General features: G+C 37.9%; 5 protein-coding genes, 3 long non-coding RNA genes and 3 pseudogenes across 13 annotated transcripts in view; 4 read left to right on the forward strand and 7 right to left on the reverse strand.

Moving 5' to 3' along the window:
• The window catches only part of LOC125279038, a 1,617-nt gene extending 916 nt beyond the window's left edge, over positions 1–701 (reverse strand). The window contains exons 1-2 of the long non-coding RNA XR_007187300.1: positions 424–701; positions 72–154 (exon numbers count right to left, since the gene is read on the reverse strand). This is a non-coding gene — a long non-coding RNA (uncharacterized LOC125279038). The remainder of the gene's footprint in view (positions 1–71; positions 155–423) is intronic.
• A 23,439-nt stretch (positions 702–24,140) lies between these two features.
• Positions 24,141–83,023, reverse strand: LOC125277845 (annotated as a pseudogene).
• On the reverse strand, positions 35,478–38,104 carry LOC125277857 (annotated as a pseudogene).
• On the forward strand, positions 40,412–45,183 carry LOC125277859. 2 transcript variants are annotated; one of them, XR_007187005.1, is made up of 3 exons: positions 40,412–40,772; positions 40,965–42,144; positions 42,304–45,183. It is a non-coding gene; the product is annotated as an uncharacterized LOC125277859 (long non-coding RNA). The 2 variants fall into 2 exon arrangements; XR_007187006.1 differs by having other exon boundaries at positions 40,994–42,144.
• Positions 51,831–57,617, reverse strand: LOC125277847 (cytochrome P450 2J4-like). Its single transcript, XM_048206380.1, has 9 exons — positions 57,343–57,617; positions 56,815–56,977; positions 54,994–55,146; positions 54,699–54,859; positions 53,827–54,003; positions 53,579–53,720; positions 53,317–53,504; positions 53,014–53,155; positions 51,831–52,481 (listed from the first exon to the last, which is right to left on the reverse strand). Exons 1-9 carry the CDS (start codon positions 57,532–57,534, stop codon positions 52,306–52,308), a joined length of 1,494 nt encoding a protein of 497 aa, XP_048062337.1. The 5' UTR covers positions 57,535–57,617; the 3' UTR covers positions 51,831–52,305.
• Positions 58,182–62,572, reverse strand: LOC125277853 (cytochrome P450 2J2). The gene is made up of 9 exons (XM_048206388.1): positions 61,984–62,572; positions 61,614–61,776; positions 61,208–61,357; positions 60,561–60,721; positions 59,787–59,963; positions 59,540–59,681; positions 59,247–59,431; positions 59,023–59,164; positions 58,182–58,885 (listed from the first exon to the last, which is right to left on the reverse strand). The coding sequence occupies exons 1-9, from the start codon at positions 62,176–62,178 to the stop codon at positions 58,710–58,712; spliced, it is 1,491 nt and encodes a 496-aa protein (XP_048062345.1). The 5' UTR covers positions 62,179–62,572; the 3' UTR covers positions 58,182–58,709.
• Positions 82,953–89,013, forward strand: LOC125277846 (cytochrome P450 2J2). Of its 2 annotated transcripts, XM_048206378.1 has the most exons (10): positions 82,953–83,089; positions 83,641–83,753; positions 85,499–85,661; positions 85,749–85,898; positions 86,743–86,903; positions 87,052–87,228; positions 87,399–87,540; positions 87,722–87,909; positions 88,165–88,306; positions 88,476–89,013. In XM_048206378.1, exons 3-10 carry the CDS (start codon positions 85,574–85,576, stop codon positions 88,649–88,651), a joined length of 1,224 nt encoding a protein of 407 aa, XP_048062335.1. In that variant the 5' UTR covers positions 82,953–83,089; positions 83,641–83,753; positions 85,499–85,573; the 3' UTR covers positions 88,652–89,013. The 2 variants fall into 2 exon arrangements, with proteins under 2 accessions (XP_048062335.1, XP_048062334.1); XM_048206377.1 differs by lacking the exon at positions 82,953–83,089 and having other exon boundaries at positions 83,204–83,753.
• Positions 89,014–89,017: 4 nt separating this feature from the next.
• LOC125277860 lies at positions 89,018–91,331 on the reverse strand. The gene is made up of 2 exons (XR_007187007.1): positions 89,719–91,331; positions 89,018–89,170 (listed from the first exon to the last, which is right to left on the reverse strand). It is a non-coding gene; the product is annotated as an uncharacterized LOC125277860 (long non-coding RNA).
• Positions 91,332–93,477: 2,146 nt separating this feature from the next.
• Positions 93,478–109,105, reverse strand: LOC125277848 (cytochrome P450 2J2-like). Of its 3 annotated transcripts, none has more exons than XM_048206381.1 (9): positions 108,877–109,105; positions 96,000–96,162; positions 95,761–95,910; positions 95,511–95,671; positions 95,259–95,435; positions 95,009–95,150; positions 94,735–94,922; positions 94,472–94,613; positions 93,478–94,355 (listed from the first exon to the last, which is right to left on the reverse strand). In XM_048206381.1, exons 1-9 carry the CDS (start codon positions 109,066–109,068, stop codon positions 94,180–94,182), a joined length of 1,491 nt encoding a protein of 496 aa, XP_048062338.1. In that variant the 5' UTR covers positions 109,069–109,105; the 3' UTR covers positions 93,478–94,179. The 3 variants fall into 3 exon arrangements, with proteins under 3 accessions (XP_048062338.1, XP_048062340.1, XP_048062339.1); XM_048206383.1 differs by having other exon boundaries at positions 108,903–109,052; XM_048206382.1 differs by lacking the exon at positions 108,877–109,105 and adding an exon at positions 107,911–107,955.
• Positions 109,106–125,198: 16,093 nt separating this feature from the next.
• Positions 125,199–136,897, forward strand: LOC125277849 (cytochrome P450 2J2-like). 2 transcript variants are annotated; one of them, XM_048206384.1, is made up of 9 exons: positions 125,199–125,503; positions 125,657–125,819; positions 132,270–132,419; positions 132,533–132,693; positions 132,783–132,959; positions 133,068–133,209; positions 133,307–133,494; positions 133,590–133,731; positions 135,198–136,897. In XM_048206384.1, exons 1-9 carry the CDS (start codon positions 125,312–125,314, stop codon positions 135,371–135,373), a joined length of 1,491 nt encoding a protein of 496 aa, XP_048062341.1. In that variant the 5' UTR covers positions 125,199–125,311; the 3' UTR covers positions 135,374–136,897. The 2 variants fall into 2 exon arrangements, with proteins under 2 accessions (XP_048062341.1, XP_048062342.1); XM_048206385.1 differs by lacking the exon at positions 125,657–125,819 and having other exon boundaries at positions 125,270–125,503.
• A 116-nt stretch (positions 136,898–137,013) lies between these two features.
• Positions 137,014–144,179, forward strand: part of LOC125277858 — an 11,298-nt pseudogene continuing 4,132 nt past the window's right edge.

Below are 144,179 nucleotides of genomic sequence, written 5' to 3' on the forward strand. Positions count from 1 at the left end.
TAATGGCAAAAAGAACTGCTATGTTACGGTGAAAAAATAAAAATAAAGAGAGCATATATCAAGATACTTACTTGCTTCTTCATTTGTAGTACATAACGTCTCATCTGTAGTCATCAGTGTTGCCAGATCTCGCGAGACAAATAAGCAACCAGGCCTGTGAAAACAAGCCCAAAACAAGCGACTTTTTCTTTCCGCGTTTGAAACAACATTCAATTCTCATGTTCATTCATGTTTATTTGACTCTATAAATGGACTAGTAGGAAGAGATGATCGGTTTAGGAGCCTCTTGAGCTGAGGCGCTAGCAATCCGTCACGACCATGGTCACGACACATTAAAGAGCCACAAAACGGATTTTATTGTTTGAATTTCTTTAATAACTACACAGTTTGAAAGCTGGGACGTTGTTTAATATCGTAAGTAACCTGCTCTGTCTTGTCTGTCGACGTGTTGCCAGTATCCTCTTTGCTCCACGATGTATTTTTCACTGCGTGTGACGTGACAGCGCCACGCTTGTCGGACAAAGCAACAGTAACTAAGGGGGGCGGGTCTTTGCGAAGGGCCAATTAGAAGCAGGATGTGGGTGGGGAAAAACTCTCCTGTGTGTATGGGGAAAGGGGAGGACAGAGAGAACTAGTGATGGGAAGTTCGGATCATTTTACTGACTCGGACTTTTGAGTCTCGTTCAACAAAATGAACGAATCTTTTTTCGAGTCATTTCGTTCATTTCGTTCATTTTAGCAAAATGTAATTAAAATGTTACGTGTACTTCCCCAACACATCTACTACTTATGCAAACGTTGATCCCACTACAAACAATACAAAACTACAATGCTATAAGATTCAGAAATGATTAATTCATTACCTGGGTCTTCAGTTTATGACAAGCTGATTAAGCTCACCTCACCTCTTCTCTGACAAGTCTTCGGGTTTAAGTCCTTCCTTAATGACGTGACAGGCAGTCCCATGCTAAACCAATGCAGTCTGAGCCGGTAAGAGAATTGATTAGTTCATTTCATGAGTCTTTCGGGTTTTTGAGTCGTTCCTTAAACACGTGACAGACCCATACACTAAGCCAATGCATTCTGAGCCGGAAAGAGAATTGATTAGTTCTCTTCATGAGTCTTTCGGGTTTTTGAGTAGTTCCTTAAACACGTGACAGACCCATACACTATTTCTGACATTTCTGTCACTGTTTTTGTTACTGAGGATCTGTGGTGTGTTGTTATAAATAAATAAAGCCCTGTTATAAATAAAATATTGATTAATTTATCTTTTTGACTGTCTATCTGTAAATAAACACTAGGCTATATAATAATATAATAATCCAAGCCTACAATACAAAGTATTTATAGCCTAGTTTGTTCATTTTTACTCCAATTTTGAGTTTGCTGTTATAATAATTGCTTTTCCTAGGCAGACTTGACATATTGGTCTAATATAAGAAGATTGCTCAAAAAGGACATAATGACATAAATTAAAAGCAAATAACATTTTGAATTTGAATTATTAATGTTAGTTTAAAACATCAAGGTTATGATAACTTCAGCTTTAACAGTTGTAACACAAACTCAAACAAAACTGGAGAGTTAACGTTATTTACTAATAAATATAATGTGCTTGGGTCACACAGCATAGTGTATGGGTATGTCACGTGATTAAGGAACGACTCAAAACCCGAAAGACTCATGAAGAGAACTAATCAATTCTCTTTCCGGCTCAGAATGCATTGGCTTAGTGTATGGGTCTGTCACGTGATTAAGGAACGACTCAAAAACCCGAAAGACTCATAAAAAGAACTAATCAATTCTCTTTCCGGCTCAGAATGCATTGGTAGCGTATGGGTCTGTCACGTGATTAAGGAACGACTCAAAACCCGAAAGACTCATAAAATGAACTAATCAATTGAATCATCAGGTGAACTACTTCTAGCAGTACAGAACCTGTAGAATATTGCACATGCGCGACTGAACGAATCACCCCCCGAGACGACTCGTTCTTCCCGAGTCACATAAAAGATTCGTTCAAAATGAACGAATCGTTCAAGAACGACACATCACTAGAGAGAACAGGCTAGACCAGGGGTCGGCAACCCAAAATGTTCAAAGAGCCTTATTGGACCAAAAAAAAATAAAATAAAAAAATCTGTCTGGAGCCGCAAAAAATTAAAAGCCTTATATAAGCCTTATATGAAGGCAACACAGGCTGTAAGTGTATATTAGCTATATTAGCCTACTATCAAAATGACTAAGTAGGCTACAAATACATACTGAGGTATTCTCGAGGTATATATTTAAAAACTGCTGAAAGCTACAGAAAAAAGAAGCAAATGGATCGGTGCAATTTACAGAAACAGCTGGACTCCAGCAGAGAAACATGGATTTGCAGTTATCATTTTGTGTCAAATTGTTGGATTTTGAGGTCAAATCATTCCATATATATTGTATTGTTATATATTATGTTGACAAATCATCTATTAAATATTTTCCATCTTATATTCTGCATAATTGTGTGTTTTAAAATAAACACTGACAAAAACTATACTATATGTTTTAAGGATGGGCAATATGACGATATATATATATAACATTGATATAACGTTAAGTGATTACGCGGATTTAAACCTAAGTTACCTATATTGTAGTTGTATAAAATATTCACAGGCAGATTTGCTTTATGTATTTCCTCGGCGTCAAATCAGGCACAAATATATGTCAGGAAACACGACTCCTGGCTACATGTCAATATCCATGGATTAGGTTTATTTGACAAGTTGTAAGAAACACTTTCGAGTCCAACCTTTAGTGTAATTCGTTTGTTTTTACTCGCGTTTTCGCAGTTTCCTCTATTAAATCCAGTCACGCAGCAGGTTCTTTTGCCACTCAGTCCAGCTGAGGGAGCGCGCTTTCGGCGGGAAAGTGACGTCGATGGCTATGACGCAAATCTTCGTTGACAGAAATGTTGAAATTTAATATTTATTATACACATTTTTACAGCGTTGGAAAACGTTAAGAATGTTTGTGTCATGTTTGTCCTCCTACAGAAACCATATGAAAACAAAAAAAATATATTTTTTCCATTTTCATACATTTTTGAAAAAGCTCCAGGGAGCCACTAGGGGAGCGCTAAAGAGCCGCGGGTTGCCGACCTCCGGGCTAGACAAACTCCTACATTTAAATAACATAAAGAAAATATCTGCTTGACAACTTATTATGGAGCTGGGATCAAGCCCAGAATAAGCAACTACACTTTAGAAACAAGCCCAAAAAAACGCGACCCGCGACTACCAATATTTGTAAGCGACTTTACAGAAAAACAAGCCCAAAGTCGCTTATAATAAGCGGACTTGGCAACACTGGTAGTCATCCAAACGTGCGCTCCTTTGTTTTCTTCTTCTTTGATCAGCAAAGTTGCCTCGCGCATCGCGATTACAGAAAGATGGCTGAAAGTGCATTTTTCAAACTCTGGTGAAGTATTGCGCCGTCATGACGTAGTATTTTGGCGCATGCGCATTAAACAAAAAGTTTATAGGCTATAAAACGTGCATGATTAAATTTCTGTTCAAGTTGAAGTTTTTCTAGTTCATTGTTGTAGTTCGACTGTACGTTTAGAGAACTTAACTCATTCACCTAACTAAAAGTCAATCATTTTTACAGTTTAGTCTGATTAAAATTATTAATGTATTTTAACTGAATATGAATTCTAATTAATTTTGTTTAGATTTGTTAAACTTTTGCTTGCAATTAAATATGTTTAATCGACCTAGAACAACATAATGATATTAAAATTATTAGACAAATATGTAAAGTACAGCACTATTGCATTAAGTATCACAAATTCAGCACTCCACAAATGACATTTTATGTCAAATATTATGTAGAAAACTGACACTAATTGAGTTTTGAGCAGGAGCTGGTGATAAAAATTTCAACAATAAGTTGTACTGGATTATACTGTATAAGCAAGTGTATTGAAATTCAAAAGAAAAATACATTTCAGGTGTATTAATGCACACAGTATATATTAAAGACTAAGCACATTTAAAATACATTAACAAATGTCATTTTGGACAACACACTTAAATTGAAATTAAAATAAATTATTTTTTCATGTGCTTTAGTATATACATCAAAATAAGTGTACTTATTTAAAACACTATATTTTTTAAAAAGTGCACTTAAGTGTGTTTAGAAATATCGGTCTTTGTCAGACACGTGATTTTGTTGTGTGTGACGTCACCGCGGCGCCATATTTGTGGTATCCCTGCTGACTGTGAGAATGAAAGAGATTACGCGAGTTGAGATAACAAGCAAATAACTCGCAAAAATGAAGAAGCACAAGAAAAAAGTTAAAATGTCATATCGCGATAAACTCACCAAAGATGCCAGAGACCGTTATTTGGAGAAATTTTCATCCATTCATAACATAGATCAGTACGAACTGACTGCAGTAAGTTGGAGTGCTGCTGACCCCGCATTGCTACCTAAATCATCATACTTAAATATTGTAAACTATCTTGTTTATGGTATAAACGCATATACTAGTGAACAATTTAAAAACTATAAATATCTCGAAACCCACAACATTTCACTAATGGCTGGGTGCAGGATTTATTTATATTCTGAAGGAAGGACTGCGATAACACAGTAGTAAACGATAATGATGATGATGTCGTGTTAACTGTATATCATAAGTGCCTGATTAAGGATGGTTTAGTGTTGTGATCAGGAAGAATTTTGAACTAATACTACCCCTTTTTTCATGCATTTTTTTTCTTTATTGCATTAAGTACATAAACCAATGTATAACACAATAAACATTGTTCCAATAAACAAGGCATCATCAGAGATGTATGTAGAATTTAATAGTGTATTTTATTATAGTACATTCTGATATAGTATACCTTTTAGAGCCAAAATAATTTGTAAATTATTGTCCTCCATCTACCTCTGTGCTGTCTGGGTCAATGACATTATGGGTCTTTTTTCAAAAGGCCTTAATAATAAAAACAAAGATATGTCGTGCAAGTTAAATATCTGGTTTACAGATTGTGTATATTAGTAATTATCCTGTTAATACTATAAGTGCATATACCTGTGAACTCATAAAATAAATCTACAAATCACCATGAAAAATTTAATTATACATGCTTTATTGTTCATGCAAGACTGGATAAAGCATCAGCACATTTTTACACTACAATTCTACAAAAGATTCAAACATGCGTTGTCGGATTGGATGGTTTCTCTGTGGAAATCTCAAAACAGTCAATAATCTCTGCTACTCTGTATTTAAACAAAGGAGACATATTTCTGTGCAAATAATCTCTGTCTGCCCATACAGCTGAAAGCTTCAGGTTTGCATATACAGGGAGTGCAGAATTATTAGGCAAGTTGATTTTCTGATCATATTTTTTTTCCAAGCACATTTTACCATTTCCAATCCACATCAATCTTAATAACTCCTATTAATATTGTTTTTAATCATTTATAAGTGATATTTAATTGTTCATGAAGGCTGGAAATGAAAAATGCCTTATATTCAGGTGTGCAGAATTATTAGGCAAGTTTTCTTTTACAGGCAAAATGAGCCAAAAAAGAGATTTAACTCAGACTGAAAAGTCAAAAATTATTAAATACTCATGAGAAGGACACAATACTAATGCAATACTAGAAATTGCAAAGTTAAAGCATGACCAAGGGACAGCAAAATGCTCATTGGGTCAGCGGGGTCATACAAAAACAAGTGGAAAAGAAAAGACACGTTAACAGAAAAATAATTAAGAATTAAGGTGAAGAATTAAGTGTGAAACCATCAGGAACCCTTTAGTCTCCAGTGACACCATTTTCCAGAACTGCAACCTACCTGGAGTCTCCAGAAGTGCAAGGTGTCAGGATCTCAGAGACTTAGGTTAGCTAAAGAATCCTAAAAAATGACCCGCTCTTAATAAGAATCACAAGCTGAAGTGTTATAAAATACATGAAGACGGGGTTTTTATAGGCCTTATAGACACACAGATTGAGAGTGACTCCTGAAGGACCAGCACCACATCCTCTTGTACCACTGTTTGAAGAATTTATCTTCCAGAATCTGGCAGTAAGGTGTGGGAGTTCACCTTTAGTCCATCTCTTATCCTGAAATGTCCATCTTGCAGAGATGGACTAAAAATGATCTTCCAAAACTTACTGCCAGATTCTGGAAGATAAATTCTTCAAACAGTGGTACAAGAGGATGTGGTGCTGGTCCTTCAGAAGTCACTCTCAATCTGTGTGTCTATAAGGCCTATAAAAACCCCGTCTTCATGTATTTTATAACACTTCAGCTTGTGATTCTTATTAAGAGCGGGTCATTTTTTAGGATTCTTTAGCTAACCTAAGTCTCTGAGATCCTGACACCTTGCACTTCTGGAGACTCCAGGTAGGTTGCAGTTCTGGAAAATGGTGTCACTGGAGACTAAAGGGTTCCTGATGGTTTCACACTTAATTCTTCACCTTAATTCTTAATTATTTTGCTGTTAACGTGTCTTTTCTTTTCCACCTGTTTTTGTATGACCCCGCTGACCCAATGAGCATTTTGCTGTCCTTTGGTCATGCTTTAACTTTGCAATTTCTAGTATTGCATTAGTATTGTGTCCTTCTCATGAGTATTTAATAATTTTTGACTTTTCAGTCTGAGTTAAATCTCTTTTGGCTCATTTTGCCTGTAAAAGAAAACTTGCCTAATAATTCTGCACACCTGAATATAAGGCATTTTTCATTTCCAGCCTTCATGAACAATTAAATATCACTTATAAATGATTAAAAACAATATTAATAGGAGTTATTAAGATTGATGTGGATTGGAAATGGTAAAATGTGCTTGGAAAAAAAATATGATCAGAAAATCAACTTGCCTAATAATTCTGCACTCCCTGTAGATATGACACATATGAAACAACAGTTTCATTGAATGTTCTGTATACTGTCTCAGGGGAAACATGAGAAGTGTTGTGTAGGCAGATCAAATCTGAGGTACATTAAGGTTCACAGAAGCATTTGAAATTTGTATTTGTTGCGTCTGGAATCAGGCACCAAAAAAAAAAAAAAAAAATTGTAATAACGCCATAAAGGTTCCCAGGTTTGGCAGACACGTATAGTACATTAACATCATCATCTCCAAAACAAACATCAGACATCCTGTACATATCAAGTCGGTTTACTTCTGCACATGCAGATCACCATCTTCTCCAGCCTCCTGCATCTTCTCAGTGTGAAGATGATCACTTTCTCCAGCCTGATGGACCATAGTGTCAGCTGACTGACTTTGGTAAAGTTGGTTTTATATTCGCACATTCGGACATCCGTATTCAATAGCCTTGTTAATCACACTACATTGGACATTCAGTGGACATTCACAAGTAAATATGCCATTAAACAATACTTGCCTATTTTGATCGACTGTGAAAAATGTTTTAAGTTGACAATCGTCGGTTGTAATATCTGTAATATCACGTCGCTGCTTAAAATTCGCAAACGTTAATTTATTGCATATTTATTGTAAAGTCTGAATTTATCAGAAGTCTGAATGTGCGAATATAAAACCAACTTTACCCAAGTAGCTGACTGCATTGTTTTTCCTTACTTAGTGTCTGTGTGTGCATCTCAATCAGCTCTGAGCTCTCCTGATCAGTTCCCTAACTACTGAACTAGGGAGCTGATTGAGACACAGCCTGTGTTTAATGCTGATGTGGCCTTAATGTAGGGAGGGATGGTGTCCAGTTGGGGTCAGTCTCCATAATCTTTAAGCAGGCTGATCTGCAATGAAATCAGAAGGTTTTTAGCTACATAACATAAGACCACAGCTGTAAAAAGTAGTCAGAAAATTAGAATCAGCATATGGATACAGAGCAAAAATGTCGTACCTTAAGTATATAAAATAAAAATGCCTTAGCAAAATTAAGAATAAAAAAAAAATTAGGCCTAGACATATTCAAGTAAAGGGATTCAGTTTAAATTGACTATTGTTTCATAGCACATACAATCCAAAACAATGCGTTGCTATAACGTTTGCTACTTTAGAAAACAGAAATCTCTTACTCACCTTTGTGAAAATGTAGAGAGCAAGCATACGTGAATGGAGATATCTTGACGAAAGTGATGTTTTGCGTCTCACCGCGGCAACCCATGCGATCCGGCGCCTCTGTTACTGCCTCTACATACTCTCCGTACAGCCTTTTTTCAAGTAGGAAACCGACTAAATCTAATCTCGTAGTAAAGTTTTTGACATTTTCTATCGTGGGACATATTATTGCAGCTTTTCACACAACAAAAGTGTGCCATTTTTACAATGAAAAGAAGCCAAAGAAGAAACAACGCTGCACCGATACAGAGATTGTTTGGATACCTCACAAATGGCGGCGACACCCATAATGCACTTCGGTTTTCACGAGTGTGACGTCACCTGACAAAGACCGATTGTCATGAAATTGTACTTTCTTTAAAGTCCCTGTAAAGTCATTTTAAAGTATGTGTTTTGAGTTTGTCACACCACAGAAAAATGTGTTATTAACCACCCAGCCAAATTTGAATGATTAAAAAAATCTGCAAGTAAATAAAATAAGTTATCAAAATCTCGAAAAAAATAGGCAGCGCTCTCTGCTCTCAAACGCTGGGGGCGTGTCCGCTGTCGGCGCTGAAACCACACCCACTCGCGAGAGCTGCTGTCTCAACTTACTTGTCTAATGAGTCAAACATACTGATGCATATAAACAAAAGAATCACGTTAGAGGGTTGCACATTTTAGTAGAGTTACTGTGGACTACACTCATTGGTGGGCACGAACTGCCGAACTGTTGTCGAGTCGACAAATGACGGTGCCGCGAGACGGGAGGATGAAGGCCGGGACGGGAGAGACTGTCCGGCCCCGTATTTCATCGGTTATCGTCGGGACGGTAAGAAGGCCGAGGCGGGAGGGGGGCCGAGGTCTGTTCAGTCACATTCACCAAAAACAGCGGATTATCTGTGAATCCCAGCTGTCTGATGAAAGTTTTTAAATAAGGAGACCGAGCATATTGTATATTTTAACAACCATGTAATATGCATTTGCGTGACGAAGGCATTACTAGCTAAATGTGCAAAGGGCTGTATGACTGTAATGACACTCGAGAATGAGCGAGTGAACCGCTGTAGAGTTAGAGGCGGCGCCACACTCGGTGCGTCATCGACAATTATATAGTGTTAGGGGAGGGGCTATGCTCGGGGGACGATGTGCGTCATTAGACCCCCGTTTTAGCTCCGCCCAAAAAATCCTGAGCAGAGACTTGGTGAAAAACTGTTTAACGCTCTAACTTCACAATTAAGCATTACACAATTCACAGACTTTGTAATGTGTTTCAGCAATACATTTGTAACATTTATAAAGTGTTTAGAAAGAATTCTCAGAATTGACTTTACAGGGACTTTAAGTACAACTTAATTAGACATTAATACAAAGTGCATTTTTAAAAAGTGCACTTAAGCAAGTTAATAAATATTGTCATTAAAGTGTACTTTCTTCAAGTAAAACTTAGAGATTATTAAAAAGTGCATTTTTAAAAAGTGCACTTTAGCATATTTAGAAATATTATCATTAAAGTGTACTTTCTGTAAGTAAAATTTAATTAGACATTATTACAAAGTGCATTTTTAAAAAAGTGCACGTAAGCGTGTTAATAAATATTGTTATTAAAGTGTACTTTCTTTAAGTACAAATTAATTAGACATTATTACAAAGTGCATTTTCAAAAAGTGCACTTAAGCATGTTAATAAATATTGTCATTAAAGTGTACTTTCTGTAAGTAAAAATTAGACATTACTACAAAGTGCATTTTTAAAAAGTGCACTTAAGCATGTTAATAAATATTGTCATTAAAGTGTAATTTCTTTAAGTAGAACTTAATTAGACATTATTACAAAATGCATTTTTAAAAAGTGCACTCAAGTGTGTTAATAAATATTGTTATTAAAGTATATTCTTTTTAAGTACAATTAAGTGGCCTTTAATTTTAATTATATTATCTGCAAGTGCACTTTTTAAAAAGTATACTTTTAAGATGTCAAGTACACAAAAAGTACACTTTCAATACAATTAAGTGCACTTCTTTTTCACAAGGGCACGCTTGATCGCTTGATGTGGTGGTAAACACCATTATGCTTCAATGGAACTTTTTGCACGATGATAACAAAGGAAAATAAAGCTAAACTTATATGCAAGAAGAAGAATGGTCTCAGCTTTATTTATCAAGAAGGTAACACGTCGTCAACCAAAAGTGAGTCAAACCAACTTCTCCGGGGTCAAACCTCTCAGTTGCCAAAGAATAATTCTTGGCTCCTTCAATTTTAAGTCAAAAACCTCTGCTATCGTGTGGGACTTTGTGGAAAACCCTGCTATCGTGTGGGACTTTGTGTGAAACTTAGGCACGTTTGGAAATATTAAAGAGGAAGGAGGACGCGGTGCTAACGGGAGTTGCTGGATAGTGTTTCTGCCTGCTGTTTGTCATCATTCTAAAGAACATCGCTATGCTGGATTATGCTTTTAAAGTTGTCTACAGAAACATCGCAACAACGGATCATCTAACGGCGCCCAACGAACTGAGGTATGTGTAGCGCTACACTTTTTTATGGCCATTCAGTTGTGTGCACACGTAACAATAATTTGGTCTGATCGCCGACGCGATCAGATGATAAACTTGGGTATTGGTTGTTTTGTTGCAACGAACTTTTGAAACATACTAATTCTTATGGAGACATGCAAAGAAATGTCAAATACAGCTGTGGGTTCTGATGTGTCAACTGTTAGTAAAACAAACAGTGTGGTTAGCAATGTGGAAGTGCAAACTGAAAAACGTGTAGTTAAGCTTTCATATAAAGCATAAGCTGATAAATTGGATAAGTTGAAAGCTGGTAGAAAAGCCACATTGAATAAGGCTGATAATATAAGAAAATCTTTGCAGGAGTGTGTTAAAAAGGGTGATGTAGTACAGGTACAAAGTGTGCTTAAAGAGCTCATTGATGTATGTGATCATGCAAAAAACATTCACAAATCTGTGTTGGGTTTATTGTCACCTGATGAAAGGGAAGAACATGAGACATGTTCATCCCACAAGTCAGTGAAGGATTTGTTTCAAGATGGCGCCGGTGTGCATGGCAAGCCGTCTGTCTCGCAGCATTTCGTTTGTCTTTCGTTGGCCCTGTTGGGCTTTCTGCGTTCTCTTGTTTTCATTTTATGTGGAGTCTCTCGTTTATGACCGTCAGACTCTTTTAGACATTCGAAAAAGGAGTCTATACATCCGCGACACTAACCTGGGACATACCATCGACAACATACATGGGAGCCCTGTGAACGACATCCCGGATTTCCTTCGGCGGTGGCCATTGGAGACTGTACCGAGAAGGCGTCGGAAAAGACGGGGCAAACGCAGCGGATCGGTCGTCAGATTGAGGACCTGGCTGCGCGATGGCGTCGCTGCAAATGGACCCTTGAGGCATTATCCAGGCCGCTATGTGTTCGTGGTAAGGCCGTCTCACTCGTCTCGCTGGCTAAAACACGTCATATTAGCCCCCTCGGCCTCTCTATACTACGCCGTCGGCCCTTCCAAGGAACTTTACCGACGGCCTATAATTCGGCGTCACTCTGGAGGAGTAAATAGTTCGAACCTTCAATTCCTGAGGAAATCTAATGACTTAGAAGCGCGGTGCTCCCCGACGATGGGGTTATTAAACGCTCAATCCCTGGTAAATAAAACTTTTATTTTAAATGAGTTTATATCAACGCGGAAATTGGACTTCTTGTTTGTTACTGAAACATGGATAAAAGTAAGAGATCAAAGCCCTTTTTCGGACCTTTTACCAAAAGACTATTGTTTTTATAGCTCTCCCCGCCTCTCTGGTAGAGGTGGTGGTTTAGCTATTATTATGAGGGAACGCTATAAACAGAAATGCCGGACACTCTCATCCATCTCTTACTCAAGCTTTGAAGCACAGATTTTGCTATTTGACTGGTCCGCTCCTACTGTTCTAGCACTATTATATCGACCACCTCATTTATCCAAAGGTTTTAATGAGGAATTCTCTGAGTTTATTGGAGGTCTTCTTACTAAATATGACCGTATCCTTCTACTAGGAGACTTTAACATTCATCTGTGTTGCCCTTCTAAACCTCTCACATCTGAATTCCAGAATATTATTGACTCTTTTAATTTGACACAATGGGTTAAGCATCCTACACATATCCGAGGACATACATTGGATTTAATTTTATCCTCTGGACTGATGATCACCGATACTGAAATTATTGAAACTCTAATCTCTGATCATTTCCCCATTGTTTTTAAACTGGACTCTCCTTCAGTCCCTCTCAAAATCGGAAATGACTTAAGAAGAGCTCGGGTTTATACCCCCTCTTTCACTGAGGACTTCACTAGATGTTATAAGGAATCCTGTTCGACACCTGTGATTGAATCCCACTTGTCTGTCCTTGATGCTGAAAAACATCTTTCTACTTTAAGCAATGCCTGGACTGAGATATTAGACTCTATCGCACCCTATAAACTTTTTAAACCGAAATTCAAATCTGAGCCCTGGATCAATCAAGATATCCGCTCATTGAGGAAAGAATGTAGAAAAGCTGAAAGATTTTGGAAAAAGAATAAACTTCAAGTGTCTTATGACATTTTTAAGGACTGTTTAACAAGATATCAGAACACAGTAAAGAGGGCTAAAAATGCCTATTTTTCAAATCTCATAGAGAAACATCATCACACTCCAAAAATACTTTTTTCTGTTATAAACTCTGCATTGAATCCTCCTGTTAACAACTTTCATAATCCTTCTATTGCTCTGTGTGATGATTTCAGGTCTTATTTCGAGGTCAAAGTTGCAACTTTGAGAGCCCAAATTCAGATTCCAAATAGTAAACCCCTGATAACTGCTGCTCTACCTTACAGCTGGTCAATATTTGCTCCTGTTTCCCTGGAAACAGTCAAAGAGATTGTAGCAAATTTAAAACCATCTCCTTCTCCTTATGATATTATTCACCCACGATATTTTAAGTTAATACTTGATACAATAGGTCCAGAGCTGGTCACATTTTTAAATAAATGCTTGAAATCTGGAGAAATCCCAAATATTTTAAAAACAGCTACGGTAACTCCTGTTTTAAAAAAAACTAATCTTGAGTCTTCTATTCTCTCAAATTACCGTCCTATTTCGGTGTTGCCTTTTCTGTCTAAATTATTGGAAAAGATTGTGCTTAACCAACTTCAGTCTTATATAGATGATAATCATATACATGAGATTTTTCAATCGGGCTTCAAAGCACTACATAGTACCGAGACAGCTCTGGTAAAAGTTCTTAATGATATTTTAATGGCTACAGACTTGGGTGATTCTGTGATTTTGGTTATGTTAGATTTATCTTCAGCTTTTGATACCATAGATCATGAAACTCTCCTTTCTCGGCTAGAATATTATGTGGGTTTAGGTGGTGAAGTCCTACATTGGTTTAAATCCTTTTTCACAAATCGCAGTTTCTCTGTTAAAATTGGTAGTTTCACTTCTTCTCTGGGGCAATTAACCTGTGGAGTTCCTCAGGGCTCGATTTTATCTCCTATGCTCTTCTCTCTATACCTTCTTCCTTTGTGCTCTATTTTTAGGAAGTATGATGTATCATTCCATTGTTATGCAGATGATCTGCAAATTTATCTGCCTGTGTCTAAGAAAAACTCTCCTAACACTTTAAACACCCTGCACGTTTGTTTAAATGAGATAAAATCGTGGCTTTCTTCTAACTTCCTTTTTTTAAATTCTGATAAAACAGAAATCATTGTTTTTGGCCCTCCCAATGCCAAAGCACACCACCACCTTGATCTTCAGTCACTTTGCTCTACTACAGCTCCCCATGTTAGAAATCTTGGGGTTATATTCGATACTAATCTGTCATTTGACAAACAAATAAACTCAGTTGTTGGTTCTAGTTTCTTTCATCTTCGTCTTCTTTCAAAAATTAAACCATTTCTTTCTGAGCGTTCCCTTGAAACTGTCATCCATGCCTTTATTACATCGCGGCTGGATTACTGTAACTCCTTATATTATGGTATCACAAAGTCTCAAATCTCCCGACTTCAGTTAGTACAAAACGCCACAGCTAAATTCTTAAAGGGTTTCAAAAAATTTGATCATGTTACACCTCTTTTAAGATCATTACATTGGTTGCCTATAGAGTTCCGTATTGAGTTTAAAATTTTGTTATTAGTGTACAAATCGTTAAATAATCTTGCTCCCCCATATTTATCTACTCAATTCCACTTGTATAGCTCAAATAGGAGCCTTCGATCAAATGATCGATTTCTTCTTCATATTCCAAAAGCCCGTTTAAAGACAAGAGGAAATCGTGCTTTGGCTGTAGCCGGCCCTACTCTCTGGAATAAACTACCCCTCGAAATTAAATTGGCCCCTACTGTATCAGAATTTAAAATCAGGTTAAAAACCTTTCTTTTTAATTTGGCTTTTAATTGAATTACTTTTTTTTTTTTTTTTTTTTTTTTTTTTTTTGTATTTTGTTATTTGTATTGCTTGCATGGTCTTTCGGTTTTTACTTGAATTATGATGTGATTTGATCTTGAATTATGATATGTTTTATTATTTTGTTTTTTGATCTTGTTCAGCACTTTGGTAGGTTCTACCTTGTTTAAAGCGCTTTATAAATAAAGTAACTTGAACTTGAACTTGAACATGGTTTAATGCAAAAATGATGTTTAATGATGAGTGCATTGCTGATATAAATCAATGGGTCATGTGTAATGAAGGAAATGCGTTTGAAAGAGAATATGATGTTATTGATGATGGTGTTGGTCCTAATGACAGTGTGTCTAATATAGAAAGTAAACGTTCAAATAAAAGCAGTATGAGCAATAGTAGAATCAGTACTACATCCTTTACAAGGATAAAAGCAGAAGCAGACAAAGCTGCACTTGTTGCTCATGTGGCAGCTTTGAAGGTTAGGCATGCTCTTGAGGAGCAGGAGCAGCAGATAAGGAGGAAAAGGGAGCAGCTTGATTTGGAGGCTGAATTGGCTGCATCCACTGCTAAACTGGCTGTTTTGGAAGCTTTTGAACAAAAGAGCGTTTCTCAAGGATCTGCCAGTGTCATGAATTCTGACTTGGAAAAGGAAGGAACTAAAAGGAAGTCTGGTAACGGATTAAATCCTATGGCAACTGAATACAATCCAGGAACAGTGAAAATGGTTCAACAAAGTGTCTGTTCATTTCCATCTGGCAAAGTACTTGATGTACGACCTAAAACAAGTGAGAGTCGAATTGATACTGTTACAAGCCAACAGCATGCTTTTCAACAACAACAACAAACAACAGTTGCAAATGGAACTTCACTGTATAGAACCTCTCAATCAAGGAACAAAAATGATGACGTCGCTGGTCAGAATATACCTGATGGTATACTTGACATCATGCATAAGCAAAATGAGATTTCAAATGCTTTACTTCAACAACAACGTTCAATGTCATTGCCACCAAGAGATATTCCCACATTTGATGGAGATTCACTTCAATACAGAACTTTTATAAAGGCTTTCGAACAAGGTGTGGGAGAAAAGGCCAATAAAGCAGATTGTTTGTACTATTTAGTGCAATTTACTCGTGGACAACCACAAGATTTGGTGCGTAGCTGTCAACATATGGCTCCAGAACGTGGTTACACAGTAGCAAAGAATCTTTTACAAGAACACTTTGGCAATGAGTATAAAATTGCTACTGCTTATATTGAAAAGGCTCTGGCTTGGAAACCTGTGAAGTCTGAAGATGTAAAGTCACTGCAAGCTTATGCTTTGTTTTTATGTGGCTGTTGTAATGCAATGGAGGAGCTTCCGTATATGCAAGAAATGGATATGCCTGCAAACATGCGAAGTATTATTTCCAAATTGCCTTTTAAGCTGAGAGATCAATGGAGAGTAACTGCTTATGACATAACGGAAACATGTAACCGTAGAGCTTGTTTTATTGACTTGGTTACATTCATAGAACGTCATGTTCGAATTCTTTCTGACCCTTTGTTCGGTGATATTCAGGAATCATCATTTGGTGTCACTGGTATGAAAATATTGACCAGATTTAAACAACAGTCTAAAGAAAGAATGAAGGGAAATAACTTTGCTATTACAGTAGCAAACATGGATTCAGTATTGGGATCTGAGAGTTTAAAAACAGACTCTGGGAATGCTGATAAGGATGATTGTCTATACTGTTCTAACAATCACTCATTGGAGGAGTGTGATCAGTTCAGTTCAAAGAAGCATAAGGACAAGATAGACTTTCTGAGGGTAAAAGGAGTTTGCTTTGCATGCTTATGTACTGGACATATGAGCAAGGATTGCAAAGGGCGCCTGAATTGCAAAGTTTGTCATCAAGCTCACCCTACAGTGCTTCATATTAAAAGGCAATTAGCATCTATGAAACAGTTCTCATCTGACAAGTTCGGTTCTTCCAAAGTATGTGGTCATACAGGAATCGGTAAGGACCAATGTGCATTGTCTATTCTCCCAGTTCAAGTTAAATCCACCAAAGGAAACAAGGTTATATAAACATATGCATTCTTGGATCCGGGTAGTTCAGCTACATTCTGCTCAGAAGAGCTCATGCAGAAACTGAATATTTCGGGTAAACAGGTCACATTTCTGCTAAGTACAATGGGGCAACAAGCTATAGTTCCGGCTTACTCATTGTCTGGGTTGGAAGTATCCAGTTTGGATGACAATGATTTCTATCAACTTCCTGAGGTTCTTACTCAGCAGAAAATGCCAGTAAGTACTGACAACTTGATAACATCTGAGGATTTGGCAAAATTCCCATACTTATCAAAGGTGCGCATTCCAAACATAAAAGCAAATGTTGACTTGCTAATTGGTATCAATGCTCCCAAGATATTGGAACCTTGGGAGATAGTCAACAGCTGTGGGACTGGTCCATATGCTGTTAGAACAGTCTTGGGATGGGTTGTTAATGGTCCACTGAATGGAAACAGTGGTGCATCAGGTATGGAGATTCCTACTGCTATAGTGAATAAGATTGCTGTGTGCAAATTGGAGGAAATGTTAATCAGTCAGTACAATCATGATTTCAATGAAAGCAATGTGAAGAAAGAAATGTCTAGGGAGGACATCAAGTTTATGGACATTATGGAGCAATCAGCAATTCTTCAAGATGGGAAATATTGTTTAAAATTGCCCTTTAAGACCCAAGAAGTCTATTTGCCTAACAACTTTGCTATTGCAAAGCAACGGGTACTTGGTTTGAAGAAAAGGTTTCTTAATAACCACGAGTTTCATCAAGAGTATACAGGATACATGAATGATATCAGTAAGGGTTACGCAGAACAGATAGCTCAAGAACAGCTGCACTGTGAAAATGGGAAAGTATGGTACATCCCTCATCATGGTGTCCATCATGCAAGAAAGGGATCTATTCGTGTGGTGTTTGATGTTTCAGACAAGAACCTGTAGCCTTTATGGGTGACATTCAGGCTATGTTCCATCAAGTAAAGGTGGCTGAAGAAGATAGGAATTTTCTTCGCTTTCTTTGGTGGCCTGATGGAAACATTTCTGAGAGACTTGATGAATATAAGATGACTGTACACTTATTTGGAGCTGTTTCTTCTCCAAGTTGTGCAAGTTATGCACTGAGAAAAACGGCGGATGATAATCAGTCTGAGTTTCCAGCTCATGTGATTCAATCTGTCAAGCAAAACTTCTATGTGGATGACTGCTTGAAAAGCTCTGCTACAGAAAGTGAAGCTATAAAGACGATGGAGGCTCTCATTGCTTTGTGTCAGAAAGGGGGATTCATTCTGGAAAAATGGATCAGTAATAGTCGTGCAGTTTTGCAGACTGTTCCAGTGAATCAAAGAGCTAAAGATTTGAAAGAATTGGATTAAGACAGAGATCAACTTCCGCTCGAAAGAGCATTGGGCTTACAATGGTGTGTGGAAACTGACTCTTTCAGATTCAAGTTGGAGGTAAAACGGCAGTCTTTTACCAGACGTGGTATGCTTTCAATCACCAGCTCTGTGTATGATCCTGAATATTAAGTTGGAAGATTCAGTCTTCTGGACTGACAGTACAGCAGTACTGAAGTATCTTAACAACACGGACAAGCGTTTCCATACATTTGTAGCTAACAGAATTGCAACCATTAGAGAAACAGTTAAACCCTCACAATGGAGACATGTCTGTTCTAAGGATAATCCTGCAGATGATGCTTCAAGAGGCATGAAAGTTGGAACTTTTCTAAAGAACATCAGGTGGCTTGGTGGTCCAGCCTTCTTGTGGTTAAAAGAGGAGTATTGGCCTATGGACATATTGAATGTCTCAATTGATTCTGATGATCTAGAGGTCAAACGAGAAACCACAGTAAATGTTATTAGTGTGGATGAAATGTCTAATCCTACTGACCAGCTAATTACTTACTTTTCTGAGTGGAGGAGGCTTAGAGTAGCAGTGGCATGGTTCCTCAAGTTGAAAAGAATCTTGTTGGAAAGGATTCGCTCGAGAAAGGAGCAAAAGACTATAAATGATGGACTTCCAATGAACACACAGTATTGCAGTGTACTGTCTAAGTGCTCAAGACTTGTAGCAACAACTAAAGGTTCTGTGTTGACACTGGATGATCTATTGGAAGCTGAGGAAGCCATCGTTAAGTATTTCCAGCAACAGAAATTCAGTGAGGAAATTGCGGCTCTTTTATCTGGGAAAGTGTCTGTGAAACGACAAAGTTCTATCTATCGGTTGGATCCATTTCTGGAGAATGGATTGTTAAGAGTTGGAGGAAGACTGAGTAAAGCAGCATTGCCTGAAGAAGTCAAGCATCCACTTTTACTTGGTAATGATCAACATATTTCCAAGCTTATTTTGAAGCATGTACATGAAAGTCTAGGTCATGGTGGACGAAGTCATACGGTATCAACAGTTCGGAGGAAATTCTGGATTACCAATTCCCATGCATTGGTAAGGAAAATCATTTCTGGATGTGGATTTTGTAGATGCCATAATAGAAGAGCAATTGAACAAAAAATGGCAGACCTTCCAAAGGAGAGAATTCTTCCTGACTTACCGCCATTTACCAACACTGGAGTGGATTACTTCGGACCAGTGGAAGTAAAGAACAGAAGAGTAATCTGTAAAAGGTATGGAGTAATATTCACGTGTATGGCAAGTAGAGCAATTCACCTCAAAGTTGCAAGTTCACTGGAAACAGATGCATGTATTAATGCATTACGACGTTTCATTAGTAGAAGAGGACAAGTGAAACATTTAAGATCTGATAATGGAACTAATTTTGTTGGAGCACAAAGAGAACTGAAGGAAGCATTGGCTAATGTAAATCATGACAAGATTCAAGGAGTATTGTCACAAGTTGGAATTCGTTGGAGCTTTAATCCCCCAGCAGGTTCACACCATGGAGGTGTATGGGAAAGGATGATACGCTCTGTAAAGAAGGTTCTCTGCTCTGTTCTACATCAACAAAGGCTAGATGACGATGGACTTCATACAGTGCTTTGTGAAGTAGAATCCATTTTGAATGATCGACCAATTACCAAACTATCAGACGATCCTAATGATTTGGAACCTCTCACACCAAATCATCTAATTCTTTTGAAAGGGAAACCAGCTTTACCCCCTGGTTTTTTTGAAGTTCATGATCAATATTCAAGAAGACGTTGGCGACAGGTACAATATCTGTCAGATTTATTCTGGAAAAGATGGATTCAGGAATACCTACCTTTACTCCAGGAAAGACAAAAATGGAATCAGAAGAAAAGGAGTTTGAGTGCTGGTGACATTGTTGTAGTTATGGACTCCTCAGCTCCTCGTGGTTCCTGGGCTCTTGGCAGGGTTATAGAGGTTTTTCCTGACAAAAATGGTCTGGTGCGTTCTGTAAGGTTGCAAACAAAAAGCAGTATTATTGACAGACCAATAACAAAGCTTTGTCTATTATGCGAAGTTTAACTAAGGGTTTACAATTGAATAATATGGTAATATTTTTGGCTCCTTTATTTTTTGAATTGTTATGATAGCATTAACAATTAGGAGTCTGTGTGTAGGAGCCAAATGTGTTATTCTCATTATGACCACTGAGTGGCGCTGTGATTATTAGGAATTGTATATGTGTGTACGTGTATATAAGCAGCCTGCATTGTGTGAGTAAGCAGGTGTGTTTGACCCGGAAGGGCAAACAGGTTTTTGACCGCTTGACCACGCTTGAACGCTTGATGTGGTGGTAGGCACGTTTGATGTGGTGGTAAACACGCTTTGATGTGGTGTTAGGCACCATTATGCTTCAATGGAACTTTTTGCATGATGATAACAAAGGAAAAATATAGCTGCAAGCAGCAATTACGGGGCCAAGCACAAAAACGGCACAAGAAGCAAGCCAACACGACTGGGAGCATCAGGCTAACTTCAGCAGTGATCAATTAAAGACCTATTAAGATCATTTTAGGTAAAAGAGCTGTAAAATGATCAAAAATGAGGATTTACTGGTTCATCACTTTCGACCAATAGGTGGCGCTGTGTCCAAATTGTTGTGGTATGGTCAGAGTGAGGTGACAATGACACTTGTAAAGTTTGGTGTAAATATGTCAAAGCATTGCAGAGATACAGCTTCAAGAGTCGTTTTTGCATCATGCCTCAAATTCTTTGCTCTGGTATACGAAAACGGTTTGACATATCGACTTGAAATCCATAAGTTTTTGTCGGCATGGTCTGAAGATGACACGGTTCAATTTTGTTGAAAATCGGAGCAACGGTCTAGGAAGAGTTCGAAAAAGTAGGTTTTTAAATAAAAACAATATGGCGGAGAGGACGTTTAGCTGACTATGGCAAATTTGATATCTATTTTCTCAGCATAACCCAAGGAATCTACAGAAACTAGTTTTATTGCAATTGGTTAATATAGACAAAAGTTATTAGTATTTTTGTAAATTTTGTTATAACTTTTGACCACAAGGAGGCGCTGGTCCGAAACTTCTCAGGCTCCTTCAGAGCATTGTGCTGATGACCCATACCGAGTTTCATAATGATACGCTAATGCGTTCGTAAAATACAGCATTTTATCACAAAATTCAAAATGGCCGACGGCCAAAATGGCCAATATGGGAAAATTGGATATCATTCGACTCGGCATGATTCCCCGAATCCAACGAGACCAAATTTATGATTTTTGGACAAACCCATCAGAAGTTATAAGTAAAAATAACCATTTTTCATATCTCCGCACCAGTAGGTGGCGCTGCGCCGAAACACTGCATGTTGCCTCAGGTCATGCTTGTGATGACAAGTACCAAGTTTGGTCTGAATACGATAAAGCGTTGCGGAGATACAGCCTTATGTCTATTTTCGCAAGCACTACGTACAATTCGTTCGCGTGTTTTTCGAAAACGCTTTGAGGAATCGACTTGAATTCCATAACTTTTTGTCGTCATGGTCTGAAGATGACCTGATTCAATTTTCGTGAAAATCAGAGTAACGGCCTAGAAGGAGTTCGAAAAAGTAGGTTTTTCATAAAATTCAAAATGGCGGAAAAATTTTCATGACGGAAAATGACGTCATATGGTTCAGTAGATTCGACTTGACCCAAGGAATCAGAGGAAAAAAGAATTTTGTTTCTAGCCCTTATGGTTCAAAAGTTATTAGCATAAACATAAGTGCAACTTTGGACAGCTGGTGGCGCTAGAGGGATTGAGTTAGAGACTCGAAATTTGCTATGGACAAAGGTCAGACTGTCCTCTAACTGTGTGCCAAATTTCACAACTTTCCCGCAAGCGGTTCTATGGGCTGCCATAGACTTCAAGAGCGGAAGAAGAAGCGGAAGAATAATAATAAGCGTACGGAACGCCAACAATAACAATAGGTGCCTAAGCACCTTCGGTGCTTGGCCCCTAATAAAGCTAAACTTATATGCAAGAAGAAGAATGGTCTCAGCATTATTTATCAAGAAGGTAACACGTCGTTAACCAAAAGTGAGTCAAACCAACTTCTCCGGGGTCAAACCTCTCAGTAGCCAAAGTATAAGACTTGGCTCCTTCACATAGTAAATAATTTACATTATATTTTTTATTAATACATTAGATATGTTGATCTATTGCATACATTTACACATCAGAACAAATAGCTATAAGCATTAAAAAATTGTGACCAATACTATATCTTCACAAAGTTCCAAAAGTTCATAAAGATTCATATATAAGCACCTCAGAATTATCAGCAGCTATCTCCATCCCCAGCTCCTCCTCTCTTCAGTCAGGATTTGGCCTTATGATTCCCCTGAATCAGAATAATTCTTGAAATGTGTGTATGTTAAATTATTGACATTAATGCTATCTGCATATGTTGGTTCTGTTTACCCTAGGGGGGTTATTGCCATTAATGCTGCTAGGCTGCATGGATGTGCAAGGAGTTCTTGGCCAGAACACACCCATACCGCCAATACAAACTCTATGCTATTATCAATCATATTTGACGACAGTGGTCCTGACAGAACTTTCTGCAGTGGTGGCGTACACACAGTTTCCAGTTTCCTGCCCTGAGCAAACTGGCAATATATGTTTGCATCCCGGCGGCCACAAGTGCACCTTCAGAAAGAACATTCAGCCTTTGTGGTCGGATTCTGAAGGGAAGACGTTCAGTACTGAAACCATCATCAGTCAGAAACAGATAATATTATATCAGTCAGATATTTGTGACAAACGATTTGCCAAATGAGAAATGACCCATTCCCTTAAAAACTTTATGAAACAGTGGGACATTTGGATTTTGTATGAAACAGATATTTCTATGTGACAAATGTTCAACTCAGGTGTAATTTATTTTTCGTGACAAATATGAATAGCCACACTTCTGTAAATCATTTAAACAGTGCATTAATACATGTATTGATACATGAACATCTACAGTGGGGATCGAAAGTTTGGGAATCCCTTTCAGAATCTGTGAAAATGTGAAAATTTTTAACAAAACAAGAGAGATCATACAAAATGCATGTTATTTTTTGTTTAGTACTGTCCTGAGTAAGATATTTTACATAAAAGATGTTTATATATAGTCCACAAGACAAAAAAAATAGCTGAATTTATTAAAATAACCCCATTCAAAAGTTTGGGAACACTTGGATCTCAATACTGTGTGTGGTTACCTGGATGATCTACGACTGTTTTTATGTTTTGTGATGGTTGTTCATGAGTCTCTTGTTTGTTCTGAGCAGTTAAACTGAGCTCTGGTCCTGGTCCTCCAGGTCCTGCAAATTCTTCAGTTTTCCAGCATCTTTTGCATATTTGAACCCTTTACAGCAGTTACTGTATGATTTTGAGATTCAATCTCAGGACAATTGAGGAACTCAACTTTTGAACAGGATGAAGATGTCCACATTTTTCTTATTTTGTTGAAATATAATTTTTTTTTCATTTAGTAATGCCCATCGGAAGCAACAGAAGATACTTGCATGTTTCCAAGAAGAAAAATTAAGTACAATCTACCTTGATCTTCAAATTCAAGAAGTTTTCATCCCCCGGCTCTTAATGTATCGTGTTTCCTTCTGGAACATCAATAAACAGTCATGGATCATCAGGTAACCACACACAGTCTTAAGATCCAAGGGTTCCCAAACTTTTGAACGGGGTTATTTGAATAAATTCAGCTATTTCTTTGTCTTGTGGACTAAACATCTTTTATGTAAAATATCTTACTCAGGACAGTACTAAACAAAAAGTAACATGCATTTCGTATGATCTCTCTTATTTTGTTAAAAATTTTCAGATTATGAAAGGGGTTCCCAAACTTTCAATCCCCACTGTATAGATCAAATACAAATCTACTATACAACTTTTGACATTTATGTATTTGGCAGATCTAAAGCGACTAAGGTATATATTTTGTCAGTTCATGCATTGTTCATTCATGCAATGGAACCCATCACCTTGACATTGTTTGCACTACATGAATTTTAGCTTATGTAATGAAGATTACAATGATATTGCATTTTGAAAAAATTGGAGATTATGGTAACAAAGTAAAACTTGTGGTATAGTTACAGTTGCTGTTCAGTCAGAAACACATACTTTATGTCTGATTTCAATGACATTGTTTTATTCTAACGTGAGGACACACACATACGGAAGGAAGCAGGAGCATATGTGAACCATATCTCGCCCTCCAAACTGGGTTCCTCTCCTGGACATTTGGAGATGGTGAATTGCTGCAGCATGGAGGTGAAGAACAGGAAGATCACATTACGAGCCAGTGGCTCTCCCACACACGCTCTCTTGCCTGTAAACAAATGCCATAAGGCAAGGTTACACTTCATAATGTAGCATTGACAAAAGTATGGTGATGCTACTAACCTAGTGAAAAAAAACATATTTCACTAGGGTCACTAGTGTGACAGTTCAGCTGTTTTCAAAGTACTGTAGCTTTTCCACTAACAAGCTTTGATGAGTATACAAGTATAACAATAAGCCCAAATGTCTGGTAATAATGCTCACCAAAACACTCTCACTTTATGTAGCATTGTAAGCCTTCAGCATTCATCCTAGTGAATCAGTTCATCCTAAACATCCTCTCTCACATGTAGTGTTGTAATGTCAAAGAAAAACAACTGAACAGTTTGATTCCTTAGACTACTGTTTTTGACTCAGCTCTGTAAATGTAGTTGTTTTGTTGCATAACAGCCTGAGAGTTCATTCATTCATTGCGCCAGAAAAAAAATACTTAGTAAATTATACATTGTATCATGGGTTCATTTATTTATTCGTTTATAAAAGCATATTGCCCTCTTAATTCACTTCAATGTTGTTAGGTACATCAAGTTTAATTAGTGTGTGCTTGTCATGCTCTTATGTAGGCCTATTTAATACCAGAAGTCCAAAAGATAAATACAAGCATATCATTTTTTGAGAAGATATAACAGGTGGTGTGTTTACAAAACATTACCTGCTGAAAATGGCATGAAGGCATCTCTCTTCCGAAACTGGCCATTTTCATCCAGGAAGTGTCCTGGGTTAAAGGTGTCTGGGGTTTCCCATTCGTTTGGATCATGCAGGACTGAAGACAGGTTTGTTGTCACAGATGTGCCCTAATAAAGACCGAATGAAAACTAATTGCATTTGTGCAGCATCCATTACAGAAACAATTGACTGACTGTCTTAAGAATTTTATTCCAACATCAGATTATTTTATAGAATAGAATAGAATTCATACCTTAGGAATGAAGTACCCTGCTAGTGTTGTGTCTTTAACAGCATGTTTAGGGAATCCCAGTGGAACAACATCCCCAAATCTTTGAATCTCATGGATAACAGCATCAGTGTAGGGCATATTAACTCTGTCAGCCATGCAGGGTTGACGCGACTGTCCAATCACCTTGTCTATCTCTGCCTGGACCTTTTCTGAATGGGAAATACAAGTTAGTCCTAAAGTGGGGACACTTGTATGTGCAATATTCTTTAGCCAGTAAATAAAAACTAAAACCACACTAACCCTGTATTTCTGGAAATTTGATCATAAAAAGCAGACCCCAGCGTAATGTAGTAGCACCAGTCTCTGTCCCGGCCTCAATCACGTCTAGGCAAAATATCACTAACCCTTCTATGTTAAAACCAGCCTCAGGGTCACTCTTTTTCTGTGGGGAAAAAGTATTGAATTATTCAAAATTTTAATAAAAAATAAAAATAAAAAAAATCCCACTTTAGTTACCTTTTCCATCTCAGTCAGGTAGCTGTCTATAAGGTCACGAGGGTTTGAAGGGTCCCAGTCCTCTCTGTGTTTAATGATTTCTCCTTTCAGGAAGTCTTTTATCTTAATATAGTTGGAAAAAATGGTCTGGTGGGGGCCAGGTAAATAATCCAAGAGCCGAGGGCACACATTATACAGCTGTAAAAGATGATATAGTAGGTGATGAATACAGATTAATTATAATTAATTTGCTGTGAGTAAGAATATTAATAGTAGTTAGACCCTACTTTAATATTCTAACTCACAGTGAATTAAAGGTGCCCTAGAATTAAAAATTGAATTTATATTGGCATAGTTAAATAACAAGAGTTCAGTACATGGAAATGACATACAGTGAGTCTCAAACTCCATTGTTTCCTCCTTCTTATATAAATCTCATTTGTTAAAAAGACCTCAGACGAACAGGCGAATCTCAACACCAACTGTTACATAACAGTCGGGATCATTAATATGTACGCCCCCAATATTTGCATATGCCAGCTCATGTTCAAGGAATTACACAAGGGCAGGACATCTGGATCTGTGCACAGCTGAATCAGACTACGTAAGCAAGCTGTTACGTGCTGGTGTTGCAAAGACGAGGCGTTTACGGACTTCCACAATTGATGGGTTTTATTGATACAACGGAGAGAGACACAACATCCAAACACAATGAATAACAAATAAGAACAGACAAGGAGTGAAGGGAGTGAGTCCATATAAATAGGGAGTGCTAACGAGGAAGTCCAGGTGATGATGATCAGTGATGATGGGGAGATGACGAGGGAAGTGAGTGCAGGTGTGGAGAACAGGAGGATCAGGGGAAATGGAGTTCAGGAAGACAAGGGATCTGTGATACAAGCAAGAACAACAGCGAAAAATGGCAGATGGAGCGATAATAACTGACATGATCCATGATAACATGATATTTTTAGTGATATTTGTAAACTGTCTTTCTAAATGTTTCGTTAGCATGTTGTTAATGTACTGTTAAATATGGTTAAAGTTACCATTGTTTCTTATTGTATTCATGGAGACAAGAGCCGTCGTTATTTTCATTATTAAACACTTGCAGTCTGTATAATTCATAAACGCAAATTCATTCTTTATAAATCTCTCCAACAGTGTAGCATTAGCCGTTAGCCACGGATCACAGCCTCAAATTCATTCTGAATCAAATGTAAACATCCAAATAAATACAATACTCACATAATCCGACGTATGCATGCAGTATGCATGACGAACACTTTGTAAAGATCCATTTTGAGGGTTATATTAGCTGTGTAAACTTTGTTTATGCACTGTTTAAGGCAAGTGCGAGCTCCATGGGGGGGGGGGCGTGAGCATTTAAAGGGGCCGCAACCTGAATCGGCGCATTTCTAATTATGCCCCAAAATAGGCAGTTAAAAAAATGAATTAAAAAAAATCTATGGGGTATTTTGAGCTGAAACTTCACAGACACATTCAGGGGACACCTTAGACTTATATTACATCTTGTAAAAAAACGTTCGATGGCACCTTTAACTACATGCTATCATGAACCAATACCTGTGCTCTTGTAGAACCTGCTAACTGAACACATTCATTGTCAAGACGCAGAATTCTTTGGTAACATTCATCGTGATAGTCAAAGCGTTGTCCAAATGTCAAACAGGCAACGGTATTTGAGACAGCACCATGTAAGATGGCCATAGGGTTGAAAGGTCCTGTTTGAGGGAAAGCATGGATATTAATCAAACTGGCAAATTGATTTCATCCCTCTTTGCCCCAATGAACTAAAATTTTCCATTTGATGAGACATTTAGAGACCATACCCTTTTCTTCCTTAAAAGCTTCACAAAGGTAGACACACTCTTGCTGGATGCTGTGCTCAAGGACTTTCTTCCCCTCTCCAAAGGTCCGCAAATGGAAGGCAGCAAACCTCCTATGCATCCGCCACACATATCCATTACTCATTGTTAAACCTACATAATGACACATAAAGATGAAAGTTTGACTATCATTAAGAAATCATCTCCATTTGAGAATAAAAAATGCTTTTATTTTAAGCATTATAGTCAGTTTACTTACCATTTCCCTAATAAATTTTATGAAACAGTGGGACATTTGGACGGTCAAGGAAACTGTCGTTCTGAGTAATGAGGGCCTCCTTTACAGTTTTATATCCAGATATGATTACCAGTTTCTCACTCCCCACTCTTAGGCTGAACACATTCCCGTAGACTTCAGCCAACTGAAATTCAAAATATTTATTTTATTTTATTTATATCGATCAGGAACATAAATATAGTTAAACCTTTTATGATAACACTTTACAATACGGGTGCACTAATATGCATGAATTCATGCTTAACTAATGCACAGAAAATCATGTGTAAATGTATGACTCATGAAGAACTAAACCATTAATTAATGATTCCTGCATCAGCAACTAATAAAGAGTCTATATGATTAATAGATTGAGTAATATATGAATTGTTATTAATTAAATGTGTCATAATGTATTAATTCCTTAATAACATATTTTATTAACTACCACATTTTATTAATGTGTTAATTACCACAATGTGTTGAAGCCATGTACTTCAACTTCCAGCTGTCTGCTCATTATCTAATCATTAATTAATCATTATCTAATGATCTGAAAATGTATCATTATGTTATGACTTTACTTGTTGAGGCACATGGCTATTAACTAATTGTTAAGTAATATGGCATTAATGGGTTTTGAAAGTTGCACATGCAGTGAATGTAATGTCAGAGAATGTGTTTGAAGGATGGGTAAGTTGGGCTGCACACAAATATCAGCACGCCAGAATCTAAACTACTGACCACTGTTACACTGTGTTTAAAATGGATGCGACCATCATCGAGTCATGTGACAGACCATTGCAAGTCCATTTGTCCTTCATAACAGAAGCAGCATTTTGTTGTGTCGTGAAGCGTCAATGATTATAATGGGTTCTATTCTCTTTGTCCGGTCTTGACACAGTGTTACGAAATAGCAGTGCCCTATTTTCAGTGTTCCGCCTTTGAATCATAGACCTCATGCTTAACCTGACATATTCCTGTGTCATGAACAACAAGGTGTCATGATCACTAGTGAGAGTGCCCTAATCAGCCACTAGAGGGCACTCCATCCCAGACTCTTGTTTTCACCCATTGGACTACATTACCCATACTCACTTCCCAGACTCATTACACCTTGTCATTGCAACCAGCTGTTTTGTGTTTGTTCATTAGTGTCTGTCTATTTATACCTGGTTTGTCTCTGCCCTTGTTATGGTGTTTTGGTGATCCACTCCAGAGCCTGCTCCAGCCAGTGAGTCCGCTCCAGCCAGTGAGTCCGCTCCAGCCAGTGAATCCGCTCCAGCCAGTGAGTCCACTACAGAGCCCGCTCCAGCCAGTGAGTCCACTCCAGAGCCCGCTCCAGTCAGTGAATCCACTCCAGAGCCCGCTCCAGTCAGTGAGTCCGCTCCAGCCAGTGAGTCCACTCCAGAGCCTGCTCCAGCCAGTGAGTACGCTCTAGCCAGTGAGTCTGCTCCAGCCAGTGAGTCCACTACAGAGCCCGCTCCAGCCAGTGAGTCCACTACAGAGCCCGCTCCAGCCAGTGAGTCCACTCCAGCCAGTAAGTCCACTCCAGCCAGTGAGTCCACTCCAGAGCCCGCTCCAGCCAGTGAGTCCACTCCAGAGCCCGCTCCAGCCAGTGAGTCCACTACAGAGTCCGCTCCAGTCAGTGAGTCCGCTCCAGCCAGTGAGTCCACTCCAGAGTCCGCTCCAGTCAGTGAGTCCGCTCCAGCCAGTGAGTCCACCCCAGGGCCCGCTCCAGCCAGTGAGCCCGCTCCAGCCAGTGAGTCCACTCCAGACAAGCTGGAACCCGCCTGGTCTGTTCCTCCGGCTCCCCCTTGGCCCTCAGTTGGGGACTCAGTTGGTCCGCCATCCCTCCCCCTGATCCTCCTCCTGTCCACCTCCCTCCTGAGTTTTTGTGTTTTTTTTTGTTTTTTGTTTTTTTTGTCTGGTGGAGCGTCTGGTTGCCGCTCCTTTGAGGGGGGGTAATGTCATGATCACTAGTGAGAGTGCCCTAATCAGCCACTAGAGGGCACTCCATCCCGGACTCTTGTTTTCACCCATTGGACTACATTACCCATACTCACTTCCCGGACTCATTACACCTTGTCATTGCAACCAGCTGTTTTGTGTTTGTTCATTAGTGTCTGTCTATTTATACCTGGTTTGTCTCTGCTCTTGTTATGGTGTTTTCATGTATGGTTTCCCTGTTCTCTGTTTTGGTTTTTGGTTTTCATGTTTCTTGTTTTTGTATGGACTGTCTTTATGGATTTTGACCCTTGCCTGTCTGTGGATTACGTTTCTGGATTTCCCCAATAAATTGCTGCACATGGATCTTGCTTTCTGGACTTTGTGATTCCGTGACACAAGGTTCTGGATGCAGCAGTTCATCTGGTACAGTGGAATCACAGTTGTAGATAGTTGGAAATTGAAATCCATGGCTTAGTGTGGATGTCAACCCCGTAATTACATATTACTTAACAATTAGTTAATAGTCATGTGCCTCAGCAAGTAAAGTCATAACATAATGATACATTTGCAAATCATAAGTTAATGATTAATTAAAGCAGACAATTTGAAGCTAAAGTACATGGCTTCAAACCATTATGGTAATTAACACATTAAAGGTGCTAAAGAGGATGTTTTGTTTTATACATTTTTGCAATATTACTTGAAACTGTCTTTACTAACTGATAAAAGACTATTTATTGGGTGCACTGAAAGTAATAATATTAATATACATCATCTGTGCACGAGGTAGGGCCTTAAAAACATCAGCCAATCGTTTACACGATCATCGCGTAAACGATTGGCCTTCTGGCTTGTCAATCACTGCCGTGACGGTCCTTGTGAGAGACGTGTGCGGATTGGCCCTCTGGCTTGTCAATCACTGCCATGACGTTCCTTGTGAGAGACGAGCGTGGCTGCGCTCTCCAGTAACTTTCCACACTCCACAGGCGCCGCATGCAATGTTTTTGTCAGGAGACAGGAGTAACAACTGCATATTATGAGTTACCTGCGGTAAGTCCGACATAATGAATCCAAAAAACACGACACAGCGAATGCCGGTGGTAAACACTCGTGTTTAAATACTCATGCACGAGTTTTGGGAGGCATTCCTTTGAAATGAGCTTTGAAGGAGGGGGGCTGTTCTTACGCATGCGCTCATTTCAAAAACTCAGTAACAGTCTTTGGTTTCTCAGTCGACGAAAAAATCTTCTCTATCACCTTTAACTCTATTAGTTAATAAAATATGTTATTAAGGAATTATTACATTATGACACATTTAATTAATAACAATTCATATATTACTCAATCTATTAATCATATAGACTCTTTATTAGTAACGGATGCAGTAATCATTAATTAATGGTTTAGTTCTGCACGAGTCGTACATTAACACATGATTATCTGTGCATTATTTAAGCATGAATTTATGCATATTAGTGCACCTGTATTGTAAAGTGTTACCCATTTTATAAGTCCAGTAACAAGACAATATGAATGCATTTGATGCTAACATGAAAGTAAACTGTCAGACATTCAAGTTAAAAACTAAAAAAGTTAAGCTCCTACCTTATGCATGGTCCTAAAATTCATCTCAGTGAAGATAGTTCCCAGGAATGGCAGAGGCCAGGGTCCTGGGGGGAAATTGGGAGGATTCTTATTTTTGATCATATCAGCAATGAGAAGAAATACAAAAAATAAAATGATCCAGCTTTTAAAATCAAAGCTGTCAAATATGAAGTGGAGGTTCATGGTGGTAGGGGAAATGTCTTGTCTGATCGCTGTGGTTTGTAAATGCTTATGGTACAAGTACTTTTGTACAGGACTGGTGAATGTCAACACTGGAGGGGAGGAGTAGAGGGATATTACATAAGGCACTCCAGATTCCAGGAAAAACAGGGGGGGGGGTCTCATTATAAGAGAAATGTTTTTCTCTAATACACACTGCTCACAATTAATCATACCCTTTTATTCAACACTTTTTGGTCAGATGAAGCAAAAAGAAAAAAGCTTTTTTAAGCAGCAAACACTTAAAATGGGCTTGGTGCACACAGAGGTAAAAAGTACCCCATGTGTACAATGAAATATACTGCTGTATCTTTAATGTTGTGGGCTTATTTTTCTGCTGGAGGTCCTGGACATCTTGTTAAGATAGATGGCATAATGGATTCTACCAAATACCACCAGATAAAAAAATCAAAACCTGACTGTCCCTGTTAGAAGTCATATAATGGGCTGTGGTTGGATCTTCCATCAGGACAATGATCCAAAACGAACATCAAAATCAACACAAAAATGGGTCACTGAGTACAAAATGAAGCTTCTGCCATGGCCATTCCAGTCCCCTGACCTGAACCCTAAAGAAAATGAGTGGAGTGAACTGAAGAGAAGAAGCACCAGCATGGAGCTGGGAATCTAAAGGATCTGGAGAGATTCTGTATGGAGGAATGGTCTCTGATCTTTTGTCAGGTGTTCTCCAAACTCATTATAGGCATTATAGGTGAAGACTCAGAGATGTTATCTTGGCAAAAGGAGGTTGCAAAAAGTATTGAATAAAAGGCAGTCCCTCCAGAAAAACGCGATTATGCGATCGCCTGATTTAATGCATAATCAGCCAAAGTCCGCATATTTATGCGGGGATCGCATTTTTTCAAATACGCCGCATTTTCGCCGCATAAATTGCCGATTTCAGCAAGCAAAACATGCTGGGCTAGCATGACTTCATAATCCCTGTATTTTCGTTGCAAAAAAAGTCACATATCTTAGCAGAAAGTTGAAAAATGTTGCGTTTACTTCACACAAGTAAAGCGCCATTATTTCCCCCCTATTGCCATGGGAACCTTATGAAGTATGGAGTGACGTAATCACGCAACGTGAACATCATCTGCAAACCCCGCGGTGAAACCATGATGAAGCACGCAAATCATTCTCATTTGCCAACAAAAATAAGCGCAAAAGACTGTTGATGCAACTTTACAGTTGTAAGATTGCACTTTTTTGTTACAGAACAGTACCAAAACCTTACAGTTGTAAGTATATTAGTAGTATGTAAAATAATTTACGTTGCAGTAAGAGATTGCACTTTGTGCATTGGAAGCACTTAATTTAACAGAAGATGTCTGTTTTGTATAACTACCTCTGTAAAACAGGAAGCACACATTTTATTTTTTTATATTTTATTTATTCATATTTACAGAAGTTGTTGAATATTCCTTTAGTAAAGCTACAGAACTTGTTTGACTCAATGTTTAAGTTTGAGCCATAATTAAGGTCTGAAATAAAACAGAATGAGAACTTAAATATTCTGTAGTATGCTTGCTTATCATAGGAAGTAATAAGAAATTACTCTTTGCATTAAGGTAGTAGCCTAGTGAGAACAGGGTGTTGGGGGAAATCACCTTTTTTTCTCTTTTTCATCAAACCGCAGTTTTTGCAAATTCCCGCAATTTCATCGCATAAAATTGCGAAAATATCCCGCATATTCCATCACATTTTTTAAGAAAATGTGCCGCAAAATCAAGGATTTTTGCCCGCAACAATCACAAAAAAAATATTTTCTGGAGGGACTGAAAAGGGTATGATTAATTGTGAGCAATGTGTATTAGAGAAAAACATTTCTCTTATAGCCTAATGAGATTTTCCCACCATGTAAAATTATTATTCTCCAATGAAAGGTTGGATTTTTGTAGATTTTTTAAATAAAAGATTTTCACAGCCTTCTTTGGTCATATTTACCAAGGGTATGAATAATTTTGAGCACAACTGTATATATATAACTTTTCATATAATGTTTTTGTGCACCTTTAATTGCACATTCACATATATACACATATATACACATGTATACTCCATATATGGTACATTTGAATCATCACAAGTTCACTACAGAGTTCAAACAGGAATCAGAAAAAGTTCTATTAGAAGAAAAGATGTTAACTATCCAGTCGCTGCCCATTTTTTATCTTTTAATCATGATGTTTCCTCCTTACGCTTCTGTGGGATTGAGAAAGTGAGTGTGCCACCTAGAGGGGGCGATATTGAATTGCTCTTACAGAGACGTGAATTGTTCTGGATTTTTACTCTTCAGACTTTATCACCTATGGGTATGAATGATAAAGCATTATTTCATGTGATGTTATGAAATATGATCATTATATGATATCATTAATAATATTCCTTTATATATATACTATTTTATTATGTAATTGTCGAGTTAACAATGTGATGTGGTGTTAATGATTATTTAATCACTTATCTTGATTGGATATTGATGATTCTTTGTGATTTGTCATGTTGTTTTAAATACAATGGAGTTTGAATACAATGTTTATGCCTGATGAAGATCTTATGATCGAAACGTTGCTAATAAAGTACCTTTTTATTGCTTTGCAAGTTGATAGTGTGCGGGATTTTCCTATTTTTTCATACAGATATAATGGTTAAAAAAAAAAAAAAAAAATGATGAGACATATAAGAAACATATATACACTCTAACGTGAGGACACACACATGCAGAAGGGAGCAGGAGCATATGTGAACCATATCTCACCCTCCAAACTGGGTTCCTCTCCTGGACATTTGGAGATGGTGAATTGCTGCAGCATGGAGGTGAAGAATAAGAAGAGCTCCTGACGAGCCAGCTGCTCTCCCAAACATGCTCTCTTACCTGTAAACAAAATATTTAATACTGACCCAAAGTCAATGAAAATAATTAAATACAATCAAATCTCTTTTTAAAAAGATATATCAGGTGGTGTGTTAACAAAACATTACCTGCTGAAAATGGTATGAAGGCATCTCTCTTCCGAAACTGGCCATTTTCATCCAGGAAGTGTCCTGGGTTAAAGGTGTCTGGGGTTTCCCATTCGTTTGGATCATGCAGGACTGAAGACAGGTTTGTTGTCACAGAGGTGCCCTAATAAAGAGATAATAAAAACTTTACTACTTTAGACAGGACTAGATCCCTAAAGAGAAAAGAAAAGAATTCATACCTTAGGAATGAAGTATCCCCCTAATACTGTGTCTTTAACAGCTTGTTTAGGGAATCCCAGTGGAACAACATTCCCAAATCTTTAAATCTCATGGATAACAGCATCAGTGTAGGGCATATTAACTCAGACATCCCAAGTCTCCCGGACGTTCCGGGAGTCTCCCGCATATTGATAGCGGCTCCCTGATGCCCGCAAATTAGTTAAAATCTCCCGGAATCTAGAGCGAGCGAGCAAGAGCGCGCATAGAGACTGTGTTTCAAACCAGAGGAGAGGGAGCGAGAGAGAGACCTTGCGTGTGTGTGTGCGTGTGTGTGTGTGTGCGTGTGTGCGAAGCGCATGTATGACAGAGAGCATCCCGAATGGCCTTTTTCGGCAAATCAACCAATCAATTATCAGTGAGGTGAGTTGACAAGTTTCATTTCATGTGCATATTATTCAGGCTAGTTGCCAAGGCTACATGAAAACAACAAACTCCTTAGACCTGTTTAAAGTTGCAATGGAAAATAAATAAAAGCAGTCTACATAAATAGTATAAGCAGCTTATATAAATAGTAAAAGTAATCTACATATTTAAACATAATTAACGAATAATTGCATATGCCTATAGCTTATAGCTCCTTCCTCTTTCTCTTTTTTTTTTTTTTTTTTTTTTGGGGTGGGGGGGGGTAATGATACCTCCCTGAAATGACTTTTTGCAGGTTGGAATATCTGTTAACTCTGTCAGCCAAGCAGGGTTGACGTGACTGTTCAGTCACCTTGTCTATCTCTGCCTGGACCTTTCTAAAAGGGAAATATAAGCAGGGTGTGATTTGCCAGGGGGGAATAAATATCCCTGCTTCTGCTGAATTATTTGTATCCCCAGTGGGGATAAAATGTATACCCCCTCAAAGGTAATCATTGCTACTTTAACAACAGACCATATAAAATACATAAAATAAATAAATACATTATCTTATCTAAGATATACATGTTCAAAAACAATAAAATCAGAACTGTCAGACTGCGTTTAAGTTACGAATATGATCCTGAAACCTTTAAATGAAGAACCATGATTACTCCTGCTCTGAAAAACAGAAAAGTACACTCACTCCGTATTTCTGGGAACTTGATCATAAAAAGCAGACCCCAGTGCAATGTTGTAGTTGCGGTCTCTGTCCCGGCCTCAATCAGATCTAGACAAGTCACAAGAAACCCTTCTATGTTAAAACCAGCCTCAGGGTCACTCTCTTTCTGGAAAAATTGGGAAAAATATGCATTAACATTAGCTCTTCACAGGCATGACACTCTCTTTTCAAAATAGTGTCTTAGGTTGGCAATATCAAAACAAAGATTACCCTTTTTACTCAAAGTATTTCAAAAGCATGATAAAAGAAAATCCCACTTTAGTTACTGTACCTTTTCCATCTCAGTCAGGTAGCTGTCTATAAAGTCACGTGGGTTTAAAGGGTCCCAAGTCCTCTCTGTGTTTAATGATTTCTCCTCTCAGGAAGTCTTTGATCTTCTTATAGTTGGAAAAAATGGTCTGGTGGGGGCCAGGTAAATATTCCAAGAGCCAAGGGCACACATTATATAGCTGTAAAAGATTATATGGTGGGTGATGGAAATAGACTTTTAAATATAATTAACTAGGTAGTTAGAAAATTATAGTTGTGTCTTATCATGAATTAGTACCTGTGCTCTTGGAGAACCTGCTAACTGAATGCATTCAGTGTCAAGACGCAGAATTCTTTGGTAACATTCATCATGATAGTCAAAGTGTTGTCCAAATATCAAGCAGGAGATGATATTGGAAACAGCACTGTTTAAGGTAACCAAGGGGTTGAAAGGTTCTATTTGAGAGAAAACAGTAATGTATATAAGTATATGTAATTATTTGGCAAGTTCTTCCAAATTAATTTAGAATTCAGATAATACCCTTTTCTGCCCTAAATGCATCACAAAGGTAGACACACTCTTGTTGGATCCTAAGCTCAAAACTTTTCTTCCCCTCTCCAAAGGCCCGCAAATGGGAGACAGCAAATTTCCTATGCATCCGCCACAAGTATCCATTACTCAGTATCGTACCTTCATAATATGAAAGAACGAAAGGATTTCAATAACTAAAAAAGTACTGTTTATTAGCAAATAATGTTATGAATATTGACTAGTGAAAAGTTTTTAAGACCTTTTTAAGAAAAAAGGTCATAATGGTCAGTGTACTGTACTTACCTATTCCCTTAAACACTTTATGAAACAGTGGGACATTTGGACGGTCAATGAAACTGTCAATCTGTGTAATGAGGGCCTCTTTTACCATTTTATATCCAGACACGATTATCAATTTATCACTGCCCACTCTTAGGCTGAACACCTTCCCGTAGACTTCAACCAACTGAAATAAAAAAAAAAACAATAAAATAAAATAGAATTTGACAGAAATGCAAATTCATTCCATTACATTAAACATTTATTTACATGCAATTAATTTAACATAATTTGCTCCTACCTTATCCATGTTCTTAAAATCTATCTCAGTGAAGACATTTCCCAGAAATGGTAGAGGCCGTGGTCCTGGAGGGAACCTGGATGGATTCCTATATTTGATAATATCTACAAGAAGCAGTAAAACAAAACTTAAAATGATCCAGCATTTAAAATCAAAGCATTGATATATGAAGTGCAGGATCATGATGGTAAAGAAATAGGCACGTTCCTTTTGTCAAAGAATATCAACGTTTTGGAGACTGTATAAATGCTTGTGGTCTTGAAACAGGATCGTCGTTTGGGCGATGAAACTGGTGGTGGACCACACAAGGCCCCTCCCTTTAGAGGGTGATTACACCCTCTCCATGGTTGGGACGGCCCTGCTGAGAAAAGTAAACATTAGAGGAAAAGAGTGGAGACTGGAGAGAGATTACAAATTCTGCAAAACGATTGTATGTTGGTTGTTATCCTCTGAACACATGCTAGGCATGGCATCTATCAAGCTATTAATTAATTTCATGTCTTATTCAGTACCTGTTGCAGACTCCAAACACCTACTCGTTTAGTGAAGGGGGCATGTTAGTTCAGTAGATCGAGCCAATAAAAATGTTCATTTACAGCTCGCGCTATAATGCTATTTGCTCGCGCTAGTGTCAGTCATTAAAGGCAGAAAATAAGTCACGCGCTTCAAAAGAGAGATTTGACTTCGGTAAAAGAAGTGCATGGATGTGGCGATTCGTACGGAGCCCCTAAAGGGACATGGTGGTAGAAAAAAAAAATGGGAAGGAAGGAAATTTTACTTGGTGGTGGAAAAAAAATTTGGGATGGGAGGATTTTTTTTTTTTTTTTTTTTTCAAATTTTTTGCGTTCCCTCGCAAAGATGTTTTGCGTTCCCTCGCAAAGATGTTTTGCGTTCCCTCGCAAAGTTATAATCGTTCCCTTGCTGTGAGCTCAGACAAACACTTCCTTTTTAATGTCCCGCTGGCTGGCAGTTGTGTTTTAGTTAGTAACATACGTTAATAATGCACACAAATAATGCGCGGCTCATAGAGTTTGAACTTGTTGGACTCAAAAATGAATGCAGTCAGTGTTTATGTCAAGCAGTTCGGTTGGTAATATATTCACAGATTCGAGCTTCCCGGATTAATAACTCGTGAGCTAAACGTTGTTAAAGCAGAACTAAGTAACTTTTTTTACCTTCATAAATAGTTTTCTAAGTCCTTACGATGGTTAATTGACTTGTAGTGGTGTGTTTGAGGCGAGCACTAACCCCTTCTGGCACGTCTACGCCAGAATACAGCACTTGCAACTTGAGCTGCACCGACCCGAAACAATCTCGCCTCATGTTCACGTTCACGCGAGAGTGACAAAATGCTTTACGGTAATTCAAAAACAATGTATATATTATGTCTTTATAAGACAATTTCGAAAATTACCCACCTCCATCGAGTGTACTGTATTTGCAAATTACCCACCTCCTCTTTCTTGTACTGTATTTGCAAAACTACTGCGCTGGCGAGTGTTGTAGTCGTTGTAGTCCAGAGCTGTGCTTGGAGTATTTATGACAGTGTCATTCACTGAAGGAAACTATAGGGGGAGCTTCGCGAATCTTGCTTAGTTCTGCTTTAAAACACAAATGCAGCTACTTCCAATCATAGTAGCCTAGACAACAAGCTACAACAACCCAATTTTCCTCAAATGTGTTTTATAATAAATTGGTCTCTATGAGCAGGCGGCGGAGATACACGCCTGAAGGGACCGTCTGAAAAGTGCAAAACCCGAAACCCTTTTGCTCATTTTATATTACGAAAAATACTCAATAACTTCACTGTAACATACTGTACTGGCACCAAATTCAGTTCATACATCACTGCTCTCCTGCTGGTTATAGGTACTACAACACTTAGTTTGGCAAGTAGCACTTAAAGGCCTTTTTTACACAAATGATGTTGGTACACAGCTTACATACAACAGCTTTTGCATGATAATGGCTTACTGGATTTGATGTCATTACAATTTATTTAATATTTTTACTAATAAAAGTTACGTTATTATTATATTATTTTATTTAATAATTAATAATCATAAACGTTATGCATTTTTTTTTTTTTATCAAACTAAGTGTTGGGTTTTGCACTTTTCAGACGGTCCCTTCAGGCGTGTCTCTCCGCCGCCTGCTCATAGAGACCAATTTATTATAAAACACATTTGAGGAAAATTGGGTTGTTGTAGCTTGTTGTCTAGGTTACTATGATTGGAAGTAGCTTCATTTGTGTTTTTAACAACGTTTAGCTCACGAGTTACTAATCTAAGCTCGAATCTGTGAATATATTGCCAACTGAACTGCTTGACATAAGCTCTGACTGCATTTCTTCATTTTTGAGTCCAACAAGTTCAAACTCTATGAGCCGCGCATTATTTGTGTGCATTATTAACGTATGTTACTAACTGAAACACTACTGCCAGCCAGCGGGACATTAAAGAGGAAGTGTTTGTCCGAGTTCACAGCAAGGGAACGATTATAACTTTGCGAGGGAACGCAGACATCTTTGCGTGGGAACGCAAAAGTTTTGCGTGGGAACGCAAAACATTTTTGCGAGGGAACGCAAAATATCTTTGCGAGGGAACGCAAAACATCTTTGCGAGGGAACGCAAAAGATTTGAAAAAAAAAAAATTCCTCCCATCCCAATTTTTTTTCCACCACCACGTAAAATTTCCTTCCTTCCCTTTAGGGGCTCCGTACATTTGAACCCATAGTGTATATTTTAAATAACATTTTGCTACTTGTGATGTTTGCCCTCTAAAATGGCTGCCATAGAAATAAATGGGAAATGCAACAAATATTAAAATAAAGTTTTACAGCAATTTTTTTAGGGTACAATATACAAATCACCCACAATTAAGAGGCCTTTGATTAATATGTCTCCAAATGCAAAACCTACTTTCCATGCAATTGATTTTAAATACCTTTGCTCTGTTTTTACCTAAAGCACTATATTAATTGGAAATTATATTAAATATTTTTCTAATAAAATTCAAAATATTAAATATTATTTTTTTTAAAATATAATACATTATTTTCTTTTTTTTTTTTAAAGAAAGAAAGAAAGAAAGAAAGAAAGAGGGGGAGAGAGGAAAAATAGAAAAAAAAAAAAGTTAAGCTTATTATCTTTGGTCTGTTTTGACCAAAGAGGATCACAAGTGTGACCCCAAAGTGAGGAATCAGAGGATCAAACATTAAATATTCACATTCTTAAAAAAAGTTTACTCAAACATGGATATTTAGTCTTTATAAACATATTTTGATTCTGTAGGGCACAGTTGTCTTTGGCAGTTTGACATCAGTGCTGTTTGATGAGTCCGAGTGGGAGACTCCTCACTCTTTTAACCCGGGTCACTTCCTGGATGCTGAGGGCAAATTCAGGAGGAGAGATGCCTTCTTAACTTTCTCTATAGGTACAGGGAAAAAAAGAGATGTTTTAGTAATCTACATTTATATGACGGTTTTGTATTGTTGTGCTGCAAAAAGAGAAGCTTAATATTTCTTTCTTATATAAAAAGGAATCCATTATGAGTAACTGTAAAATGAACAAACTTTCTAAATGTGATTCAGACATAATATAGGTGGGTTTTTTTTTCCTTTCACAGGAGAAAGATTGTTTTTGTTTGATTTTCAGGAAAGAGAGTGTGTCTTGGAGAGCAGCTGGCACAGATGGAGCTGTTCTTGTTTTTCTCCTCTCTGCTGCAGCGCTTCACTTTCTCTTCACCAGCAGGTGTGGAGCCCAACTTCGATAATTAATGGGAACCACTCGATGTCCCAAACCATACAAATTATGTGCAGTGCCACATTAAGACTAGCAACACACACAAATATGTGATTATGGATTGTGTGTGTTTCTGAGAAATGTAGAGAGATAATGTATCCTTTTCTTTTTTGGAAAATTGTGGGAATGGTCATTGAGAGTAATTCATTGTGGTAAATGGGTGGATTGGAATGGGTGCAGTGTATAATATTTTTGTATTTGCAATAAAATGTATAATTTGATATGATATCTGAGTATGAAATAATGAGCAGGATTCCTCTGAAATTTTCAGGATTTCCACACTTATTTGACCAGTGACATTTCCTGACCTTCTCAGTCATTTGTAATTACTGGATAAGGACTTTTAAAAATCATTTCATTTCAGACATAACCCTTAAAAAATGCACAAGCTCTGTCATTTTGTTTCTTTTTGTCTTTATAGTTGATCAAGACAAAAACTCAAACTAACGTTTTTGATTAAAAAAAGTTGTATCCTTCATACCTTGTCTTGTGATGCTGTAAAAATATGAATACTTATAACAGTAAATAAAATGGTAGATTATAATTTCATTGCTGATATATTGTTTAAACAACCAACAGGTGGAAGAAAACTAAATAAGGAGAGGAAAGGTGAAAGCTCCAGATAAACATTCTGCATATTACGTAGCCTTTTAAAGCATCAAGTGAATTTGTGCCAAGAAAGGCAGTCCAAGGACATCAAATTAATGCAATGAGTAGATCATGTAAACATCGTAAAAAAATCGCGGGTTATTTATTCGCTGTACCTAAATCCAAACACCGAACCTGCCTAACAGTCCAAAAAAAGGAGCACCATGGACCCGTTGCGTCTTTACGAGTGGATCGATATCAAGGCTGTTTTGATATTTTCTTGTGTGTTTTTACTGTTGAGTGATTATATCAGGCATAAAGTGCCAAAAAACTTTCCTCCTGGACCATGGGCTTTACCGATCATTGGACACCTTCACCACATCGCTTATACGAAGATTCATCTACAGATGGCAAAGGTAAGCTAAATGCAACCTTATTGTATTTTTGTTTGGTTATCTGTGACGGTAATATAGCCTAATTCAAAATTCGAAATCAAAAGTGTGCTGAATTTCAGCAGTAGCCTATTTAAACTATATCTATATAGTAGGCCTATATTTTCAAATCATATTTTGAAGTTTGCAGAAAAATATGGAGACATTTTACACATTCGAATTCTCGGACCAAGAATTGTTATTTTGAGCGGATACAAAAGAGTGAAGGAGGTCTATACACAACAGGGTGATAACCTCGCTGATCGTCCGGTGTTACCAATGATTAATGACATTTCCGAAGACAAAGGTCAGTCTTGTAAAATTTAAAAAAATACTGAAGTTATGATTTGCTGTAACTTCACACTGTCTACACCAGACGCGAGCGGCGCGACGCGACAGAAGAGAGTAAAGGGGACGAACGCGAAAAAGAGGCATAATGAGGAGTTTTGCGGGAGCATCAGACCAACTGCAACATAAGCAATTAAAGACATTTGAGATGATTTTAGTCAAAATGGTACTTGAAAAACAAAAGAAATTCAAAATTAATCAATTTCAACCAAATATGGCATAATTTGCGCCTGTTCTCGGTATGACTCAAAGAATCGAGACCAGTGTCATTAAAGGGTTAGTTCACCCAAAAATGAAAATTCTGTCATTTATTACTTACCCTCATGCCATTCCACACCCGTAAGACCTTCGTTAATCTTCGGAACACAAATTAAGATATTTAGTTGAAATCCGATGAGTGGGGGTTCAATCTTCAACTGGCTGGCGGTAGCAGCCACTGACAGGTCACATGACCTGGTGGCAGCTGCCAGTCTTGATTCTGGCAGGTCTGTCAGCTGTGGCTAGCAGAGTGTAACGCGTTCCCTATTTCTATCGCTGCATGGAAATACATAATTTTATTATTATTAATATAACATTATGACTCTATTCTTTTGTGTGGTTGACGTTTTAGATGGGTTTATCTCAATTAAAGCAGTTAAATGACCGTGATCTCAACTGGCGGAAAATGACGCTTAGCCCAGCCTGCCACTGCTGAGATGTGAGTAATGCAGTTCTTTAATAACTCTCGCTGCATGAAAATAGCCTACATAATTTTATTATTAATAATCTAATATTATGACTCTATTCTTTTGAATGGTTGACGTTTTAGATGGGTTTATCTCAATTAAAGCAGTTAAATGACCGTGATCTCAACTGGCGGAAAATGACGCTCAGCCTGCCACTGCTGAGACGCGAGTATAACGCGTTCTCTAATAACTTTCGCTGCATGGAAATAGGCCTACATAATGTTATTATTAATAATAATATTATGACGCTATTCTTTTGTATGGTTGACGTTTTAGATGGGTTTATCTCAATTAAAGCAGTTAAATGACCGTGATCTCAACTGGCGGAAAATGACGCTCAGCCCAGCCTGCCACTGCTGAGACGCGAGTATAACGCGTTCTCTAATAACTTTCGCTGCATGGAAATACATAATTTTATTATTAATAATAATATTATGACGCTATTCTTTTGTATGGTTGACGTTTTAGATGGGTTTATCTCAATTAAAGCAGTTAAATGACCGTGATCTCAACTGGCGGAAAATGACGCTCAGCCCAGCCTGCCACTGCTGAGATCACGTTTTAGGTGGGTTTCTCTCCATTACAGTCAAAATGACCGTGATCCTGACTGGTTGCTATGATACTTCTCTGGACGCTCAACCAGCCGCTCCCTCTCTCTTTAAGGATTTTTTTCGCAGCTAGTGTTTTAAGTCTGTAATAGGCTACTACTACTAATAATAATAATATTAATTTTTAAAAAAGCTGCAAACTTAAACGAATTTGTGATTAATTCCTTGGGATGAATCTTTCATTTTTTTATCTTTAACACTAGAACCGCCACGGGATAAATTTTAGCCTACCCGTCGCTGTTTTTCAAATGTAGCCTACATAACAGGTTTTCTATAAAACATTCAAGTCTCCCAGTCATTGACTTTTACTAAAATTGTGTAATTTACAATCCCTTGGTGTTAAAAATTGTTTAGATAAAACCAGATCATAAAACATTTATAGGCTACCTAAGCGCCACGCGGGTCAAATTTACCCGCTATATAATGTCTGTATTTTCTCGCTGTCATTTTCTGTTTCATAAATAAAGTCACAATGAGTAAAAGCCGGCGATTTATGGATGCCGAAGAGGTAGAAGCCCTAAATGCCGTGAGTGAAGGAGAGTCTGATGGATGACAAATTCAAGCGTGCAGCTTCACCTTAATTATTTATATAAGGTTTCACGAGTTCACACTTACAAATAAGTCAGGTAAATAAATTGGTAAACGTATTTGGCGTGCTGTCCGGGGAGAGGGCTCCGAGCTCGGTAATCGGCCCGAACACAGAGCTACCCCAGGACGCGCGTCACTGATCTCACCACCATCATACATCCTATGCAGTGTGGGGAATTATTAAGCTATTGTTCATTATTGTCTATAGGCAATTTTAGTAATTTATCTTAATATATGATTAATTATAATATTACACCACCCAAATATGTATTTAATTCCTTCTAATTCTCGTTGTCAGCTCAGACTTGTTTATCTTGACCGTTATGAAAAGTGATTAGTGTAGCCTGCATAAAAAGCCTTTTAACATAAAACAACAGGACAAAAATATAGTTGATGACAAGACATAATCATTTCATGACTTTAGACACTTCTTTGTGAAGACAGTGACATAATACAGTGAAATAATATGTTCTTTAGTCATATAAATACAGGTGTAATGTGCGTGGGTAAAATTTACCCGCATGGCGGTTTTAGGTATACAGCGACCCCCGGCGGTTCTAGTGTTAAACTGAGTGTCACGTAATTTTTTGAATAAAGATGTTGTTTGTAATTTTGTGTGTTAAGTCTTAGATGTCAAACTTATAGACTTGTCAGACTTATCGTGTAGTCAAAAATTCCAACTTCACAGAAGATGGTATAGACAACAGGTCAGGACAATATGATACGATGGGTCTAGCAGACATCTTTATGGTAGGCTAAAGCCAATTATTTTTAACAGACTACAAAGTACAAAAAACCAACCCCTTGGGCTGTAGCCTACATATTGGGTCGTTGTATTGGTTTTTTCTCGTTGTTTTTTTTTTTTTTTTTTTGGTTATAACCGAACTTTTGGTTAACCCTTTAGTGTCCACTACAGTGATCAAGGGTCACTGGGACATAAGGTCAAATGGGACAGTATAATTAATTTTCTCATCTGATGAGTGAAAATAAAAACTTTTTTTTGCTGAGCATATCATGTAGGTGGGCGGGGCATGCATCAAACAGGAAGTTGACCATAAAATGCATGAACTGAGGAAAATGACATAAGCTTTTTGTAGTTTTAATAGTGTACAATAATCATAGCTATATTGTACAAACTTTTGATGGAAACATATGATGCACTAATCTGTAAACATGCTTTAATATCATGTTTCTATTTTCAGAATTAGGTTGGTTTTTTCTTTGTTTGTTTTTTTGTCACATCATGGGACAGTAGCTAGAATTTTGGGTGATTGGGACAGTGCTTAAATGCTTTGCTAATCAAGAAAATTATTAGCCTTGCAATATGCTCTATATGCTCTATATCAGTGTTCCCAACCATGTACAAGCCCTAATCAACCACTAATTAACTAAATATTCATGAGCTAGATTTTACTAAAGTAAAATTTTACTAAAGTTCCGCTAGTTGAAATCACGGTCATTTAACTGCTTTAATTGAGATAAACCCATCTAAAACGTCAACCATTCAAAAGAATAGAGTCATAATGTTATATTAATGATAATAAAATTATGTATTTCCATGCAGCGAGAGTTATTAGAGAACGCGTTATACTCGTGTCTCAGCAGTGGCAGGCTGGGTTGAGCGTCATTTTCCGCCAGTTGAGATCACGGTCATTTAAAGGCAGGGTAGGTAAGAAATTTTGTTCCAAATTTGTTTAAACTTTCTATATATATACATGCAAAATTAAAAGAGTATAAAAATCGAGTGACTCTAGACCGTTTAATCTGTATTAAACACAGCTCATTATTTCCATCCGGGACGAAACATAGGATTGGCTTAAGCGGCTGTCACTCTCTCGCAACCATGGCAACCACCCTTTTGCCACACATGACCTGCCCACTTGCGCGCGCACGTTTGATTTGGGGAATTCAAGAGGCATGGATCCTAGGAATACCAAAACAATGGCAGAGAAACAGCAAGCAAAATTCACAGTACCGGCCTATGCAGTTAGTGAAGGCAAACCAGGCAAAAAAGGAAGACAGTAACAGTACAAGAAAAGGCAATGAACAAAAAGTCTTTGGATAAACAAAGAAATAAAACGCGAGTTAATATCGGCGTGGCTTTCCAGCGATGGCGAGAACTGAGGGAACTCAAGGGGCTGAAAAGTGACTCCTTGATGGCTTTATTTCTGCTGGACAGGTAAATCTTTCTTTTTGTATTTTGATCATACATATTTTTTTGTTTATTTTTTTATGAAGCATGTGTCATTAGCACACGTAGCTGCGTAATATAGCTAACATAACATTACTTAGCGAGCCGTAGTAGAGACGATAAATAATCTATAGGCCTAGCACAAGATGATAGCTATAGTGTTGAATTGTGCATAATTTTGCTTTTAATTATAAAGTTATTTTTATTACATGTGATTCTGACATGATGTCACTACATGCACTGTGCTCCTTCCTCTCCGCTCGTCTCAGGTAAATAATGCGTCTTCCAGCTCAGTGGTCGGAGTCGCACGTTCATGCGTTTTGGGGGCGTGGCTTTGGAAGGAGCCCAGAAGGGAGGGGGTGGAGTGAATGGAAATAATGAGCTGTCTTTAAAACAGTCGTGAGAGGTCTACAGACACTCGATTTTTATACTTTCTTTTTCAGAGTACTTACATTTTAAATATGTATTGATATATAAATAAAGTTTAAACAAATTTTGAAAAAAAAGTTTTTTATAAATTTTTTACCTACCCTGCCTTTAACTGCTTTAATTGAGATAAACCCATCTAAAACGTCAACCATTCAAAAGAATAGAGTCATAATATTATATTATTAATAATAAAATTATGTATTTTCAAGCAATCTTGATAGACAAAACGTGTAAGTGTCATAACCCTTTGTTTAACACACAGCTTATTTTCTGCGATTTTCCAAAAGTCATTGGGAAAAATGCATAGGCTTTCAATCAAGGGAACCCGTGCGTCGCTAACTTCCGGGTTGGCCTAACTTACAAAAACACGTCATCCCTGGGGTACTCTATTGATACACCGTTTACTATTTGATGAAACTATCATAGTTAATGAAGCCCAAGTGCCACCTACAGGCCTATTATGTGAAGTGTATGCTGGCAAAATAGTGACGTGAAAGGGCTTTATTATATTACCATTTTTGTACCATAATTATGCAGCATTATGAAAAAAAGTCTCTTAATCTCATCCTGCATTTATTTGATAAGAAACAGCAATAGTGTGGAATATTATTACAATTTAATATAATGGTTTTCTATTTTAATATACTTTAAAATATAATTATTCCTAAAATTTATGCTGTTCTTTTTTAACGTTTGATTCATCAAGGAATCCTGGGGGGGGGGGGGGGGCGGAGAAGTATCACAGGTTATCAAAAATATTAAGCAGCACAACTGTTTCCAACATTGATAAAAAAGCATTAGTATGATTTCTGAAGGATCATGTGACACTGAAGACTATAGTAATGATGCTGAAAAATTCAGTTTTGTTTCACAGAAATAAATTATATTTTGAAGTATATTAAAATAGAAAGGCATTATTTTAACTGTAATAATATTTCACAATATAACAGTTTTTTTTTGGTATATATTTATACAGTATAAATATATATATATATATATATATATATATATATATATATATATATATATATATACAGTGGGTATGGAAAGTATTCAGACCCCTTAAATTTTTTACTCTTTGTTATATTGCAGCCATTTGCTAAAATCATTTAAGTTCTTTTTTTTTTTTTTTTACTCATTAATGTACAGCACCCCATATTGACAGAAAAACACAGAATTGTTGACATTTTTGCAGATTTATTAAAAAAGAAAAACTGAATCACATGGTCCTAAGTATTCAGACCCTTTGCTCAGTGTTGAGTAGAAACACCCTTTTGAGCTAATAATTTTGAGTCTTTTTGGGAAAGATGCACACCTGTTTTTCACACCTGGATTTGGGGATCCTCTGCCATTCCTCCATGCAGATCCTCTCCAGTTCTGTCATAAATATATATATAATTTTTTTTAAAAATTAGTTTGTTGTAGCTAGGAAAATATTTACGTTGAGATAACCTGATAATTTTAAGTTAAATGTATAAATTAGTGTACTCAAATGTTTCAAGTTAAGAACAATAAAAATGTATGAGTACAAAACTTTGAGTTTCTTAACTTAAAAATTCTCATTCAAATTTTTGAGTTCTGACATCTTATTAGGGTTTACAGTGTCCACCATGCACCACACCAGACTGCCAATAATAAACCCTGCTTCAGTGTCATTCTTCCTCTATGACCCAAATGAAGCACAAGAACATGATTAAGTAGCAGTAATTTGCTTATAGTGAAATTAATTAAAAAACATACCCCATTATCACCCATTATTGCTGCAGAACTCAGTTTACCTTCTCAGTTTCTTATGAGTAATCTCCATGATGATATTGAGTTTTATGCTTTGATGTTTTGTGCCTCTATATTTTAACAGAATTTTTCCCTAAACATGAGTGTTGTAATGTGCTTTAAAGGATTAGTTGACGTTCAAATGAAAATTACCCCAAGCAAGCTTTACTCACCTTGAAGCCATCCTAGGTATATATGACTTTCTTCTTTCTGATGAACACAGTCTGAGATATATTAATCTATATCCTGACACATTCGAGCCTTATAATGGCAGTGAGTGGGATCAATGAGTATGAGCTGAAGAAAGTGCCTCCATCCACATCCATCCATCATAAACGTACCCCACATGGCTCCGGTGGGTTAATAAAGGCCTTCTGAATAAAGGTCTTCAAATTCTCAGTTACTATTCACTCCTATTATAAAGCTTGGAAGAGCAAGGGCATTTTTAATATAACTACGATTGTGTTTTGCTGAAAAACGAAAGTGATATACACCTAGGATGGATGAGTAAATTATAGGATAAGTTTCATTTTTGGGTGAACTAACCCTTTAAATGCTGTAAGGTATTTATTTATCATTACTGCGAAATACATAGGAATATCATATATTACCTGATATTTAAAACTGAAATAGGTGTCTTAAAAAAACAATTTCTGTGACAGCTGTAGTTTCTGTAAACTTGTGATTTAAATTTTACCTCCGCTGACATTCTGCCAGTGTCAGAAGTTTTGAGGCACAATCCTGTTGTGTAGCTTCTCCTACAAAGACAATCAAATCAAAAACCAATAGGAGCGCAGAACCTGATGACACAATTAGTGCGACAACAACAAACCACCACCTGGCTCAGCAACGTCAGGTGACCAAACTGCTTATGTTGATTTGACTGAGCTATCTGCTGATAAAATAGCTGCTGCAATTTGAATAAGACACATTCTGTTTATGTTGGTACATACTATTAATTCGGTTTTAAATGGTAAGGTTAATCATTGCGATTCTGATTTGTCTTTTCCGGTGTTTTATTCAGCTAGGCTTTTTTGGCCTGTGATGGGTAAATGCATATGTTTTTTTGAAATGCTAATATTTATGTGTGATGTGTTCCAAGGAAGACATCTTAAATTTGTGAACTCAATTTTATGAGCACTGTCATTGTTTGTGAGAGATTATGAATAAGATTTGACTCATATGGTATTAGAGTAATATTTGGAGTTAAAAGCATTGCAGCCTTCATTTACATGTGATGAATAAACACTGAAGTTTGTTTTGCAATACTTTCTTGCCTATTTACAGTTTTTTTTTTTTTTTTTCATTTGCTTTGGTACTAATTTCACAAGTAAGCTATACATTTTCAAAACTCTTAGTACAAAACTTCAAACTGATCACACTTGTAACACAGCTAGTCATTGTTTCAAAACCTGATCTCATGCTTTCATTCTAGCTGTACATATTTTCATTCAGCATAATCATTGTTTCAAAACACAAGATCGTTGTGATATGTAATGAGAACATTTGCTTTAATCAAGAAACACAGCAGTATGATCTTCTTTCAGTTTAGTACTTTTAACAATCAGTTCATTCAATAGCAAACAATGTTTCAAATCACGCTTGTTGCTGAAATAATTACAGTTACACAGGATACAGATACCACATTAGAACATATACTTACATTACCTAAATTACATAATTGACATAAAATCCATGTTTGTAATAGTATCTATTCAGTGTGTTATCAAAAGGTGTGAAGTATGACACTGTCATGAGGTTTGTGTAGAAGAGAGTTTGCTGGCAATACATTAAATGTTCTCACTGTACCATATGACTGAATCTATACTATAGTTGATCTTTACAGATGAAGGGTGAGTTACAGTAATGTGGCAGTCTCTACCATGATAATCTGTTTACAGTATCACATAGCGTACATACTGTAATGTAAAATGCTGCATTTGATGCTATCTCTCTGTCTTCTTCTGATGTATATCTGATCAATCTGATGTTATGAAGTCATTGACTGTTTTCCTGTTTTCCCTTGTACTCCTTCCTGCTCTGTTTGCAAATTGCAAATCTCTCTGTCTCACACACACACAGGTTTGTTTTTGTGAATTGTGGGGACATTCCATAGGCGTAATGGTTTTTATACTGCACAAGGTCAGAATTTACTGGAATTACTATTACCATACATTTGGTCCCTGTACCATAGGGAATACCATGACCACACACACAAACACACACACTTTGAACATAGTGGTTATAATCTAAGATAAATCACTTATAATGTAAAATAAAAATTAATTGCTTGTGATTATCCATGTCAGAAATTGCAAACAAAGTAGAAACTATATCTATACAATCAGCATCTATAGAAATCACCAAATGTTTCATTGATTAACTATTAAGATCATTTGGATTAAATTATAGAGAAATGTATTAAACTGAACGAAACGAGATGCAAATTAAAAGTTTGATAGTAATTGCATTATGAAAGGCAGTCACTGTGAATGAAACATTTAAATAAATGAAACACTTATTTTGCGTAGTGAAAAGGATACTTTGTGATTTTGTGTATGTAAAACAATTGAAAACATGATGAAATGTTTGAAAAATGTTCACTTTTGATGATCTGTTGTGATATTAGTTCCAAGACTTTTGAAAATTTACCAATTGCTTGTCCAGAGCAATTTAAAAAAAAAAAAAAACGAATGATTCTAATGTTGAAGTCTTTACTCACCTCTAGATGGCGCCCAAATTTAATATTTCCTAATTATTTTTGCAGTCACACTTTGTGACACTATAGTGCTGAAATGACACATAATTCTTAAAGATATCAGATTTAATTTAATTTGAATAGAAATTATGAAAATAAAAAGTATTATATTATATTAATATTATATTGTTATATAATATATGTTATATATTATATGTTTTATTGATTGAAATCTGAAAATCTGAAATGTTTCCTCAGTCTTGAGAGGGCACACAAACAGTTCAGCACATAAACATAGTGACATGAGAATATGATTTTCATATTATTTATTATCATGACAAAACCTTGCTTATATTTGCTGACTAATACCTCTCTCTATGCATTATCAGTTTAAAAACATGAACTTCATCCCCTGACCCCACAATCTGAAATCTGTGCCAAACGGTAAATGATTCTGTGATGTGTAACTTGACCTTTTCTCTGTTTATTTATTTTTTTCACCTGGAACTAGGACAATGTTCATCCAACACTGGTTTTTGTATACTAGGCATTACTAAGCATATTTATGCATGTTTGATATATGAGAACTAAAGCTGTTTTCTCTCGCACCCTTTAATCAAACATGAATTGCTGAACTATTGCATTTAAGTGAGTCAGAAAAAACGGTCATAACCTCCAGTGATTTGTTTTCTCAAAGATTTAAACAGATCAAATGTTATATTAAGTAAAACATGTAAAATATAATTGTTTATAATATTGTTGATTTCCAAAGTGAATATGATTTGTTCAGCGTGCCGTTGCATGGATCTTGAAGGGGTGCGGGGTGCGTGTTACTCCTATCACTCCATCGAGGTTGAGCTTTTCACCCTCTGCGGCTGAAAATCGAAATTTTTGGAACAAACTGACAAAGAATAAGAAGAGCTCCATTCTAGCAAGCTGCTCCCCCAAACAGACCCTCTTTCCTGAGAGAGAGACAGAGTGTGAAGACGTTAATGTAAATAAACATTTTAATAAGTTCATAATGTCGGTTTGACTTTCATTTACACTACCATTCAGAAGTTTGGGGTCTGTAAGATTTGTAAATATTTTTTTAAAGAAGTCTCTAATGCTCACCAAGGCTGCATTTATTTGCTCAAAATACAGTAATACAGTATACATTAAATGTAATTTATTCCTGTGATGGACAAGCTAAATTTTGCCATTACTCCAGTCTTCAGTGTCACATGATCCTTTAGTGATATTTATCAGGATTCCTTGATAAATAGAAAGTTTTTTTTTTTTTTTTTTTTTTAAACAGCATTTATTTGAAAAAGATACTTTTTGTAACAACATAAGTCTTTACTGTCACTTGATCACTTTAATGCATCCTTGCTGAATAAAACTATTAATTCCTTTAAAAAAATCTTACTGACTCCAAACAGTATTGTAGATGACCGAACAGTATTGTAGATGATTCATAGTAAAGTTCTTTTCTTGTTTCTTCTCTCACTTTACCTGCAGAAAATGGCATGAATGCATCCCGCCTCACAAACTTGCCCTCCTTGTCTAAAAAGTGCCCTGGATTGAACTTATAGGGTGTCTCCCATTCATTCTCATCAAAGAGAACAGAGTGCAGTATGGGCAAAATTGCTGTACCCTGGATTAAACAATGAATCAGAAAGAGTTAGACTTTATATTGTGACAAATTACATCATTGATCTTTCAAAGTGAAACATCAATCAGCCACATTCATCTCTTTTGGAAGTGATATAATATTTACAATATGAAGATATGCATAACTTTACGGTGATCACTCACCTTTGGGATGAAGCACTCTCTAAGGGTTGTGTCTTTGTCAGCCACTCGTAAGCCATTCATTGGTACAATATCTCCAAATCTCAGAATCTCATGGATGACCGCCTCAGTGAAGGGCATGTTGGCCTTATCGGCTATACTCGGCTCCCGTGAGCGTCCAATCACTCTGTCTATCTCCTCATGGACTTTTTCTACAAATAACACCATATATTCAAATGTCAGTTCCATAAGTATTACTACTTATATGCATAGATTGTTGTTTTACCTTGTACTTCTGGGTAAGTGATGAGGTATATGAGACCCCAACATAATGTGGTGGATGTAGTTTCAGTCCCGGCCAGAAACAGGTCTAGAACACATGGAACAAGGTTCTGTTCGTCAAAACCGTCTGCTGTTTCATGTGGCTTCTGGTCAGGGATAGAAGAAGTCAAATAAGTTGCTGTATTCATACAAATAAATGTGAGTTAAAGAGGCTAGTTTGTAGTCATTCTGTCATTTTAATAGTTGTATTACCTCCATCATTTCAATAAGGAAGCTGTCGATGTAGTCCCGAGGCTCTGAGGGGTCCAGTTCAGCCTTGTGTTTGATAACAACCTCTCTTACAAAGGCATGTAATAATTTGTAGTTACTGAACATGTCATTGTGTGGCCCTGGAAGGTGCTTCATAATGCCTGGAAATGCTTCATAGAGCTGAAAGAAAAAAAAAAAAAAAAAAAAAAAAAAAAAATATATATATATATATATATATATATATATTTTTTTTTTTTATTATTATTTTTTTAATATTTATTCTAGTGCTGCATGACCACAATTAATGATGGGTGATTGAATAGATTTATCAAAGGCAATCTTGTTGGTTTTTAGGGCCTTCTTGGGCACTTTATCCTAAAATTAGACCTTTTTCCAATCTTTGGTTGTAAAATAGCTAATTGTGACTTTTTATCTCACAAGTCAGAGGAAAAAAGTCAGGAATGGGTGATATAAACTCGCATTTGCACAATTCTGACTTTATATCTTGTAATTTGAAGTTTTATGGAGCCCCTAAAGGGACATGGTGATATATAAAAATATATAAGGTAGGATACATATTTCAAAATATATTTCAGTGCTTTTGGGTTCTCTTGCAAAAGTTTTGCGTTACCTTGATAAACTTTACCTTCGCTCGCAAAACGTTTGCGAGGGAACGCAAAAGCATTGAAAAATATTTTTCCTCCCAAAATCCTCCCTTCTTTTCCATCACCATGTCCCTTTAGGGGCTTCGTAGAGTTTATATCTAAACTCGGAATTGCAAATTGTGAAAAAAGTCAAAATTGTAAGATGTACATTTGGAATTGTTAGAAACAAGCTTCCAGGACAATTATCAGAAAGAAAAAGAATTCATTTACCTGCCCCCAAATGGAGCCCTCTAATTGAATGCTTTTAGAAATATATTTTAGCATTGTCCTGAATTGGTGGTCAGCATAATCAAATCTCTGACCGAACACCATTTGACAGATGATATTGGAAACAGCATTGTTGAACAGGATTGTTGGGTCAAAGGCAGCTCCTGAGAATAACAAATATGAAATGAGTTCTCATTATTTACCTTGAACTGATGCTGATATGCAAACGTGTACTCACCATACCTTACTTTATTCAGGACTGTTTACATAACTATGCATGATATTAGGTATTGTGTACCTTTCTGCCTGTCCATCTCATCCAGCAGGAAGCGACTCTCTTCGCAGATGGCCAGCTCCATTGTTTTCTTTCCCAAACCAAAGTTCCTTAGTGTTGACAGAGCAAAACGTCGTTGCTTCTTCCACATCTGACCATTACTGAAGAAGAGTCCAGCTGCAGGGGTGCAAATAATCAGCATATAAAAGTGAGGGTACAGAATAGGGCCTAAAGTTTTTTTTCCCCAACAAATGATCAGAGAAAATAGGTATATAAACTTCAGAAAATATCGATTGTCAACCTTGGGGGTCAATCTAAATGTTATATAGGCTGTGTTGTTTTCTACTCATTTTCTGTGACTTTATGTGAGCATTTTTTTTCAAACCCTGTTACCAAGATTTGGGACATGTGTAAATACTGCTTAAAATACTTATTTGAATAATAGAAATAAATATTAAATAACATCAAGCTAGTTTGGGAACATATGTTAATTATACAACCCGAATTCCAGAAAAGTTGGGACGGTTTTTAAATTTGAATAAAATGAAATCTAAAAGACTTTCAAATCACACGACCCAATATTTTATTCACAACAGAACATAGATAAAATAACAAATGTTTAAACAGTGAAATTGTACACTTTTATCCACAGGGACAACAAATGGCTGAAAAAGCAAGACATTTTGAAAAGATTCAGCTGGGAGAACATCTAGCAACTAATTAAGTTAATTGATATTAGGTCTGTAACATGATTAGCTATAAAAGGGATGTCCTAGAGAGGCAGAGTCTCTCAGAAGTAAAGATGGAGATAGCTCTCCAATCTGTGAAAGAGAGCGCAAAAAGATTGTGGAAAACAATGTTCAATGTTCCTCAATGTCAGTCGATGTTCCTCAACGTCAGTCCTTTATTGGATGCCTGTGGTCTTCAGGCCCTCATACGACACTGCATCACTCATCGGCATGATTGTGTCAATGACATTACTAAATGGGCCCAGGAATACTTCCAGAAATCACTGTTGTAAACACAATCCGCCGTGCCATCTGCAGATGCCAACTAAAGCTCTATAATGTAAAAATAAGTCATATGTGAACATGGTCCAGAAGCATTGTTGTGTCTGTGGGCCAAGGCTCATTTAAAATGGACTGTTTCAAAGTGGAAAAGTGTTCTATGGTCAGACGAGTCAAAATTTGACATTATTGTTACAGATATTATCACAGACTCTGTGTCCTCTGGGCTAAAGAGGAAGGAGACCTTCCAGCGTGTTATCAGCTTCAAAAGCCAGCATCTCTGATGGTATGGGGGTGCATAAGTGCATACGGTATGGGCAGCTTGCATGTTTTGGAAGTCACTATGAATGCTGAAAGGTATATAAAGGTTTCCAGAGAATGTTTATTTCAGGGAAAGCCTTGAGTATTTCAGCAGGACAATGCAAATCCACATACTGCACATAAGATGACCACAAACTCTTCAGCAGCTGGAAACCTATATTAGACAAGAATGGGACCGAACACCAAACTCCAGAAATTCTTTACCTCAATGCCCAGACATCTTCAAACTGTTTTGAAAAGAAGAGGAGATGGTAAACATGCCTCCGTCCCAACTATTTTGAGACCTGCAGCAGGCATCAAATTTGAAATGAGCTCATTTTGTGCATAAAATTGTAACATTTCTCAGTTTAAACATTTGTTATGTTATCTATGTTCTATTGTGAATAAAATATTGGCTCATGTGATTTGAAAGTCTTTTAGTTTTCATTATATTCAAATTTAAAAAAAACGTCCCAACTTTTCCAGATTACTACAAAATAGATCCATCCATGGATCCGGTCACAACCATTTAACCTACCATTGCCCGAATAGACTCGTGTTTGCACTGGACTGTAGGGCCGGTCCACAAAGTTTTCAGCTTGAGTCATCAGGGCCTCTTTCACCATTTTATAACCAGTAATGAAGACCACTTTGTCTCTTCCTAATCGCAGACTGAAGATATTGTTGTAGGCATGGCCTAGCTGTAAGACAATGTTTCAGAGGCTTGAGGCATGTGACTGGAACTAATGCAAATCATTTGGTCCATAAATGTTTTTTGTCAGCAAACCGCAAGCATGAGCTAGAAGACATGATACATGTCAGTGTTATAGAATTATACCTCTTTTTTAATAAAACCATTTATTTCATTTACATCTAATTTAAGGTTTTTTTATGTTGCTGAGGCTTGTTTGCATGAGTTAATTTTTATATTTTCTTATCAAATATTAATTATTGCTAAGTGATATCCACTATCAAATAATCTCTTCAAACAGGTCATAGGCCATAATGCATTTTATGTTTTTCTAAATTAATAAACACTTTTTCCTGTGCAATATTGTCTACTCACCTTTGTCAGATATATATGTGGCTCTTTGGAGTCAATGTTGAAAATGTTTCCTAGAAGTGGAAGAGAGAAAGGGCTTGGTGGGTAATTCGGTGGGTTTCTGTTCTTCAGGTAGTCTGCCACTAAAAGAAAAGCCACCACGAAGAGCAATAGTCCCTTAAAATCTAGAATCTCGAGAATTGCAGTTACCGCCATGACAAGCAAAGAAGGAAAATGTGAGGTTAGCAGAATATGTCGAACAAGCAGTCTTTGTCCCTCTGTTCAGCCTGCCACTCCCCTCACATGGGAGGTTTTGAACACAGAACGCACTCAAAGTTACACAAGATCATGTTGGATTAGAATCGCACCTGTTGTGTGAGAGATGTGAGAATGTCAAATGTTGGCATGTTAAAGACATGTTTATGAGAAGTCTCAGATTGAATTATTTCCTCCGCATGAGTGAGAAGAGCAATGAGGTGGACTTTTGGAGTTTATGCCTTGCAGGTTCATTTATAACAGAGGTTAACTTTTGCCACAGTATTAATGAATCCTCCACACACCTTCATTCATCCAGTGCTATATTTGCTCTTTGGCTTATCCAGTGTAAAGAGGGCACACAAGTTGTCAGTGTAAAACACATGAAGGTTTTGACAGTAAATTTAGGAGCTCAATCCATTACATAACATATTTAAGGTAATATAATCAGACTACTTTTGGATTACTTTTAGATTACTCTTGACCTAACTCGTTTATCACATTGATTTGAGTAGAATCCTGTACCATATTGATATACAAATACAAAGTGAAAAAAAAAATATTCCATTCTATCAAGATGAGTTGCACAAAGGGAAACAGATGAAGAGTGTAAATCTGAAATACTGGTTTAATAAACAATCCACAGGAAGACAGGCAGTCAGGTGCAACATAGGATGGTGAACAGACAAAGACAGAGTGAACGGGAGGAACTAAATAGCAAACATAACGAGGGTAATTAATGGGACACAGGTGATAAATTAATGGTAACAGATGTTGGCGGGAAACTGAACAAAGGAACATGTGACAAAGGGAACATGTGACAAATGAAACCAAACTGAAGTCCTTATGAACAGAAACTAAACAGACTGTGACAGTACGCCCCCTCTGAGTAGGTGCGACCTCACGCCGTAAAAAAAACAAACAAAATAAACCAAAGAGGGAGGGGTGTTGGAGGAAGACGAAGATGTGGCGGAGGGCTGGAGAGAAGGGGAGGTGACGGGATGGCAGCAGCCAATGAGCTTGTACATAGTTTGTATAAGTAAAAGTCCCAGAGTGTAACCATACATAAAAGGAAGCTGTGGGTGATATTTCTTCCAGATAAGTTGCCATACTGCATAAAATCCATCCTCGCTCCTTCATCTCGTGTGAGCGCAGAGCTTGTATGGCAGAGGTGCCTGTGTGAAGCCCACCTGGCTCTCCAGACTGGGCTCCTCACTAGAAGGAGGGCTGAAACTGAAGGTCTGAAGGAGGATGGTGAGGAAGATGAACAGCTCCATGTGTGCGAGATACTCTCCTGGACACTGCCTTTTGCCTGTCAGTGTATCACAGTTGAACAGATGCATCAAGGTTACTTGGCTGAATTACACATTTTGCAGTCCAAAAATATGTTTTAACAGACAGGTACGAGTGACTAAGATACAGCAGAAATAAGCAATAGATGAACTGTACCTGCTGAGAAAGCAAAAAAGGCATTTCTCCTGCAGAACTGGCCCTCAGAGTCTAGAAAGTGTCCAGGGTTAAAGGTGTCTGGTGTTTCCCATTCATGTTTGTCATACAGCACTGACGTCAGATTAGTGATCATCACAGTACCCTTAATTCAGCACAAAAAGGAATAAATATATAGCATAGACATATTTTTAAACATTAAAAATACCACAGTGATCTTCTTTTACCTTTGGTATCAAGTAGCCACCAAGAGTTGTGTCCTTTCTCGCAATTCTAGCCATATTGAGAGGCACAAGGTTTGCTTTCCTGAGAACCTCATGAATGAAAGCGTTGGTGTAAGGCATGTTTGCCTTATCGGACATAGTAGGTGGATGGGAGCCAATCACCTGCTCAATCTCTTCTCTGATTTTCTCTAAGGAAACATTTTATAAACATTGTTGAGAAACAACAATGCACATTAAGTAGCAAGCCTGTTTCTATCCTTTATTACTGTTCATGTTAAGTACTGTATATAATATACTTTGAATGTCCGGGTACTTGATCAGGAAAAGCAGAGCCCATCGGAGTGTGTTGGTTGTTGTTTCAGTACCACCCTCAAACAAGTCCACCATGCACCACACCAGACTGCCAATATTAAATCCTGCCTCGGTGTCATTCTTCCTCTATGACCCAAATGAAGCACATGAATATGAATATGTAGCAGTAGTGAAATTAATTAAAAATATACTTTGGTACATCAGCCATTATTGCTGCAGAACTCAGTTTACCTTCTCAGTTTCTGTCAGGTAGGCATCAATGTAATCTCTAGGATTGTTGCTGTCCCAGTCTGGTCTGTGTTGCTCGACCTTTTCTTTCAGGAAGTTTGATAACTCTTGATAGTTTGAGATTATTGTCTGATGAGGTCCTGGCAACCACTTCATTATACCCGGGAAGGTATCATGCAGCTGACATGAAATCTTTGTTATAATGATGAGTAATCTCCATGATGATATTGTGTTTCATGCTTTGATGTTTTGTGCCTCAATATTTTAACAGAATTTTTCCCTAAACATGAGTGTTATAATGTGCTTTAAAGGGATAGTTCACCCAAAAATGAAACTTTGATGTTTATCTGCTTACCCCCAGGGCATCCAAGATGTAGGTGACTTTGTTTCTTCAGTAGAACACAAATGATGATTTTAAACTCCAACCATTGTGGTCTGTCAGTCGTATAATGCATGTCAGTAGGAACTTTGTCTATAAGAGTAAAAAAAAAACATGCACAGACAAATCCAAATTAAACCCTGCGGCTCGTGATGAGACATTGATTTCCTAAGACACAAAACTATTGGTTTGTGCGAGTTGGAGTTAAAAATCATCATTTGTGTTCTACTGAAGAAACAAAGTCACCTACATCTTGGATGCCCTGGGGGTAGGCAGATAAACCGATAAATCAAATTTTAATTTTTGGGTGAACTATCCCTTTAAGTGCTTTTTTAGATGCATACAATATCAAAAAGTTGTATTTTTTATAAACAAGCTGTATTTTCAATTGGCTCTACCTGGTTCCACACAGATCCTGTAAGAAACACAGACTCTGCACTCATTTGAAGACGCTTCTGGAAATCCACATCATCATACTCATATCGATGGCCGAACACCAGGCTACCGATAACATTGGCCACTGCATTGTTTATTTTGACCAGAGGGTCAAAAGGGCAACCTGTGTGTCAAGGTAAAAACATTGACAGAATGAGTACTGAATATTGTGTTTTAAGACACTATACAGAAAATTTCTGTGAAATGCTAGTGCAAATTTGGTGTATTATTGTGGTGCTTTCAGGCCCATGGTTTGTTATTATCTCACCTGACCTCATTCTTGTTAATATATGAAATGCACATCAGTGCAACTCTAATTGCCCTGAAAACTGTAAAGTGTCATTACCCATAAAAATACAGGTTCCAAAAGGGTTTTTTACAGCAATACCATTTAGGATTCCCCCCCCAAAAAACCTTTAAGTGATCAGTTCTTAGAAGAACCACGTTTTGCTTAATGTAAAGGACATTTTAAGAGTCTAAAGAACCATTTTCCACTATAAAGAACCTTTTGTGCAGAGGAAAAGTTCCATGGATGTTAAAGGTTATACATGGAGCATTTAACATGACCAATAAAGAGCCTTTATATATAAGAGTGCATATGGGCACTTACCCTGTTCTTCTTTAAAGGCTTCACACAGGAAGTAGCACTCTCGTTGAATATGTTCTTCTAGAGTCTTCCTCCCCTCTCCAAAGTTTTTCAAGTGACTCATGGCAAACTGCTGTTGCTTCCTCCATGAGTAGCCATTGTTAAAGGACATTCCTTTTTCAGTCAGGGGTCAGCGTCAAAGACAATGGAAGAAAAATGTGTTTAGACCTGGTGTACAATCAAACTAAATGAACACTTTGCTAATCTGCAATGAAACTGTATAACTGAATGACAATAACCATCTATCTTGCTACTTTGATTCCATATATACTGTTGCCTTGTGTTTCTTTTCTTGAAAAGGTTGGTCTGCTTATTGGTATTGTTATATTACTAAGTATTAATAATTTCATATAGTAGCTGATACACCTACCTCTGCCTTTATAAAGTGAGTCAAATAAAGGTGAAATAGGGCGGTCAATGAAGTTTTCCCCTTGAGTGATCAAAACATCCTTCACCATTTTAAACCCAGACACATACACTATTTTATCATATCCATTTCTGAGGCTGAAGATGTTTCCATACTTCTCAATCAGCTGGGAAAAAAGTAATTAGATTACTATAAACAAGTAGAAGATGTGAAAATATAAAAATCATGGGAACCTGTATTTTTAGATTTTTTAAAATATTATAAATAGATATAATTAAATATAGTTAACCATAAATTATATATATTATATATATATTAAATCTTAATGTTTTATGATTATTTCAGTGTCTTAATTAATTCAAGAGTGCCTCACCTGGTCCACAGTTTTATAGTTAACATCAGTGAAGACATTTCCTAGGATCGGTAGCGGCCAGGGTCCTGGTGGAAAATTTGCTGGATCTTTATTTCTGATCATATCTATAAGCAGCAGCAGTAAAAATATCAAAAACAAGCAGCATTTAAAATCCAGGCACTCGTATAAGGAGTTTAAAATCATGACTGAGTCCATAAACAGCAAACTCTTCTGAAGTAAACTTATTTCAGCCAGACTATTGTGAATAGGGTGTGTGTGTAAGAGAGTTCACATGCATTTTTTATCTGCAAAACAAGTTAATGTGGATCTCAGTCAGCAGCAAGGGGGCATACGAGCAGTTTAGGAGCCGTTATGTAACAATGTTATGTAATGTATGCATGTCTATAGTTTCTAACAAAAAAAAACCCTTCCCCCTTCCAACCTCTGTGTGAACTACTACTCAACATTCCAAAAGAATCTTTACCAAGAACAAGTCATTAATAATGACTGAATTATACAGTTGAATTACAGACTGAAGAGATAAGCCACACATGCATGCAGACAGCAGATATGAACATCTGTGTAATCGTTACTATGTTAAAGTGTTTTAGTTAGACAACATGGTTCTTGATGCATAACAGCACAGTCTGTAACACTACAGCTAAAACGTGTAATGTACCATATGAATGCTCATGGGTGCTTGCATCTGCAGGGCCTTGGTTTCTGAATGATTAAGTAGTCTAGTGGGTTGGGAGAGGTAATAAGACACCCTTGTTTTGCTCTTTTTCTCTTATTCTCTACAGAAATGTACTGTAGGCCTAATATGTGCTGCTCCATTTTCACAATATGAGAGGTTTTTAACTTTTAACATTGCATAAAATTAATACAATCCATTAAATTCAGAATTTACAGTTGACTGAACAAACAAACCCATTAAAAATGGGACAAAAGAATGTGAACCCTCCTCACACTAGTCAGAGAGGGGCATTTATATCCCAAGAAAAAAACAAGTACACACACTGAATCTGAAAGGGAGTTTTTATCTGCTGTGTGTAGTCTGTACACTCAAAGTGTTTTAGGGTTCAACAGGAAGAGGCCTCTCATGGGTCTGTGGCCCCAATGTTACATAATACCTCAGCTGTTGTTTAGTAATGAGTCTGTGAAACATTCCTTCACTCTGTATAACTCAAATAATATATTTATTTATTTTTTGTCTGAAACAATTCTATTCATATATGTCTTTTTGTATGAAACAGAGATATTTTTTGTGACATGTTCAACTCAGATGCAGTTTATTCACATGACAAATATGAACAGCTACACTTCTGTAAATCATTTAAACAGTGCATTAATACATGTATTGATACATGAACATGTATACATCAAAAACAAGTCTGCTATACAACATTTGCTTTCATCTAAAGAGACTAAGGTATACACGTTATCAGTTCATGCATTCCCTGGGAATGGAACCCATGACCTTGACATTGCTAGTACAATGCTCTACTGTTTACGGTAAAAATAAAATCTGGAGATTATAGCATAAAGTATAACTAAGTGGTATAGTTACGGTTGATGTTCAGCCAGAAACACATACTTTATGTCTGATTTTAATGACATTGTTTTGTTCTAACGTAAGGACACACAAATGCGGAAGGGAGCAGGAGCATATGTGAACCATATCTCGCCCTCCAAACTGGGTTCCTCTCCTGGACATTTAGAGATGGTGAATTGCTGCAGCATGGAGGTGAAGAACAGGAAGAGCACATTACGAGCCAGCGGCTCTCCCACACACGCTCTCTTGCCTGTAAACAAATGCCATAAGACAAAGTTACACTCAATAGCGTTTACAAGAAAAAAACAAACTGTAAGTACTGCAATGCTACTTGGAATAATTAACACTAGGATCACTAACAGTGTGACAGTTCAGCTGTTCTCAAAGTACTGTAGCTTGTCACATGTAGCGTTGTAACGTCAAACAAAAACAATTGACCAGTTCGATTACTTAACCCTTGTACACACCGGGACGATAATTGCACACACTTATTGCCAGCGTTTTTCGAGATGTTTCGAGATCTTTGTGTTCATACCCAACGATTTTCACTGGTGCTTGTGCTTAGTGCAAGTGAACGGGTAGTGCAAATAAATATATTTATGAATTAGACATTCTAAATAATATTTCTTAAATGTAAATAAAACAATAAAAATACAGATATAAAATTGCATAGACATGAGGAGATAATAAGACAGTAGTGCAAGTGAATGGTAGTGCAAATAAACATATTTATGAAATAGACATTCTCAACTGTGGGCCCTATAATACACCCGGCGCAATGCGACGCAAGGCGCAGCGCAAGTGTGTTTGCTAGTTTGCGTCCGGCGCCGTTCGCGTTTTCCCGTTCAGCGCCACGTCCTTAAATTAGTAAATGCATTTGCGCCAGTTAGTGCGCCAATGGGCGTGCTGGTCTAAAAAAGAGGTGTGTTCAGGCGTATTGCCGGCGCATTGCTATTTTAAGGAGCTGAAAATAGACTGCGCCATAGACCAACTCAAACCTGGTCTAAAGTCTAAAGTCAGTGGCGCAATATTTTTTTGTTAGAGCGCGTTGGTAGAAACTGCGCCTCTGGGCGCGTCCACAGTGCGCGTTGACTTTGCTTATTACACACAGGGATGCGCATCACACAAACATGCCAAATATTAAAAACAAAAGGATTACAGTGTAAAAGAATATTATTGTGTAGGCTACATAAATATAAAAATTTAATGATGAATAGTCATTGCGTGTATTAGAATTAGGCTACCTATTTTCAATTCAGCCTATTACTACTTATAATGATGAACGAAATTGGCTAATTAATTGAACAACAATTTTTAAACAATAGTTGGTTTAAATAAAACTACCCAGCAGGTTGGGCAAACATTTAACCCAACCGCTAGGTTTGTCCATTTTCAACCCAACTTGGGTTGTTTTTAACCCAGCATTTTTTAGAGTGTAATTTCAGCAGCTTCAGGCATGTGAACAAAAGTGCCAATCTCATTGGTCGGCCAGTTTTAAACACAGTGTGTCAACCCCCCCCCCAAAAAAACTAAAACAAGGCATTTTTTTAAAAAATAATTATGCTTTTACACCTGCCGTTTTGCATGTCGGTGTGTACAATCACATTGGCGCCCATTGTTTAATCATGAGTCATTAAACATAGGCGATAATCGTGCACGATAATCGTCCCGGTGTGCACAAGCCTTTATACTATTATTTTTTTGACTCAGCACTTTAAATGTAGCTGTTTTAGTTGCATAACAGCCTGAGAGTTCATTCATTCACTGTGCCAGAAAAAAAAATACTCAGTAAATTATACATCGTAACATGGTTTAGTTTATTTATTCATTTATAAAAGCATATTGCCCTCTCAATTCACTTCAGTTTTCAAATTTAATTAGTGTGTGCTTGTCTTGCACTTGTGTATTTAACACCAATTACAAAACATTACCTGCTGAAAATGGTATGAAGGCATCTCTCTTCCGAAACTGGCCATTTTCATCCAGGAAGTGTCCTGGGTTAAAGGTGTCTGGGGTTTCCCATTCATTTGGATCATGCAGGACTGAAGATATGATTGTTGTAATAGAGGTGCCCTAATGAAGAGAGAATGAAAACTAATTGCCAACATCAGATCATTTTCTATATATATTAAAATACCTCTATATTTCAATACTTGAGCTAGTGTCGAATAGAATAGAATAGAATAGAATAGAATAGAATAGAATAGAATAGAATAGAATTCATACCTTAGGAATGAAGTACCCTGCTAGTGTTGTGTCTTTAGCAGCTTGTTTAGGGAATCCCAGTGGAACAACATCCCCAAATCTTTGAATCTCATGGATAACAGCATCAGTGTAGGGCATATTAACTCTGTCAGCCAAGCAGGGTTGACGCGACTGTCCAATCACCTTGTCTATCTCTGCCTGGACCTTTTCTGAAAGGGAAATACAAGTTAGTCTTAAAGTGGGGACATTTATATGTGCAATATTCTTTAACCGGTAAATAAAAACTAAAACCACACTAACCCTGTATTTCTGGAAATTTGATCATAAAAAGCAGACTCCAGCGTAATGTAGTAGCACCGGTCTCTGTCCCGGCCTCAATCACATCTAGGCAAGATATCACTAACCCTTCTATGTTAAAACCAGCCTCAGGGTCACTCTTTTTCTGTGGGGAAAAAGTATTGAATTATTCAAAATTTTAATTAAAAAAAATTTAAAAAATCACACTTTAGTTACCTTATCCATCTCAGTCAGGTAGCTGTCTATAAAGTCACGAGGGTTTGAAGGGTCCCAGTCCTCTCTGTGTTTAATGATTTCTCCTTTCAGGAAGTCTGTGATCTTCTTATAGTTGGAAAACATGGTCTGGTGGGGGCCAGGTAAATAATCCAAGAGCCGAGGGCACACATTATACAGCTGTAAACGATGATATAGTAGATGATGAATACAGATTTTTACACTACTTTAATATTCTAACTCACAGTGAATTAACTACATGCTATCATGAACCTGTGCTCTTGGAGAACCTGCTAACTGAGCACATTCATTGTCAAGACGCAGAATTCTTTGGTAACATTCATCGTGATAGTCAAAGCGTTGTCCAAATGTCAAACAGGCAACGGTATTTGAGACGGCACCATGTAAGATGGCCATAGGGTTGAAAGGTCCTGTTTGAGGGAAAGCATGGATATTAATCAAACTGGCAAATTGTTTTCATCCCTCTTTGCCCCAATGAACTAAAATTCTCCAGTTGATGAGACATTTAGAGACCATACCCTTTTCTTCCTTAAAAGCTTCACAAAGGTAGACACACTCTTGCTGGATGCTGTGCTCAAGGACTTTCTTCCCCTCTCCAAAGGTCCGCAAATGGAAGGCAGCAAACCTCCTATGCATCCGCCACACGTATCCATTACTCATTGTTAAACCTACATAATGACACATAAAGATAAATGATTGATTATCATTAAGAAATCCACTCCATTTGAGAATAACATTTTTTTTTAAGTATTATGGTCAGTTTACTTACCAATTCCCTTAAAAACTTTATGAAACAGTGGGACATTTGGACGTTCAATGAAACTGTCGTTCTGAGTAATGAGGGCCTCCTTTACAGTTTTATATCCAGATACGATTATCATTTTCTCACTCCCCACTCTTAGGCTGAACACCTTCCCGTAGACTTCAGCCAACTGAAATTCAAAATATTTATTTTATTTTATTTATATCAATCAGAAACATTTATATAGTTAAACCTTTTATTATAAGTCCAGTAACAAGACAATAAATGAATGCTAAAATGAATGTAAATTGTCAGACAAGTTAAAAACTAAAAAACTTAAGCTCCTACCTTATGCATGGTCCTAAAATCCATCTTAGTGAAAACAGTTCCCAGGAATGGCAGAGGCCAGGGTCCTGGGGGGAAATTGGGAGGATTCTTATTTTTGATCATATCAGCAATGAGCAGAAATACAAAAAATAAAATGATCCAGCTTTTAAAATCAAAGCTGTCAAATATGAAGTGCAGGTTCATGGTGGTAGGGGAAATGGCAGGTTCTCTTTGTCTTGTCTGATCGCTGTGGTTTGTAAATGCTTATGGTACAAGTACTTTTGTACAGGACTGGAAAATGTAAAGACTGGAGGGGAGGAGTAGAGGGATATTACACAAGGCACTCCAGATTCCAGGAAGAACAGGGAATGAGAGCCTATGAACACAAATTTATCAAGAGTAAACGTTAAAAATGTAAAGATATGAACATGTGATAATACAAAACATGGGCAACATCACACGTTCACTACAGAGTTCAAACGGGAATCAGAACAATTATTAACTTGAAACTAGTCGCATACATGCACAGTCTGCTTAATAATTATTAGGAACATAACAACGTCTGTCTGTCTGTCTGTCTGTAGCAGATATATTTTTGACAAATGGTTTTCCAAATGAGAAATGGTTAGTTTTGATTTATATAAACATCATAATAACACATAGTAAATAATTTACATTATATTTTTTATTAATACATTAGATATGTTGATCTATTACATACATTTACACAGAACAAATAGCTATAAGCATTAAAAAATTGTGACCAATACTATATCTTCACAAAGTTCCAAAAGTTCATAAAGATTCATATATAAGCACCTCAGAATTATCAGCAGCTATCTCCATCCCCAGCTCCTCCTCTCTTCAGTCAGGATTTGGCCTTATGATTCCCCAGAATCAGACTAATTCTTGAAATATGTGTATGTTAAATTATTGACATTAATGCTATCTGCATATGTTGGCTCTGTTTACCCTATAGGGGTTATTGCCGTTAATGCTGCTAGGCTGCATGGATGTGCAAGGAGTTCTTGCCCAGAACAGAACCATACCGCCAATACAAAGTGCAGGATCATGGTGGTAGGGGAAATGGCAGGTTCTCTTTGTCTTGTCTGATCGCTGTGATTTGTAAATGCTTATGATACAAGTACTTTTGTACAGGACTGGGAAATGTAAAGACTGGAGGGGAGGAGTAGAGGGATATTACACAAGGCACTCCAGATTCCAGGAAGGACAGAGAATCCTGGACAGAGAATGAGACTCCTATAAACACAAATTTATCAAGAGTAAAAGTTTAAAATGTAAAGATATGAACATGAGATAATACAAACACATGGGCAATATATATACTGTATACATGCCTAACTTCATAGGCTATGTAAACAGGTTATGTATCTGTCTGTCTGTCTATGTAGCAGAGATATTTGTGACAAACGGTTTGCCAAATGAGAAATGACCCATGTCCCACTGATTCCCTATGAATCAGTGGGACATTTGGATTCTGTATGAAACAGAGATTTTTCTATGTGACAAATGTTCAACTCAGGTGTAATTTATTTACATGACAAATATGAATAGCCATACTTCTGTAAATCATTTATACAATGCATTAATACATGTATTGATACATGAACATTATTCTATACATCAAATACAAATCTACTATACAACTTTTGACATTTATGTATTTGGCAGATCTAAAGCGACTAAGGTATATATTTTGTCAGTTCATGCATTGTTCATTCACTACATGAATTTTATCTTGTGTAATGAAGATTACAATGATATTGCATTTTGAAAAATTTGGAGATTATGGTAACAAAGTAAAACTAGTGGTATAGTTACAGTTGCTGTTCAGTCAGAAACACATATTTTATGTCTGATTTTAATGACATTGTTTTATTCTAACGTGAGGACACACACATGCGGAAGGAAGCAGGAGCATATGTGAACCATATCTCGCCCTCCAAACTGGGTTCCTCTCCTGGACATTTAGAGATGGTGAATTGCTGCAGCATGGAGGTGAAGAACAGGAAAAGCACAGTACGAGCCAGCGGCTCTCCCACACATGCTCTCTTGCCTGTAAACAAATGCCATAAGGCAAAGTTACACTTCATATGGTGATGCTACTAACCTAGTGAAATTCACTAGGGTCACTAGTGTGACAGTTCAGCTGTTTTCAAAGTACTGTAGCTTTTCCACTAACAAGCTTTGATGAGTATACAAGTATAACAAAAAGCCCAAATGTCTGACAATAATGCTCACTAAAATGCTCAACTCTCACTGTATGTAGCATTGTAAGACTTCAGCATTCATCCTAGTGAATCAGTTCATCCTAAACAACCTCTCTCAAATGTTGCGTTTTAACGTCAAACAAAAACAATTGACCAATTTGATTCCTTAGACTACTGTTTTTGACTCAGCTCTGTAAAGTAGTTGTTTTTGTTGCATAACAGCCTGAGAGTTCATTCATTCATTGCGCCAGAAAAAAACTACTTAGTAAATTATACATTGTAACATGGGTTCATTTATTTATTCGTTTATAAAAGCATATTGCCCTCTTAATTCACTTCAATGTTGTTAGGTACATCAAGTTTAATTAGTGTGTGCTTGTCATGCTCTTATGTAGGCCTATTTAATACCAGAAGTCCAAAAGATAAATACAAGCATATCATTTTTTGAGAAGATATAACAGGCGGTGTGTTTACAAAACATTACCTGCTGAAAATGGCATGAAGGCATCTCTCTTCCGAAACTGGCCATTTTCATCCAGGAAGTGTCCTGGGTTAAAGGTGTCTGGGGTTTCCCATTCGTTTGGATCATGCAGGACTGAAGACAGGTTTGTTGTCACAGATGTGCCCTAATAAAGACCGAATGAAATCTAATTGCATTTGTGCAGCATCCATTACAGAAACAATTGACTGACTGTCTTAAGAATTTTATTCCAACATCAGATTATTTTATAGAATAGAATAGAATTCATACCTTAGGAATGAAGTACCCTGCTAGTGTTGTGTCTTTCACAGCATGTTTAGGGAATCCCAGTGGAACAACATTCCCAAATCTTTGAATCTCATGGATAACAGCATCAGTGTAGGGCATATTAACTCTGTCAGCCATGCAGGGTTGACGCGACTGTCCAATCACCTTGTCTATCTCTGCCTGGACCTTTTCTGAAAGGGAAATACAAGTTAGTCCTAAAGTGGGGACATTTGTATGTGCAATATTCTTTAGCCAGTAAATAAAAACTAAAACCACACTAACCCTGTATTTCTGGAAATTTGATCATAAAAAGCAGACCCCAGCGTAATGTAGTAGCACCGGTCTCTGTCCCGGCCTCAATCACATCTAGGCAAGATATCACTAACCCTTCTATGTTAAAACCAGCCTCAGGGTCACTCTTTTTCTGTGGGGAAAAAGTATTGAATTATTCAAAATTTTAATAAAAAAAAAAAAAAAATCCCACTTTAGTTACCTTTTCCATCTCAGTCAGGTAGCTGTCTATAAGGTCACGAGGGTTTGAAGGGTCCCAGTCCTCTCTGTGTTTAATGATTTCTCCTTTCAGGAAGTCTTTTATCTTAATATAGTTGGAAAAAATGGTCTGGTGGGGGCCAGGTAAATAATCCAAGAGCCGAGGGCACACATTATACAGCTGTAAACGATGATATAGTAGATGATGAATACAGATTTTTAATTATAATTAATTTGCTGTGAGTTAGAATATTAATAGTAGTTAGACCCTACTTTAATATTCTAACTCACAGTGAATTAAAGGTGCCCTAGAATTAAAAATTGAATTTATCTTGGCATAGTTAAATAACAAGAGTTCAGTACATGACATACAGTGAGTCTCAAACCCCATTGTTTCCTCCTTCTTATATAAATCTCATTTGTTGACGAACAGGCGAATAACACCGACTGTTACGTGAAAGTCGGGATCATTAATATGTACGCCCCCAATATTTGCATACGCCAGCTCATGTTCAAGGAATTACACAAGGGCAGGACATCTGGATCTGTGCACAGCTGAATCATCAAACTACGTAAGCAAGCAAGAACAACAGCGAAAAATGGCAGATGGAGCAATAATAACTGACATGATCCATGATAACATGATATTTTTAGTGATATTTGTAAACTGTCTTTCTAAATGTTTCATTAGCATGTTGCTAATGTACTGTTAAATGTGGTTAAAGTTACCATTGTTTCTTATTGTATTCATGGAGACAAGAGCCGTCGTTATTTTCATTATTAAACACTTGCAGTCTGTATAATTCATAAACACAAATTCATTCTTTATAAATCTCTCCAACAGTGTAGCATTAGCCGTTAGCCACGGATCACAGCCTCAAATTCATTCTGAATCAAATGTAAACATCCAAATAAATACAATACTCACATCCGACATATGCATGCAGTATGCATGACGAACACTTTGTAAAGATCCATTTTGAGGGTTATATTAGCTGTGTAAACTTTGTTTATGCACTGTTTAAGGCAAGTGCGAGATCCGTGGGCGGGGAGCGTGAGCATTTAAAGGGGCCGCAACCTGAATCGGCGCATTTCTAATTATGCCCCAAAATAGGCAGTTAAAAAAATAAAAAATAAAAAAATCTATGGGGTATTTTGAGCTGAAACTTCACAGACACATTCAGGGGACACCTTAGACTTATATTACATCTTGTAAAAAAACGTTCGATGGCACCTTTAACTACATGCTATCATGAACCAATACCTGTGCTCTTGGAGAACCTGCTAACTGAACACATTCATTGTCAAGACGCAGAATTCTTTGGTAACATTCATCGTGATAGTCAAAGCGTTGTCCAAATGTCAAACAGGCAACGGTATTTGAGACAGCACCATGTAAGATGGCCATAGGGTTGAAAGGTCCTGTTTGAGGGAAAGCATGGATATTAATCAAACTGGCAAATTGATTTCATCCCTCTTTGCCCCAATGAACTAAAATTCTCCATTTGATGAGACATTTAGAGACCATACCCTTTTCTTCCTTAAAAGCTTCACAAAGGTAGACACACTCTTGCTGGATGCTGTGCTCAAGGACTTTCTTCCCCTCTCCAAAGGTCCGCAAATGGAAGGCAGCAAACCTCCTATGCATCCGCCACACGTATCCATTACTCATTGTTAAACCTACATAATGACACATGAAAATGAAAGTTTGACTATCATTAAGAAATCATCTCCATTTGAGAATAAAAAAATGCTTTTATTTTAAGCATTATAGTCAGTTTACTTACCATTTCCCTTATAAATTTTATGAAACAGTGGGACATTTGGACGGTCAAGGAAACTGTCGTTCTGAGTAATGAGGGCCTCCTTTACAGTTTTATATCCAGATATGATTACCAGTTTCTCACTCCCCACTCTTAGGCTGAACACATTCCCGTAGACTTCAGCCAACTGAAATTCAAAATATTTATTTTATTTTATTTATATCGATCAGGAACATAAATATAGTTAAACCTTTTATGATAACACTTTACAATACGAGTGCACTAATATGCATGAATTCATGCTTAACTAATGCACAGAAAATCATGTGTTAATGTATGACTCATGAAGAACTAAACCATTAATTAATGATTACTGCATCCGCTACTAATAAAGAGTCTACATGATTAATAGATTGAGTAATATATGAATTGTTATTAATTAAATGTGTCATAATGTATTAATTCCTTAATAACATATTTTATTAACTTCCACATTTTATTAATGTGTTAATTACCACAATGTGTTGAAGCCATGTACTTCAACTTCCAGCTGTCTGCTCATTATCTAATCATTAATTAATCATTATCTAATGATCTGAAAATGTATCATTATGTTATGACTTTACTTGTTGAGGCACATGGCTATTAACTAATTGTTAAGTAATATGTCATTAATGGGTTTTGAAAGTTGCACATGCAGTGAATGTAATGTCAGAGAATGTGTTTGAAGGATGGGTAAGTTGGGCTGCACACAAATATCAGCATGCCAGAATCTAAACTACTGACCACTGTTACACTGTGTTTAAAATGGACGCGACCATCATCGAGTCATGTGACAGACCATTGCAAGTCCATTTGTCCTTCATAACAGAAGTAGCATTTTGTTGTGTCGTGAAGCGTCAATGATTATAATGGGTTCTATTCTCTTTGTCCGGCCTTGACACAGTGTTACGCAATAGCAGTGCCCTATTTTCAGTGTTCCGCCTTTGAATCATAGACCTCATGCTTAACCTGACATATTCCTGTGCCATGAACAACAAGGTTCTGGATGCAGCAGTTCATCTGGTACAGTGGAATCACAGTTGTAGATAGTTGGAAATTGAAATCCATGGCTTAGTGTGGATGTCAACCCCGTAATTACATATTACTTAACAATTAGTTAATAGTCATGTGCCTCAGCAAGTAAAGTCATAACATAATGATACATTTGCAAACCATAAGTTAATGATTAATTAAAGCAGACAATTTGAAGCTAAAGTACATGGCTTCAAACCATTGTGGTAATTAACACATTAACTTTGACTATTAGTTAATAAAATATGTTATTAAGGAATTAATACATTATGACACATTTAATTAATAACAATTCATATATTACTCAATCTATTAATCATATAGACTCTTTATTAGTAACGGATGCAGTAATCATTAATTAATGGTTTAGTTCTTCACGAGTCGTACATTAACACATGATTATCTGTGCATTATTTAAGCATGAATTTATGCATATTAGTGCACCCGTATTGTAAAGTGTTACCCATTTTATAAGTCCAGTAACAAGACAATATGAATGAATTCGATGCTAACATGAAAGTAAACTGTCAGACATTCAAGTTAAAAACTAAAAAAGTTAAGCTCCTACCTTATGCATGGTCCTAAAATTCATCTCAGTGAAGATAGTTCCCAGGAATGGCAGAGGCCAGGGTCCTGGGGGGAAATTGGGAGGATTCTTATTTTTGATCATATCAGCAATGAGCAGAAATACAAAAAATAAAATGATCCAGCTTTTAAAATCAAAGCTGTCAAATATGAAGTGGAGGTTCATGGTGGTAGGGGAAATGGCAGGTTCCCTTTGTCTTGTCTGATCGCTGTGGTTTGTAAATGCTTATGGTACAAGTACTTTTGTACAGGACTGGTGAATGTCAACACTGGAGGGGAGGAGTAGAGGGATATTACACAAGGCACTCCAGATTCCAGGAAAAACAGGGAATGAGACCCTATTGTTACGAATCCTGTCAGTTCTGGACTACATTTCCCATCATCCCCCCTGTCAATCACATGCACTCACTCCACCTATCACCTGTTGCCACATCCACCCTAGCACACCACACTTATCACCACACCCAGCTGCAGCTCATTATCAGGACTATAAAGGACTCACACTCACACCACCAGTTTGCGAAGTCTTGATTACCCAGTGTGTCATTTCTGAGCGTTTCCTTGTATCCTGTCTGCCTGTGTTTGATCGTGCCTGTTCCTGTTTATTGACCCGTTGCTGCCTGTCCTGACTCTTGCCTTGTATACTGTTCTGTGAATGATATCCGCCTGCCTCGATCTACTGCCTGTACCCTGACTACGTTTCTGCCTGTTCCTTACTGTTCCTGTTTGCCCCTGATCGACCCAGCCTGTACGACTATGCTCACTGTAAATAAAAGCTTGCATATGGATCTCTGCCTCAGTCCCGCTACGTTACAGAAGACTTCGCCACAACAACGATCCAGCAGCTTTCCCGGAAAACGTTTACACGGTATGGACATTACTCAATTGTTATTGTGGAGTTCGCAGGGCACGCGATCGTTAGAGGAATATGTGCAGGAATATTTGGACATTGCTTACCTCTCTGATCTACCGGACTGTGCTTTGATTGACTTCTTCTGTGACGGCGTCAACAAACCTCTCCAGGATAAACTAAAACGAGAGGGACCGCGTTCATCACTCAGCAGCTTTATGGACTTTGCTTTGTTGTCTGTTGGTTCTCGGTTTACTGTGGGGGTCGCGGAGGAATGCGACACCATGGTAGATTACGTAATGGCCGCCGCGCCAAGGAACACGCACAAGATGGTGGCTACCGTCACAACAACAACAGTTCATGTCCCCGCTGATCACCTAGAGCAACGCCACATCTCCGCTGATCGCCCAGAGCCACGTCACGCCTTCGCTGATCGCCCAGAGCATCGCCACCTCTCCGCTGATCGCCCAGAGCCACGTCACGTCTCCACTGATCGCCCAGAGCCACGTCACGTCTCCGCTGATCGCCCAGAGCCACGTCACGCCTTCGCTGATCGCCCAGAGCATCGTCCCGTCTCCGCTGATCGCCCAGAGCCACGTCACGTCTCCGCTGATCGCCCAGAGCAACGTCACGTCTCTGGATCAGTCAGAAAGCAGCTAGGATTGCGTTCCAGTGTGGCTGATCCACCGCTGATTTCATCGCGAGCGGCTGGTATTCCCAAGCATCAGCCGCCCGTTTCGCACTCAAGCCAGTCAGCCGCTTCGCACTCAAGCCCGGCGGCTGCTTCGCACTCAAGCCCGGCGACTGCTTCGCTCTCAAGCCAGCCGGCCGCTTCGCTCTCAAGTTCGTCTGTTTCAACGCTCTCAACTTCGTCTGTTTCAACGCTCTCAAGTTCGTCTGTTTCAGCGCTCTCAAATTCTTCGGTTGCAACACACTCAAAGTCACCGATAGCAACGCACTCAAAGTCACCGATGGCAACGCACTCAAAGTTGCCAAGGGCAACGCATTTAAATTCACCGGTTGCAACGCACTCAAGCTCCCTGGACGCGATGGACAAGATGGCCGCCCCTGCACAGTCAGTGAAAAAAGGGGTCGTTCCAGCCGTTGAGTCCGTTCCAGTCAGTGAGTCCGTTCCTGAATCCGCTCCAGTCAGTGAGTCCACTCCAGAGTCCGCTTCAGCCAGTGAGTCCGCTCCAGCCAGTGAGTCTGCTCCAGAGCCTGCTCCAGCCAGTGAGTCCGCTCCAGAATCCGCTCCAGCCAGTGAGTCTACTCCAGCCCCGCATGCGCTTCCTGTCAGTCCCGTCATGGCCAGAAGGACTGTGTTCACGTTCTATGTTCTGGCTGTTTTGCGGGCCTGGAGGATGTACTCGGGCTCCTTTGACTATGGACCAGTCTGCCAGCCTGAGCCCGCTGCCATCCCGGAGCAGTCCAAGCCCGCTGCAGTCCCGGAGCAGCTTGAACCCGCTGCCACCCCGGAGCAGTCCAAGGCCGCTGCAGTCCCGGAGCAGCCTGAGCCTGCTGCCATCCCGGAGCAGCTCGAGCCTGCTGGCGTCCCAGAGCTGTCCGCTCTCCCTGACACGGCCACGGAGGCCGTCACCGAGCTGTCCGCTCTCCTTGATACGGCCACAGAGCACCCTTGGTCGGTCCTGCCACCACCGCCCAGGCCATTTGTCCTGCCGCTGCCGCTCAGGCCATCTGCCCTGCTGGCGCCACCCGAGCTCCTTGCCCTTGAACCCGCCAATGCCTCCGTTGATTTCCCCAAGAACTTTTTTTTGGGGGGGGGGCAGTATACCTAGGGGTGGGGAGCTGGTGGGTGGGGAGCTGGTGGGTGGGGAGCTGGTGGGTGGGGAGCTGGTGGGTGGGGACCCTGCCCAGCCACTGCTGTCATGGCCATTTATGGACTGTAGCCCACTAGGGCCATTTATGGACTGTAGCCCACCAGGGCCATTTATGGACTCATTGCTGCGGCTGCCCAAGCCACCTGACCTGCCGTGGTTGCCCAAGCCACATGACCTGCCGTGGCTGCCCAAGCCACCTGACCTGCTGTGGCTGCCCAAGCCACCTGTCCTGCCGTGGCTGCCTGAGCCACCTGACCTGCCGTGGCTGCCCGAGCCGCCTGACCCGCCGTGGCTTCCTGACCCGCCGAGGCTGCCCGAGGCTCCTGACCCGCCGTGGCTGCCCGAGGCTCCTGACCCGCCGTGGCTGCCCGTGGCACCTGACCCACCGTGGCTGCTTGAGTTCCTGGACCTGCCCTGGAGACCTCCATACCCGCCTGCACATCCAGTATCTCCTGCCTGTAGGTCTCCAGGGCACCCACCCCCCTCCCCAGTTGTGCCATCTATGGCGCGAGGATGCGCCTTCCGGGAGGGGGACATTCTGTTACGAATCCTGTCAGTTCTGGACTACATTTCCCATCATCCCCCCTGTCAATCACATGCACTCACTCCACCTATCACCTGTTGCCACATCCACCCTAGCACACCACACTGATCACCACACCCAGCTGCAGCTCATTATCAGGACTATAAAGGACTCACACTCACACCACCAGTTTGCGAAGTCTTGATTACCCAGTGTGTCATTTCTGAGCGTTTCCTTGTTTCCTGTCTGCCTGTGTTTGATCGTGCCTGTTCCTGTTTATTGACCCGTTGCTGCCTGTCCTGACTCTTGCCTTGTATACTGTTCTGTGAATGATATCCGCCTGCCTCGATCTACTGTCTGTACCCTGACTACGTTTCTGCCTGTGCCTTACTGTTCCTGTTTGCCCCTGATCGACCCAGCCTGTACGACTATGCTCACTGTAAATAAAAGCTTGCATATGGATCTCTGCCTCAGTCCCGCTACGTTACACCTATGAACACAAATGTATCGAGAGTAAATGTTAAAAAAGTAAAGATATGAACATGAGATAATACAAACACATGGGCAACATACATACATATATACATATATATGCTCAAAATTATTCATACACTTGGTAAATATGACCAAAGAAGGCTGTGAAAATAAATCTGCATCATTCATTTGATCTTTTATTTAAAAAATCGACAAAAATCCAACCTTTCATTGGAGAATAATAATTTTAAATGGGGGGGGGGGGGTCTCATTATAAGAGAAATGTTTTTCTCTTATACACACTGCTCACAATTAATCATACCCTTTTATTCAACACTTTTTGGTCAGATGAAGCAAAAAAAAAATATATTTTTTTTAGCAGCAAACACTTAAAATAGGCTTGGTGCACACAGAGGTAAAAAGTACCCCATGTGTACAATGAAATATACTGCTGTATCTTTAATGTTGTGGGCTTATTTTTCTGCTGGAGGTCCTGGACATCTTGTTAAGATAGATGGCATAATGGATTCTACCAAATACCACCAGATACCACCACCTATATGACTGTCCCTGTTAGAAATCATATAATGGGCTGCGGTTGGATCTTCCATCAGGACAATGATCCAAAACAAACATCAAAATCAACACAAAAATGGGTCACTGAGTACAAAATGAAGCTTCTGCCATGGCCATTCCAGTCCCCTGACCTGAACCCTAAAGAAAATGAGTGGAGTGAACTGAAGAGAAGAAGCACCAGCATGGAGCTGGGAATCTGAAGGATCTGGAGAGATTCTGTATGGAGGAATGGTCTCTGATCTCTTGTCAAGTGTTCTCCAAACTCATCAGGCATTATAGGTGAAGACTCAGAGCTGTTATCTTGGCAAAAGGAGATTGCAAAAAGTATTGAATAAAAGGGTATGATTAATTGTGAGCAATGTGTATTAGAGAAAAACATTTCTCTTATAATGAGATTTTCCCCCCATGTAAAATTATTATTCTCCAATGAAAGGTTGGATTTTTGTAGATTTTTTAAATAAAAGATCAAAAGTATTAAAAATGCAGATTTATTTTCACAGCCTTCTTTGGTCATATTTACCAAGGGTATGAATAATTTTGAGCACAACTATATATATATATATATATATATATATATATATATATATATATATATATATATATATGAAGACTTCAGATGCAAAAGCCTCTAAGTGCCATCTGAAATTTTCTTCTAAAATGAGCATTTTTATCAAGCTTGTATGTTTAGGGTCAATAATTTCACTCTAATTGCAATGAAAATGACCTATTAATTGCCATTAGAATGAAATTACTGACCTTAAACATACAAGCTTGATAAAAATGCTTATTTTAGAAGAAAATTTCAGATGGCACTTAGAGGCTTTTGCATCTGAAGTCTTCATATATATATATATATAAAACTTCTTATGTAAATAATGTTTTTTGTGCACCTTTAATTGCACATTCACATATATACACATGTATACTCCTTAATATACTTTGGTACATTTGAATAATCACAAGTTCACTACAGAGTTCAAACAGGAATCAGAACAATTATTAACTTGAAACAAGTCTATTAGTCTAGTCTGTCTATCTATCTACCTACCTACCTGTCTGTCTGTCTTTTTATTTATATAAACATCAAAATAACCCTTAGTAAATAATTTACACAGTAGTCTATACTATTTTTTATTAATACATTAGATATCTATTACATACATTTACACGTCAGATCAAATAGCTATAAGCATTAAAACATTGTGACGATACAGTATTACAATATCTTGGTAACTGTTCTTGGTAACAAAGAGTAACTTACATGTTGGTAGATACAGGTGTGCCTACATTTAAAAAAAAAAATGTATTCAATATGCTATAAAATGTTAAATATGTTAAAATTCTACTCTGAACAAAGTAATTTTCTTGAGTATGTATAGAATTCATATAATTATCATGCAACTGAGTAGATATTCTACCATAACAGATACTTGTAAACATGCTTTGTGTCAGATTTTCTTGACTTTTAATTTGTTGTTGTTTCTTGTTAAAATTATAGCATATGTAGGTTGTGCTTGGAAAATAATCAAAGTAAAAAACACTTACAAAAACGAGCCTGTCATGCAAATGTAAAAATAAAGTATTATTTGATACATGGCTTTCTATTCATCAGTGCATTTGTACAGATATAATGGTAAAAAAAAAAAAAAAAAAAAAAGGTGAGACATATAAGAAACATATATACACTCTAACGTGAGGACACACACATGCGGAAGGGAGCAGGAGCATATGTGAACCATATCTCGCCCTCCAAACTGGGTTCCTCTCCTGGACATTTGGAGATGGTGAATTGCTGCAGCATGGAGGTGAAGAATAAGAAGAGCTCCTGACGAGCCAGCTGCTCTCCCAAACATGCTCTCTTACCTGTAAACAAAATATTTAATACTGACCCAAAGTCAATGAAAATAATTAAATACAATCAAATCTCTTTTTAAAAAGATATATCAGGTGGTGTGTTTACAAAACATTACCTGCTGAAAATGGTATGAAGGCATCTCTCTTCCGAAACTGGCCATTTTCATCCAGGAAGTGTCCTGGGTTAAAGGTGTCTGGGGTTTCCCATTCGTTTGGATCATGCAGGACTGAAGACAGGTTTGTTGTCATAGAGGTGCCCTATAAAATAAAGAGATAATAAAAACTTAACTACTCTAGACAGGACTAGATCCCTAAAGAGAAAAGAAAAGAAAAGAAAAGAAAAGAAAAGAAAATAATTCATACCTTAGGAATGAAGTATCCCCCTAATATTGTGTCTTTAACAGCTTGTTTAGGGAATCCCAGTGGAACAACATTCCCAAATCTTTGAATCTCATGGATAACAGCATCAGTGTAGGGCATATTAACTCTGTCAGCCAAGCAGGGTTGACGTGACTGTTCAGTCACCTTGTCTATCTCTGCCTGGACCCTTTCTAAAAGGGAAATATAAGCAGGGTGTGATTTGCCAGGGGGGAATAAATATCCCTGCTTCTGCTGAATTATTTGTATCCCCAGTGGGGATAAAATGTATACCCCCTCAAAAGTAATCATTGCTACTTCAACAACAGACCATATAAAATACATAAAATAAATAAATACATTATTTATAAATACATATAAATAAATACATATCTTATCTAAGATATACATGTTCAAAAACAATAAAATCAGAACTGTCATCGCTTCCGCTATTGTGATGAGAGATGACACATGCAGCGCGTTTAAGTTACGAATATGATCCTGAAAGCTTTAAATGAAGAACCATGATTACTCCTGCTCTGAAAAACAGAAAAGTACACTCACTCTGTATTTCTGGGAACTTGATCATAAAAAGCAGACCCCAGCGCAATGTTGTAGTTGCGGTCTCTGTCCCGGCCTCAATCAGATCTAGACAAGTCACAACTAACCCTTCTATGTTAAAACCAGCCTCAGGGTCACTCTTTTTCTGGAAAAATTGGGAATCAGCATAAAAACGTGCAAAAAAATATGCATTAACATTAGCTCTTAAAGGGCATGACACTCTCTTTTCAAAATAGTGTCTTAGGTTGGCAATATCAAAACAAAGATTACCCTTTTTACTCAAAGTATTTGAAAAGCATGATAAAAGAAAATCCCACTTTAGTTACTGTACCTTTTCCATCTCAGTCAGGTAGCTGTCTATAAAGTCACATGGGTGTAAAGGGTCCCAGTCCTCTCTGTGTTTAATGATTTCTCCTCTCAGGAAGTCTTTGATCTTCTTATAGTTGGAAAAAATGGTCTGGTGGGGGCCAGGTAAATATTCCAAGAGCCAAGGACACACATTATACAGCTGTAAAAGATTATATGGTGGGTGATGGAAATAGACTTTTAAATATAATTAACTAGGTAGTTAGAAAATTAAAGTTGTGTCTTATCATGAATTAGTACCTGTGCTCTTGGAGAACCTGCTAACTGAATGCATTCAGTGTCAAGACGCAGAATTCTTTGGTAACATTCATCATGATAGTCAAAGCGTTGTCCAAATATCAAGCAGGAGATGATATTGGAAACAGCACTGTTTAAGGTAACCAAGGGGTTGAAAGGTTCTATTTGAGAGAAAACAGTAATGTATATAAGTATATGTAATTATTTGGCAAGTTCTTCCAAATTAATTTAGAATTCAGATAATACCCTTTTCTGCCCTAAATGCATCACAAAGGTAGACACACTCTTGTTGGATCCTAAGCTCAAAACTTTTCTTCCCCTCTCCAAAGGCCCGCAAATGGGAGACAGCAAATTTCCTATGCATCCGCCACAAGTATCCATTACTCAGTATCGTACCTTCATAATATGAAAGAACGAAAGGATTTCAATAACTAAAAAAGTACTGTTTATTAGCAAATAAGGTTATGAATATCAACTAGTGAAAAGTTTTTAAGACCTTTTTAAGAAAAAAGGTCATAATGGTCAGTGTACTGTACTTACCTATTCCCTTAAACACTTTATGAAACAGTGGGACATTTGGACGGTCAACGAAACTGTCAATCTGTGTAATGAGGGCCTCTTTTACCATTTTATATCCAGACACGATTATCAATTTATCACTGCCCACTCTTAGGCTGAACACCTTCCCGTAGACTTCAACCAACTGAAATAATAAAAAAAAAAAAAAATAAAATAAAATAGAATTTGACAAAAATGCAAATTACATTAAACATTTATTTACATGCAATTAATTTAACATAATTTGCTCCTACCTTATCCATGTTCTTAAAATCTATCTCAGTGAAGACATTTCCCAGAAATGGTAGAGGCCGTGGTCCTGGAGGGAACCTGGATGGATTCCTATATTTGATAATATCTACAAGAAGTAGTAAAACAAAACTTAAAATGATCCAGCATTTAAAATCAAAGCATTGATATATGAAGTGCAGGATCATGATGGTAAAGAAATAGGCACGTTCCTTTTGTCAAAGAATATCGACGTTTTGGAGTCTGTATAAATGCTTGTGGTCTTGAAACAGGATCGTCGTTTGGGCGATGAAACTGGTGGTGGACCACACAAGGCCCCTCCCTTTAGATGGTGATTACACCCTCTTCATGGTTGGGACGGCCCTGCTGAGAAAGTAAACATTAGAGGAAAAGAGTGGAGACTGGAGAGAGATTACAAATTCTGAAAAACGATTGTATGTCGGTTGTTCTCCTCTGAACACATGCTAGGCATGGCATCTATCAAGCTATTAATTAATTTCATGTCTTATTCAGTACCTGTTGCAGACTCCAAACACCTACTCGTTTAGTGAAGGGGGCGTGTTAGTTCAGTAGATCGAGCCAATAAAAATGTTCATTTACAGCTCGCGCTATAATGCTATTTGCTCGCGCTAGTGTCAGTCATTAAAGGCAGAAAATCAGTCACGCGCTTCAAAAGAGAGATTTGACTTCGGTAAAAGAAGTGCATGGATGTGGCGACTCGTTTGCCTTAAATATATATATATATATTTTTAAATTACTGGCTCGCTCTCTCTGAATGTTTATTTCAGACCATGTTTTTTTGTCGTAGTAAACGAGAGTAAACCAGGAAGTAAACAACTTTAAGTAGCAGTTACGTTTCACGGTGCAGAAGGCGATAAAAGCGTGAAAATGGTTTTGGAGAACATTTTGTTGTCTTTAGCCTCAGTGCATTGGACAGATGCAGGGATTGTGCTACTGTTGTTCATGCTTTTTCTTCTGATCTCAGACCAGCTGAGAAACAGGAAGCCAAGAAACTATCCCCCCGGACCCACACCTCTCCCCTGTGTTGGGAATGTTTTTAACCTGGATGCTAAACAACCTCATATTCATTTAACTAAGGTAATTTACGGCCCTTTAACCCTCTGGTATTGTTCATTCAGGGGTCACACTTGGGTTGTTCGTGGTCAAAAGTAAAATCAATGTAATATATTTTTGTTCAATAATGTTTTTCCTCTTTTTTTTTTTTTTTTTTTTGGTTGTATTTTGAGACAATTTCATGGTACTAATTACTATTTATGCAATAGTAATGATTAAAATGTTCCCATTAAAATAATACACAAAATTAATAATATTTACTCTTATATATTTTGTATGTATAATCTAATATTTCATTACTTTTCATTTAAAGCAGTATTTCATGTTAAAATAGAGGCAATGCCTTTAAAATCCCATTTTTTTGAAGGCAGATTAATGTCATCTGCTGGGAGTAAAAACATCTGTAATGTCAAGGTTTAACCCATAGATTCCTATATCTCTATATAAAAAGCGTATAAGTTCTCTAGTGGTTTTTACATGTGTGAATACTTATTTTTAGACATAAATACTTATTTTTATTAAGTTGGATATGTAACGGAGGCCAGCTAGTAGTCGCTGTGTGAGTAAACGATTGATGCTAGAGGTTGCAGCCTTTAGCCTCCTCGTTAGAGCGTCCGACTCCCACGCCGGAGACCCAAGTTCGAGGCCCGCGCAGAGCGGGGTGAGTAGGACCTGGGTAGAGGGGTTACATTGGTGCCGTGACCCGGATGGGGGTGAGTGTAATGGAGGCCAGCTAGTAGTCTCTGTGCGAGTAAACCTCACTCCTCTGATCTCAAGAGATGCTCTAGCAATTGCTGCTAGAGGTTGCAGCCTTTAGCCTCCTCGTTAGAGCGTCCAACTCCCACACTGGAGACCCAGGTTCGAGGCCCACGCAGAGCAGGGCAAGTAGGACCTGGGTAGAGGGGTTACAGATATATAGTTAGACATTCTCAAAGACAACTTTTTGTAAAGGTTTAGATTTTCCTTTGAAATGTTGCTTTGAAGTGTCAGTTTTTGCATTCATTTTAATACAGTCAAACATTAACACAGAGAAAGACATTTTGTTACATATAACATCAAAATGTGTCTTTTTTGCACTCTTGATATTTTAGAGTGTCGTTCCTTAAAAGATTAGTCCACTTTTAAATAAAATTTTCCTGATAATTTACTCACCCCCATGTCGTCCAAGATGTTCATGTCTTTCTTTCGTCAGTCGAAAAGAAATTAAGGTTTTTGATCAAAACATTCCAGGATTTTTCTCCTTATACTGGACTTCAATGGCCTCCAGATGGTTGAAGGTCAAAATTACAGTTTCAGTGCAGCTTCAAATGGCTTTAAACAATACCAGACGAGGAATAAAGGTCATATCGCCTTGAACGTACTTCCCGTTTCCGCATTCTTCAAAACGCTTACGCTGTATGTCCTACGCCTTCCCTATCCTACTTACGGAAAAAAACTAAACTGGCGGCGCGTTCGTTCCAAAAGTAGAATAGGGAAGGCACAGGACATACAGCGTAAGCGTTTTGAAGAATGTGGAAACGGGAAGTACGTTCAAGGCGAAATTTTGTGTTTATAAAGCATAATCGGTTGTTTTTTTTAGAAAATGACCGATCGTTTCGCTAGATAAGACCCTTATTCCTCGTCTGGTATCGTTTAAAGCCCTTTGAAGCTGCACTGAAACTGTAATTCTGACCTTCAAGTCTGTATAATGTCTGTATAATTTCAAACCAGGTCTGATATCTTAAGCCATGTAACCCTGTTTATTTTTTATAATTTTTGTTTCCCTCCAGTTGTCAGACCACTATGGCAACATTTTCAGCTTGCGTCTGGGAAGCTTAAACACTGTTGTTGTGAATAGCTACAACATGATCAAAACAGCTCTTGTTGATCAAGCAGACATTTTCACAGGCCGCCCAACCAATGATGTGCTCAAAAAAATAATCAAGTGCCAAGGTATACATAAATGTTGGGGAGAAGACTTCAAATAACATTCTGTCTCTAAATATCACATCTTTCATATTGTGTAATGTCTGGCAACAGGTGTAACCTTCAATAATGGCTACAGCTGGAAGCAACAGAGGCGTTTCACTCTTAGTACTCTTAAATTCTTCGGTGTGGGAAAGAGGAGCCTGGAGTTCATCATCATGGAAGAGTACAAATTTCTGCACAAGACCACCATGGATACCAATGGTAAAGTACAGTAGCAGCATTGCTGCGATAATAAGAGTCATAACATTACTTATATTTAGGTTTACCATGCTTGTTAGTTAAGAGCAGAATTTTGCATTACATTTGTATTGCACTTATATTTATGAGCTCACTGTGAAGTCACTGTTAAGCATTTCTAAACTGTTTAGGCATTATTGTTGTAAACATCTTACCTTGATTATTAGACATAACCCTCTGATGGTTTTCATTTTGAATTTTTGAATGGTACAATAAAGGTGACTTTATGGCACTTTTTATATAAACACAAAAATTGTGGATATGATTAGAAAAGGATAAATGGTCTTGAAAAAATAAGACTTGTGATCTCCATGGTCAAAAATAACCTCCATATAAAATTAATGGGAAGCAATTTTTGGGGTACAATCTGCAAATCGTCCATGATGATGTGTAAATATTTAAATCCAATTGCAAATATATATAAAAAGAGAGAGTCATCTAAATTTTTCTAATACTATTTTTTTTTTAATGCTGCATAATTTAGCGGTGAATATTGTCTTATACCATGAAACCCCCTAAAAATACTAAATATTAGAAAATATAATTGAAACAAAACATAGTACATTCATTAAAACATATATATTACAAGAATATTACAAGTTTGACCCCTAAGTGAGGAATACCAGAGTGTTAAGGACACAAGATGTAGGAACCAAAATATCATAGAGAATTCCAGGTGGACTACTTTGACAAGCAAGCAACCACCTAGCAACAACTTGCATATCAACATACCAAAAACTAAAGTAAAAGAATGTCAAAATCTAATCTGAAACTGAAACCAGCTTCACCTGTTGTTGTATTTTGTTAGGCCTGCCATTCGATCCTCATTACTTTATTAACAATGCTGTCTCCAACATCATCTGCTCCATGGTGTTTGGCCGGAGGTTTGAGTACACTGACCAGAGGTTTCTGAACCTGCTCAGTCTGATGTCTAAAGCCCTTAAGCTACAAACTTCCGTGTGGATACAGGTAATACAATGATCATTCCGATGATGAGATGTGGTGGAGATATCCTGGTCTGTCTCCTGAATTGCCACTAAAGGTGGCGATAAAGTGCACTAGTTGAAAACTAAATAAAGGTGCCTGCCCAAGCTGACCTGCTACTTGTCTATTATAGCTTTACAGTGTTTTCCCTTGTGTTATGGACCTCCTCCCAGGACCTCATAAAGACCTGTTTTCCTGCTTCCATCAAGTTTGTGCTTTTATTAGGGAAGAGGTGGACAAGCATTATGCAGACTGGGACCCCTCTTCACCCAGAGATTTTATTGACTGCTATCTTACTGAGATCCAGAAGGTACTATTATTCTCTATCACAGCGATTTTGAAGAAAATATGACTGTTTTTAAAAGCCTATCATGTTTTTGTTAATAAACACAGCATATTTGGTAAACATGAAGTAATATTCCACTTGGTTTATCTGTCATGTCTACCCTGTGTTGGTTATAATGTTTCTCTTCTTTATAGAGGAAAGATGATCTGGAAGCAGGATTTCATGAAGAGGGTCTGCAATATGCTGTACTAGATTTGTTTGTGGCTGGAACTGAGACCACATCTACCACTTTACTGTGGGCCTTTGTATACATGATGAAATACCCAGAAATCCAAGGTAAAATGCTCCGGATTACAAGTCAACTGTAAATTCAGTTTTGTCCATGCTTGGAAAAAAGTGCAACATACAGACACATCATAGGCTCATAAGGATCATAAGCTAATTAGACTAACATAATTTACCTCTGTAGTTAAATATGTTTGAATTTTGGCATCAAATGTCTCATTCACATGTTCAGAAAAGGTCCAGGCAGAAATAGACAAAGTTGTTGGACAGTCGCGTCGACCCAACATAGATGACCGACACAACATGCCGTACACTGACGCCGTTATCCATGAAGTCCAGAGAATGAGCAATGTTGTGCCCCTTAGTGTGCCAAGAATGACTAATGAAGACACAATATTGGGAGGATATTTCATTCCAAAGGTGAGATGAATGACAAAACTTGATAAACCTTTATAACATTGACACAATTTGTTTTTTAAGTTGTTGAAAAGCTGACTTTTCAACCCAACCCTTGTGTAGTTTTAATGTATTTGTTTTATTTTATTTATCCTCAGCTGTTGACATGGCATTCAATTTTCTACCTACCTAGCAATTTTTAAAAGTACATAATATGCATCATGGGATAGTTTATGTTGGTCCTTGGATGATGTCAATTTGTCTTTTTACTCTACACAGGGTACACAGATCATTCCTAACCTGACCTCAGTACTGTTTGAGCAGACCAAGTGGAAGACTCCACATTCATTTGACCCACAGAATTTTCTGAACACTCAAGGCGAGTTTGAAAAACCTGAAGCCTTTATTCCTTTCTCAGTAGGTAAGCAGGTGTTTTGTCTATATAAACATTTATAAACATATATTTTACATCAAATTTCACAATTTTGCATATACACGTTAAATCGTTGATTTGAGATTTATTTTTCACAATACCAACCCACTGCATGTATACAGTATAAAGACATTTGTCTTTATTTCATCCTCCCAAGGAAAACGATCTTGTCCAGGAGAATCGCTTGCCCGTATGGAGCTCTTTCTCTTCTTCACATCCTTTCTACAGTCCTTTACTCTGTCTCCTCCAGAGGGAACTCAAACAAGCTTGGACTTTAAATTTGGAATGACACTTTCACCAAAGCCATTTAGAATAAGTTTCACTCCTCGCTGATTGATATATATACATTTTACACTACATTTATTTATTTTTTTTCAAAATAGAATTACACTGTTTCTGAGGTTGTTTAAAATGATCTATAACCTAATAAAACTGCAGCTTCTAGTAGATCAAATAAAGCTGGTAACCTTTTTAAAATGTCTCTCATTTATCCATTTGAAACCACACAATCAAAAGATAAAATGTTAAAAAGCAAGTAAAATAAGTAATATAATAAAAATGAATAAATTATGATTTAACTTGATATTTTAAAATATTATAAAAAATATAAGTGTTGGATATCAGATGTTAAATATCCAAAGTTCATCAGTTGTAGAAACTTGGTGGTGTGTCTGATTAAAACACTTGAAAAACTACCAGTCCTTTACAGTCTTTAATTTATTGAGTTCAGGATGCTTAAGTCTGGAATACTTTGAACGACCCAAAGCACATGATACAGGGAGCAAATCCACATGACAGATGTTAAGAGAAGGGACAGGATTAGAATAGGATGAACAGGATGGTCTTTAGTCACTACAAAGCATACAAAAAGTTAAATCAGACTCATACAAACAATTCATCAATAAACATTAACAATATATATTCAATCCAAGATCATTATTAAACCCAATCCAAATAATTCAAATAAACAAATTCAAACCATACAATTGTCAAAAACAAACAAACGTAACGCATCCTAATGAAAGGACTCAAAGGACATGGTTGGGTGTCCATTCAAACACGCACACCTCACCAATGCAAAAAGAACAAAAAAAAAAAAGGAAATGACCAGGGGACCTTGACCAGGGGATTGTGAAATGATACAGTTGCACGACGTATACGTGACATTTCAGATGATCTTGAGGACCAAAACTCATGGAAAAACTCAGACACACACGATTTGCACTGCAAGTAGATAAGGCTACTGTCAGCAAATCTGTCTATCTGTCTGCTTTGTATATTCTGAGTCACTGAGAGAGGATTTACTGTTTTGCAAGTATGTCCAAACAAGGGCGATGGCTGATGAACTCTTTAAAGGGATAGTTCACCCAAAAATGAAAAATTGATGTTTATCTGCTTACCCCCAGGGCATCCAAGATGTAGGTGACTTTGTTTCTTCAGTAGAACACTGTAAGACTGATGCCGGAGTGCCTGGACCAAGAATGGGCTACTCTTTGAGAAAACAAAGGAAATTAACATTTGAACTCTCACTTGCAAAATTAGCATCCCCATCTGAGACGCGATCACACTGAGTCAATCACACCTAACACCTGCCTTAATCTACATTTCCCTTCCTTCACCCCCTCTTCCCCCATCTCTTCTCTCTACATGCAGAGATAACCTGAAATTCACCCAAAATCCATATGGTTTAATGTGAACAATCATCACAGAATGCTGTACATGTTTGGTATCGTTTGAAGTGTCTCAGTGCAACTGGTACAATGGTCTCATCTACATGGAAGTAAACCAAAGGTATTAAAGGTTTTAAGAGTTTAGAGATACTTTGGTTGACTGTGGGTGTGCCCCTTTCCCGGGGTCCTTCATCCAAACCACCTCCTGTTCCACAGCAAGGTGCGAACTCCCTGGGTCTGTGACCCTAGACAATGCAAATTCTGATGCAAATTGTAAATTCATGCCCCACATTGGGGGATGTTTTGTCTTGGTCTGAGTATTTAAAGAAATGCTGCAAAAGGCTCGGGGCGACTCTGTATTCAGATGAAGCCCACATTGCTGAGTGTCCAGGACACTCAGCAATGTGTATTTTTCTAATGTCATGTATGCATCTTACTCTAATTCTGAGTATTTGATGTTTTGTATTGATTATCTTTGAATTGATTATGTAATTGGCATGATACATTTACCTGACTGATAAATTGTCACATTTGATTTTATTCTGACTTACTTTGAAATTATTGACTTAAGTAGATTATGATGTATCCATTGTTACCGCAAATCTGCGTCAGGTTAGTATCAGACTAAAGTCCAAAATCCAAACTAAATAGGGTGAGCCTTACCTCTGTTTAATGTAATGTTACTCTAGCTAAGTGTACGTGGGAAACCATGGCATAACCAAACCAAAGCTACTTTAAGAGAAGTAATATTGGTCGGCTTATCTGTAGTAGTGGTTATGACCTCTGATTAGAGATAGTGTTACTTTAATTCAGTGTATACATATCTATGGGGACTAAACAGAATACTTTTAGATGAAGCAAGCATGAAAGCGGCCTTCTAAATAGTATAGTCAATTACCTCTGTCTAGTGACCAAGACTGGCAAGTTTGTGATCGTGTGCCCGCATAATTAATGAATGGCCAGTGCGAGGACCCTTTGCGACTCTGAGAACCGAATGAACGAGTACAATAAGAGTAAAGAGTTAAATAGAATATTCAAATGTAGAGCCAAATTTTTATACAAATAAACAATAATCAATTGACATTCTTAACTAAATTCGAGGTCATAATAACATGGAGTCAAATAAAAGTTTACTTGGAATTAAATTAATTTGCCACACTGAAAAGACAGAACGTGCAAGAAACCTTCCCCGTCCTATGGGAAACCGCCGTTGGGCCAATTGGGCGGGCCTTACAACACAAATGATGATTTTTAACTCCAACCATTGCAGTCTGTCAGTCGTATAATGCATGTCAATGGTAACAAAATCTATGAGAGTAAAAAAAAAAAAAACATGCACAGACAAATCCTAATTAAACCCTGTGGCTCATGATGACACATTGATGTCCTACGACATGAAACGATCAGTTTGTGCGAGAAACTGAACAGTATTTATATTGTTTTTTACCTCTAATACACCACTATGTCCAACTGCCTTGAGTGCACGCACGGCATACGGTGCGTGAGGTGTGTACGCGCTCTGGCGTAGTTTAAACATGGTGCCTGTAGTACAACAGTTGTTATACAAATGGAAGTAAACCACTAAAAAACATGGTTTTATTACATCAAAACTTAATTTTATTTTGTTACTTTTCGTAAGGGCAGCTTTACAAATAAAAAGGACACATTTAAAAATCTTGTTCACATACCTCAGTTGGATGTGGAAAAACCATAGGCACAGCTGATGGTTTAAGTCATACGTGATCCTCTCCTGGGTATGTAAAATCATCAGGGGAAAAATGATCGCTGCAGACCCTCAAAAACTTTAGTATGTTAATGGGTGTGTTGATATCCAGCCGAAGATCAATCAACCATAACTTCAGGCGAGCAGGCTCAGAAGTTAGGAATATGTGGAAAATCACCACTCCTGCATGAGTTCGCACAAGAGAACATAATCTTTTTGTTTTAAGTCAGTTTGAACAATCCAGATAAGCGCAAGTACCATTTTGATTAGCTGTCGTACCTACAATGTTTGTGCACTGTGTGAACAATGAGTGACGTATACGCGAGAGAGATCACTTCCGCCTCTTGCATTAACTATGCCAGAGTGCGTACACACCTCACGCACCGGATGCAGTTGAACATAGTGGTGTATTAGAGGTAAAAAATTAGAAAAATACTGTTCGGTTTCTCACACAAACCAATCGTTTCATGTCTTAGGACATCAATGTGTCGTCACGAGCCACGGTTTAATTTGGATTTGTCTGTGCATGTTTTTTGTTTTTTTTTACTCTCATAGATTTTGTTACCATTGCCATGCATTATACGACAGACAGGACTCAACGGTTGGAGTTAAAAATCATCATTTGTGTTCTACTGAAAAAACAAAGTCACCTACATCTTGGATGCCCTGGAGGTAAGCAGATAAACATCAAATTTTCATTTTTGGGTGAACTAAGATTCTTGACAGTTATCATAGAACATGATCTGAAATGGGAAAATTGTTTAGACTTTTGCTCTGATGGTGCTCAGACCATGGCAGGATGAAGAAAAGGACTGTAGGGACTTATAAAGAGGGTCGCTCCAAAATGACTGGATTATCGATCCATTCAATACAGCAGGTTGGTATTTTAATTTTATTGACTATGACTTTTTTTTTTAAACTATAGTCATATAATGTACATTTAATTATAATGGATGATATTTAAAAAGATTGTTGTCAAACGTATTCATATTATTTCTGCAGCACCTGCAGATTTCAGCTCTGCAGAAGAGGACCAATTCATTGAGATAACGAGTGACTCCACTCTTAGGCTGAGATTTTCATTTCAGACACTGAGTGAATTCTGGCTTGGAGTGGAGAAAGAGTATCCACTCATTGGGCAAAGGAGTCTGACCATTCTTCTTCCCTTTGCTACATCTTCTCTCTGTGAGATTTGGATTTTCAGCTGTTGCTTTCACAGAAAGCAAAATACAGAAAATAATCTCATCTTAACTTTGTGCACATTGAGACTCAGTATCAAGCCTACAACCTTGTTTTGAAAAGTTGTGTACTACAAAAAAGGCTCATTGCAGCCACTAAATAGTGAATATGATTATTCATTTTTTGTTTGTTTTGTTAGTCAATTTTGTTTGTTCTTTTTGCAAAGTGGCAAAATGAAGCAAAGCACTAGTCCAAACTTTTATTGTCTGTTTCTGAATTTGATGTTATCAGAGGCAAAATGCAAACACAATTGCTTTATTATTATTATTTACTTTTAAAGTCTTGTTTCATGCTAAGTGATAATATTTTTGCACTTTTATGTTCTTGAATGTTGAATGTTTTTAATGCTGTTATTTGATGTTATGTTTTTAAAATGTGATGTTAATAAAATAAATTGTAACATATTGTAACAGTTAAACTTAAAGTCAAGTTTATTACCATTTTGTTGGGGCGATTGGGGACAGATGGGGCTTGGAACCCTTCCCTACCTCAAAAGTGGGGAATGGCAGAAAAAGTTTGAGAAACACTGCTTTACACTAACTTTAATAATGAAAATGTGTATGAAATGTTTTGAACTGAAATATTGACTGCATAAATATACAACCATGTTGAATTTCAGCCCATAAAAATGCAAGCCCTAAAAATACAATGCATTTTTTTTTCAATTATTGCAATTCAACAAGCTTTTTTATTTCAAAAACATTTGGCATTAAGTGACTTCCATAGGAGGCCATATATGGCAGCAATGAAATAAGAACATACTTTCAATATTGCCAAAAATTATACACATTGTGCACATTTAGTTAAATATTTAAGTATAAATTCAGTGAGGTGCTTCAGGGACATGACAAAATGCTTAGTGTTCGATAGAAATAAAACATTTTATCATAAAAATTATTAAATTGCAACGATTATTTTTATTCATTATAATGGACAAGTATTGTGAAAAGCTTTTAATTAGTTTTGGTAAACCACCGCTTTAAAAAGTCTGGGGGACTGAAATATTTCTGAATCCCAGGAATGACATTACTATATTTGTAAAATGATTCAATATCTGCAGATTTAGAGGTTCAACTGCTGAGCACCGATTGGTCCAGATTTTATTCTATTGTTTGCTACTGCATAGTCTATATGGCAACATAAGATCAATTATTTAAACTCCAATTCAAATTCACTATGTTCTGAACTTATTGCAAAACATTCCATTGAAATGAATTGTGTTGCTTGTTTTAGCGTGTCACTGCACACAATTCATATGGCTGGGGACAGTAAGTGAACCCCAGTTTAAAATCCAAGTTGGGCTCCACACCTGCCGGTGAAGAGAAAGTGAAGCGCTGCAGCAGAGAGGAGAAAAACAGGAACAGCTCCATTCGTGCCAGCTGCTCCCCAAGACACACTCTCTTTCCTGAAAATCAGAGAAAATTATGAGGGTAATCATAATAAGTGTCTTTTTATGGGGGGCTTGTACAGCATTTATCAATGTATTTGGATTACTTTCGTGGAAACAGAGTTTGCCTATACCTAGAGAAAAAGGTAAAAAGGCGTCTCTCCTCCTGAAATTGCCCTCAACATCCAGGAAGTGACCTGGATTAAAAGAGTGAGGCGTCTCCCACTCCGACTCATCAAACAGCACTGATGTCAAACTGCCTGTCACTATTGTGCCCTGCAGAACCACAAGAGGCTTAACAAGAGTAAAATTATACACACAACTCTTACTGTGCTTAAACTAATAGGTTTTGCTAAAGTCCACATTCTTATAGTGCTTTAAACATCACTAAGCCCACCTTTGGGATAGAGTATTGTCCTATCTGAGTATCTTCCGCAGTAGCTCGGACTGCATTTATTGGGATAATATTTCCAATCCTCTGTATCTCATGAATGACAGCATTGGTGAAGGGCATGTTGTCCCTGTCTGATAAATATGGCTGCCGTGACCCTCCCACAACACGATCAATCTCCTCCTGAACTTTGGCTGAAGATACAAAATTGTGAAAGAATGTGAGTATACGTACTACTTTTATTGTGCATATGAATGCCATTCCTCACATAATCTCTCACCCTGTATCTCAGGATATTTTATCATGTAGAGAAGACCCCAGTACAGAGTGGTGGAGGTGGTCTCAGTTCCCGCTACAAACAGATCCAGAGTACAGATGCACAAGTTCTCCACATCAAACCCAGCGGCTGTGTCGTCCTTAAGCTAAACAAGATGAAAGAGAGCCATTTCAATTCAATAGCCATACATTATTATTACCAGAGCATTCCTGTACCAGCACACTTACTGACGCCCCCTCAGAAAAGGTCTTACTTTTTCCATCTCAGCAAGGAAGCAGTCAATGTAGTCTCGAGGATTTGATGGATCATAATCCGCTTTGTGTGCATTCACCTTCTCTCGAACAAAGCCAATCACTTCTTTCCACAGAGTAATAATTTTCTTGTGTGGTCCAGGCAGTCGCCGCATGAGCCATGGGAGCATGTTATAAAGCTAAAGAAATCAAAACAAAAAGTAGATGAGCAATGAAAGAAAGCAAAGTTAACTTATTAAAATGAGATTGTGTACTTGAGCCCAGATGCTTCCTTCCAGATAAATAGCTTCATTGATGTTCTTCAACAGAGACTGGAAGTCATGGTCACTGTACTCAAATCGATTACCAAACACAAGGACACAGATCACATTTGAGACAGCATTGTTCAGCAGAAAGTGAGGGTCAAATGGTCGACCTGGAACAGTCTTGTTGTAAATCACACTGTGCTTACAATGCAATTGTCAATTATTTTCAGTCAACAAACCCAGGTGCTGCAGTAAATACCTTGTTCATTTGAAATGGCTTCATTCAGAAAGCAACACTCAAGACTGATGGATGGCTCTAAACTTTTCTTTCCCAATCCGAAGTTTCGAAGAGTTGAGAGTGCAAATCTCCTCTGATGCCTCCATTTATAGCCATTGGCAACAAATAAACCTGTTCACAAAACTGACGCTTTACAGTTAATAGATTACTGACAATTTATGGTGAAATGTTAAAAATTAACATTCTGATAATAAACTGACCTCTGTCTCCAGTGATGTCATTAAATAAAGGTAATGTGGGTCGATCAGCGAGGTTATCACCCTGTAGTGTATAGACGTCCTTCACTAGTTTATATCCATTCAACACAACAATTCTTGATCCAAAAATTCTTAGGCTGAAAATCTTGCCATATTTTTCTGCAAACTGAAACATATCAACATATCTTAGAAATAATAGTAGGTTTGTGACATGTGACAAACTATAAAAGACCAAAGTTTAGCTGCATTTTCCAACATTATATAAAAAAAAAATCTAAACAAACAAACATTCATTAATTCAGACATGTATATTAGTTTAAGATTTATTCATTTAAACCATGGCTAGCTGGTTTAACTAGTTTTAGCTGTACCGTTTAACATTCCCAGCCTGACCAGCTGGAAATATAACACTGTCAGAACTTTAGTTCCTGAAATAATAATAAGTACACTTAAGTATTGTCTACTTTTTAGAAATACTTTATTTTTCATGATTCATGCATTCATAGGCTACTGTTATAACTTTTACATGTTTGGGATATTCTATTACATAGTTCATTGTTATAGCAGGAGCATATTTATGTTCCTAGGTCTACCCTAACCCTGACCCTGTGAACATGGGACCCTTCGTCATGTGTCCATTACTTGCCAATTGCTGTAGTCTATATAAATATGGTGAACACAGAACATGGAAACTCTGTTTCAGGTGTCCCCATAATGCATCTGTGAAGTTTCAGCTTGAAATACCACATGGATGTTTTTTTATACCATGTTTTATCTGCGTATTTTTGGGTGGGAGTAAACTGCACATTTAACAGTACTTTATCAACGTGCTAACGAAGCACATTCAGAAAGACAATTTGCAAACATCACAAAATTTATATGAAATTGGAACATGAACAGTTGGTATGGATCCATCTTTGAGAATCATCATGCAAATCCTGTGTTTTACTGACCCTTGTGTGCAAAGCAGACTAGTGTAAAATTATATACTGGTATATTTATTTATCTGGACACATTCTCTTCATAAATAAAATTTCACCTCTGTCATTAGTGGCTCAGATGGCAGGAGTTTATGGAGACTCATGTTTATTATTGTAGCCATTAAAAGATCAGTGATTTATCGGATATAAGCTGGGACATATAATGAGCTCAGGGATGGTCGATTTTGAGTGCTGCTGTCCAGCAGAGTTTTACACTGACCTAACTCACCTACCTTCACGTAGCTGTAGTAATCCTGAAAACATTCAAGTATGTTTGATTAGGGTTGTTGTCAGGTTTTGGATACCGGGGCTCCGATGCTCCGACGCAGTTTTCAAAGTACTACTGTATCACACACTGTACCGATTAGGGGTGTGACGAGACAGTTATCTCACGAGACGAGACTCGAGATTGAGTTCACGAGACGAGACAAGATTTTTACACACTATTTTTAAAAAATCCTCAATGGCGAAATACATGACTAGAAAAAATATTCTGCAGGTGTATTTGAAATGTTTTAACTAATCATCTTGTAATGAATGTCATTTCAGTTCTACTTTCTGAGTATGAATTATCTTATGCAGTAAAAGACAACAATACTCAAGTACTGTAAAAGGTTTTGCCACTAACTCAACTAACTCACTAACTCAACTGACTGACTTCTCTTCTATGATTTTAGTCTCTTCAGACCTCACTGTACATGATTTATGAGCTTCTAAAACTACTGACCTCCTAACTGAACACCTTTTCACAAACAGATCATAGAAATAAAAACAGTATAAATAAAAATGGTAATACTTTACAATAAGGTCTCATTTATTAACATTAATGTATTAACCAACATCAACTAACAATGAGCAATATATGTGCTACAGTATTTATTAATCTTTGTTTATGTTAGTTAATAAAAATAGTCATTCATTGTTAGTTCATGATAGTTCACAGTGCATTAACTGATGTTAACAAATGAAACCGTATTGTTTGTGCTTAATAAGATTAAGAGAAAACTGTTATTCATTTTTATGGTAACACTTTACAATAAGTACAACCATAATCGCACTCTCTCAATATTGAAAGACCAAATTTTTCTTTGATACAGAGCTAAGAGAACTACAATGCTCAGCCTAAAATAGCTTTCATATTGAGAGATATTTGCAATCATCAGGGAGCCGCTTTCAAAATGCAGGGTATTGAAATTGCGTTTGAATGCGCGCTCGCGGTGGCATATTCTTTCCTAATCATCCTAACACTCTGTCATGGCAATATCACGAGACTACTTTTCGCCTCGACGAGAAATCTCGTCACATTTTAGTCTTGCGAGATCTCATGACACGCCCCTAGTACCGATGCTTGTATCGAAATGACAATACCACGTGATTGATGACGTTTGAAGCTTCAAACGTCAAGCAGTGTCGAAAAATCGAGACAGCTGGTTTGAAAAAAAATGGTGCTTCAGCTGATGCATAATGCTGCTAATTTCACACTGTGTTAAAAGCTTCGAGTAATGAACCATTTCTCACAATTTGATGAAAGCCTCAAATGCTTCAGAAAGCCTCGGTTTCCCATCACTAACAAAAACTACCCCAAGGGGGAAAACAAGACTTGACTCGACTCAACGGAACACACGTGAGGGAAAATACGGCGACGAACCAGGGGTGTGTTTCCCAAAAGCATCGTTAGCCAACTAACATCATAAGTTCTGTTGTTACTTACATAATTCAACGATTTGGCGTTTCCCGAAACCACAGTTCAAACAAACTTTCGCAAACTGCATCGCAAACGTACTCGGTTACTAACATAACCTCGGTATAACATAACCTTACTGAAGCCTTTTCCAATAATGCAGTGTAACTGCATCGTCATTGGTTCACTCATAGACAAGTTGTTGATGATGGTGCAGCATAGCTGCGCGGCCTATGGCGACAAAGCGCGCGAAAAAGCCCGCCAAAAAGGGCGGGGCTTATGGCTATATAAGCAGGCATTTCGCAATAGGATTTCAGTTCATATGACTGAAGCGACGACACTGAAGCCGCAGCCTCGTGGCACGGCATGTAACGCAGTACTCGTTCCGTATCTCAGGGAAATTATGTTTTATTAACGTAGTTCAGGAGGAACAAGTGTTCTAACATCTTAATGATTATGTCATCTCAACCAGCTGTCAACAATCTGTAATCAACGTATCTACCCAATCGGCATGAGTTCAGGCCTGTATATAATCACAGTCAAAACTCACCCAAGGATCCTCGACAGTTTCCAGAATCCCTCCACCACCCCGTCTCCTCACACTCTCTGGGTTACTTCATATAATCTAAAAGGGGGGGGTACTCTGTGTTCGGGCCGATTACCGAGCTCGGAGCCCTCTCTCCGGACAGCACGCCAAATACGTTTACCAATTTATTTACCTGACTTATTTGTAAGTGTGAACTCGTGAACCGAGGTTACGTAAGTAACCGAGTACGTTCCCTTTCGATCCTTCACTCGTACTGCGTATGAGGAATGAATTCAACCGCGCCGTGCCACAGCAGGGAATGACTGGACTTGTCTTGGACACCGCAGGGAACCAGCAGACAAGTGAGAAGGCCGAAGCCGTCGAACCCATGTGTTACACTTGCAAAAGGGGAGTTAACTCCCGGACTGGCATGAAGCGGCGCTCGATAGAGGCCGCTGTATCATACCGAGAGGACCCGAGCTTGTAAGGTCGGGATATCCAAATTATAAAATCTGACAAAAGTGGACGGCGAGGACCAGCCGGCCGCCTCACAGATGTCTTTAATAGAAACTCCACTGGACCAGGCCCAAGAGGAAGCCATTCCTCTAGTGGAGTGGGCTCTAACTCCTATGGGGCAGTTCAGGCCCATAGAGGAGTAACAAAGAGCAATAGCGTCGACTATCCAATGCGAAAGACATTGCTTTACAACCGAAGACCCTTTGGTGCGGCCGCCAAAGCAGATAAAGAGCTGATCGGATTGCCGGAAAGGCTGTGATCGCTCAACATAGGTCCTCAATGCCCTGACAGGGCAGAGTAATTCCAGCTCTTGCTCGTCCGACGAGGGAGGAAGCGCTATGAGGGAAATGACCTGTGCTCTGAATGGAGTCGAGAGCACCTTAGGAATGTAGCCATGCCTAGGTTTCAAAACGACTTTGGAGTCGTTGGGCCCGAACTCAAGGCATGCAGGGCTCACAGAAAGGGCCTACAAGTCGCCAACACACTTGACCGATGCTAGTGCAAGTAGCAGAGCGGTTTTGAGCGTCAGGAGCCTGAGGTCAGCTGACCGTAGTAGCTCAAAGGGGGGCCCTTTGAGAGCTCTGAGGACCAAAGAGAGGTCCCAGGTGGGAACGGTGAGAGGACGAGGTGGATTCAATCGCCTAGAACCTCTCAAGAAACGCACCACAAGGCTGTTTCGTCCCACAGACTGGCCAGCGATAAGAGCGTGAAACACTGCGATGGCTGCTACGTAAACCTTCAGCGTTGAAGGGGTGCGACCCATATCTAAACGCCCTTGGAGGAAAGACAGTATCGGTGATATGTCACACTCCACAGGGTCTATGTTGCGTGCAGAGCACCAGTCAACAAAGACCTACCATTTCTGGGCATAGAGGCGTCTCGTGGACGGGGCTCTCGCCTGAGAGATGGTATTTAGCACGTCCCCTGGGAGGTTTGCAGGCTCCCATCGAGAGACCAGAGGTACAGAGTTCTGGCTGGGGATGCCAGATCGTCCTGTTCGCCTGAGAGAGGAGGTCTCGTCTCAGGGGGATCGGCCACGGAGCTTTCGTGGAAAGCCTGAACAGCTCTGAGGACCAGACTTGGCTCCTCCAGAGCAGGGCCACTAGGAGGATTCTGTGTTTGTCTTCCCCGATTCGTCTGATGACCTGAGGGATCAGAGCGATCGGGGGAAATGCGTAAAGGAGGGTGCTGGGCCAGACATGGGCCAGCGCATCTTCCTCCTTCGAGAAATAAATTGGGCAGTGAAAGTTGTCTTCTGAGGCGAAGAGGTCTATCTCTGCTATCCCGAAGAACTCCCAGATCGTGAGAACCGTCTGGGGGTGGAGCATCCACTCGTCTAAGGGGACATTGCTCCGAGATAGCATATCTGCTCCCAAGTTCGTTCTCCCGGGTATATGAGTCGCTTTGAGTGACTGTAACCTCGGTAATGCCCACTCCAGAAGACACTTCACTAGTGCACATAAGCGGCTGGATGAAAGGCCGCCCTGGTGATTTATGTATGACACCACTGTCATGCTGTCCGACTGGACTAGGACGTGGCGTCCCGTCAGGTGTGCCTGAAACGCCTGAAGGGCTCGGATAACTTCCAGTATCTCAAGGTAGTTGATGTGCAGATGGCTTTCTTCACGAGACCGCGAGCCGAAGGCCGGTCTGCCCTCGCAAAGAGCTCCCCAACCCATGTAGGATGCATCTGTCGAGAGCACCGTCCTTCTGGACACTGCCTGTAGGGGTACTCCATGACTGAACCATACAGGGTTCGTCCAGGGTTTCAAGGCTGTCAAACAGGCCTGAATGACCATGAGACGCAGGCGGCCATGTCGCCAGGCATGAGGAGGGACCCGAAACTTCAACCAGTATTGCAGAGGACACATCCGAAGAAGGCCGAGCTGCAGAACCGGGGAGGCTGAAGCCATCAGCCCTAGCATCCTCTGGAAAAACTTCAGAGGAAAGTAGGCTTTGTTCCTGACTGAAGCCGTGAGCTGCTGGATGGCCAGGGCGTGTTCTGGCGAGACTACAGCCGTCATACGGACAGAGTCGAAAACTGCACCCAGGAACTTGATACGTTGGCTGGGGAGCAGTGAGCTCTTGGCAAAGTTGATCCTGAGTCCCAGGCACTCCAAGTGGCTGAGGAGCACGGATCTGCGAAGTTCTAGCTCGGCTCGGGACTGGGCGAGAATCAGCCAGCAATCAAGATAATTCAGAACTCGGATTCCCATCTGTCTTAGTGGGGAAAGCGCCGCGTTCTTGCACTTGGTAAAAGTGCGAGGAGCTAGGGACAGCCCAAAGGGAAGGACCGTATATTGGTAAGCCACGCCCTTGAATGCAAATCTCAAGAATCGCCTGTGATGGGGGGCTATCTGGATGTGAAAGTAAGCATCTTTCAGGTCCAGTGAGCAGAACCAATCCACGGGGCAAATCTGCGCAAGGATCTGTTTCAGCGTTAACATCTTGAACTTCCGTCTCATGAGGGAAAGGTTCAGGAGTCTGAGGTCTAAGATGGGTCTGAGACTGCCATCTTTCTTGGGGACGAGGAAATAATGGCTGTAGAACCCCGACTCACTCTCTGAGGGGGAGACTATTTCTATAGCTCCCTTCCCTAACAGAGACATCACTTCGGCTCGGAGGACGTGAGCATCGTCCGTGTTGACTGAAGTGGGAAGCACCTCGCCAAAGTGCGGAGGTCTGCAAGCAAACTGGAGCGAGTAGCCTTGAGTTATTATCCCCAGGACCCACTTTGACACTCCGGGGATGGCCTGCCAGGCCTCGATCCGTGTGACAAGGGGTTGAATGGCGCCGGGTGGCGGGCCGCTGAGAGGGGGCCCGCACACTGGCGAGTGTGGAAGAGGAAAATTGCTCTTTCTTTGAGAAGGTAAAATATTTATTGTGTTCGCCATAACAATAACGTTTTGCCGCAACAGCAGTGAACCCTGGTAGCAGAACACATGAACCGTCCCCCGTGCCCGGAACTGAACGGGGCAGAGGGGGGACTTTGCCCCTTCATCTTCTCTCCCTTTAGATCAGGAAGACTTGGGAGGCATCGGGTCCAGCTCAATCTTTGGCCGGGGGCCCTGACTTTACCTCGGGAAGGAGGAGCGCCTGGCGGGACGAGCTCGACAGCGCTGTTCCTTAGGGGGTGCTGCCTGGGAGGTAGAGGGGGCAGGCTTGCTCTGCTGAGCTGGCGCAGTCCTGGGGCAGCTAGAAGCAGAGGTACAGCTGGAGCGCTTGGGCAGGAAGTGTCGCATAGCCAGGGACGACTTCTGAGCTGCGGTGAAACGCTCTGTGGCAGGAACTACTCATCCAGTCTACTGCGCGTTGGATCTTCAGGTGGGGCCCATTCAAGGTCGAGTTCCTCGATGGCCTTGGAGAGGACGCGGAACAGCTCGGCATCCATCCCGGGCCTGCAGACGATGGGCTCCAGCGACGGCAGATGGGTGGGGTTTTCCTCAGAATCACCGGCCCATTCCTCCGTTTCAGAAGCCGCGAGAGACATGGAGTCATCATCAAGCGGCTCATCTTCAGAACCGCAGAAAGAGACATGGTCGCTTGCATCAGCCGAGGGACGCAGCTCAGGGCGGGAGAACAGGACGGGGGACTGCTCTCTCGTGGGAGAGGGTGAGCCGGCGTGAGCTCATCCAACTCCGGCCGCTCTACCTCGCTGTCTCTTCCTAGCCGGCTCGCGGGAGGAAGAAGACGGGAGGGCACGAAGAAGGCGATCCGCGAGCACTCATCTCGTTCTCACAGTGAGAACATGAGGTCCCGGTGAGCGCAGCCTCTGCGTGGGGCTTGCCCAGGCAGCCAACGCACTCACGTGCCCGTCATCCTCAAGCAGAGGGGCTCTGCATGTGCCACAAGTGTGGCGCGGCATTTGCAACAACGCCGTCGCCGTGAAAACAGCGTTTGAGGGGCTCTTTTAGAGCGGCGAGGGCCGCTGAAAGCTCTTTTAGAGTGGCAAGAGCCGCTGGAAGCTCTTTTAGAGCGGCGAGAACCGCTAGGAAAAGCTCTTTTAGAGCAGTGATAAATCGCGGGAAAATGCTCTATTTAGACGCACTGGATGACGGCAGGAGACACGCTGAGGGGCGGCCGGAAGCGGGCGGCTCGAGAGCGGCGCTCAAGGCGGCAGTCTGCAAGTGCGCCGGCGCTGTCTTCGTCCGGCGAGCTCAGCTCAGTCCGCTGCGGGAGCCTCTTCGACGCCGGCGAGAGCTTCTTCCAGGCGGTGAAGGCTTCAGCTTCAGAGATCAGCGAGGAGATGTGTAGTCATCGCTGAAGGAGAGAGAACTGAAATCCTATGGCGAAATGCCTGCTTATAGAATTGTAATCCCCGCCCTTTTTGGCGGGCTTTTCCGCACGCTTTGTCGCCATAAGCCACGCAGCTATGCCACGCCGTCATTGGTTCAACAACTTGTCTACGAGTGAACCAATGACGATGCAGTTACACTGCGTTACTGAAAAAGGCTTCAGTAACGGGGAAAAAGGAGACCTTTCCCCATACGCAGTACGAGTGAAGTATCGAAAGGGAACTTGTGTGGTTGGAACGACAGCTCTCGAGCTGTGGTTAGAAGCATAGTTTCCTGTTTTTATGACATGTGGACTTAATAAATCGTTATCTTGAACAAAATAAGCTGACATTAATTACAATATATATCTTTTATTTCGAATATATACAAATGTCATTTATATATTTTAGTTTGTCAAGAGATTTAAAGCACCGTTTTTGAAGAGTGCGCATGTGCATACATGCTCTAGTACTTCGGTCAGAACAAGCATTTGATTTAATCTGGAAATAAATCAAAATAACTGAGGAAAATGATAAATAGTCCTCTATACCATGTCCATAATTTATTGCAGAAATTCCAGCATTAATTCGATCTCAAACAAATTAATTTAAAGAAGTTATTACTCCACCACCTGCGTGACGTCATTCACCAACGTGGCTGAACGACAGGTTTGCGACAATACGGTTTCGGGAAACAGTCATGACTAGCTAGATGATTTGTTCATCGATGCATCGTACTATGCTAGTTCTGTAGCGAGTAACATCGTTGTTCGGGAAACGCACCCCAGCACAGGACTGCAAACACAAGGAGGAAAAATAGGAGAGCAAACAAAGCAGGTAATGAGGGAGGAAAGGTTGGGCAAATAAACCAAAATCAGGTAACAAGATGGGTGGGGTCAAGACAATAGACATGAGAGTACATGGCACAAAGAAACACATGACAAGCCATGTGCTCACACCAAACATGACAAAAACACAAGCACATGGCCAGTGAAAACAAATCACAAGACGTGCTCAAAACAATGAAATGTGAAAACAATGGTGGCGCCGTGGGTGGAAACTGTGGAAGCATACAGATTAAGGGGCGGTAATATTATAATAAGATCCCCTTCCTACGTCACAAGGAGAGCAAAATCTGAACAGCTTGTTTTTTCACATGCTTGCAGTCAGAGAAAGGCTTACAAAACAAAATTGCTGGGTTATCCTTTTTCACAGTTTACACCAGAGACCCGATTATAGCACTTAAAGGTGCCCTAGAATTGAAAATTGAATTTACCTCGGTATAGTTAAATAATTAGAGTTCTGTATATGGAAATGACATACAGTGAGTCTCAAACACCATTGTTTCCTCCTTGTTATGTAAATTTGATTTGTGCAAAAGACCTCTGAAGAACAGGCGAATCTCAACATAACACTGACTGTGACGCAACAGTCGTGATCATTAATATCTACGCCCCCAACTTTTGCATATGCCAGCCTATGTTCAAGGGTTTAGACAAGCCAGTATTAACGTCTGGAGCTGTGCACAGCTGAATTGTCAGACTTTATGCAGGTAAGCAAGCAAGGACAATAGCAGATATATAACTGACATGATCCATGATATCATGATATTTTTAGTGATATTTGTAAATTGTCTTTCTAAATGTTTCATTAGCATGTTGCTAATGTACTGTTAAATGTGGTTAAAGTTACCATTGTTTCTTACTTTTTTCACAGAGACAAGAGCCGTCGTTATTTTCATTATTAAACACTTGCAGTCTGTATAATTCATAAACACAACTTCATTCTTTATAAATCACTCCAACAGTGTAGCATTAGCCATTAGCCACGGAGCACTATGAAACTCATTCAGAATCAAATGTAAACATCCAAATAAATACTATACTCACATGATCTGATTCATACATGCAGCATGCATGATGAACACTTTGTAAAGATCCATTTTGAGGGTTATATTAGCTGTGTGAACTTTATGCAATGTATTATAGAGTTGCGAGCTTGGGGGCGGGGAGCGCGAGAATTTAAAGGGGACACGCACAGAATCTGATCATACTTAATTATTCCGCAAAATAGGCAGTTAAAAAATTGAATAATAAAAAATCTATGGGGTATTTTGAGCTGAAACTTCACAGATACATTCAGGGGACACCTTAGACGTATATTACATCTTGTTTCATGATATGTCCCCTTTAAGTTCATATGGAAGCTTGTTTCCACCACTGAATAAAACAATTACCTTTTATTTTTTATTCAGTGGTGGAAATTAGCTTCCATATGAACTTAAGCCTTAGTCAGAATGAAAAAGGCAGCCCAACTATATAACTCATAATTGCAAGCACTTATACACGGGAAATGTCAGATTTTCATTATATGTCCCCTTTAAGTTCATATGGAAGCTTGTTTCCACCACTAAATAAAAAATGTAATTGCACCATTTCATTTAAGAAACCTTGCACAAGGCGGAAATTCAAAAACTGACCCAATCACCCTTATTTCACCCTAAGTTAAAAAATTCATAGGGTATGTCAGGTTTTTATGATCAGCAAACTTAGTTGGACAATTTCATTCAGAGACCATGACTAACGTTATAACTTAGCCTACGAGTCAACTGTTGTCAGGTAACGTTTTACATAATGTTATAATATGCAAGTGAAACACAAACAAACAGATCCAACTCTGAAATGGCAGATTATTATTAAGTCAACAAGAATTTACAGACAATGCGAAATCTACTTTAATTACAATGGTTGATTAACGATACAATCTTATATATAGGCCTACAGTTGTTATGCCGAGTTCTGCATAACGTAGGCTATATGCCAATTGCATGCACCTCCAAGTAGGCTACTTTAAAAACGATACAATATTCTTTGTGGGGTTCATTAATGGTGATAAATAATTCGGCAGAACCAGTGGCGTAGCGTCTGGGCATGCAAGGTATGCACGTGCATATGGGCCCGGACGGATTGGGGGCCCGCTATTACGGGCTTAACCCCAAAGTATACTTCGGGCGTCCGCAGACCGTCCGCATCACGAACATTCATCATCAGGAGGGTTCGCGGACGTCCGCACTCCCCGTCCGCGTGCAGCCCAATTTTCGTGATGACATGGACAGTGCGTGTACTGTACAACAGCCCTTGCGAGAGTGAATTGAGTGCTTAAAAACAAAAGTCCACTAGATAATGCGCAGTGCACACGCCGAATGCGTCTTTCTGCAGCCAAATACTTTCAAAGGCTCGCAGGCACGTCTGTGCGCGAGACAGAACCCGTGTACATATGTTCAGAAAAATGAAGTAGCCTATATTATTAATGTTGTCAATAACTTGCTATAGCCTTTCTAATTTTAAATGAGTCATAATGGTTTAAAAAAAAAAAAAAAAAAAAAAAACGGATACGTCTGCACATTTTAAAATAGGCTCCTGCTGTGAATAAATGTAACTCGTACTGGCTGGGGTGGATACTCTTTATTCAACGAAATAAAATGCACATAAAACGTGACGGAAACATATTTAGAGAAGAAACTTTTAGTAAATTTATTAGGAATAAAACGTGCATTAAAAAAGTCTTTGACAGAATAATTAATTCATAACTTAATAACATAAATCTTAGGACTCATCGCATTTTTTTTTTTTTTTTTTTTTTTTTTACATTTTTTAAATGCAAAGTCAAAATATAGTGTTGTCATTCCTATAAATGTTTTTTTTTTTTAAACAAGTTTTGTCTGCATGTTAGTGATAATATCTTATTCATATTAAAGTCCTGGGACTCATTCGCATAAGACGCACATCCCCTCCACCCCCCGCGAAACCGAGGGGGGCCCGTGAAAATTTTTTGCATACGGGCCGGGGGCTGACTTGCTACGCCACTGGGCAGAACAGATGTTGAAGGCTACCTGCAGAGATTTACATCCACCTCTTTTCTCAGCATTAATGACTTACCTCCCGTGAGATGCATGCAGAACTCGCCATAACACCTGTTAGCGGTTTTGTCCCCTGAATGGGCGCGCATCCAGTATTGTTTGAATACAAGAAACCCGTCCATAAAGCCTATGTAGTGGATATTTGTTAAGATCATAGTAGCAGTTCAGTTAAGATCATGCGGTTGCCTACTATCGGAAACGATTATGTATAACGTTTCAGTGTTATTTTTTGTCATCATATTTAATTGTTTATATATATATATATATATATATATATATATATATATATATATATATATATATATATATATATATATATATATAAAATTATGTTTAATTAAAATAGTTTAATTATCGTCATGATGTGTCTCGTCTTCAAAATTAAAAACTGTCATTTTCGTCAATAATTTTTTATGGAGATTAACGTTTGCAGCAGTCACCGCTTCTTTGCTTTTAAAAAAAATGACAGTTTTTAATTTTGAAGACGAGACACATCATGACGATAATTAAACTATTTTAATTAAACATAATTTTATATATATATATATATATATATATATATATATAAACAATTAAATATGATGACAAAAAATAACACTGAAACGTTATACATAATCGTTTCCGATAGTAGGCAACCGCATGATCTTAACTGAACTGCTACTATGATCTTAACAGATATCCACTACATAGGCTTTATGGACGGGTTTCTTGTATTCAAACAATACTGGATGCGCGCCCATTCAGGGGACAAAACCGCTAACAGGTGTTATGGCGAGTTCTGCATGCATCTCACGGGAGGTAAGTCATTAATGCTGAGAAAAGAGGTGGATGTAAATCTCTGCAGGTAGCCTTCAACATCTGTTCTGCCCAGTGGCGTAGCAAGTCAGCCCCCGGCCCGTATGCAAAAAATTTTCACGGGCCCCCCTCGGTTTTTTATATATATATATAATAGGCTACGTTTAGTTAGACTTAACTGGAATTTTACCTCTGTAAACTGAAGATGAATCTTACTATTATCGACATGATGAAGATCTCCTATAATCGGCAAATACCATGGTCCAGGAGGAAAGTTCTTAGGCGCTTTATTTCTGATATAATCACTCAGCAATAAAAACACACACGAAAATATCAAAATACTTTTGACATCGATCCACTCGTAAAGGTGCAACAGGTCCATAATGACTGACACTACTGGATTGTTGTGTAAGAGTTTAAGCGGAGGTCGAACCAGATCCAAGTGGGCAGGGTTTAAATGACCAGTGTTACAAGATATTCGGTTCCTGAAACATTATGTTCCACTGGGTGGCGCTTACGCGAATATTCATGATATCCTCCTATTGTGGGCGTGTCCTTGAGACAACGCGCAAGCGAATGGAACTGAAAATATCAGTACACGCTTCTCAAATTGCAACTGTTTAATAGATTATTTCGAAAAGGTAATAAAATATTCCTTTGGAATATACCTTTGGAGCTTTGTTTTGATGACAGTCTTCTTGCCAGCAGCTACTTAAAGAACGTTATTTTTGTTTAAAATATTATAATTATGATAGGAAATTATAATTCAGTTTCGTTATATTTAATGTTTAAGGCACGATATTGCAGCACAAAACCCTGAAATGTGTCAAAAAAATAACACATACTCAAACAACCTTATGTATCTGATTTAAAACAATTTAAAAAGCAGTCAAATAAAATAATTCTGATAATAATAATAATATAATTTATTTCTGTGAGGTAATACAGCACAAATGCACAGAAAAAAATAGACAGCTACTTTACAAGATGACGTTATTTGTTATTATCATTACCAATGTCATATGGTTTTGTTTTGCTTTTGTGATGTTTCTACATTACACTCATCATCTTGTAAAGTCGCTGTCTGTTTCAGACTGGATGTGAGAGCTGAAGTCTTGCATAGCTCTGGCAGTGTGTGATCTGGACATCCATGAAGGCTGTTCCCGAGTGCCAAGGCCCTGTTTTAATAATTACCTCAGATCCTCACATTTAGCATTGCTTCTTTTCACACATTGTTTTGAATTTTTAAATGTCTTTTCAATTTGAGTTACATTCATAGAGTAATTACTTCTGTACTTGTTATAACATTTAATGTAATTAATATTTAAATAGGCTACAACTGGATTTGTTGTAAAAAAAAAAAAAAAAAACACCAATTAAGAAAAGTCAATTTTCAGGATAATATTTTAAAGATAATTTTGTGCATTCCAAATAAGTTTTACAGATCTTTAGAAAGGGTTTTAACAATGTTTGTCATGTTATTCAATTATTGCACATGCACCTATAGGTCAATCAAGGTCACAGTTACAATAACTTAGGACACTAAACAGACCTTTCTACTGACTCTGAATCAAATAAAGCATCAAATAAACATGAATGAACATGAGAATGAATGTTGTTTCAAACACGGAAAGACGTCAATATGCACATTTTTTCTAGTTTAACTCCACCGAGGTTAATCTTCTAACTCCTGACTGCTTTGTCGGACAAAATGGCGGATGCGGCGTTCTGATTGGTTAGATCGCTTGTCAATCAAACTCCCCAAGCGCTCTTTGATGACGTGGCTGATTACGTTTCTGGTGATAATCTGTCAATCATCGCCCTGACAATGTGATTGGTCCGAACAGTTTCTGTTCGGGCATAATTACTCCTCTACGGATCGAGTCCAGACCGAACTCCCCGACCTCAAAATGTTGTGGGCGGGGCTAAGTTCGGCTGGCATCCAGGCTAGCCATTTTGCTGTGTACTGAACCTATTCTCTGCTCCGTCAATGTTTCATGCCAAATCGCTATATTTCCTTGTTTAAAATGTACTGCAAGATGCAGTTTCTTTCCAAACCGCTATAAGCGCCGAACCTGTTTTTAGCCTAAATGCGATATGTCCTCTCGCCCAATCAGATTCAGAATTCGGCGAGCATTCAATGCAATCTAACATGGCGGTTCTTTGAAGCGAGGGTATTTGTTTGTGCTCAGTCTTCAAAATGAGTGCTTTAAACTCTATTAACACTTTTGATGGCTTGGATGAGCCAGTAAGACCTACACCTGGGGGCCGGAGTCCGGAGTCCGGAGCCCCAACTCGGCTCGGTTCCCGAGATACGGTAAGGGTGTCTCACCTCGCCTCGCCTCGTATGTGTGTGTGTGTGTGTGTGTGTGTGTGTGTGTGTGTGTGTGAGACATCGTATCAGGCGATCAACCTGTTCAGTAAACTGTTTAAACATATAGTCACCCTTTCAATACTGAGATTCTAGATGTTTTTATATAAAAAGGCTAAAAAAAGGATGGATTTGTAGCGTTTTGAAACAAAAAAAAAAACCTTTGAATTTATAATCAACAAAATTGTTGTTTCATTTAACAATCATTGTTTAACATTTTCAGACTGAGCCAATAGACCATTTTAACAGGATAAATTAAATATCAACAAAATGTATAGGTATAGGTAAAAAAAATGTCATTTTCATGAAAACTATTAAAATGGATTTATAGCGTTTTGGAAAAGAGCTCCTCATTTGATCTGTTAAAGCCACAATATGTCAATTTTTGCCGCTAGAGGTTGCTTATTCAAAACAAAGGCATAGATTGATGATGCCTTGATTTCACAGAATTATGGGAAGTGTTGTCTTCACGTCTACAGCCAGTAGAAAAGAATCGGGATGGGACTCAGAAATCATGTTCATGGATGAAATTATTAATGTTACTGTAGTATGAAGCAGAGCTGGTGCAATTGCTAATGAGAGATGAACGTGACACATGTCTCGAGAGCAGGAGAACTTTTATTATGCCGCAGTCACCTCTTGCGCTTCTTCCACTCAAGCGTATGTGGGGTAAAGCAGCGCTGTTTTATCATATTAGATGCATTTGTGTGTTGAAAGTTATAATACTCTGTGTTCACTCTGTGGCTGCTGTGAGACACTTGTTGTGTCTCACAGCAGTGTCTCATACCAAAGCAGTGTCTCACAGCAGTGTCTCATACTGTGTCTCATACCAAATACCTTAAAATTAAGGTATTTGGTATTTATTTTAACCCTCTACCACACGCTGCGCATTATAATAAATTTATAAAAAAAAATATTTGACTCTTTTTCTTTTCTTAGAATGGCTTAACTTGAAGTTAAAAAAAAAAATGGAAAAAAATATTATTTTAAGGTACTTTATGATATGTTGCCATATGGCAACAACGTACAATAGTGGAAATAACTTAAAATAAGTGTAAGTGTATATAGTTAATATATTTCCTCAGAAATGTTGTTTGTATTGAATAAATTGGTGCTATTATAAGCTTTAGCAGTAAATATAAACAACACCTTATACTTATTTTCCAACATCTTGTGCTTTTATTTATAGAATTTATTCTTTTGCTGAATAATGCTTTATATTCTTTTAATTTCATTACTTTTTTCATGAATATTATTTAAATTTCATATGTAGACAGTTAAAAACAAATCTAATACTGTTCATCATGTATCATAAAACATTGACATAAAACCAAAAATATTGTAGTTCATGAAAATTCAACATTATGCAATCTTATGAGAGGAAGGTTATGAACATGAACCCCCCATAATCCTTGAAACGTCACTTTTTTTCTGTATGAAACTTCAAAAAGCTTTTTTTTTCAGAGGTGAGACACATGTACACATCACATTTGGTGCACTTCACCCTAACAATACACTTACATCCACTTGCACCTGCCTTTTTGAGACACTATGGTAGGCCAGTGGTAGGTCTGGGCCAGTATACTGGCTGTGGTGGCAGGTCTCCGATGTTTATTTAATCCATAATATAAATGTCATGGCAGTCCTTAACATACGACTAATCAACATTATATCACTAGCAATATGGAAGTAAAATAATGCCAAATGTTTTTGAAATAAAAAGCTTGTTGAATTGCACTATTTGAAAAAAAATATGCATTACATTAGCTGTACTTGCATTTAGATGCACTGTATTTTTAAGGCTTGCATTTTTATGGGCTGAAATTCAACATGGTCGTATATTTAGGCTGTGAATATTTCAATTAAAAATATTTCACACACATTTTCATTATTAAAAATTCAATAATTCATATTCACCTTTTAGATTTCACTTCCAAAATATTCATTCTGTTTAAAAATACAACCTATAAAATTCGACTAGCAATTCTCAGTCCATTTTATTTCGCTTTACAAATTCGCTTCCACAAATTCAGTGGCTCAAATTCGGCAGAAAATTCAACATTTCACATCCGGGAACTGCAGGAAGAGCAGTAGAGTGCCGATGCATCATCTCTATCTGCTGTTAGTCTTCTTCACCAGCAGGTGCCGCTAGCGGCTGTTTAGGAAGACCAAAGCAACGCTAGTAAGTCATCATTCATTCATAAAAACGGATTTACAGAATTAGAGCAAGCGGTAAGTGAATGTGTGATGATTATCAGGGCCAGTATAAATGCAGAAAAGCTGATAAAGACACAAAAGCTGCATTTATGTTTAATTCAGTGTATTTACGCTTACTTTCCCAGTGTAGCTACAGCTTTCTCTCCAGTGAACAAGATAACGTTATTGCCCGATGCTGGTGTATAGATCAAACGTTAAATCTGAGATAGACATATATTTCTCTCTGTTGTTTAGTTTCCTTAACTTTATATGGCAGCGCTGTGTTGTAATACTAGGGCTTCCCTCCATAGGCGCCGATTTATGTTTCTGCCGGTGGGTGCCCAGTGCCCTCCCCCCCCCCCCCCCATTACATTCATATTATATTACAGATAAATCCACACTTACTTTTCGTGTTCCCTAATAGTGTAGTGGTAGAAATGTTGTTAATACAGTCAGAAGACCAGCCGTGCTCTAATTATCAGTGGTTCGAATCTACCCTCATATCGTTTTTTTTTTCTCTCATAAAGTTCAAAGAAGTTAATTAATGTTTGTATATCAAGAGCAGGGACATGTCTGTGTGCATTTTGTTAATGATTTCCCTGGAAAGAAGAGTCAAGCGATAGATTGACGCGTATGTCAGAAGACTAACTTACACGAGCGAGCCACGCATGATTTCAAAAACAACACGTTTCAGCGCTAGTTCGCTTCTTATTTAACTCAAATCAACGTCAACTTGATGTTTTATTTGCATTATATCTGTGCAGCAATATGACAATTTCGACCCAAAAAGCACATTCTTTTCACGAGCGTTGTCGCGAGTCATGCTCTCGCTGATATCTGATGCAAGGAGTGTTTGAGCGCGCTCATGTATCTGATCGAGAGAAGAGCCATTTGTGCTCGCGCATCACTTGGATGCGCTCTCGACGTTTGCCATTAAAATATTCCCATATAAACGGTCTTATTAAACTATAAAAAAGGGTTTGGATAGTGCCTGAAAGCTCCAATTGATTTTCTATTGTTTAAAATCAATGGAGAATATCTCGTATATTTCCGTGGGTGCTCGACCATTTCCGTGGGTGCTCCAGTCCCCGAGCACCCACGGGATCGGCGCATATGCTTCCCTCATCCGTCATAGCTGCCATCAGGACATATAAACTCTTAACACAGCTTAATGGACTCGTACAGTGATATAAAAGACCAAACTCGCACCTCATTTGTGATGTAGGTTAGACTATATAGGCTCCAAGAAAGCAGATACTGGCATTAAGTTGATTTGACGCTGAACGTTTGATTATGATATTCGCAAATTTAGGGACTGTCTCTAAAGTTACAACATTCTGTATTCACGTTTCTACCTTCAATAGCATTTAAAGAGAATGACTTAGTCACAAAACCAACTGTAAATTGTTCATCTAGGTGTCAGGTATAATGCAAACCTTTTAGATTTTTGATGTTTATTAAAATAAAAGGTAACACTTTATATTAAATAGTTGATATGAACGAACAATGAACTGCACTTCTACAGCACTTACTAATCTTTGGTAATGTTAATTCCAGCATTTACTAATACATTATTAAAATCAAGAGTTGTATTTGTCAACTTTAGTTAATGCACAGTGAAGTAACATGAACAATGAACTGCTGTATTTTTATTAACGTTAACAAAGATTAACAAATACAACAACAAATGTGTTGCTCATGGATAGTTCACATTAGTTAATACATTATGAACCTTACTGTAAAGTGTTTCCAACTAAACTGTCAAGTAATATGTAAAGATTGCTATGTATTTCACTACTGTATTGGATCATACAAAAAAATGCCATAATTTAAAGCTCAGTAGCATTTGATGAGAATGATTTACAATCACCAAAACTACCTGTGAAGTGTTCATCTATAGGTGCCAGGTCGAAGAGTGATGCACCCTCTCTCTCTCTCTCTCTCTCTCTCTCTCTCTCACACACACACACACACACACACATATTCAAACACACTCAACTCAAAGTACATGCACATATACTTTTTCTTTTTTTTACACATTCATCACACAATTAGTTCTACTTAGTTAATTTTATTTCTAAATTTTATTTAAAATTTGTATAAGCAGGATAATCTATGATCAGGTAAAATAAAAAATGAACAAAGTAAAAAAAATTGTGTGATGAACGTGTAAAAAAAAAAAAAAAAAAATAGTATATATGCATGTACTTTGAGTGAGGTGTGTTTGAATATGTATATGTGCATGTGTGTCTACAAGAGTTTGGTAGAAGGTAGAAACGTGAATACAGAATGTCGTAACTTTAGAGACGGTCCCTAAATTTGCGAATATCATAATCAAACGTTCAGCGTCAAATCAACTTTATGCCAGTATCTGCTTTCTTGGAGCCTATATAGTCTAACCTACATCACAAATGAGGTGCGAGTTTGGTCTTTTATATCACTGTACGAGTCCATTAAGCTGTGTTAAGAGTTTATATGTCCTGATGGCAGCTATGACGGATGAGGGAAGCCCTAGTATTACAACACAGCGCTGCGATACAAAGTTAAGGAAACTAAACAACAGAGAGAAATATATGTCTATCTCAGATTTAACGTTTGATCTATACACCAGCATCGGGCAATAACGTTATCTTGTTCACTGTAGAGAAAGCTGTAGCTACACAGGGAAAGTAAGCGTAAAGACACTGAATTAAACATAAATGCAGCTTTTGTGTCTTTATCAGCTTTTCTGCATTTATACTGGCCCTGATAATCATCACACATTCACTTACCGCTTGCTCTAATTCTGTAAATCCGTTTTTATGAATGAATGACTTACTAGCGTTGCTTTGGTCTTCCTAAACAGCCGCTAGCGGCACCTGCTGGTGAAGAAGACTGACAGCAGATAGAGATGATGCATCGGCACTCTACTGCTCTTCCTGCAGTTCCCGGATGTGAAATGTTGAATTTTCTGCCGAATTTGAACCACTGAATTTGTGGAAGCGAATTTGTAAAGTGAAATAAAATGGACTGAAAATTGCTAGTCGAATTTTATAGGCTGTATTTTTAAACAGAATAAATATCTTGGAAGTGAAATTTGAAATCTGAATATGAATTTTTTAATTTTTAATAATGAAAATGTGTGTGAAATATTTTAAATTGAAATATTCACAGCTTAAATATACGACTGTGTTGAATTTCATCCCATAAAAATGCAAGCCTTAAAAATACAGTGCATCTAAATGCAAGTACAGCTAATGTAATGCATAATTTTTTTCAGTTAGAGCAATTCAACAAGCTTTTTATTTCAAAAACATTTGGCATTAATTTACTTCCATACTAGCATTAGTGTTGTTATTGTTACAGCTTAACAGACTGCAGCTGGCCTTTGCTAGCTATCTAACCGATTATAATAATGCCATTCCATTATTGCGCAGTGTTGCCATATGGCAACACAGACATTTTATCGATTTACCAAAAACTAATTTCATTTAAAAAATGTTGAGTGGTGAATATGTTATCATAAGGTCCGTGTACGTTTTGATAGTTTGTTTTCCAATTTGAAATGAAATACGCAGAAACGAGAAAACGGTCGTTTCATGTTTTTTCGTTTGTTAAAAAAAACGGAAAAACGAGATTTTGACTCGATTTTCGTTTTTTTCGGGTCACGGATAGAAAACGGAAACACGACTTCAAAACTCGTTTTCCACATGTGGGTGGTCATTACACGCCCCTTTCAGCCGATTGGTCAATCAAATCTGAGCCAGTGACGTCATCTTCAGTTCGTTCAACAAAATAATAGTCCTCTGCCGCTACATCAGTAGATGTCATAAATCGGCTTTCTTCTTTGCAACCTAACGCGTATTTCACAGAAATATGTTTGCACAGATAAAAAAAAAAAAAAAAATAAAAAAACCTACGGTAAATTTAATTAAGTCTGTTTTTAAGCTGTCATTGTGTTTTTAAAATGTAAAATGTAAATGCCTCTACATGTTACCTAGCGCATGACATCCTTTGGGCTACTACCACCGATCAATAGGCTATACATAATGATAGACTATTCTCTGTTATAGATCAGTGGCTAGTGCACTCATTATTTTTTTTCTTATTTTAATGTTTTGTTTACATTTTATACATTTAAATTCAATCATTTAGCAGACGCATTCCTTGCAGTAGACTATGCAGTCATATTAGAAAATAGGCACTAGGTGGCAACACCTAATAACGGTATCACCATCGGGGGACTTTTTAGTTTTCCTTAGCTTATAAATGGCCATACAGATTTTATCTCTTAAATTAAACACTTTTATGAACACAGTGAACATTATTATATGTCACAGTTTACTTGCTATCCTCACTTTTTCTGTCTTTCCTTCGCTTTTGAATGAATTAGCTATAAATGGCCCTGAACATTTTACTTTCAATTTCGATTTAACGGCTATTGGCGATTCTGCGTCAATTGCTTTAGTGGACAACAGCAAAACAAAAAAACTCGTATATTAAACATAGAACTTTTATTATCTTTGTAATTATTTTATTATCTTCTATCATCTTTGTAATTATTTTATTTTGTAAATATTCGTGGCTTAAACAGCGGGAAAATTTACTGTATGCAGTTCTGTGGATGTTTTGAAAAACTTAAACTAAACGAAAATTATTGCTGCTTTGTCAAAATAATTTCTGTTTTTTCCCCCTGACTTTCAACTGATGCGATCATCGTTTCATTAACCGACAAGATTATATTAAATTAGAATTAAACGAAATTTGATAAATGTCTGTGAATCATTAAAAAATTCCAGGGGTTTAGTTTTAGCCTATGAACAAATAGCAGAATAAACAACAGAACATGAGGATTCATCATCATCACGCACCTGCAGCGCTTCTGTGAACGGAAGATTCTACAAAGGATTCTATTAGGCCTATATAAAAGGAATAAAAAAAAAAAAATATTTCACTTAAGTAATTAACATATTACCAAAATGAAAGGGGAAAAAATGCGACAATATGAGTGTCGGTTCATTTTTGAGAAGTTCACAGAAAGGAAACCGAGACGGCCGAAAATTTCTTTGTTTATTTTACGAGCAATGTTTTGTTTTTATTGTGAGTGTACAAAAATAATAGGCCTTTTTAACCATTCACAGATTCGAATGGTGTTACATATATTTGACCATAAATGTCTGAGTATTTTAAGTTGTTTCCGCTTTTATGAGAAAATTCAAGTGAACGCGTCGGCGCCTCACGCACACACAACATCAGTTTTAGTAACTTGACATAACAGCCTGTTAACTGTCAAAATAACATACATTCAACCAAATATATAAAAAGTTATACTGCTCATTTTAAGTAGTCTGTGTAGGCTACAATAAAAGCGTTTAAATAATAAATATAGTTTAGCCTCCAAATCGTGAATATTGAAACATTTGGATTTGTGTCAAATTAGAGAGGTAGTTATAACGCCGGTTTCTGTTTCAGTTCAGCTTTAAATTAATTCGTTTTAACATTTATATATTATTTTTGTCATAACTAAAATAGCTATGTAGCTGTAATTTTGATCTTCAATGTTTGATCTTTACATATTCCCTCAATCTTTTAACCAAAGGGTTATTAACATTAGCCTATATTCAGCAGGCAATGTTAGGCTATATAAAATAAATAAATAAAGAGAGATGAGCTATTGTTCGTTTTTCAAAATTGCTTACACTACTTATTTATTGTGATTTATTCTATTTATTCAAAATAGAATAAAAAAAACCTGTAGTTTTTTTTTTTTTGAGCTTTTCATCCGCTCCTCTGTGTGGGTAGTGCAGTTTCAAATATGCATATTCACTATGCATATTAAAGGCAGGGTAGGCAAAAAAATGTATAAAAAACTTTTTTTCAAAATTTGTTTAAACTTTATTTATATATCAATACATAATTAAAATGTAAGTACTCTGAAAAAGAAAGTATAAAAATCGAGTGTCTGTAGACCTCTCACGACTGTTTTAAAGACAGCTCATTATTTCCATTCACTCCACCCCCTCCCTTCTGGGCTCCTTCCAAAGCCACGCCCCCAAAACGCATGAACGTGTGACTCCGACCACTGAGCTGGAAGACGCATTATTTACCTGAGGCAAGCGGAGAGGAAGGAGCACAGTGCATGTAGTGACATCATGTCAGAATCACATGTAATAAAAATAACTTTAAAATTATGAAGATAAACAAACAAGATGTATTTTAGTACTCACTATCAAGCTAGCATATTGATATTGGTAAAGTTTAAAATATATATTTTTTGATTCGCTAACGAGCTAGTTATCTATAAGGCAAAGCTAAAAACAGGTTGCATGATACACGTTTTTCCATTACCATCATTTACACTGTGATGAAGATGAATTTCGTGTAAGATTCATAACATATACGTTGTTCTACAGATCAACAGAGTAACATACACTCAAATATCAACTCACAACTGCATTGCAGACACAAAATAATAACACACACATACAACAAAGTGTGTACGACACACACAGATACAAGATAAAGACATCAGTAAACATAGGTAGAGAATATAAAAACAAAACAAAGGCGAAAAAAACGTGCAGGTAAACTTGCAGGTGAACATGGTAAAAGACTTAGACAGAGGGTAAAATTATGCACAATTCAACACTATAGCTATCATTATTTATCGTCTCTACTACGGCTCGCTAAGTAATGTTATGTTAGCTATATTACGCAGCTACGTGTGCTAATGACACATGCTTCATGAAAAAATAAACAAAAAAATATGTATGATCAAAATACAAAAAGAAAGATTTACCTGTCCAGCAGAAATAAAGCCATCAAGGAGTCACTTTTCAGCCCCTTGAGTTCCCTCAGTTCTCGCCATCGCTGGAAAGCCACGCCGATATTAACTCGCGTTTTATTTCTTTGTTTATCCAAAGACTTTTTGTTCATTGCCTTTTCTTGTACTGTTACTGTCTTCCTTTTTTTGCCTGGTTTGCCTTCACTAACTGCATAGGCCGATACTGTGAATTTAGCTTGCTGTTTCTCTGCCATTGTTTTGGTATTCCTAGGATCCATGCCTCTTGGATTCCCCAAATCAAACGTGCGCGCGCAAGTGGGCAGGTCATGTGTGGCAAAAGGGTGGTTGCCATGGTTGCGAGAGAGTGACAGCCGCCTAAGCCAATCCTATGTTTCGTCCCGGATGGAAATAATGAGCTGTGTTTAATACAGATTAAACGGTCTAGAGTCACTCGATTTTTATACTCTTTTTATCAGAGTTCTTACATTTTAATTATGCATGTATATATATAGAAAGTTTAAACAAATTTGGAACAAAATTTCTTACCTACCCTGCCTTTAAACTACAAACAGCATTACAACAGTCTGTGTGCTGATTATCATTTCTGAAATAAATATTTCTGTGAAATACGCGTTAGGTTGCACAGAAGGAAGCCGATTTATGACAGCTACTGATATAGCGGCAGAGGACTGTTATTTTGTTGAACGAACTGAAGATGACGTCACTGGCTCAGATTTGATTGACCAATCGGCTGAAAGGGGCGTGTAATGACCGCCCACATGTGGAAAACGAGTTTTGAAGTCGTTTCCATTTTCTATCCATGACCCGAAAAAACGAAAATCGAGTCAAAATATCGTTTTTCCGGTTTTTTTTAACAAACGAAAAAACGGGAAACGACCATTTTCTCGTTTCTGCGTATTTCATTTCAAATTGGAAAACAAACTATCAAAACGTACCCGGACCGTCCTTGTTTGTTACTGACGTTTTAATTTGCTTTCAGCAACTACATACAAGAGACGGCAGTCTGTCAGAAAATCGCGCCACAGAAAAAAATTGCATGTCATGTGACTTAACCAAAGCACATCATTGGCTAAACTAAGGTCTTCTCTTACCAACAAAAAAAACGAGAATGTTCTGTTAAAGAGACAGTGGCAAGGAAATGAACACAAAGTGTATGTTGCCATATGGCAACACTATGCGGTAGAGGGTTAAAATACATTTTGATGTATTTTTGCCCAACCCTGGCTCTAATGTTATTGGTAGACTTCACGTCTGGCCATATCTTGCAATTACAATGTGATATATAAAACTAAGACATCATTCTTATTTAACTAGGAATTTGACTTAAAAGAATTAAAAGTAGCATTCTGATGTTGGAGAGTGTTGTGCTATAAAGCAGTGCTCAGTGCATTAGGCTGTTGTACAGGTTAAATCAATCAATCAATGAATTCACTCCTACTCTTCAAAATTACTAAAACGTCAATTGAATTTGACAAATAATCAGTTTTATTTTCTTTAATAATCAACAAAATGTAGGGGAAACTGTAAAATGAACTGCAGCAGTGCTAAACTGCATCATATAACATGAATCAATGTATGAATCAAACTCACTAACCCCTGTTTCACAGTCAAGGCTTAAGCTAGTCCTAAACTAAAATGCATGTTTGAGCTGTTTTAACTGAAAGTAACTTGGACTGACATACAATATTTTAATATAACTCTGTGTTTGTCTGAAAGAAGAGAGTCATATACACCTAGGTTGAGGGTGAGTAAATCATGGGATAATTTTCATTTTTGGATGAACTATACTTTTAAAGGCTTAGTTTACTTTAAAATGAAAATTACCCCAAGCTTTATTCACTCTCAAGCCATTCTAGGTGTATATGACTTTCTTCTTTCTGATGAACACAATCTGAGTTATATTAATAAATATCCTGAAGTATCCGAGCTTTATAGTGGCAGTGAACAGGACCAATGAGTATGAAGCTGAAGAAAGTACATCCATCCATCCATCATAAACGTACACCACACAGCTTCCGGGGGTTAATAAAAGCCTTCTGAAGTGAAGCAATGCGTCTGTCTAAGAAAAATATCCATATTTAACAAGTTATTACCTTAACAACCTTAACAAGTTATTACGTTATTAACTTTTGTCAAGTCCAGGGGTCTCATTTATAAAGCGTGCGTACGCACAAAACGGGGCTGGAAACGTGCGCACGCCAATTCCCACGCAAAGGTTGTGATCTATAAAAATAAACTTGACGGGAGAATGTGCGCACCTTTAAGCAAACTTTGAGCCGTGCCTACGAACATTTTGGAGACAGAGCAGTTTGGCGACAGTGATGGTGAGCTGAGGGACTGACGGCAGATGAAGGAAAACCACTTTAAATCCTCATTCTGAGTCATAATCATAAACACAGTTCATGTCCACAATAACAGTTTAAATAGGCTAAATAAAATAATTATTTAAACTCGCGTGGAAACACGTTTTCATTTGATAAACATTTACATTAATATTAGCTTCACTATTGCCGATAAGCACTGAAATTACATTACGTAGAATTTAAACAAAAGTGATATGAATTCAGATAGTAGATGTGCTACTTTCGATCACTTTTCCTGTGACACGCTGTTTTAATGACAGCGAGGAGCGCTGGGAGCACAATAATTCCTCTTTAAACTAAACTGCAGATGGTATGACAAAATATTTTAGCGAGAACGATGATCAATGCACACTTAACTTGGATATTATGGAAGACATTGCTGGTCGAACGGTCCGTTGTCCAGTTTGAATAGGTCCAATAATAAGGTGTTGATGTCGTGTGAAGGATCTTCAAACAATTACCATTTGAAGGATATAATATGAGGAAAACGGTAAGATTTGCATGTTTTCTTTTTAAAATACTTTGTCAGTGACGCGCCGAGACAGACGACTGCAATAAATAAGTAGGCCTATCTGTTTCCACTAAAAATAGCCTATAAACTTCCTAAAAGATGTGTTCACCTTATCAGCAAAACTGTATACATTTGATTTGAATTGTTTAAAACTATTAAAATACTATTTGGCCAGTGGAAATGAATGAATCAGCTCTATTCTAAAACCTTTATCTTTTAAGTATTTTATATAATTTTGTTTTTATCGATATTTTGATATATTTATTCTAAAACATAAAGAGGATATTGGATGATCTTTATCAATATAATGTGTGGCACAAATGGCATTTATAATCCATATCTAATATTTTACATTGTCTTGTACCCTTGATGGCGCGGTGTCACGTGGATGGGAATATGTATGGAAATGATATGCAGATGAGGTTATGCATAGTAAAACTAGGCGTCGTAATCTCCATATATGGTGATTTCGGGGAGGAGACACGGTGGAGATGCACGTACGCACAATCTTCCCGCTGACTGGGATTTATAAAAGGATTTGTGCGCAGGTTCTGGCATACGCATGGTTTTATAAAAAAAAAAAGCTTTTGCGCGTACGTACACTTTTAGGATGAAATCTACGCAAAGTTTTATAAATGAGACCCCAGATGTGTAAACCTCAAGACATAATTCATTGCCTTTCATGGTGTTACACAATGGGTGTGATTTGGCGCACAAAAAGTATTCTCGTCTCTATAATATTAAGGTTGAACTACTGTAGTCACATGAACTGTTTTAAATATGTCTTTAGTAGCTTTCTGGGGTCTCATTTATAAAACTTTGCGTAGATTTCATCCTAAAAGTGTACGTACGCGCAAAAGCTAGATTTTGCGTACGCACAAAAAAAATCAGATTTATAAAACCATGCGTACGCCAGAACCTGCGCACAAATCCTTTTACTCGTGAAGAACAGCATCTGTTGACAGAATACACCAAAGATATAAGACAGCATGTTGAACTCTTTATTTACGTTTACAATAGTCTGTCTAAATCCTACATTGAACCAATCTGTAGGGCACAGTTGTCTGGCAATTTGACATCAGTGCTGTTTGATGAGTCCGAGTGGGAGACGCCTCACTCTTTTAACCCGTGTCACTTCCTGGATGCTGAGGGCAAATTCAGGAGAAGAGATGCCTTCTTAACTTTCTCTATAGGGACGGGGAAAAAAACTAATGTTTTAGTAATCTACATTGATATGACGGTTTTGTATTGTTGTGCTGCAAAAAGAGAAGCTTAATATTTCTTTCTTTCTTTTTCTCCTCTCTGCTGCAGTGCTTTCTCTTCACCAGCAGGTGTGGAGCCCAACTTCGATTATTTAATGGGAACCACTTGATGTCCCAAACCATACAAATTATGTGCAGTGCCACGTTAAGACTAGCAACACACACAAATATGTGATTATGGATTGTGTGTGTTTCTGAGAAATGTAGAGAGATAATGTATCCTTTTATTTTTGGAAAATTGTGGGAATGGTCATTGACAGTAATTCATTGTGGTAAATGGGTGGATTGGAATGGGTGCAGTGTATAATATTTTTGTATTTGCAATAAAATGTATAATTTGATATGATGTCTGAGTATGAAATAATGAGCAGGATTCCTCTGAAATTTTCAGGATTTCCACACTTATTTGACCAGTGACATTTCCTGACCTTCTCAGTCATTTGTAAGTACTAGATAAGGACTTTTAAAAATCATTTCATTTCAGACATAACCCTTAAAAAATGCACAAGCTCTGTCATTTTGTTTCTTTTTGTCTTTATAGTTGTTCAAGACAAAAACTCAAACTAACGTTTTTGATTAAAAAATACTTATAACAGTAAATAAAACGGTAGATTATAATTTCATTGCTGATATATTGTTTAAACAACCAACAGGTGGAAGAAAACTAAATAAGGAGGGGAAAGGTGAAAGCTCCAGTGAACATTCTGCATAATGTATTAAATAAAATGGTACATTATCATTTTATTGCTGATATCTTGTTTAAACAACCAATACGTGGAAGAAAACTAAATAAGGAGGGGAAAGGTGAAAGCTCCAGTGAACATTCTGCATATAGCCATGTATTAAATAAAATGGTACATTGTAATTTTATTGCTGATATCTTGTTTAAACAACCAACACGTGGAAGAAAACTAAATAAGGAGAGGAAAGGTGAAAGCTCCAGATAAACATTCTGCATATTACGTAATAGCCTTTTAAAGCATCAAGTGAATTTGTGCCAAGAAAGGCAGTCCAATGACATCAAATTAATGCAATGAGTAGATCATGTAAACATCGTAAAAAAATCTCGGGTTATTTATTCGCTGTATACCTAAATCCAAACACTGAACCTGCCTAACAGTCCAAAAAAAGCAGCACCATGGACCTGTTGCGTCTTTATGAGTGGATCGATATCAAGGCTGTTTTGATATTTTCTTGTGTGTTTTTACTGTTGAGTGATTATATCAGGCATAAAGTGCCGAAAAACTTTCCTCCTGGACCATGGGCTTTACCGATCATTGGACACCTTCACCGCATCGATTATACGAAGATTCATCTTCAGATGGCAAAGGTAAGCTAAATGCAACCTTATTGTATTTTTGTTTGGTTATCTGTGACGGTAATGTAGCCTAATTCAAAATTCGAAATCAAAAGTGTGCTGAATTTCAGCAGTAGCCTATTTAAACTATTTCTATATAGCATATTTTCAAATTATATTTTGAAGTTTGCAGAAAAATATGGAGACATTTTACACATTCGAATTCTCGGACCAAGAATTGTTATTTTGAGCGGATACAAAAGAGTGAAGGAGGTCTATACACAACAGGGTGATAACCTCGCTGATCGTCCGGTGTTACCAATGATTAATGACATTTCCGAAGACAAAGGTCAGTCTTGTAAATATAATAAAAAAAAATACAGAAGTTATGATTTGCTGTAACTTCACACTGTCTACACCAGACGCGAGCGGCGCGACGCGACAGAAGAGAGTAGCAAAGGGGACGAACGCGAAAAAGAGGCATAATGTGGAGTTTTGCGGGAGCATCAGACCAACTGCAACATAAGCAATTAAAGACATTTGAGATGATTTTAGTCAAAATGGTACTTGAAAAACAAAAGAAATTCAAAATTAATCAATTTCAACCAAATATGGCATAATTTGGTACGCTTGTTCTCGGTATGACTCAAAGAAACGAGACCAGTGTCATTAAAGGGTTAGTTCACCCAAAAATGAAAATTCTGTCATTTATTACTTACCCTCATGCCGTTCCACACCCGTAAGACCTTCGTTAATCTTCGGAACACAAATTAAGATATTTTAGTTGAAATCCGATGGCTCCGTGAGGCCTCCATAGGGAGCAATGACATTTCCTCTCTCAAGATCCATAAAGGTACTAAAAACATATATAAATCGGTTCATGTGGTTCAATATAAATATTATAAAGCGACGAGAATATTTTTGGTCCGCCAAAAAAACAAAATAACGACTTATTTAGTGATGGCCGATTTCAAAACACTGCTTCAGGAAGCATCAGATCATAAATGAATCAGTGGGTGCTTCTCAATTCTTATTTGTGCATCCTCGTTTCCTTTCCTTGCTTCCTTTCCTCGCGTCTTAGCTCCACCTCTTCAGGATGCGAGGGAAGGACGCAAGGAAAAGATGCGAAGACGTAGGAATTGAATCAAGTGAAATGATATATCTTCACTCCCTTTAGCGTCACTTCAAAGCGTCATCAGCTGCACTTCAGGGACCTATCCATATGTTAATAAAGTTTGGTTATTTTAAAAAATTATAATAAATATTAATAAAGCAAGATGCCCCATTGAAATATATGAGGTATAAAGTTTATTTAAACTGTAAAAGTAAAGCATACATTTATATTATTGTGACAGATATGAAGGGGGAGGTGAATTTATACGTGCGTCACGTTTCTCGATGAGAAAGTCTTCCGCAAAGGATGCACCTGTGTATCCTCGCTCATGACTCCTCGGGAAGCCTCCTCACTCCTCGATCCTCACCTCCTCGCGGTGCAATTAGAGAATTGAGATGTCCTTCAAGATGGCTGAGCTCGATCGGTTTCCGGGTCATAGGATGGAGGATGGAGGAGCGAGGAGACGAGGAGGGATATTGAGAAGCACCCATAGTATCGAATCTGCTGTTCGGAGCGCCAAAGTCACGTGATTTCAGCCGTTGGCAGTTTGACACGCGATCTGAATCATGATTCGACACGCTGATTCATTTATGCTCCGATGCTTCATGAAACAGTGTTTTGAAATCGGCCATCACAAAATAAGTCGTTATTTTGTTTTGTTTTTTTTTGGCGCTCCAAAAACTTTCTCGTCGCTTTATAATATTAATATTGAACCACTGTACTCACATGAACTGATTTAAATATGTTTTAGTACCTTTATGGATCTTGAGAGAGGAAGTGTCATTGCTGGCTGTGCAGGCATCACTGAGCCATCGGATTTCAACTAAAATATCTTAATTTGTGTTCCGAAGATGAACGAAGGTCTTATGGGTGTGGAACGGCACGAGGGTAAGTAATAAATGACAGAATTTTCATGTTTGGGTGAACTAACCCTTTAAAATACGCAAAAACTTATTGGCTCTGTTCCTATACCTTATCAGAGCATGGTGCCCTAGTGCATTCGTAAAATACAGCATTTTTAGGACAAAATCATCTAGCAAGAGCTGGAAAAGTATAGGGCTGCATCCAAAACCACAGACTTCTCTACTGTAGGCAAAAAAATAAAACAAAACAATATGTGACAAATTATGTCCGATTTCACAGTACTCATAAAAGTGTAGACAAAAAGTACCTGGTTGACCAACTTCCAGCGAGATTCTGAAGTGCAATAGACACTTTACTATACCACAAGGCCACGGGAGAGGATTTGTGAATAGCAGTGAAGTGATGCAACCGAAGACTTTAGATGCAACTCATGCTGGAAGGTCACATAATAATGCCATAGCGAATGCAGTATGTCTGACTTACATCCATACAGAACATACATTTTTAATGGTCGCAAAGAAATTATTACTTATTCAAAATAAGTACAGAGAGAGTATGCAATTTTGCATGCAGCCTAGGTTTTTAAGAAATGACAGAAAATGATGTCATGCAGTAATAATTGCAAAGGCCTAAGCTGTGTCCCAATTCAGAGGCTGCGTCCTTCGAAGGACACAGACTTTAAAGGCCACTCCTTCAAAGTCTGTGAAGGTTGAACTGAGTGCTGATAAATGGGACATTCTAGCCTACGGAGAATTGCTCTTGTTGCCTATAGCTACTGTGACAGATGCTTTTGACAAGGGCTGGTAAAGTTTGTACTGGACTTTTTTTAAACTTATATTAAGCAGTCTGAAAACAAAACAGGGTCTGCCTAACTATGTTCACCTTGGTCCAGTTATGTATATAATAAACAGTATAAACTATCTATAAAATAGATAGTACGTTGAAACCCAATACTTATATTTAAAAATTTAAAGGCAGGTTACTTGATTTTTTTTTGCTGGGTGAAAGTCTGCAGTGACACATTGATCCTTCGAAAGCAGCCTTCGAAGCATGCATCCTCTGAATTGAGTGGTGCAAGGATGACGTATTCTTGTAGGCCAAAACCTGGAAACTAGTTATTTTAGCACTTCCGGTTCCATCGTCAGTGGGTTTTTGGTTAAATGCTTGAAATAAGGTCTGTGGTGAACACAAGTTCAAGATATTTTTAAGTTTTATTCTACAATTTAAAGGTGCTTTATGTAAGAATGACAGCTAGTGGTTGAAATGGGTACTGCAGCCCAAATTCAAAATATTTTTTGCCCCGCCCCCTCCTTCTCAGACTCTATGCTCTCGCGGGATGCCAGTTTGAAGAAACACAACAGGAGCGAGCTCAATTGACATGGGAAGGCGTGGAGACTTACACACTGTCAGATAATTAGTTGATTTATCGATTTATTATGAGTTCATATCGCGTTTTAATATGCTCCCGTTCATAGAGATTTTTAGATGGATGCTGAGGCTTTTTAGGTCGGGTAGAATATGCAATCTTTGACCCAGTTTGTTTGCTGGCTTCCATGGCTGCAATTTGCTGCATGTGTTTTCCGCCAACTGGCAACCCGGGGTGGAGAAATACTATTATGGAAGGGCAAAAGGGCAGTTCTGCGGAGATGATGAGAGTCAGCAATGTCAACATCTTTGCAGCCGAGACTGATTCAGAAAACATTAGTTTATTAATAAACAATTAAAATGTCTCCTTACTGTTTTTTGTCACATTCATAATCATTACTTTTGCTGGTTCTTTATGGCAAGCTTTATGTGTGCGCTTGAGTGCTATATAGCCTATATTACGTAAACGCTCGTTATTATGGTTTATTCTCTCCAGTATTTAACACTAGAACCGCCATGGGGTAAATTTTACCCGCGCCTGTTTTTCAAATGTACATAACAGGTTTTCTATAAAACATTCAAGTCTCCCAGTCATTGACTTTTACTAAAATTGTGTAATTTACAATCCCTTGGTGTTAAAAATTGTTTAGATAAAACCAGATCATAAAACAGGGCATTTATACCTATAAGCGCCACGCAGGTCAAATTCACCCGCTATAAAATGCCTGTATTTTCGCACTGTCATTTTCATGTCCCCTTATGTTTAAACATTGTACATTACTAGGCAACGCCTTTCACTCACTGGATTAGCGGTTATCTGTTTCATAAATAAAGTCACAATGAATAAAAGCCGGCGATTTATGGATGCCGAAGAGGTAGAAGCCCTAAATGCCATGAGTGAAGGAGAGTCTGATGGTGGTGAGATCAGTGACGCGTCCTGGGTCAGCTCAGCATCTGGCGGCTCATCTGACAGCGATCCAGAGCCTCTGAGAAAAATTAGACTGTTCTTCAGGACAGGATTGTTACAATAGTTACAGAGAGTGAGCATCAGTAAACTTTGGATATAATTATTATTGTTCATTATTGTCTATAGGCTATTTTAGTAATTTAAATAACATGGGTTATCTTAATATATGATTAATTATAATATTACACCACCCAAATATGTATTTACTTCCTTTTAATTCTCGTTGTCAGTGCAGACTTGTTTAGCTTGACCATTATGAAAAGTGATTAGAGCCTTGAACATAAAACAACAGGACAGAAATATAGTTGATGACAAGACATAATCATTTCATGACTCTAGACACTTCTTTGTGAAGACAGTGACATAATACAGTGAAATAATATGTTCTTTAGCCATATAAAAACAGGTGTAATGTGCTTGGGTAAAATTTACCCGCATGGCGGTTTTAGGTATACAGCGACCCCCGGCGGTTCTATTGTTAAGAAATTAAATTCATATAATTGTGATTAGTCAACTATTGGCTTAAATGAACTACTATTAGTTACTAGAAATAACTTATTTCACATATTTTCGATCCAGCATGTCACAAATGGTATTGGATTGAGCTTGCGCTCTGCTCCCATGTTCTGACACACACGCACAAAGCTTCGTGCATTATTATCAGTTTAAAATTGTATTTCTGTATGACTAACCCGCACTATTTCTGTAGAACAAAACTTTGCTGGTCTATCATCTCTAGTCACACCAATCTTCTTCAGCTAGCCTATGTGTCCCACCCCAACACACACCAGAGAAAAAACTTTGCAGGTCATATGGCTGAGAGAGAGCATACTTGGATTCAGTGAGCTTATAATGTCGCATTTTATTGTCAGTAAGGGTAACAGCGTTGTAAAAGAAAAGAGCATAAGTGGAAAAATTAAATCTAATTTTTCATAAACGGCAATTTAAATATAATATTTCTATAGGTTATAAAAAAAAACAAAATAAAAAGGCTGAATAAGCTGATCTAGCATGTTAAATGGTGGCATCCTAGTAAATGAATGGTACACCCCCTTAAGCTCACAGAAATGGTTCGACACAAGTTTTCAGCAGCCAATGACACTGACCCATTCAAACAGATTTTTAACACGTATTTCACGCATATTTCACACATATTTAACACACTGATTTTTCACGTGCAAACAACATGTATTTAATGCGTGAAATGTACGTATTTAACATGTTGTTGACGTGTTAAAATTCATGTGCTTTTGACCCTTTTGGCCTTCCATATAGGCTACTATTGGGTAAATTGGTAATGTGCAGTCTTGCACAGACCAAAGCGAATTCCGACATTGAACACAAATTTCAAAGTAAAATAACTGGCTGTAGCAATGGTTTTCATTAAAAAAAGAGTATGTGAACTCAGCATGTTTAATAAATATCTGCCATAATATATTATGGTATTTTTTTACTTTAGTACAGTCAAAAACTTACATAGAGCACCTTTAAAATACATCAGTAATACCCTCTTGTGATTTTTTTTTTTTGTGCTAACATTTACATAATCAGACAAGCAGGTAAACTCATCTACACACCTCATTGTGTTTATAATCATGCTCTTGCAAACTATAATAACTCAAACTTTCAGGTAAAATATTTTTAAACAGACTGAAAGAGTTGTTGGAAGTCATGCAACAGTGGTGTAGTTCGTTTATAGCCTACGTTTAGCTTTTTACTTCTGCAGATTGTATTTATGCTTCAAAATTGTTTTTTTGAAGTTGTTTTAATTTGTGAAGATCATCACAATGAGCTAAACGTGTCTAAATCAGAAGCATTTGTTAGTCACAGACCTTATTTTCTGCAATAATCCAAAAGCCAGTGGAAAAACCCTATTTCAGTTCTATACGATTCTAACTTCCAGGTTGCCCTAAAAAAATGTAATCACTGCAGCACTCTATTTGCACACAGCTCTAATCGTCTTTGTCGAAATCGCCAATGAATCAGAGGGAAAAATAATTTTGTTTCTAGCCCTTACAGTTCAAAGGTTGTTAGCATAAACATGAGTGAAATTTTGAGCTGTTGGTGGCGCTAGAGGGTTTGAAACTCCAAATTTGCTGTGAGTCTTCTGTCTGCCAAATTTCATAACTTTTCTGCAAGTGTCATAGATTCGAGCAGACGAAGAAGAAACGCACATCTGTGCTTGGCTCCTAATCAGTGATGCCCCAACAGTAAACTGATGCCCTGTACTATTTCTGATGTACTCAGAGCCCTCACACTACTTCGGATATGAATCAGACACGAATGGAATTGTCGCATTCAGTGTAGACAGCCTGAAGCTGCTGCGGCATGATGTAACAGCAGTCGCGTTTGGTGTAGACACAGTGTTAGATTGAGGTAACACTGGAGAAGAACAACATTTTCAGTTTCTCTCCAAATATTATGTCTGTGTAAAATTGCTATGAGAGTATTGTGAAATGGGAAAGTATTATTAAATGTGTTGCGAACAGGTTTAGTTGCTGCCAGTGGATATAAATGGAAGCAACAGAGGAGATTTGCACTCTCAACTCTTCGAAACTTCGGATTGGGAAAGAAAAGCCTGGAGCCATCTGTCCATCTTGAATGTCGCTTTCTGAATGAGGCCTTTTCAAATGAGAATGGTGTGTATTGAAGTTTGTCGAATGAAAAGAACTGAAACTAACCTTGTTATTCTAAAAACATTTAGAATTGGATGCATAGTGTGGTTACTTCACAGTTATGATAATATTTTCAGGTCAACCCTTTGACCCTCAAATCCTGCTGAACAATGCTGTCTCAAATGTGATCTGTGTGCTTGTGTTTGGGAATCGATTTGAGTACAGTGACCATGACTTCCAGTCTCTGTTGAAGAACATCAATGAAGCTGTCTTTCTGGATGGAAGCTTCTGGGCTCAAGTAAACATTTTCTTTTAACATGTTAATTTTGCCTTTATTAGTATCTTTCATCATTGCTCAACTGAAGCATTTTGTACTTATTCATTTAGCTTTACAACTCCTTCCCATGGCTCATGCGGCGACTGCCTGGTCCACACAAGAAAATGTCCGCTCTGTGGAAGAGAGTGATTGACTTTGTCAAAGAGAAGGTGAATGCACACAGAGTGAATTTTGATCCATCAAATCCAAGAGACTACATTGACTGCTTCCTTGCCGAGATGGAAAAAGTAAGACCTTTTCTGAGGGGGAATCAGTAAGTGTGCTGGCATGAAAATGCTCTGGTAATACTAATGTATGGCTATTGAACTGAAATGCCTCTCATTCCTGCTGTTTAGCTTAAGGACGACACAGCCGCTGGGTTTGATGTGGAGAACTTGTGCATCTGTACTCTGGATCTGTTTGTAGCGGGAACTGAGACCACCTCCACCACTCTGTACTGGAGTCTTCTCTACATGATCAAATATCCTGAGATACAGGGTGAGAGATTATGTGAGGAATGACATTCATATGCACATAAAAAGTAATATACACACTCTCAATTTTGTCTTGGACTGTCTCTACTGTGTATCTTCAGCCAAAGTTCAGGAGGAGATTGATCGTGTTGTGGGAGGGTCACGGCAGCCATCTTTATCAGACAGGGACAACATGCCCTTCACCAATGCTGTCATTCATGAGATACAGAGGATTGGAAATATCGCCCCATTAAATTTGCCACGTGCTACTGTGGAAGATACTCAGATAGGAAAATACTTCCTTCCAAAGGTACAGTAGGACATGACTGATTGATTGATTGATTGATTGATTGACTAAAGTTGCTAAGTTACCACTGTTCCTTGATAAACAATTTGATTCTGTAGGGCACAGCTGTGATTGGCAGTTTGACATCAGTGCTGTTTGATGAGTCCGAGTGGGAGACGCCTCACTCTTTTAACCCGGGTCACTTCCTGGATGCTGAGGGCAAATTTAGGAGGAGAGATGCCTTTTTACCCTTTTCTTTAGGTACAGGAAAACTCCTTTCTAGAAAATCGACTGATATATTTTGACAATTTCCAGTGTTGTGATGATAGCCAAGCTTATTTTTCCATAGCCCTACAAAAAGTTTTTGACTTATTCTGACTTTGTACCTCACAACTATTTCACATTGTGACTTTACCTAACCAATATGACTTGGCACCAAACATGACAGTCAAAGTATAAACTTTCTCACAATACCATTTTATTTTACTGGATCAACATCTTTGGTGATCCTGGAGCAACATTCCATTCATCCAATCAGATTTGAGGGACAAGTTTACATTTTAAGTCAGGTTTAGGCTTACAATCAGGGTTAGGTGCTTCTACATCAGTGTTATTCACTTCTCATTCCCCTCTAATTTTAGGGATAACTTATTGGTAGGGTTAGGTTTATGGGTAGGGGTAGTGTTAGGACAAAATTTTTGGACAGGAATGTTGTTCCAGGATCAACAAAATATGTTGACCCAGGAACACATCTAACTCGGCAAAATCAGGACGTGTGACAGAAACATAAGCCGCTTTTCCACCGAAATTACCTGAAACAATTTGTCCCAGGAACTTTTCCCCCCCAGATCTGTTGCTGTCTGCGTTTCCATCACGATCTAAAGTACCGTGAAGATTAAGTCCGGTGACATAGGATTGCGCAAAACAAACTGTTGATTCAAATAGCAAACAACTCTTACTGCATGCACTACCGCAACAGACTTCGTGGTTGAAATATAATGCTGCATGAAGTCAACCAATCAAAATGCTGCGTGAACTATTCCAATTAGTATGTTCAGCACCCAAATCCCACCTTTAAATTTCCGGAAAGGCACTTTCTGAGGGGGAAATTTTTACCTGGGTATTCATTTAGACCATGGTTCCTGCGGTCGAAACACACTGAGTACCACCCCAAAGTCCCTAGTTCCTGGGGAAAGTTCCTGTTGTGGAAACGTGGCTATACAGAGCCCCAAAGGGGAACATAGTAATACGAAAAATATGAGATGTGAGGAAAAATTATATTTCAATGCTCACAAAACTTTTGCGTTCCCCCAAGAAACTTTGTAATTTGCAAAATGTTTGCATTCTTCTTTTTTCTAATTTTCTGACAAAACCTTTGTGTTCACTCACAAAACATCTGCGTTCTTTGACGAAAGTACTCCAGTCTTATTATTTTTTAAATCACTAGTTTTGTTAGTGAAGTCAGTTTGTCAGGGGACAGAATTGCAATATAATTTCCCTCCCTCTTTATATCTTTCTGTTAGATCAAAATTATTTAACACTTTCTCATTACCATGTCCCCTTTATGGGTGGAAATGTGCTTCTTTGATAAATTAGCAGATTAAAATTTAATATTATAATTGTTTTTTTTCCACACCGCAATATTATTGAAATACATACAGTTATATCCACATTTACTTTGCAGAAGTGCAAGTCATAAGGTATTGTGGCTTTGTATCTAATTTCAGGAAAGCGAGTGTGTCCTGGGGAGCAGCTGGCACGGATGGAGCTGTTCCTGTTTTTCTCCTCTCTGCTGCAACGCTTCACTTTCTCTTCACCAGCAGGTGTGGAGCCCAAATTGGATTACAGATTGGGGACCACTCGGTGTCCCAAACCATATAAATTATGTGCAGTATCACGCTAAAGGCCCTGATATAGGCTAATCACAGTGAAGTTATTTTTCATTCTTCACTTAGGGGTCTTAGAGGTCTTAGATAGGCAATGCAAACAAATTTGTGATACTGTAAATACTATAAAAACATTTTGGAAAATAAAGTATTAAAACTCTAGATTCACTTTCCTGCAGATTTTAGCTGCCTCCAACCCTAATACAGCTTTCTAGTAATCTTGAAGACCTTGATTATCTTGCATTGTTCAGATATGTTTGATTATTGTTGGAGACAATAATCAACAAAAGTGAATCTTAAGGGCCAGAGTTGCCCACCCGCAGTAAAATGTTTTGTAATTTGCTTTGGACAATAAACCGTTTGGAAAATATGGAATAATATAATGTAGATTATAATTTGAGCTAATGTATACATATAGAATGCTCTGTGGAAAATGTAGCTTTTATTGTCTTTACAGTTTTTTGTTTGTTTTCATTTTGGTAATATTTTCACAAAGTGTACATTATCAAAATTCTTTACAAAATTATCAAAACTCTTAATACAAAAATCCAAACTGATCACACTTATAACACAGCTAGTCATTCTTTCAAAACCTGATCCCATGCTTTCATTACAGTTATACACATTTTCAGTTCACATAATCACAAACACAAGATTATTGTAATATGTAATAAAAACATTTGGTTTAATCACTGAAACACAACAGTATGAGCTTACACTTACGTTACCTAACTTATTTAATTGAATCCATAATGATTGTAATAGTATCTATCCAGTGTGTTATCAAAAGGTATGATGAAGTATGACAAGTCCATGAGGTTTTGTGCTAGAACAGAGTTTGCTGGCAGAGAGTGTTTGTGCCATATGACTGAATATATACTGTAGTTGACCTTTATAAGAGTGAGTTAAAGTAATGTGGCATACAATGATACGTGATCTCTACCATGGTAATCTGTTTACAGTATCACATACATACTGTAATGTAAAATGTGATGCAACCTGTCTTCCTTCTTCTGATGCATCTGTGAACATTATGAAGTTATACAGTCATTGACCTTACTCTGTTGTACTCTATTTGTACCCCATTGTACTGTACTCTATAATCCTGCTCAATGTTCATATTCATAAATTGCAAATCTCCCTGTCTCACACACACACACACACACACACACACACACTTTGAACATAGTGGTTATCTAAGATAATTTGCTTAAAATGTAAAAAGAATTCATTACATTTGATTATCCATATCTGAAATTGTAAACAAAGTAGAACCTATATCTATAGAAATCTATAGATGTAGGCCTACTTAATGATTTGATTAACCTGGATTAAATCTGATCAGTTGGATTAAATACTAGACAAATGTATTAAACTGAATGAAAAGCGATGCGCATCAAAAGTTTGATAGTAGCATTATAAATGGCAGTTACTGTGAATGAAATGTTTATAAAACACTTATTTTGTGTTGTGAAAGGGATACTTTGTGGTTTTGTGTGTTGTACTAACACAATAAAAAAAATGCTTAAATGTTTGAAAAATTCACTTTTGATAATCTGTTGTGATATTAGTACTTTTGAAAATGTAAAACTTGCTTGTAAAACTCGCTTGTGAAAATTGTGCGCGGCTACGTGACTGAACTGACAACATTTCCCAATCATGATTTTGAAGTAGCTCCAACACACGTTTTGGATGCCTCTCGTTACCAAATGATGGGCTGAATCAGGTGTGTTTCATTATGGAGTCATCGCCCATGTTATAGTGCCAGGTTTGCGAAAGACTGCTGTAGTTATATACCCATAAAATATAAGTAACGTCGAGTATCATATCAATACTGATTATATAATAGGTCAGAGTTTGTGCAAAACAGCCCAAGAACATCTACTTTAGAATAATTCGTTCTACAGAGAGGAAACTTGACCAACAATCCAGGAAATATTAGCGATGAACCTGTCGCAACTTTACGAGTGGATTGATATCAAGAGTATTTTGATATTTTCGTTTGTATTTCTATTACTGAGTGATTATATCAGAAATAAAGCACCGAAAAGCTTTCCTCCAGGACCATGGTCTTTGCCGATTATTGGACACATTCATCATATCGATCACACGAAGATTCATCTTCAGTTTTTAAAGGTAAACAGTAGTGACCTAAAAGTAGGCTATTATTGATGTGAAAACCCAAAGAAGTAGCTTTAAGTGGCTTTAAACTGTGTTAGATTAAACATTTAAAATTTCACCAACGATGACAGACTTTATGATGTCGATAATGAAACGATTTTATTAACATTTTTGACGAAAAACAACTTCGCTATCGGATTGCCCTGCTCAATCTTGAATTTATCTGCTTAATGAGAGCAGTATCCGCAAAATACAAGTAAAATTACTAGCTATATTTGCAAAAACAATTAAAGGGTTACTTCAGGATTTAGCATTAAGCTTTGTATTAGTAGAATACCACTAGTATTTTCGAATTAGCGTGCTTTCCCCCTTCATATCAGCCTGAGATGAGAGATTTATGCATTTTTATTCTGTAAAAAAGCCTCCGATGACGCAAAAATCGTCATTTTGCGTCATCGGAGGCTTTTTTGGCCAGAGGCTTAAAACTACAGCCAGTAATAGCAGCTAGTTCCGCATTTTTTCACCACGCCCATACATATGCGCTTTTGAGGTTACTCACGGACATAGATCAAAGATTTTATCAAAAGTGGGTGTCAATTATATTTTTAAGCTTACAGTAATTCACTTTATTTTGTCTGCACTACATCAGTGGTTCATCTCGCAAATGTATCGGTCTCTGCAGTCATCTCAATCAATACAGCAACAGGCTTTTGTGGTAACGTTAGCATAAATAGATAAATAAACTCAGTTTTACAGAACAGAGGCTTTACTTTGATAACGGTCAACTTATATGCAACTTATATGTAATTGTCTAGCTAACGTTACTTTGCTAAGTTTGCAGTTTTACTGCTACCTACAACACTACATATAGGCTACTGTGTTATCAGTCTAGTATCAGCGAGTCTTACCTCTAGTAGTGATGTGTCGTTCTTGAACGATTCGTTCATTTTGAACGAATCTTTTATGTGACTCGGGAAGAACGAGTCGTCTCGGGGGGTGATTCGTTCAGTCGCGCATGTGCAATATTCTACAGGTTCTGTACTGCTAGAAGTAGTTCACCTGATGATTCAATTGATTAGTACATTTTATGAGTCTTTCGGGTTTTGAGTCGTTCCTTAATCACGTGACAGACCCATACGCTACCAATGCATTCTGAGCCGGAAAGAGAATTGATTAGTTCTTTTTATGAGTCTTTCGGGTTTTTGAGTCGTTCCTTAATCACGTGACAGACCCATACACTAAGCCAATGCATTCTGAGCCGGAAAGAGAATTGATTAGTTCTCTTCATGAGTCTTTCGGGTTTTGAGTCGTTCCTTAATCACGTGACATACCCATACACTATGCTGTGTGACCCAAGCACATTATATTTATTAGTAAATAACGTTAACTCTCCAGTTTTGTTTGAGTTTGTGTTACAACTGTTAAAGCTGAAGTTATCATAACCTTGATGTTTTAAACTAACATTAATAATTCAAATTCAAAATGTTATTTGCTTTTAATTTATGTCATTATGTCCTTTTTGAGCAATCTTCTTATATTAGACCAATATGTCAAGTCTGCCTAGGAAAAGCAATTATTATAACAGCAAACTCAAAATTGGAGTAAAAATGAACAAACTAGGCTATAAATACTTTGTATTGTAGGCTTGGATTATTATATTATTATATAGCCTAGTGTTTATTTACAGATAGACAGTCAAAAAGATAAATTAATCAATATTTTATTTATAACAGGGCTTTATTTATTTATAATAACACACCACAGATCCTCAGTAACAAAAACAGTGACAGTATGGAAGGCCGTTTCAGCATAAAAACGTTCCAGCGTTACTCGTCGTAATTATATTTTTACTAGTAACAATTAAATTAAAGAGCTCTCTAATTCAGTTTTTACTAGTAACAATTACAATTAGAGAGCTCTATAATTCATTTTTTACTAGTAACAATTATGATTGTAGAGCTCTCTAATTGAATTATAGAGCTCTGCAACTGTATTCTTACTAGTATCAACTGAATTGTAGAGCTCTATAATTCAGTTTTTACTAGTAACAATTCCAATTAGAGAGCTCTGCAATTCATTTATTACTAGTAAGAATTCAATTGCAGAGCTCTGTAATTCAATTGTTACTAGTAATAATCCAATTGCAGAGCTCTACAATTCCACTAGAGAGCTCTCTAATTCAATTGTTACTAGTAAAAACTGAATTATAGAGCTCTCTAATTATAATTGTTACTAGTAAAAACTGAATTAGAGAGCTCTTTAATTCAATTCTTACTAGTAGCAATTCTAATTACAGAGCTCTATAATTGTATTATTACTAGTAAAAACTCCTATTCATGAGATGCAAAACAGATTGCAGATTTCCCGCCTACAAAAGTGCGTTTCAAAATAAAAGCCCTGTAGCGTGGTTCTAAAGTATCCTGAAATATTTTACAGACTTAGGTAACATATTAATCATGTTCACATTAAAGCAAAATTAAGATGATGCCTGAGATAAAAGCCTATATTTAGTCGTTATATTCATTCACCTTTGTATATTGGTAAAGCTAAGAGCCAAGAACACTCCATATCACTGGACATAATATAGGGTGAAATGCCCTAAGCCACCCAAAGTGTTTTGACAAACTTGATATTAAGGAGTATAAATTAATTTTAAATATTTACAGTGTTTAGTATTGTTATGCAATAATAGAATGATTATCGCGGATATCTAATACAAAATAAACACCTCTATTGAATTGATTATCAAATTGTGTTAATAATAGGCGATTTGGCGCTGGGGTATGTTGTTTTTGAAATTATGTTGTTGTTGAGTGCTCGTTGTTATCAGAGGCGCGTGCAACAGGGTTCACAGCGCTCGTGCACACGGATTAGCACTTCAATCTATCGCTGTTGCGGAGACTCTCTATTCCATACGTTGAAATCACAAAAAACAAAATACATATAAACGTGTCACTGCTCTTGATATACAATCACTGATGAAAATCTTTGGTTTTAATGAGAAAAAAAAAAAAAAAATTCACTTCGTTGGATTAGAACCGGGAATCTCTTACATCCTAATCGGAGAAACTGCCACTAGTCCATCAGGACATTCAATCATCAAAGGCGGATCGTCGTATTTATTAACTAATGTACATACTCTCGAGACTAACGACATTGTATTATAGTAGATGTAGGAAAACTATCATATTTGAACACATTTATAATTTTAATATCATATCATTATTATTGTAATAATAATACAACCACCCATACACATTCTTGTCCCACCCACTTTGTAAAACAAAGTTACGCCACTGACCCCAGTTGAATATGCATAAGGCACGATTAGCATAATGATATGTCGCCGAATACAGAGCTCTGTAATGCAATTGTTACTAGTAAGAATTGCTATTGTAGAGCTCTGTAATTCAATTTGTACTAGTAAGATTGCAATTACAGAGCTCTCTAATTCTAATTGTTACTAGTAAGAACTGAATTATAGAGCTCTGTAACTTAATTCTTACTAGTAACAATTCAATTAGAGAGCTCTGTAATTCAATTATAGAGCTCTCTAATTCAATTGTTACTAGTAACAATTGAATTAGAGAGCTCTATAATTTAATTATTACTAGTAAGAATTGCAATTAGAGAGCTCTACAATTGAATTCTTACTAGTAACAATTTGATTATAGAGCTCTCTAATTGAATTACAGAGCTCTCTAATTCAATTGTTACTAGTAACAATTATGATTAGAGAGCTCTGTAATTCAATTGTTACTAGTAACAATTACGATTAGAGAGCTCTCTAATTCAATTGTTACTAGTAACAATTGAATTAGAGAGCTCTGTAATTGAATTATAGAGCTCTGCAATTACACATATCTTTAATGTGTATTTTTACTAGTAATAAATCAATTGAAGAGCTCTGTAATTCAATTGTTACTAGTAAGAATTCAGTTAGAGAGCTCTATAATTGTAATTGTTACTAGTAAGAATTCAATTAGAGAGCTCTATAATTGTAATTGTTACTAGTAAGAATTCAATTAGAGAGCTCTATAATTGTAATTGTTACTAGTAAGAATTCAATTAGAGAGCTCTATAATTGTAATTGTTACTAGTAAAAATTGAATTAGAGAGCTCTATAATTGTAATTGTTACTAGTAAGAATTCAATTAGAGAGCTCTATAATCCCAATTGTTACTAGTAACAATTGAATTACAGAGCTCTATAATTAAAAATGAATGGAAGTCAATGGAGACATATGACTAGTAATAAATGAATTGTAGAGCTCTCTAATTGGAATTGTTACTAGTAACAATTGAATTAGAGAGCTCTATAATCATAATTGTTACTAGTAAAAATTGAATTATAGAGCTCTGTAATTGTAATTGTTACTAGTAAAAATTTAATTGTAGAGCTCTATAATTGTTATTGTGACTAGTAAAAACCGAATTAGAGAGCTCTACAATTATAATTGTTACTAGTAAAAATTGAATTATAGAGCTCTGTAATCGTAATTGTTACTAGTATAAATTAAATTATAGAGCTCTTTAATTTAATTGTTACTAGTAAAAATATAATTATGACGAGTAACGCTGGAACGTTTTTATGCTGAAACGGCCTTCCATAGTGACAGAAATGTCAGAAATAGCGTATGGGTCTGTCACGTGTTTAAGGAACGACTCAAAAACCCGAAAGACTCATGAAGAGAACTAATCAATTCTCTTTCCGGCTCAGAATGCATTGGCGTAGCGTATGGGTCTGTCACGTGTTTAAGGAACGACTCAAAAACCCGAAAGACTCATGAAGAGAACTAATCAATTCTCTTTCCGGCTCAGAATGCATTGGTTTAGCATGGGACTGCCTGTCACGTCATTAAGGAAGGACTTAAACCCGAAGACTTGTCAGACAAGAGGTGAGGTGAGCTTAATCAGCTTGTCATAAACTGAAGACCCAGGTAATGAATTAATCATTTCTGAATCTTATAGCATTGTAGTTTTGTATTGTTTGTAGTGGGATCAACGTTTGCATAAGTAGTAGATGTGTTGGGGAAGTACACGTAACATTTTAATTACATTTTGCTAAAATGAACGAAATGACTCGAAAAAAGATTCGTTCATTTTGTTGAACGAGACTCAAAAGTCCGAGTCAGTAAAATGATCCGAACTTCCCATCACTAACCTCTAGTCTAGGCGAATACGCTTAGTACCAGATGCCCAGGCTGTTCGTCCTCTGGGAAAGTGAATATCGATGGTATCGCGGTGTCCTTCAGAATGGTTCTCTTCATTGCAAAGATATTTGGTTCGTAGTCCTCATGCTTGAAATGGAGACTACATATTCTGCGGTTTTTTAGGTTTTCTATAACGGTGTCATCTCCAAACTTCGGGTGTTTGATGGCCCGCAGCCACTGTTTACATCGCTCCAAATCTTTAACTTAATCGGAAAATGATGGAAACTTACTTGTCCTTTCCTGGTTTTGGGTGTACATCCAGGTACAAAGCAATTTAGCACCATTTCGCTGTAAATGTATGAACTAACTCACGATTTATTTGTTTGAATTTTCCTGAATGCCGCCTGTAACCGATAGGCGTGGTTTGGGCGTGGCCTCGCAAGGGCAGCAAAACAAGTGCATTCTGGGAGTTGTTGTCTTTCATCCACATTAGTCAAAAATACATTTTCTGCCTTTTCTCAGTCTAGAAAGCTCCAAATTCAAAAATAATTTCACATTTCTACTACATAAATGACCAATTTTAAATACACATTCATCTTTCCAGGGGTGAAGTACCCCTTTAACTTGTGCAGCCTTCACGTGCTCTCGGAATATTACATTTCCGATAGTACGTGAAGGCAGCGTTAGGTTGTACTTGTCTGCCACCTTCAGGTTTTTTGAGCATGTTTCAGCTGGTCTGAGAGGTCAGCTTAATCCCAGCCAGTGGCGTAACTTAATAATGATGGGCCCCAGTGCAGGCTATTACGATGGGCCCCCTTGTCTGCAGTTATATATAGGGTTGATGAAGCAGAAACACACTGCGCTTGTGTCTAGAAAGGAACCCTATAGAACCCTATAGAAGCATATATTAATGTAGGTGTAAGACATTATATGGTCAAAGGTTGTTTAAATATTCAGGTAATAAGAAGTGGAATAAGTTGCCTTTCTATATCAAGGTACAGTCTGTGATGATTTCAGTATAAGAGTGAAGAGTTTTGTGTTAAAATTTACTTTATTTGTAATTAGGTAATTTTGTATGTAATTAGGGTGCAGATATAAGCTAAATGAATCATTGACACTAATCTATTTTTTTTTTTAAATCAAGGACAACAATGGAAATCAAATACGTTAATTCAACTTTATTTATTTTTGCAGCTGTGTATTGCTACTTTTTGTGTTAAATGAACTTAAACACACAAACAATTTAAAATCCACAAGCACATACACACAATGAAGTGGCCCTAAAATAATAACAGCCAGGGGCATGGCAGCTTATAAGGTGCACTGAATCCTTTGAAAAGTATCTGTGCCTATTTGAGTTGCGTCCGACGAGCCTTTCGCTGAGCAAAATCATCGACAATGTCCTTAATGTCCATTTCACGGGCTCTGGTGCGCTCAATGGATAAAATAGCCAGCCCGCTCAACCTCTCCTGACTCATGCTGCTCCTCAGATAAGTCTTTATCAGTTTTAATTTGGAGAAGGAGCGTTCGGGTGCTGCCACTGACACAGG

Source organism: Megalobrama amblycephala, linkage group LG11 (genome assembly GCF_018812025.1).
Source record: "Megalobrama amblycephala isolate DHTTF-2021 linkage group LG11, ASM1881202v1, whole genome shotgun sequence".
Classification (NCBI taxonomy): domain Eukaryota; kingdom Metazoa; phylum Chordata; class Actinopteri; order Cypriniformes; family Xenocyprididae; genus Megalobrama; species Megalobrama amblycephala.

Bases quoted from the DNA above. Each gene is read 5' to 3' on its own strand.
- LOC125277847 (XM_048206380.1), bottom strand. From the start codon at position 57,534: ATGGCGGTAACTGCAATTCTCGAGATTCTAGATTTTAAGGGACTATTG. The intron at 54,004-54,698 runs GTAAATGAATTC...TTTTTCTTTCAG, and splicing joins AGGGCTCCATTTGGGGGCAG to CTCTATGAAGCATTTCCAGG. The intron at 53,505-53,578 runs GTAAAACAACAA...TGTTATTTGTAG, and splicing joins CACTTACCCAGAAGTACAAG to AAAAAGTCCATGAGGAGATA.
- LOC125277853 (XM_048206388.1), bottom strand. From the start codon at position 62,178: ATGGACTCAGTCATGATTTTAAACTCCTTATACGAGTGCCTGGATTTT. The intron at 61,777-61,983 runs GTGAGGCACTCT...CTTTTTTCCCAG, and splicing joins ACTATAAAACTGTGGACCAG to CTGATTGAGAAGTATGGAAA. The intron at 61,358-61,613 runs GTAGGTGTATCA...TGACTGAAAAAG, and splicing joins CTCACTTTATAAAGGCAGAG to GAATGTCCTTTAACAATGGC.
- LOC125277846 (XM_048206377.1), top strand. From the start codon at position 83,544: ATGGTTTTGGAGAACATTTTGTTGTCTTTAGCCTCAGTGCATTGGACA. The intron at 87,229-87,398 runs GTACTATTATTC...TCTTCTTTATAG, and splicing joins ATCTTACTGAGATCCAGAAG to AGGAAAGATGATCTGGAAGC. The intron at 87,541-87,721 runs GTAAAATGCTCC...TCACATGTTCAG, and splicing joins GAAATACCCAGAAATCCAAG to AAAAGGTCCAGGCAGAAATA.
- LOC125277848 (XM_048206381.1), bottom strand. From the start codon at position 109,068: ATGGACCTGTTGCACCTTTACGAGTGGATCGATGTCAAAAGTATTTTG. The intron at 95,672-95,760 runs GTATTTACTGCA...AGACTGTTCCAG, and splicing joins AGCCATTTCAAATGAACAAG to GTCGACCATTTGACCCTCAC. The intron at 94,356-94,471 runs GTATAGGCAAAC...TCTGATTTTCAG, and splicing joins CTTTTTACCTTTTTCTCTAG to GAAAGAGAGTGTGTCTTGGG.
- LOC125277849 (XM_048206384.1), top strand. From the start codon at position 125,312: ATGGACCTGTTGCGTCTTTATGAGTGGATCGATATCAAGGCTGTTTTG. The intron at 125,820-132,269 runs GTCAGTCTTGTA...TGTTGCGAACAG, and splicing joins TGACATTTCCGAAGACAAAG to GTTTAGTTGCTGCCAGTGGA. The intron at 133,732-135,197 runs GTACAGGAAAAC...ATCTAATTTCAG, and splicing joins CTTTTTACCCTTTTCTTTAG to GAAAGCGAGTGTGTCCTGGG.